A 114806-nucleotide genomic window follows, 5' to 3' on the forward strand; every position below is an offset into this window, starting at 1 on the left:
TAAATGAAATGCATTTCATATTATGTAATATAAATTTTGTGGTATACAGAATGCTTCTCATTAATTTTATCTGAAAAAGTTTTCAATTAAATAAAGGATTTTCAAAAAAACATGTCAGTCTGAACAAAACATAACCAATGTCTTTAAAAAAACCACAAACACATCACTTTTAATTTGTTTTATCATTTCAATCTCGTATTTTGAATTTTAAGGGGTTTTAATATATTTGGAGGTAATCATACATTAGTTCATGCCATAATATGAATAATATAAGCTATATCTGTCACTCATGCAAACTATGAATGTCTGCCTAACCACTGGACTTGTCTATTGCATTTTTAAACTTTGTGTTCATTAGCATGAATAATAAAGACTGCTGAGCACTGATGGAAATATTTTTATTGTTTTCTGATGTGGATATTAGTTTATATTATTAAAAGTTTGAAATCCTGACAAATCATGCACTACTCACACTGAATGGCTAAACTATGAAAGGAAATGAAGATATGTATAAACATTTATTAAGTGGTATTCATAAATTCCAAAGAGAATTGGTTAGGAATATTTTTATAATTTTGTCTTTTTAATAATTTATAATTTGAATAATTCATAGCATCAAGTTTTGTAACTTTTTTGGCTATTAAATGACAACAGAGGAGATACTTTTCCAAAAAATTAAAAACTTTATTTTTTTATAGGAGATGGAAACAGATTGTGAAATAACCTATGACATTAATGCTCTGCATTGACCACCTCCAGATAGATTTTGAAGACACTTCCTGTCATACTAACTACTAAAACTCTCTTGTTAAATTTGTTTACCCAAATTTCATGTTAAGGGACAAATAGACAAAGAACATGGCAAGCTTCTTGATATTTGCAGCTCATTATTCAGTATCTTGGAAGTATTTGATCTGTATAACAGTGTTCATACTGAAGTTGAGATATATCACTTACAAATTACTTCAGAGGAAGAAAACATTATGCCACAAATAGGTGAGGCCATTTAATATTTGTTTACATATGCACTCAGTTTATGCAAGAATTCAACAACTTGGTTTTAGTTGACTGAAAATAATAAATTGATATTTTAATAATGTGCAAGTCAAATGCCTTTAAATTACGCTATAAACATGTCCATGCATATATGCATTTTTACTTCTGTCTGTGTGTAAATACCTACGCAAATATAAAAATTACATAAGTCAGGATAATGGTCCCAATATAAAAGATGCTGAAAAAACTAGAGAAGGTATAGCTGGGTTTAAAAATACAAGAAATATATAGCATGTGTGACTTGCTGAGACTTCTACTGTGCTTTTGCCTGAACTGCTCTACAGTTTTCAGCTAGAAGTAACCAAATTTTCCAGCTCTTCAAGGTATGACCATCCATACTCCAGTCTTCCCAATTATTTGCAAAACCTGCAGTAGAATGACATTTCATGAAACTCTTACAAAAGAGCAGGAATGCCAGCCATAGTGTCTTGGCCAAATTCCAATTTAAATAATTACAGTCTGTTTCCTCTGTTCCTCTCTCTTCCTGCCCATTGCAGTCTGGATTAGCAGAGCATCCTGCCCCACTCTTCAGTTTCAGACTCTGCATGGAGACATCTGCTCTGTCGTGTGCTGGAGGTGATCACATTTCCATGCTAGAAAGAGGGAGCCTCCCAAATATGTTGACAATTTTTAGAGTATTTGGGAATGTTTCAGAACGAAAAGCGAAATGCAAATATAAAATCAGTATCTCAGAGTTTCTTTAAGCATATGTCAACTCAAGGTTAAGTGAATCTAAATCACCCCTTTTTTACTGACTTTTTAAAGTTTTATAAACACATCTTAAAAGGCTTTTAAAACTTTTTGTATCATTTATTTGTATAGTTGGAAAGATTTATTATGATCTGGAAATTGTTAAATAGTGCTCAAATATTTGAAAAGGCATTAAACATGTTTACAAGGTTGAGTGTAGACAGCCATGAGCTGCAGAGATCAGTGTTCCCCAAGCTCAGGCTGAAGTAGTTGCACTGCTTCCAGGGCTAACCAGACTAACTACAATTCAACTCAGATCTTAGGTAGACTAAGCTAGTGTCAGTCTGCTGTCATGCAGGTGGATCCAAAGTTAGGGTTAACTGCTTAAAAAGGTAAAACTAAGTGTTTGAACCATTAGGCTGTACAAGTATAACAAGTTCATCATCATTTATTGCCTATTAAAAAAAAAAAAAAAAAGTTGCTTGCTTATATCCAGAAATTTCATACACTGGTTTGGGTTGGAAGGAAACAGCACTAGGCAGAAACAGCACCTACTAGAGCAGGTTGCTCAAACCCCCATCCAATCTGGCCTGGAACTCTTTGAGGGATGGGGCATCCGCAACTTCTCTCAGCAAACTCTTCAAGTGCCTCACCACCTTCACATAAAGGAATTTCTTCCTAATATCCAGTCTAAACCTGTAGTTTCAGTTTAAAGCTGTACCCCCTGCTTCTATCACTTTGTGCCTTTGTAAATAGTCCCTCTCCAGGGCCTCTCCAATATATTTGATTGCATTTGTTTGAAACAAACAACAAAGAACTGGCAATATTTGCTTTAAGGTATCTAATTACTTAAATGCACTTTTGGAGGATTTGACAGATAAGGAGGGTTTGATAGAAATGGGACTTAATACCCTGGAGAGAAGAGGGCTCAGGAGGATATAATTGATGTGCATAAATACTTGCTGGTATTCAGTGGATATTTTGGAAATCTCCTCTTAGAACACACCAAAACTGACTTCATTGTGAGACAGCTGGACAGCTGAAATCAATGCATATTTGGCAGAAAAACATGTGTTGAACTTTCTTAGATAGTAGTTTAGTTTAGTTTAGTTTAGTTTAGTTTAGTTTAGTTTAGGCAAATGCATATCAGGTATAGTGCTAATAATAATAGGCAAGTATGTTTACTTTTTAGTTTAAGTATTCAAGGTCTGCATGTCTTCTTCCTGTGGACTATCTGGGTTTGTCTGCCCTTTTATATCCTTCAGGAATTAAGTTATGATGGTACCTCTCACTGCATTATTATTTCATTGTATAGGAAATACAAGACCTGATGTCTCAAGAATTTCTTTTTCTGAATATATTTTTTTTCTATAACTTGGTTAAGTAAGATGAACCTACTGCATCTTTTGGAGGGTGAGAAGCAAAGGCATATCTTATTTGTAAGGTGACACTAGTGATAGTGTATACACTCTCCTCCATTTTGTCCCATAAACAATTGTATGCATTTCAAGTGACGTTGAAGTAGTGATTCTGTTGTTCAGAAACCTTTGATTCTGTTGCACTTCTTGAAAAGCAGGAAGGAAGTTGTGAAACACACATCACATATATACAGATGTCAAGTACAGTTAATGAAGATAAGCAGATGCATTCCTTAATAGCAATTAAACAGGAGGAGGGAACACACTGTCCAGTTTGATTAGGAATTTTCTCTTCAAGGCTCCCTACTTGACAAGGCTTGTCAGTTCCTTCACCTCATATATATCAATACCATTTTACATTACTTCTGAAAATATACACCACATTAAAAAAAACCACCAGACTTCTACATAAAACAGAATTATAGATTTGCAGCTGCAACTGCAGCATAAGTACTTGAGATTGTGTCATTTTGCAGTAACAGGCACATGATAGAGAGTGACTACAGCACAATATTTGAAAGATATTAACATCAAAGTTATCTCACACTGGAACTTTACAAAATATTCATCATACATATGACTTTCCTTTCTATATGTCCCAGAATGAGATTTTTGTCTTTTTACAATGATAAAAACTTTAAATTATCTTTATACTTTGGTCTGATCTTTGCTTCTTGTAGCAATGTATACTACCCGTCTTCACAAAGTTTCACACTGATGGTTGCAGCCACTTTAGTGGTCTCTGATTCATCAAGACAGTTTTGAATTCTAGTGCCATCTCTCAGACTGCTTCCAGAGTCTATTTCATACTCAATTTCTTAAGTGTACACTGTGTATAAACAGCCCAAAATTGCAAAAGTTCTGAATAGAACCACGTGCACGAATGAATCTTGCAAAGTCTTACTTGAAATTATCTACCAGCTTGACAGATAGCTCCTGCTTAAGAATGGTTTTAGAACATTATAAGTTCAGAATAATCTTAGAGTGATTACTTTATAGATAAATCTTATTCAGGGTGTTTATGAGAACATTACGTGAGACAAGGTCAAGGAAAAGTTGAAGTCCAGCTTCTAAGCTAGTCCATATTTCTGTCTCACATAAATCAAACATATCATTGCTCAAGCCACTTTTGAATATACAGATCTCTTGAGCAGACCCCTCTTTCTGTTCCTGTTCATGCTGTATCCAAGTGATTCTGTGGTGCCTTCTGCTGAAACTACCTTCCCACTCTGAGTTTGGACAGCATGGATTGTGAGACACAATAAGGAAGGACTGTAAACAATCCTGTGTCCACTGTGACTATCCCAGCAAGACACCTCTTTTAAAGAGCTCTTTTCTGGGATATCCCTTTCTCTGAAGCAGAAGATAAGCAGAATTGGTGTCCCTGTCTTGGCTATTACTTTGAGCACAAGTCAGCTGGAGGTTCTGGGCCTGAAGAAATGGCTTCTTGTTTGTGTGTGGGGGATAGGATTCTCAGTGCTGAACTTAATAGCATTCAGGGAAGGGAAGGGAAGGGAAGGGAAGGGAAGGGAAGGGAAGGGAAGGGAAGGGAAGGGAAGGGAAGGGAAGGGAAGGGAAGGGAAGGGAAGGGAAGGGAAGGGAAGGAAAGGAAACTCAAAAATCTATTTTCAGGGCTGCCACATGAGCAGCTCACTCAAATCATTAACCTATAACAGAAATACATTGTTGAACTAAAAAAGAGAGAAGCAGAGGGAACACTTCCTGGTGCAGCTAGGTGCTCTGTAGATTATATTCTGTACCTCACGGTCTTCAGGTTTTAAAAAGCACAGTCACAGCACATAACACTTAATAAAACCCACTCTGGGATGACACAGGATTTCTTGACAGCCTTGTATTGTCACTTGTCTGTCAGATATGCATTGAGCATGACATGGACTCCATAAATTTACACGCTAATATCCCCATCAGATATTGGGGGACACTTCAAATCAAGATAGATTTTGTTTCTTGCAAAACTAATCCACTGAAATTGCCCTAAGGACCAAACCAAATCCCAGCAACTGAAGAACATTCAGGGGCTTATTTAGAAATTGCTGTAGACAATAGACAGAAGCATTTACTTTAGGAATAATAATTCAGGAGGCATCTTAAATTTAAACACAGATTTCTCCCTTAGTCATTCTACCATGACTTAACCTACGTATGTGTCCACTACTTTTACACCCATACTCAGCCTTCTCACCTACTTTTTTTGCGTAATTCCTAATTATTTTTCAGATTATTAAAGTGTTTCTGTGCTTGCATTTAGCAAGAAGGTTGTAATTTTAATTTTGAGTTTTCATCATATATTTGTGTATGGGCATTCTTTTGGGAAACCTTTTTAGAAACATGTTGATAAATTCCATCTGACTGTAACATGAAGGAAACTTTTGTTAAAGGCAGAATATACAATATACACACAGGTATCATGGAATCAGGGAACATCTCTGGAAAATTCCAGGGATGAGACCCAGTAATACAAATAATTACTTGCATGTTGCAAATATTTATCTGGAATAAATAAAGAGTAAGAGAGGTTGTGGTGCAATGACTCACCTACTGACTGATATGATAAACAGTTACAAACAACTGTGAAAATGTCTCCGTTGGATTTTTGTCATTTCACAGTTTTTCACAGACGAGTTATTCATTTCCTCATCATCTATTTCCTTTTCTCAGTATGAAGAATGTCACAATAAATCCTCTGTTCAATGTTTTTCATTAAATGATACAAATAGGAACATCAGAGCCAAAAAACAGCTAAGAAAATGAGGAATAATATGGCTAGCATGCAGAGGAAACCAGACACCCTGTAATGTCTCAGCTATATCTGGATACATAAAAGAGTTTAAAATACCACAATACAAGTTACAATAATGACATTACCTTCATTAAAGAGAGAAACAATTTATTGTGACCATTTCTTTTATCACAGGAAAACAAACTTGCTTAGGGTCTATATTGAACTGTTCATACATCAAACAGCTGCACAGCCCTGGACTGAGCCAGCCTGCAGAGCCAGCTCCACAAAGGGAAGCAGCAGAGTCGCATTACCACAAATGATTGACTGGCCCCTGTGCATGACACGGTTAATTAGCCAGAGCTCATCACCAGAATAACACTGCTGTACTGCTTAGCAGATCTCAGGTAGCATCATCCCCATGTCATGACATACAGATAACCAGCTCTCTCAGGGCACATATCCATACAGCTCTCTCAGGGCACATATCCATACAGTCATAGATACAGAGCAGCAGGGCTCAAATAACCAGTCTGATCCCATCAATGACAGAGTCCACAGAGTCTCACAGGGTTATTTCTGCTTCAGGATAAGTAAACTTGCCTTTTGAGGCATGCCCAATCTAGATTTAAAAACTGCCAGTGATACCACATTTCTTCAGTGAGTGAATGTAGCCATTAATTTAATGGATTGCTAAGGCAAAAAAAAAAAAAAAAAAAAAAAAAAAAAAAAAAAAAAAAAAAAAAAGCACCTTATTTTGTGTTTGTGTTTGAGTTTTAACTTCACCTTTTTGACAGAGGAGCTTGTCAGACCTCTGACTGCTGGACTGAACAGCTCTTTGCTATTTGCCCTGTTTTGTGTACCGTGACCAGTTATCCTTAAGTCATCAAGCTGATAAGCTGAGTAGATTGCACTGCTGGAGACTTTCCAGGTCTTTAATATTCCCATGGCTTTTTGTTGACCCTTCTCCAAATTATTCACATCCATCATGAATTCTGAGCACTAGAACTGGACACTCTATTCCAGTAGCAATTGCTTCTCTGCCAAGTGTGGCAACCCTGTAACCTTCCACTTTTGTCTGGTGGATATACCTAAGGATAGTATTAGCTAATTTTTTTTCCATGTGGTCTAAATAAATGTCCTCTTCAGAATCTCTATTTCATAGGAAAGTCACCTCTCTTGTTTTTACAGCTTACTTTTCTATTCCCATATGATAGATCCTCTATTTGGCTGTACAGAAATGTCTCTTCTTTTTTTTTCCTATTCTTGTTTACACAGTATCCCTGGATACTCTTTGTTGCTGATCCATCTCTTCTTAATTTTTCACTCCTGTTATCCTGTGTCATCACCAAATTTTTTCAGACAAAATGTGGTGTCCTTTTGCCCAGTTATTGGTAAAAATGCTCAATTACATAGAGCAAAAATTGTCCCCCTGGCACCTCTTGGAAAACACAGTTAACCAAACAAGACACAGATACACTCAGATTTACAATTATGTTTGTAGATAAACTGTTTTGCATCAGTATAATGCATTGAGCTGGTTTTCTGTGGTGTATTGGTGAAAATCTTATACAGTACCAAGTCAGACCTCTACCAGAAGTTTCTCTGTTCTCCAACCAAACTCAGATCTTCATTCAAAATATTCACTAATGTTGCCAAGATATATTTCTCTCAATTTTATTGACTGAAATTAATTACATTAACATATCTTAATATTTTTAATCCGTATATGTATACTTCTCCATTATTTGTCCTAATACTGTGCTCTGACTGCCAGACCTCCATTATTCAAGTCTGGGCTTTTATCCATTTTCTGTTTTAAAATAATGGCACAGTGTTATCTTCTCTGCAGTCCTCTGGAAATTCCAAGGCTTCTTGAAAAGCGACCAGAGGTTCTTTGCACTAATCTCAACATTAATCTTGACAAGGGTATGGTTGTGAGATTATTGGAACTTAAAATCATGTGATGTCTTGCACCTGCTAGCTATGCTTGCTACCACTGGAGAATATCAGATCAGCATCATCCAACAGGAACACATAATTTATTTTTCTCCCCAGTCCATAATAAAGAACTGAAGCACTTATGGAATGCTTCTGTCTTCTCTATGTCAGTCACTGCAATTCTATTAGGGTCATCCTGTCTGTATTATTGTTAGTATTGGTTTTGTTTGGATATACTCAGAAAATACTTTATCTTTAACCCAGATGGTTACTCTTCCATTCCATAATCTTTTTTCATTATTTTTCTTTATTCGCTGGCTTCTATGCTGTTCACTGACACCACTCATAAATATATCTCTTATATCACTCATAAATATGTCTTCTTTTTTATTATTTGTTCTGCTCTGATTTCTCATACATAGAAACCGCTTTTCTTAGATACAACATTGTTTTCTTTGGGATACTGTAGCTTTTTCAACCTCTAATAACATATTTTGAAGCAAGTCCTTGTTATTCATATTTCTTTTCATATTTCTTCTTCCAACTAGATATGTATATCACATTGAGTGATAAGAATCAGTACTGTTCATACAACTAAGAGATGCAGACTGAATAGCAAAGGTTCCACTCCCAGATGAATCAGGCATCCTGCTACTTCAGCTGTCTGGCAATGGACCAGCACAGGTTTAATGAGAGAAAACAACCTCAGAAGGATCTAGTTACCACTGCTTTTTACAGAAAGCAGTGAAAGCTTCCCCATCACCAGACAGCAGTACCACCCTGATGTTAGCAGAAAAAAACATATAGGGAAGCTTTGCTGACACTGAAGAATTAAACTTGTAGCATTCAACTGCTACATCTTCATAACAGCATACACAAGACCAATGTCAAGTATGAAAAAAAAAAATTGTGAAAAGTTACATGCAGTCCTTGGTAGTCTTTTTAATAATGTGTACTATTTGTGCATGCTTAAAATGTGTGTGGGGCTCTTTTGTTGCTGTTGTTGTTTTTGTTTTTGGTTTGGTTTTTGTTGTTTTTTTTTTTTTTTTTTTTTATTGCCTACTTTGAGGCCATGAGAAGAAGCAACAAAATTAAAAAAAAAAAAAAAAAAAAAAAAAAAAAAAAAAAAAAAAAAAAAAAAACCACCTCATACATTATTTGGTTTGTTTTTTCTCTGGTTGTGGTTAGTAGAGGCTTTAGTGTGTGTGTTTGGACGCAAACATGAAGGCTACATCTTACCCTGTTGTCTGATCCCAGGAAAGGGCAGAGTATCATTCCATTCTTTTTCTTGGCTCCACACATCTAGGCCGCCAGCACGAACACTTCCTGTAGCACCTCTGCAAAAATGAATTCAAAGGTTACAAATCCCAGTTGTTCTTTTGATGTGTGGCTCTGGTGTTCTTCCCTTTAGCCTTCCATGCCAACTTGCTTTCTCAGCACCAGCTTCATGGCAGAGAATCATGGTGACAGAGGCCAGGTGAAAATAATCACCCCTAACCTAAAACCACAGCTTTTGCTAAACATGAAATGTTTTATCTTGGAAAAAGGATGTGCCTATACAGAAACTCTGAGATCCTTAAAACAGAATACCTCCAGTGTTACTTTCTACTATGATGATTTGGCAATCAGCAAGCAAGAAAATTAAGAATAAACTGAAACATAAGCGCTTACTCATCATTAAATAATAAATTTAACAAACTAAAACATTTCATGCTTTCTCATAGATTTACATAGCAATTAAATTATTTCATGTATTTAAAAACTAAAAAGCAATATGTTTTAGGAAAGTTATGTAATATATTGCCTTTTGCCTTTTTGTAAGTCTCTTGTCTATATGCCAGTACCTCCAGAGATCCCTTCCAGCATTCATGGACACCCACTGCTTTCCCTTTGATGGCACAGCCAGCCATTCTATTTATAGACAATTAAGATTGGGTAAGGCATGGTTTACCCTCAGTAAATCACATTATTTTCCTCTTTCTACCTGGAAGTGGTGTCCAGGAGGATTTGCTCTATAACTTCTCCACAGAGTGAAGTGAAGCTGACTGGCCTGTAGACTCCCACTTTGAAGGTGTACATAACATTTGTGTTTCTCACATTTTCAAGAACCTCCTGCACTCTCTACTGCTTTTCAAAGACCAAGCCAAAGAGTATCCCAATGCCATAAACCATCTCCCTCAGCAATCTGCCAGGCATTCTGTCCAGCCCCATGGACAGACTGCCACAGAGATTTGGGAAGCTGCAAAACAGACCTTGCCAGTAAGAGCCAAGTCACTCTGTCAATCTGTCTTTATCCTTCATCATTAAGTCACACATCCTGTTCAGTGGGGAATTTGTATTTTTGTTGGTTTTCCTTTTGCTCCCAATGTACTTATAACTGCCTTTCCAATCTGACTCACTTTCCTATCCACTCACCAGTTTAAATTCCAGCCTGACTCGGGTTTTCATGACTTCACCCCTTGAAGCTCAAGGTACAGTTTCCATACTCCTTAGCTGATCCCCATTTCCATTTTCAGTGTATTTCCATTTTGTGTTTGAGCTCAGCCAGGAGTTCAAGTTCTCTGTTCAGCTGAGTTGGCTGCCTGCCACACCTGCTGTTTCCTGCACATCCGGTTGGTCCTCTTGTGCTTTGAGGAGCTGTCCCTGGAGATCAGTGGCCTGCCCTGCTCCTTTGAGTGAGGTCTTGCTACGGAAGTCACTGCCAAAGAGTTCAGCATTTCTACAATTCTGCTGGAAGAACAGTTTATATTAGAGTTTCCTAATCCACTTCAGACAAAGCAAACCAGGTAAACTGTTTAAACTAAAGAAATGAATCCAATAATTTTTTCCTGAAATAGGTTAATTATTCACAAATTGCTTTAGGGCTGGATATAGGGCAGTAAATAGCATAGAGGTGGTAACAAAGAGCTGGAGGGAAACTGGCCACTGAAACTTGGTGAATCTCTCTTCAGCCCAAGCTCAAATGGGCAATATTTAGAGCAATATTAGGAAAGGTTGATCTGGCACCAATCAAAGTGAATGCTTTTCAAGTTAGGTGGCAGAACTCCCGCCCCCAGCACACAACTTTATATTCATATATATATATATGCAATTGTTGAACAAATAATTTTAAATTCATTTTGATATCCTAAATACATTATATACCTCTAGATACCTGGGGTATTTTGATACTTTCTTTCATTGTCTTTTACTAACACTGTTTCATTTTCTCTTAAATACTTTAATTCTTCATGTGTGAGAATGAAAGGTTCTTAAATTCCAAACATGGGGTTTCAGGCAAATGAGTGACAGGAGCCAAGATCATCTCAGGAAATGGTAATATGTGGAAGTTGCAGCTTCATGATCTGGACTGTGGGATAAATCGTTAACTTTCAGGGAAGGCAAAAAAAAAAAAAAAAAAAAAAAAGAACCACTTTTTAATTTTTTTTTTTTAATGGATAAAGCCCTGAATATATCTGAAAGATAAAAACTACTCTTGTAGCTGCTAACTGCTCTTGAACTGGTTGTATCCCCTCCTTGCAGTCCTACCGGATATCCATTCTCCTGGACCCAAGTGCACAAGCACTCCAGCAGTGATAGTGGTGATCTCTGGTTGTCCTCACCTTGCCAGCAGGCTTGGAAAGGTTGAAGAATAGTAGAGCTGGAAGAAACTCTCTGCAGTTACATATGGGTATTGTCATCATGCAAAATCACAGCTCCTGGCCTTTAATGTGCCACTGCCCTGTTGCTGCAAATGCTTCGATGACTGGTGTGTCCTACTGATCACAATTTGGTGGTTGATGTCCACTTGGGAAATGGTTTCTCCTATACTTTCAGCAGACATGATATAGAGCCTCTACTAAACCCTTGCTGGTGCACCTCCATCATGGCTCCCATTTTGTCAGGACCATCAGGGCTGGCACAGCCATCAAAAGTTGGGAGAGGTTTAATGGCTGCTCCCCCGGTTATGGGACACACCAGAGGCCACCTCAGCACATGGGTCCCATGTGATACCTCTGCCAAAATCCCAAGAGATGGACAGAGTCTATCTATTTGTTCCCGACTAGGTAACCAAATTTTGTTAGTTGCAAATACAGGTTGAATTTACATATACATTTACATTTACATTTCAGTCACGTTGTTGGCAAATAACCAAACTAATAAGGGAAAATATTATTCATTTTCAGCCTTATATTTATTGCTGAATTTTAACACTTTTATAAAATTTAGTTACAGATTAATTATAAACATCAGTGCTTTAGAAAACAAAAAAGGCAGCAATTTTCCTCTTTCTTTCAAATACATACTCCTTTTTTCCCAGTTATTTTCTGGTTAAAAATTCTAATGTTCCCTCCACTGCTTTTTTTTTTTCATAATGACGTTACCATTGTTAAATCTCCTCCCCTTTACTGGAAGTAACATTTCATTTTTCCTTCTCTTCAAACAGCCTACTCTGCAGATGAGCAGGATACAGAAAAAGGCACACCTACTTACTGAATCTAAACATGCCTGAGTTATCATGACATCTTCAAAGTGCTCCTCTTCCTTCCACTCTTCCCCCCACCCTTGTTGCCACATGCATATTACAATTGCTTTTGATGTCAATGTGTCTGGATTCCTGGTTCTAGTGACAACCATCATTTAGGATACTTAAAAGAAAAATTGAAAGAGGAAGAACGAGTCAGACTAGGCCTATGTATTGCAGCAGGAAGCCTTCAAAACATAAATCATTTTAGACACAGGAATAATTGGATTAAAATCAGGGGGATTTAACCCATTTGTTTTAAGAAGCTATGAAAATATGTTACAAGCCCAAGATCTAAGGGCCAAAGCTAGATCCATGGTTTTGTAACTGTAGCATAAGTTGTACACTGAGGTATGCCAGGAACCAGGAACCAAAGAATGGATTATTGCTACCAGCCATGCTGAGGCCCAAGTAGAGGTTTTCAGTTGCCTAAACACCAGTGACTAGAATAGCTGGAGATGTCCTCTCTGCTCTCTCCTGTGTCTTCTTTCGTGGCATAGTTGATGTGTTCAGTGTAATGTGTGGGGAGACACGTCCCTGAGGTCTCTGGGTCATCTCCCACACATCCCCTCCCCAACCACCCTCCCCACTGCAGTTACTGACCCAACAAACAACTCTACATGGGCAGTGACATTTTGGATACAGTCCCACACCAACACCAGTGAATGTCCTGTGACAGTCTGCTTCTAAGCAGGCACAAGATTGCTACTATTTTGGCACAGCTGAGCAGCTCAGCATATATCTCATGTTTATACATAATTTGGATTTTAAATTATGCCTGTTTTCCCAGAAACCCAGTCTGGCAGGTAGACTCTGTGCACACATAACACACTTTTAAGGCATAAACTCCATGAAGAATACACCAGTCATGACTACCTTCCTTCTAAAATTCAAAACCAGGGTATTTGCTATGCAAAAAATTGATATTTATTATTAAAAAAAAAAAATATTCACTGTCTTATTTCTTCCCAACTCTTTATAGAGTAACTCAAGAGACACAGTATCTTCTAAAGAGCAGGGGATGACAACACTGTTTTCAAATGTCAGTTTGCCTTTTCTCACCTCCAAAACATGTACCAAACATCAGGCTGCAGGCTGCTTATGTCAAGAAGAAAAGCTTATCCATCCCTGATGTTCATCTGTGCGACTATACATAAATCATAAGTGCAGCCAAGATTGATTAGTCTGGAACACAGCAGAAGCTGATTATTCTTCTCCAGCAATTAGGACACTCACTCACAAATATGGGTTTCTCATTCCTACTCCAATGTCTGCATTTGACAAGAAACAGTCACTAGCTAGCATGAGCACTGAGTGCATTCATAATTTTCTTTTCTTGCTACATTTTGCAAAGCTCTGAATGTAAAGAAAAAAAAAAAAATGAAATCTGCCTTTCTTCACCAGAAAGAATACCTCATCAACACATTTCAAAAGTCATCACAAAAAGGCTGGATTTGCTGTCTGAGACTAAATAGGAGCTATTCAAGTCTCTATTTAGAACAAGAATGGTAAGGTCATGGCAAGTCAGTCAGCAAAAGTATTTAATTCAGAAATCAAATTATTTTGGATCGCTATTTGTATTTCTTGTTATATATGAAAAGAGAAGAAATCCATTAAGTTGCAACTTGTGAGACAGACTATATATAAGTTCTAAATTCAGATTTTTTGGGGTGACATAGATAGTAAAGATAAATCAGTGTTAACATTGGCACAGATATACACAAACCTAAAATTGTTGATGGAAAAAATCTTATACTTTTCTTAAAACAAACTATAAATAAGATGAAGTCTGCCTAAATGTCATGTAAAAGATTGCTTTGCAAATCTGGGATTTCTATCAATGTATTTATGTTTTTTTGGGTTTTTTTTCTTAGCACTTGGAAGATTTTCTAAAATGTGTCGGGGAGAGAGTGTGTGTATTTGGGCATCTAAAAAAAATTTTAAATTCAGTTTCATTTCCAATACCATATATTATCTGTAAAGCAAAACAAACAATAAAACGTTTAAAATTTCAAACCAGAATTGCACATGTGGGTTCTTTTTCTTTTAATACATTTATTTGACACTTTAAATTTTAACAAGATCAGCGGAGAACATTATGCCTTCTTGGTATACAGGTTCTTTGGGATCTTTTAAATAGATTAAATTAATTGGAGACTATGATATAATGGGTGTTCCCAGTTTCAAATGTAGTCAATCCATATGTGTCCACATTTCTGTAGAACATCACACAAAACCTCTGGGAAAATCCAGCCTCAGCAACCAAGGGAAACTGCACTCTTATCACCTTAAAACCAACAATGTTCTATCTGTGTTGGCATCTGGTCTTTCACTAAGGTCACAGAGAGCAGACCACAGGCAAGCAGGCAACATTCCTACTCCACGACAGAGGACCATTACCTCCCAGGCTATACATTGCACACAGCTTTTGCCTGGTCCAGGCAGTCAACACAGTAGTGTGCAGGATCTTTACTGTTCCTCAGAATTCCTGAAAATACACATATTTATCTAGGGCTGTGTTGCTTCACACAGCTTAATTTTCTGCCTGGAAACTTAATTATGGTAAATTTAAGAGAATTTTGAATGTCCTCTAAGATTCAGTGTGAGGCACTAGAATAAGTTGCTTGATGTTATGGATGCACCCTGCTCACGCCTCCTCCATTCCTGGGACACAAGGAACATTCACATTCCTGGGACATTCCCTAGATCAGGGATGCAAATGCTCCCCAGAGGAGATTATGTTACAGTGTATGAATCAAGCTCTGCTGTGATCCCTTGATCACAGAAAAAGTGGTTGAGCAGTCCCAGCAGAATTGAGCTGAATCCAGGATGTCCTTCTTCCACAAATTTCTCTTCTCCCAAGGATTCAGAAGCAGTGACCTGGTTGACACCCCCATTACCTCCCAAACACTGCAATTCTTCACAGAATCACAGAACAGTTGAGGCTGGAAGGGACCCCCGAGGTCATCTAGTCTACCACCTGCTCAAGCAGAACCACCTGCAGCTGGTTGCCCAGGATCATGTCCAGACAGCTTTTCTAGTGGGGGAGGCTCCATAACCACTGTGGGAAGCCTGTCCCAGTGCTCAGTCTTCCTCTCAGTAAGAGTAGTGTTTCCTGATGTTTGAGTTTGTGCCGTAACCTTCATCCTTGCACAGAGATTCAGCTTTAACAGCAAATGAGGACCATCCCTGCATCTTTACTTTGGCGGTGACTATATAAAATAGCAAGTAAGGATTCAAAGCTCTTTGCAAAAAGAAGGACTCAGAAAACAGTTTTCAAAGCATTTCCTATTTCATGAGTTCCATGTCCTGTCTCCGTTCACACATTGAAGTCAACCAAGTGTTTTCCATGTGCTCAGTGGAGCACAGGCACCTACCAACTGCAGAGGGCTTTATCTTCATTTCATGCAGGTAGCTAAGGACTTTCCAGATACAGAAGGGCTTATAGTCCCCAGGAATCACAGATACCTCAAATGGTAAGCTAAATGTACCCCTACATGTTCTCATTTGTCTGTAAATAGATCAAATAATGCATCAATAGAAGACAGAGATTCCTTGATTCCTTGATGGCAAAAACTATCATATAAATAAATTGTTACTAGTATCTAGCAAACATATCCTGTCTTAAACAGCATCTTACTTTATTGGAATGTAACAAAGATTGAAAGACATGAAGACAAGTAGCAATTACATTAATAATTTTGTTTATTGCTTGCTGAGTCACTTGAGTCATCATGAAAGAGACTGAATGACCAGTTTGGCAAGTCTCTCTGAAGAACAGGTACTTAACATTTAACAGAAGCATTATTAGTTTGCCCTTTAATACCCGCTGTACTTCAAACCTGACAGCAGTTCAGCATTCAGCCTCCTCTGCACTCAATCTAAATCCCATTAAAGTCACTGCAAGTCTCTCCCATTTTAATGGGATTTAAATCAAGCCTTTAATCCTCAGTGTCTGTGTCCTTTGTGTCATTCACAGACAGAAAATTATGAATGTGTGTTCTTGATGTAGATATTGCTGCAATGGGAGGTGAATTACAGCAATCAGTGCAACTTACTGTGAAAAATATACCTTTGTGTCTCCTTCCTATTGAGAGCAGAGTATCTTGTATACTTGAAGAAAAGTTAAAGAAAGTATTTAGGCTGTAAAATCTTGGAGCCCTTCGCTCTAATAAGGGCACCTCTGAAGGGATTAATCTGCATTAATAAACTTGCCTAAATATTGGAATCTGCTCCTTCAAGTTTTCCCTTTACAGTACAAAAGAGTCACCTCCAGAGGGCAATTCATCTGATCTGTCTTACATGTTTTCAGCTGAGATGAACAGCTGTCTTCCAATGTTTATGTCTTGCCATTGATCATACTGGTTGAATGGATAATTTGAATATCTCATGTTTAGGTGTCTATAATTAAGGCAGATATATCTCACCCCTTACAGGGGATTTTTTTTTTTTTTTTTTTTTTTTTTTTAACTATAAGAGGTACCTTTTAAGACTGGAAAGTAAGTAATCCACCTCTACTGTGTTGGTGTTCAGTTACATTTCTAAGGCTAGATGGAAGGAGCATAACATGCTGGTTTTGAAAACTAATTTTTTCTTTAAACTCAAATACATATTTTAGGGAAAAGCAACTGCTTTTATACACATATTTTGATTTACAGATATATAACCACATGTCTTATTAGGTTATTGCTATGATTAATTATCCTCAACTACTAAACATGCAGCTCTAGTAGAGCTTCATAATTTCTTTAGTACTTGATGCAAATTGTCTTTAAAAATTTGGAGTCCATACAAGCAAGGCTTGTATTTATCCTTTTAATCACAGGAGTATGTGAGAAGTATATAGATAATTTGTTCACTGAAACTCATCTGTGCTTTTAGGCGTGTTGCTTTTCAAGGCATATATCCTTGAATAGTAATACAGTCTGCATTTACTTTTCCCGCAGTGAAAGCTTCATAATTAGCTGTACTATAAACCTGTTTCTCTCCACTGAAAAGTCTCTGTAAATTTGCTCTAGTAGCAGAGCTATTTCACCAAAACAAAATAACTGAAGGTGTTTTTCCACCAGTGTGTCCACCACACCTACTTTAATGATGTTCACTAAACCAAGATTAGAGCTGCATATTGTGTGGACAGATAAATGAGTTTAGGGTGTGTGATTTTCCCCCCAGCTCAGCTGAGATATCATACCGACAGAAAAACTTTCCATCATAGACCATAAAATTTTTACCTAAAATTTTGCCCATGGAGCTTTACTAATAAAATTATACTAAGGGCAAAAAATACAACAAAAAAAAGAGAAAATTTAATGTATTTATAGCTCTCAGTATTTACACCAGTATAAGAAATATTGCCTCATTTCTAAATATTTCATTGTTAAAGAAGTTCCACCCCAAAAATCTGTCCCTTGGTGCTACCACAGCACTGAAAAAAGTGTGACACCTGTTTGAATTTAGCATGCAACATGAGCTGCAGGAATGATCTTTCCTCCTCACAATTCAGCTAATTCTCTGTGTTATTGACAAAATATGACTGCTATAAACACTTACTATTATGAGAGTTCAGTTGTAGACACTGTGATGAGGTTCCTTTGTTATACCCGATGTAATTATCGAACTGTGATAAATCTGGTGTAAAAATTCGGGTATAAAATAATAATCCAATGTATAATAAGAATGATGTTAATAAAATGTAAAGTCTAGTAGGTAGAAATCTGTATCTCAAGTCTCCACGGCTCCAGTTGCGAAACAGGACAAGGACCATCAGACCAAACAAAGACGCTAGCCAGCCCCGATAAGAATCACATCCTTTCCAATGCAAGGAGAATTCCTTCTTGACGACGATGCAGATTTCATCAATGCCCTGGCACGATGTGCACACTGGAATCAACATAAGACTGACTGGTACAATTGGCATAAGAAAAAGACCTTCCCGGAATGGATCAACGGGACTTGGCAAATCCGGGAAGGCCATTGAAAAGACATTTGGACTATTTGGCCCATCCTGGACACCTGTACTGCCTCAGGGCAGAAAAATCCTATAAAACGGTGGACTGAGGGCCGTTCGGTGTGGATTTGGGCGTCCTGTACCCTGGCGTGCAGACCCCTATCCACCCGGCACGGCGCTGCTAATATCCTATTTTGTGGTTTTCTCTTTTATTGGTGATCGATATAGTGTTATTAATAAATTGTTTCTTTGTTAATCCGATATTTGCCATTGCATTTATAACAGATTCATGAATTCTTTTGTTCTTTTCCTGACTTGAATTTGAGGGGAAAAGACCAAACCACAAAATACTAGTTAAAATTGCACAGAAGGAGAAAATTTTTTGCTGAATTTTCTGAAAGTATAAAAAATGTGTGGTCAGGACTAAATTGCCCCTTATAAACCAGACACTGAAATAGGTGTTAAAACACAGGAAAAGTTATTAATCTTTGAATTCCATAAAAGATGTATAGCTATGACCAAGAATGTTCTTCGAGTCTCTAATTTTTACATATAGCACATATATTAATGGGTGCATTTTCAGCTGAGGAGAGAGTTATAGTGACATAGAAATGTAAGGGTCTTGAAAAAGTGAACAACCTAATTTGAGAAAGTCTTTTATAAAATTCAGAAAGACTTGTATGTGGTTGAAAGGCTCTAAGATTTTTCTAATAAAATCAATAAAACTAGATCTAAAATTATCTAAATCAAAATAAATCCAATAATAATAATAATAATAATAAATCTAAATAAGTCTAGATCTGATCAATTTAAAAAAATCAATAAAACCAAGCTACCATTGAGGGAAAATAAAAAGAGAAAATAAACAAGTAGGAAGAGTGAAGTAAAGTAGATTGGGAATCAGGAGTCAATTTTTAATTTGTGGGATTACTTGAGTGCGTACAGCTCACAGTGACTGGCAGATGTGACCACAGCAGTAGCAGTAGGTTGCTTGTGCCTTTCTTCACAATGCTTCCTTTTGTGTGAGGGCTGCAAATGTTTGACAGTCATTAGAAAGTCATCCAAGGAAATACTTCCTTTCCATGTACAAGATCCTTTTCGTGGGTTTTTAACACTGAGCATTCTCAGTAATTCAGCTATCATTAGCAAAAGAATAGTTTCTTACAGCGTGCCTCTGCCCTTAAGGGTCTTTTATAAAGAGGACAGAAGCTCTTTGTTGTCACTCCTTCACACATTATTAACAGAGGTTTAACAGAAAGAAGAGGGGCTTGTTACATGCCCGCTGCAATTTGTTCTTTTTTGGGTTCATTCAGATTTCATGATGTCCACCAGAAGATGGATTAACCCAGATCCAGGGAGACTGTTTCCATACTGAATAGAAAATGATTTCGAACAAGGCACACAGAAAAATCTCTCCCTGCAAAGAATCAAATCAGCTAACGAGATGGCAAATATTCCTGCATGCCAGACAACTTTTTTGTAAAACAAACTGCTGTTCAACAAAAAGGAAAGTAAGCCCCAGTAAGATACATTATGTTGATAATTTGATATTATCATGGTTGTGCCATCGTTTTTACTTTTTTGTCTCTGCCACCTAATTCTTTCCATGCTATCTATGCACATCCGTTGCTGAGCCTCCCAATTGTTCTGCACAAAGCAGGAATTTACGGTGATTGCTTCCAATCCCATCGCATTTGGGTCTGCAAACTGATAGCTGTGATGGGGCAGTCAAATGGTGTAAAATGGGAATGCTGTACTGATGACAGCAAAGTCGGGCTGACTCAACACTAGCTGAGCCACAGCTTCCCCAGTTCAGCCTTTGGCAGGGTCCAGGCCCGACAGTGACTTGCCACTTTTACAATTCTAGTAATATTTTCGATGAATTTGGGACCGTGTCCAGTATGAATCATACGCAACTCTTCAGCACTGCTGTTCAGGGCAGGAAGTTGTAGATTTTTCCATCGTGGCCCAATGTGTCATTTAGGTTTCTCTGAAAATTTCTGTTGGCAGTTCAGAATTTCATAAAGGGATGACGAAAACCAAAGACACACAAATATGAAAAGGGAGTTCACAATAACTGTCAAGCAAGTGCTAGACATGTCATGCTGATATACTAAAAACTCTACTAAAACTTCTTGACAGGCGAGATGTCTCAGCCTAAGATATTTTAAGAGTATCCGAATGCTGAAGCTTATCCAGGAAAAGGTATCTAACCTATCTTTTTCTTAGAGCCTCTAAATCTTCCATATCAAGAACAGTGCAGTACAGATCTACGGGTTTATTTCACAGGGAACAAATAATTAGAGGACACTCCCTCCCTACTCTTCCCACTCTGGATGGGTTTGAGCAACCTCCTCAGTTCAAGGAGAGTAACAGTCTCAGAGCCAGCACTGATTTCGTCATGTGTGTGCAGTGCAAGACGTTTTGTAAACAGCCTGGCAAAGAGAGCCCAAAGTGCCATGGTGGAGCCTGTAGATGATATTAAAGCATTTGAGGTAGGGTAAGCAAAGAGAAGCATCCTGAGTGACTGAGGAGTAAAATGGCAGGTGGAATTCAATGCAGAAAAATGTGAAGTCATGAGGAAAACCATTTGGAAAAACACACCTGGTATCACATGTAAAAAGATACATCACATGAGCTGATGTATTCTGCAGAGATTCTGCAGAAAAGCTTAGGCTAGATAGCATTGTGGAAGCATCAACTCTGTGTTCAAAAACCAAGCGAAAAATTAGGAAACATTAGGAAAGGATAACCAAACATAACAGGAAAATCTTTATGTCATTGTTCAAACCCATCATTCATTCACACCTTGAATAAATATCATGTACAGCTTTGATGTCTTCACTGTAGAAGGGGAAATTAGGAAATGACAAGATTTTGCCCAATTCTTTTCATTTCCAGACATGGACATGGGCACTGGTAGGGCAGGATACTGTGCTAGACAGACTCGGAACCATACCTATGCTCTTATGTGAAGATTATTTTGTGACTGAGAGGTACAGCTTACAGTTCTGAAAAATGAGTGTTGACAGCCAGTTCCAGCTGAAAAATGTGATTTGGCAATGGTTTACCTATTGCATACTCAACACCACACTTCTGTGTGGGGATGGAGGGAAAGAGGACTCAATTACAAAAAGAGCATTTGAAGCACTAAACATGTGAGATCATCTCAAGTATAATCACCAATCAGGGTAAACAACATTCTATGCCACCTGTACAGATGTAAAGTTGAATGCATATGCATATGCTGTAGAACACAGTTACTGCTCAGTACTATGATCAGGGTTAAAATACAGCTCAAAATCTTCACTGTCTGCAATCAAGCCATGACAGGTACAGACACATATTACAATAATCTAAAGCAAAGCTCTAACTGGGTTATAAAATAACCTAAGGTTGCTGCACAGACAGATGTCATTCTCCCATGTCCAGTTCAAGCCCACCCCATCTTTCTCAGAGCTGCAGACAGGGCACCACCAATGCTGGAAATCTCACAAGCAAATTTATGTGAATTCTCTATTAATGGTTGCAAATCCCACAAGAAGCTGATTATTCCCTCTTTGTACCAGCAATATTTGTGATGTGGGAAAGTACAAGCAATTCAAAGGATAAATTTCTGCTGCTATGCCAAAATAAAATGTCGTTTTCAGATCTCTGAAAATATCACAGACTCTGGTAACACCAACAGTACCCTATTGTTAGTGTTAGTCGCAAGTAACACACGCCCCATTCACTTGACTGCTCAGAGACACTGAGGGAGGTATTCTCTCCCTCATTCTGCTTCCCCTCCACTCAGCTGCTAGAATGACAAAAGGAGGCCAGCTGAACACTGTGGGCATTTTTATGGAGTATAAAGCTAATGCCTTCACACGGTCTTAGGAAAACAGTAATGCAGACACACTCAGCTGCTTCAGAGACACTGAGCAATATGGAGATACAAGCTGGACTAAGGGAGATCAGCATCAACTCATATCAGCATCGTGTCTATGCAGCTTGCTGACCATGAAAAAAATGGAGCTGAAAACCTAGACATTGCTGACAGTCTCTTCTTCAAATTTTATTTGGATTAGGGCTCACAAGTAGTTTGAATAGCTGGTCATCCCTAGTACTAGTATTTCAGACATCAGCTGGGAAAAACAGGTTCAAAATTAAGCAAGACCTTGATCAAAGCAGCGGTGAGTTCTGGTGAAATAAGGTCTAACTGGTCTAACTGGTGGGAGCAGGGAGAATGTTTATTCTGAAATGGGACTTGTGTACAGTATTTATTTTAGAAACAAGAAGAATATACAACAATCACTCCATTACTCATGGCAGTAACCATAAAATATACCCTTAGGTATCTATTAAAAAAAAAAAGGCCCACTGTAAATGAGAAGCAACAGCCATAGCACAATAGGTGTCAAAAATGAAGGATCCAGAATAATAGTAGAAAAGATAAGGACTGTTACCTCTGTAATGCCATTCACTCTACAGTCATCTTAGAAAATCTGACAGCCTGAACAGTATGCATGTAGCTAACAAGAATGCTGCAGTTCATCCCTGTACTGATGTTTAACCCACGACTGAACAGTGAAGGGAGAGGAAGTCACCAAAAGCATAAGAAGCTGAAAGTAGTGCCAGTAACAGAGGACCCAAATTCCAAAGATATCTTCAGCCTCAAATAGTCTTTATGCAGCGCTGCCACGTTCTTTGTGTGTTTTCAAGTGAAATTAGTTCTCTCCAGATGTGTTCACCAGGCTGATCATGGTAAATCAGCCTCCGGGGGTTCAGGTCCCCACAGGTCTAGATTGGGAAATTTTTGAGGTTACGTGGGATCCTGAGTTTTCAGTTCTTAGGGAACCCTGCACTGCAAGTCTAACGGAAGAGATTTACAAAGGCTGTCAGCTATCTGTTGCAGATATTCTTGATCTTTCTTTTGAATATTGGCATCAAAACTCAACCTGAATCCAGGTGAATACATCTCAAATCTCAGTGTGAACATTCTAATCCAATGCTAAGTGTGCCTTTCTGCAACTAAGCATAATCCCAGATTACACCAGTTCTCAAAATGTATTAAACAAAATTGCACAAATGTGTTGCTATTGCTGATAAGGTGGTATACATAAGACTTCAGACATGCTCACCTGGTGCTTTTCTCTCTTCCACATGGTAGGGCTTAGAGAAACCCTTGTTTAAATTATATGATTCAACTAGATACCTGAATTTATGTGAAAAAAACCTAGAACATATGGCCTGGACAAAAGGGTGTTCACAGTGAACAATATCTAGCAGAAAGGCCACTTAATTATCTCAGTGAAGTCGATTGCATAATCATAAAGCACTATTCATATACAATATGTATGTGAGAAGGAGAAATACTTTCTACAGAACATTCACTGATGCATTTCTTCAAAAAATCAAAGCAGATCATCCTACCAGGCAGTGTTCAAGTTCCCAACTCAGGAGGGAAAGCAGGAAAAAGAAGAAAAAACAACAGCAATGACCTCTCTCTTATACTTTAGGAAATACTTGTTTGGAAGAGTTGCATGAGAACATACAGATTTAATGATTTTGGTTTCTTATCAGGCTGGACCAAGAACAAGCCAATGACCTCAAGGTTAAAAGCCCTACATGTATTTTCCATGTTTCTAAACAATCTAACCCTTCCTACTAATAAAATACCTTATTTGGAAGTCCATAGGGCTGAATTACATACAGCTTGTAAAAACAACTAAGTCTAGACAAGGATGTTGTGAGGTTATGCAGGCAGAAAATTTTAAGTCCCAAAGCCTAACTAGAACTCAATGCGGTTACTGCCTTAAACAACAATTAAAAAGGTTTCTATAAATAGATGAGAAAAAAAAAAAAAAAAGGAGAATCCTTATCCTTTATTGGATGGATATTCTGGCTGGCTTAATGAGCTCAGAGGGTTGTGGTGAATGGTGTTAAATCCATTTGATGGTGGGTCACAAATGGTGTTCTCCAGGGTTCAGTTCTGGGGCCTGCTTAATATGTTTATCAATGATCTGAATGAGGAGATTGAGGGCACTTTCAGTAAGTTCACAAATGACACCAAGCTGGGTGGGAATGATCATCTGCTGGAAAGTGGGAAGGCTCTGCAGAGGAATCTGAACAGGCTGGATTGAGGGGCCAAGGCCAGTTGTATGAGCCTTTAAAAAGGTCAAGTACCAGGACTTTCACCTGGGTTACAACAATCCTTTGCAGAGCTACAGACTCAGGGAAGAGTGCATGGAAAGGTGTCTGGCAGAAAAGGTCTTGGGAATGCCAGTTGACAGTAGCTGATCATCAGCTGGCAGTGTGCCCAGGAGGCCAAGAAGGCCCATGGCATCCATGGCATCCTGGTCTGTCTCAGAAATAGTGTGGCCAGCAGGACCAAGGCAGTGCATTTGGGTGACCTCAGTGTCCATGGGTATGTCAGAGATGTGTGAGCAGGAATTGCTTTGCCAAGAAAACATGGGTGTCTTAGCCCAAAATCCATTCTGAGGAGGTATAAGTGGGCATAACTGGCAAGGTGAGGGTAGCAGAGGGCTACAGGAGTGACTTGTCTGGTAGAAGGCCAGAACTATCCTGTGCAATCACAGCCACTTCCAGCCAGATCAACAATCAAACCAAGCAGTGCCAAAACCTCAGCTGGTCAGAGGAACACACAGTGCCTCTGCTCAGATATATTTAGGAAAGGATAGGAGCTGCCAGATACCCAAAGTGCATGTGAGGAGACCCAAGAGGAGGCACAGGAGGCGATATGTGAAGATACAGGCAGGGGGACAGAGAAGGGCACATTTTGAAGGGATAGGGGGAGATGCACTCAAAGGAGGCACTACTTGCCAGAGGCTGGAGCCCATGGATAAGCCTGTGCCAGTGTGGACATGCCTGTGAAAGGACAGTGGCCTGTGGAGGACCCCACATCAGGGCAGAGCAATTAGAGCAAGTAAATGTTCAGGGAAAATCTGGCCTGGGTCAGGTGTCAGTGTTTCATTGAAGCCCTAAGTGTGATCCAGACAGACAAGCAGTCTGTTCTCAGTAGGTGTAATTTAGACAGGGAGTATAAAGAGGCAAGTTACAATGTCCAGAGTACACCACCATTTACTCAGTCTGGATGAGTCCAAAAGATTCAACTTCATCAACATCAAAGAATAAGTCCACCTCATAACAACTTACGCATTTCAGAGATAAGCACCTCAAAATGATTAAAAGATACATTGTCTTTTATGACTCTTTTCCTTGTAGCCACAAAAAAAAAAAGTCAGACTATTTTGTTATATGAATTAGCTTGACAACTCAACTGGATAAATTATGAAAGAAGTCTTTGCATCATATTCTGCGTACCTGAATCCTATAATAGACTTGCTCATTAAGGCATATACTGTGTCTCAAAATTTAAATTTTTTTCAGTTTAATGAAATTTTTGTTTCACTAATTCAGTTCTTTATGTTTAGCTGTAAACACTGAATAAATTAATATTGAATATAGTTTAAATCAAAACACTGTTCAATTACCTAAAATTTTACTTTATTACAAAGAAAGGTAGTTCAATATATAGGAAAATGAATGTGTAATTACTATGATGTTACAAAGATGAATGAGTTGAGGGAATGACAATAATATTATGGGGACACATTCCAAAAGACACTAGATGAAAGAACTTTGTGTCATTAACTTTATTGGGAGTCCTTCCAAAAACTCAAGTTGAAAGAACTCATGCCATTAATATATTTGGGAGCTATTCCAAAAACCAGTAGTTGGAAAATCTTTTTTTAGGTTGATTTATTTTTTGTTGGTTGAAGCAGATAAGTTAACATTTTTTGGTATTAGATGCTGGATTTTGACAGAAATCCACTCTACTAATGGCTCTTGTAAAGGGAGCAAGGGTTTTCTTGACTAATATTCATTAAATGTTGAAGTTAACCACTTGAAATCAGGTAACTTTTGTCTTGTTTTCTCCAAGCCCCTTTAAAAATTTTTTTAATTACATGAACACAAATATTTATTTTCTTGATTCTTCACAGCTCAGCCTTTCTATATTGTCTCTGTCTTGTATTTATCACTGATGTGTTGCTACTATTACTTTTTTATTTGAAGCATGTTTTTTCTGTCATAATAGATCATGCTCCTGAAGACAAGTTCTCAAAAATTTAAATTTACTGGCCAGTGTTTCCGCACTGATAGTAGCTTGAAATGCTCACTTGTCTTCCTCCACTTCATGACTGCCTGGAAAAAGGATCGTCTCTGGAGTACATAGAGTGAACCCAATACTAGGAAATTTTCTGCTGTCTGTTACATAATCAAGGAGATAGCTTGCATATTTGTTACTCTGGATAATATTGTGTCATAGCTCCACCTTATTTTCCTATCTTTTCATACTCCTATCTCAGTTGTTTTCTCAGATAGTTTTGGGATAGGATTTGTGTTTTCTGTCCTTTTGAAAGAGCACTGAATATAGAGGAGTCCTGGCCACTGCCTAATTCCAATTAGTGCCATATCTTTGTAGCAATGGGGAACAAACTCTGACACATATCTTTACTGTTGTGTTGCTATATCTCACTTTTCACATTCCAGTCTTAATCTATTGATCTTCCTGCCACGTGCATGTTGTTTACTATTCAATATTCCTTGTGGGGTCATGTTGGAAGGGTTGAAGCCTAAGGAGTTTACTTGTGAAAAAAAGGGGTACAAGCATGAACTGGAAAACAGTGAATGCCAGAGTTTTGTTCCTATATAAAACATTAAAAAAAAATCCTGGCGGATCTGGTTTCTTCAGCCCAAGGGCTTCATGGCCTTGTGTACCCTTCCTGATTCTCATGCTATAGACCAAAACAACATGCTTTAACCTTGGCAACGTGCTACAAAACATTCCTGTGTTAGATTGTGAGGCACTTGTCTTGTTTGTGTCCATTGCTGAACAGAATGGTGCCAAACAGCATTTAAAGAAGCAGCAGCTGGAGCCAAGAGTAGATCAACACTCATGGTTTCACCACTTCAAATTCAGAAAACACCATCTGAAGCCAAAAAAGGAAGCTGGGATTTGAGGGAAGTTTCAGTATTTCCAAAATATGCACAACATTTTGGGTGGAGAATTAGCAATGGAACATGCTCACGTGCTCAGGCCACACTCTATACTGAGGTGCTAGAGTCCAAGAGATAGGTCTGTGTCTCAGCATCTCCACACTATCCAAGACCCAGCTGCGCAACATCCCACAGGATTAGCCTGAGAAGGTGGTAACCATGGTGATGAGGGCCCCAGGGATAAGTGGACAAGCACATGGTCATGACATTCATGAATCTCCTCACTGATCATCAATGTTTTGCAGGATCAGAAAGTGATGTCTCTACTGACTCACATAGTTTTAGGTCTTAGCACCAGGAAATAGTCCCTTTAGTGTCTGTCATAACAGATCACAGGAAGTGGGAAGATGCACTTACTGCTTCAGAAAGGCCAAGAGCCCAAAACAGAGAGGACAGGAGAAGGGTCTTGCCTTACCTTTCCTCTGAGTAGCTGAGTTAACTTTCTCCAAACCATTGTGGGGGTGTTCAGCTCCCCAGGGAGCTGACAGAAAGGTTCTGATGATGCCATGTTGCTGCTGCACAAATGAACTCCCCACTCCCTACTAAGAACTTCATATGTTCCCATTCCTAACTTCAAGATTCAGAGGTGTTTTGAGCATCTCCAATGCTGCCATTAGTATGTCCCCCTCATCAAAAACTGTTCCTCAATAATGAATTCTATGGCTGCCGTCCTGACAAAGTGAGATAAAGGGTTATGTCACCATCAAAACAGCCTTATCTGACAGCATTGGAAACAAAAGGGGTCCATCTTGCCAAGATCTGCTCATCCTCTGCTGGACATCTTTCCTCCAACAAAGGGGGTGTGAACAAACCTGAAATATTCTTCCCAGTCGAGAGCATAGCACTGTCAATAAGAAATCAGGAGCCACACCAATGGACAAATTAACAGGTCCAAATAAGAAGCCAAGTGCCTGTCTCTGCCATACAGAGAACTGGAGATACTTAAAACCCAAGTGGACAAGATCTTGAGCAACCTGCTCTAAGCTGACACTGCTTCAAGCAGAGAGTTATATCAAAGAACATCAAGAAGTCTCTTCCAGCTTAAATTACTCTTTGATTCAGTGATTCTAACATACATCTATGCTAGAATATCATCACACTCATGTGTAGGAGAAAAAATACTCACCTAACTTAGAAGACCAGTGTGCAGTCAAAATGAAATCATTGCTAGTGATTGTGGTACTTCAATATAAAGCTTGAAAGTTCTTCAGAGGCTGAACATACCATCTTTCACTCTGCCTTCACCACATATGTGAAAAATAGAATACATATAATAAATAGCATGGAGTAATTTTCAAATTACTTTTTATGTACAGCATTTTTTCTTTGCAGTAAATCATTCACTATACAAGATGCATTCTGATAAATAATATGTGTAGCAGGGGACCATGATTTTTTAATAACAGTCTTATCTGTAGACTTACACACAAAATCCTGTTCCGTAGTCTGCCTTTCAAGACTAAATAGTGCAACAATGTATATCTGAACACAAGAACACATATCAAAGAACCAATTTTCTCTCATTCAACAGAGCAAAATTCTGCTTTCCTTTGTCATCACAATCTCTGACTCTGAATTCTCTCCCTCAAAGTTCGATTTCAAAATGTATATATTTGGAATGCATATTTTGTGCAGACCTAATAGAAGCTCCTACTGTGCCTTAAGAACCACTAAGAAACATGTATGTAATTTACCACACTTGTATAAATACACAATCAGAGAAAATATCAGGATCACAGAACTTAGGAAAAACATACACAAGACAGACAAAGGGCAGAGGAAAGGATGAACATACAAGCACAGCAAATAACATGGTAGTAGCAAATATTATCTCTATTAGAATTGGTATTATTCGCTTTATTTGCTGCTTAAATCTCTTCAATGGAGTTCTGAGAGGAATTAAGTAGGTGGAAAAACAAAAGGATAGGAGTAAATCTATGAGAGCAAATGGCAAATTTGTATGGACAACAGGCTATATAGAGTTAAGACAGCAGAAATAAGCTTTTAAAGTCATCACAGCTTTCAGCTTCCACAGTTTCTGCATTGACCCTGTCAGCTTTACTGTTTGGCTGCCCCAGTTCATGGTGAAGGAAGGAAACCCTTAAGTTCTGTCCAATTTACCATCAGTGATGTACTCCCAGATGTCCCCATGACGGTCTGTTTAAGCGGAGTAACTTCTGCTCAGTCTTCATTCCTGGCTTTCATAGTAAGCCAGGAAAGCTGTGCCTCTCCATCACCTCAGTCCTAGATTCATTTCTAAGCCTGATCATCTAGCCTTAGTGATTCCTAGTCCATACTTCTCAGTTTGGAAAGTTATACAGCTTTACAGAAATACTTAAGCATCACTTGCCTGTGCAGAGGATACAGCAAGGTTGAGTACTAGCTGAGGATAGGGCTTTTAAAAAATAACAAATGCAATTAGCAGAGGGTGGTCCCACCAATCCTGTAAGAGGAAATTTCAGACTCACATGGAATTTTGGACAGAAAAAGGAACATTTTTGCACTCCTGCATTTATAAAACACCATACAGGTCATCTAAGGACTGAAAAAAACTAAGAAAACTAGAAATGCTTTATACTGGCTCAGCTGAACAGAGATACTGAGAAAACTTTCAAGATGTGTTGTATATGCCAGAAGAATAAGCCAAGTCAAGCAAAAGAACCCCTACTGGTGGCACAGGAAAAACTGTTCCCTTGGAGCAACATAGGCTTAGATTTGTTTAGCTTGGCCAAGAAAATAAATGTACTCTTTTTTTCTGGACTAAATTTACTAAGAAGCAGTATTTTGTAAGTTTGGGTATAGACTTGGGTATAGACTAAGTTACTGCTAGTATGCCCTTGGTCGTAATCCAAGTGACTTTTGAGAAATTTACTATAATACTATAAATAAATTGCAGGATAAAACAACTAAATACAGGTTGTCACCTGTAGGTGTTTTAGTAGACAGGGAGAATTCTAACTCTTTTACTGATGATAGAAGTCGATGTCAGTTTTCTGGAAGTATAAATACAGCTATACGTAATATGATCAATCACCTGACTCAAAGCACAGTATATGCATGTGATGGAAATTAATGATCAGAACACTAAGGAGATGGAGGAGCACAAAGTCCCAGAAAAGTGCCTCATGCCATGCACTCTAATCATATGATGATTGACCAAATTTCCTCAGTTTCCCACTTTTTCCTACTTACACTCTGGCTAGACAGAGATGGACTATGATACTGTTGCTCCACATGCTTATGAGAATGACATCAGTAAACCAATGCTGCTGCCTCCAGTTTCAGGAGAGGATATAAGAGTCATCCAGTGCTTTTTTCTTTTCTAGTCATGCTTAGGCAAAAGTTACAACAGATAAGACATCCAAACCCCACCTCCTTAGTACTATCTAAATAAACAACTTACAATTTCCAATTAGCAACCGTTACGATATTTCAAGAGAGACCTGCCATCTCAGAAACTAGTCAAAAATATCTCAGTGCATGATAACCAGTTTATGTAGTAAGTTCATTGCAAATATTTGGAAGCAAGCCCTATACATGTAGCTTAAGGATGTTGAGCAAAGAAGATCATACTCTGCATGCACGGAAGATCTTTTAGATTATGCCTCTTTGCTGGCACAGAGGGGAAAGTAAGAAAGCTGGAGGAATGAACAAAGGGACTTGATTAGGTATGTTTTATGTTCATTTCTTGTTGTATATTGATTTAAAAATTAATACTAAACAAAAATATTATGTAACTGCAACTCCAGTAAAAGGCCTCCTAACTCTTCATCCTAAACTGAGAGATATAATAGAGCCTTGGCCTCAAACCTGGATGGTTCAACAGTGACTGAGATACAATCAAAAGAAAAAAATCAAGTAATAAGAGCTCTGAAGTTCTTGAACTCAAACTAGAAGCTGAATATTTCAGGGAAGAAGACGTACACTGTTTCTGCTTCTTTGCTTCCCCTCCTCCCCTTCCTCCTTCCCTCCTTTCTGCACTGTTTAGCACTGTTTAATCTATTAATTTGTTTAGTTCATCACAAATATCTGCAGAATTATTTTTCCAGATAAAATATGTTTATTTTCCCAGTTTTCTAGATGAATATTCAAATCTCATTTAGTAAAGACACTTCTAACAGCTTTTTTTGTTGCCAATAAGGCCTGAGAAAAAGACTACTGTCGTTAAGTTTTATCTTGGAAAATAAATTGTGGTGTATGAAATCTTACCTTCGAGGAGTTCATCTTGGAAAGCGTGCCCCAGGTCAAAAAAGGATCTCTCTCCATTACCACAACCCTGAGGTTACCTGTTTTGCCTGTTGACCACAAACTGCTCAACAAAGCATGCCACTTTGGCTGGCACCATCATGCTTACCTCAAACTGGCTTAGGACTAATCTCCTAGAAGCATGTCTTGGAAATGGCTGGTTGAAGCAGTCCAAAAGACAGGGAATGAACTAGGAATTAAACAATGTAGACTGTCTTGGGTGTAGTGCCTGAGCTTCTTCCTCAGCTCTCTTCTTTTCAGCAGATAGAAGTCTTTCAACTAGGACAGAACAGAGGAGGTATCTCTGCTAACTGTTTGAAGATTGCTCCTCAGAAAGTTTTGGTTATTCCAAGCTATGACCTGTACAGGGATACTTGTACATAACTTTTAACTACAGCTGTCACACCAGCCTTGCACCACAGTTTACTCCTCTGAATGCAGTGTGTTGCACCATTCACAGGACATACAATAAAGTCACAGGCAATCTCCTGCAAGTAGTTCCCAGGAGCTGATACCAGCACAAAAGTTCCTGAGTCTAGCTGTTAGCAGGGATGGTGCTGACAGCTCTTTGGAAGGGTCTTATTATTAGGGATCTCAAAACTGTCAGCCACCCTGCCCAGAGGTGGTTTGGAACCATTCCACTGCATTTGTCTTTCCAGATCCCCTTTTAGAGGAATGGTTTGTTTATCCAGAAAATTTCTCTTTAAGAGTCACCTCTCTTTAGGAGTCATTGTCTCTTCTGCCAAGGCAAGGAAGGGACTGAGTTGTCACCTCAAAGCCTGTGCTATACTCATGCTCTTTAGGTTTAATGCAGATTTGAAAAATTCTCCAGAAACTATGGAACATTCAAAGGACATCTGGCCTGTGACAAAGCATATTCCTGGACCAAAGCTGCTAGAGGTATTATGTTACATGAACTGTCAGCTGTCAGTTTGTATCCAAGTGTATTTTCTTTTGGACACGGGAACATAACCACTTAAAAAAAAAAAAAAACCCAAACTGCTATACCCACACTTCAAATTCTAGATGTCATGAATAAATGCCTGCTTCTCTCTACTGAGTATAAATAATAGCAGGTAGTTCAGGTGTCAAAGCTGAGCAGAAGAATCCCACAGCAAATAATATGAGTGTGGTGTGATGGTGACTTAACAGCAGCTGGAGAATGAACTCCTCCCATTTGAAAAATCCTAAAGAGAAGTTCAGTACGTAAAGTTCAGCCCTGTCTTTGTGCATATCCAGAGACAGATAAACTATCTTAAAAACACACTGAGTATATCATCTCGAAAAGAAAACAAGGGAAGTAACAACATAATTTCCTATCTGTGGCTCACCTTGGAAAGAGAAAACTCTTTTTAATACCAAGCTTACAGTTCCCAGATACATTTCAGTGCATCCATGTGTCAGTAGTGATTGATTACCAGCTCACAAAAGCTCCTGTACTGCTGTTTTCCTTGGCCTTACAGCATGACCAGTGCAGGTAGTCTCCAGGTATAATCACATCCCAAAGAACCTGGTCCTGGGCCAGGGCAAGATGGAACCTACCATTTCCAAAGCTCAAGTCTATCAATAACGATTTTGTATTTCAGAAGGAAATTAATTTTCTCGGGAATTAATGTCCGAACACACTCAAAATAAAAACTCCACAACAATAAACAGCAAGATGTGTCATAAGAAATTTCATGTAAAGAATGCATTCTTACTAAGATGGGTTTTGTGGTGTGTTATATCAGAAAGGAAAGATAAACAAGGATGATGAAATCTTGTATGTTTGTATACACTGAAAGTATCTCAAAGCTTCTCCACCTTCATGGAAAAACACAGAAAACCAAAATAAATGGACTGGAAAATTGTGGGTTCCCAGTAAAGACCCCAGTTTAAAAAAAAATTTAAAGTAAAAATCACTCTTCCACTGAATAATTAACATGTTGTAGTAATCTTCAGCAAAGCTGGTACTAGAACTTTCTTTTGCATTTTGACACCTTTTCCAGGCTAAGTTTTTTGAAATTCCTTTACATAAGTGCCAAGAGTTTTCATTTTCTATAGCCAGTCTCCTAGAGAAGAGTTAAAATTCCAGCACTGTCTTTGCTCTAAAGATCACAGTCTTCATTTTTTCCTGCCATACTGAAAAATCTGTTGTCTTTCATTACTCCCATTCAAATCTCCAGGGCCATTCTCCCACCTTGGAACTAATTTTGGATAGAGAAATTTTTTTGATTTCACTTCTCTGCTTCCTAAAAATTATTCTGTGTGATCCTCAGAGTCTTTTATTCAATGGCTCTTTCCTCTGTAGCAACATTATGGATAATGCAGAGAATTTCTGCAAGCTCTCTCTTTCTCAGATCCTACCTGCTATTGGTTGCATTGAATTCTCTGAGTTTTCAAAGCATATGATAACTGCTACACTTCCCATTTCTTCATCTGGAGATCCTTTGTTCTGCCTTAAAACCAGCTCTTTGTCAGAAGGCATCATTTAACATAAAATCTGAATGTACAATAACAGAGCCAGGATTCATTTCCTGTAGTTATTAATATTTTGGTGAGGAACTGAGACAGAAGTGTAAATATCTGATGCTGTAGTCAATAGAGAGAAGTAAGCATTTCAGAAAGACTGAATTACCATCCTGTTAAGTATTTCCCTCTATTGACTAAATAGGAAATGAAATTCATATTTAAGATAGTGTAATTAGATGCCTGAATTTCCTGAGAATACCTCAAAAAATATAAATCATACTTCTAACATAAAGCAAAATGGTGAAGTTAAAGCTAAGAATATCTTGTGGATGTATCTCTATTAATTTGATTATATTACAGTAAAAAAAAAATTACTGTACTGCTATCAGGCTGAGGTACCTAGCTTGATTACTGTCGAGCCTTGAATTTCAAGGTAACATTATAAAATCCTTGAAAAAACTCCCTCTAGTAAAAACCAGAAAATTATATCATGTGTAATTTCCTAATATATTACTAACATCAATACAACATTTGTATCTCTTTATTGCTGTGGCTCTCCCCCAACAAAATTCTGAAATAGGTAATAGCCTTTTTGTTCTGGATTCTAATAAAAAGAAAACTCAGTTTCTAGAAAAAAATTTCAGGTTTGGTTTTGGTTTTTGTAATAAAGACAAAAGACAGGCAACCTGATTTTCTTCTCTGTTATCTGTTAATAGAGTACTGCTTCTTGTACGTAGCTGTTACTTTGCAAAGCCACAGCACATCAGCATGAGATGATTTATTCAACCTTTAAATCTGTTCAGGAATGCACTAAATGTGAATGACTCTAAACACCAGGGAAACAAGTGGTTCCTATAACTCCAGGAATCAGAAGTAAACAATTTGCAAGCAGAAACCACAGAGAAGCATACTTGTGTAGTGGATGAGAACAGCTGTAAGTGACGACAAATTGACATTTAAGGATAAGAAACATAATTTACAGAGAGAAAGTAAGAAAGTGATGAAATTAAAAAAAACTGACTAAGACAAATGTCTTATCCCCACATAATTACTGTGATGGGTGCCTCCTCTGTTGCCCATGGGCACCTTATTTCTGCCCAAACTCAGCAGTTACTTGAGCAGTTACTGTTCATCATATTTGCTTTAATGTCTACAGTAACTTAGCAATCAGGATGCTTCAGACAAAAAACCCCCGAAATTTGTTTACTATACAAGTGGTTTAAAAGTTATATGTGAGTACATGCACAAAGAAGACAAAGTTCATTTCCAGCACCATTTAAGTATTTCTGAAGTTTCCCACGGGCACATATCAAATGACATCCAATCACTTATTTCAAATGTGCAAACACACCTTCAGAAGCTGTCACTGAGAAGAGAAGCAATGTTTGGAAGAAACATGCCTTAGTTTTGTCAAGAGAAGAATCTTTTAATTCATTTAATATCAATCCTAATGTTCCACTGGCAGGAATCTTGAAAACATGGGTAATACCCTCTGCAACCATCTCAGAGGCTCTAGGACATGACAGGGATGTGTTAGACTGGGGACAGGATTCCTCACATCACAGAGTGCGATCTCTTCCCCTCTCTGCTTTAATGAAGAGACTGACATTTCCATGGAGAAGGTGACCTGAATAAAGGTCTTGGTGAAAGAAAAAGTGCTTCAAAGAGAATCTTATCTATCTTTGTTGAATATGGGGAAATCCTGTATGGGTTAGCTTGAAGGAGATATCTAACTTTGGGATGGTTAAACTTCATTTAAATACATCATCACTTCAGAAATTATATTTTTGTATATTTTTTATTTTATTTCAGAAACAGAGAACAGATGACAGAGCAACATGGATGCATCTTCAAATGGCACTGAAGAAGTGGGAAAGGCAGTGGGCCCAGCAGGAGCAAGTGGTGTGTACAACAGGGTTGTTCTCTATCAGTTGCCCCACTTGACAGTTTTTATCTCCACATAGATTAATAAATCAAATAACCAAACCGCCTTTCTTGTTTTATTACTTGTTTGTACTGTTTTATGCGTTTACTGGTGCTGAACTGTGAATACACGAAAGCAACGAAAAAGCAGGCAAATACAGTGGGCAAACATACAAATCAAACAAAAGAGAAAGGCCCCTTTTGTGCTCCAACTAGCAAATTTCATTTTAATGCAGCCAGATCTGCTGCTGGAAACTCCGTCTCACACTGACTGGACAGATTACGCCGTTGTGCCCTTCAGATGTTACAGCTGGCAACTGCTAAAATGAGTTTGCATTTCCACCAGCAAGCTGATCATACTGACAGATTTAGGTCAAAGCACTGAGGAAGCAATTCACACCTGGTCTGGAGATCTGGACAGGCTAACACACACTGATTAAAACCTTCACTCTATTTAGACTAAGAGTCTCGTTTTTTCCACGCTGTTGCGGTTTGCTCACTATATTAGCAGTCATGTACAGACAAGCTACTTTCTAAAAGCTAGAAGGGTTTTCCTTCCTATATACTTTGTGTTTTAAAATGGGCCAATTGCCTTTGTTGGCTTTCGAGTTTCTTTTGTATAATCTAACTACTGTTTCATGTAAAATCCTTAAAACTAATGAAAACAAACAGTACTAAAGAAACCTTAGAAGACATGGAAGTAATGATAATAAGCACCAAGTTATCTCCACCAATGAATTTCCTCTCTTCCTGTGTTTCTCATAAACTCCAGGCTATTCACATACCATAGTAATGTATAGAGAAAGCAATGCAAATGTTGAACATGTTGCTTGTGTTAAATCAAAAATCATCTGTTATGTTATAGTAGACCTGTAAGTCGTGATCATGTTTCTATTACAAACAGGATACAGATCCATCAGTGAGTTCCCTTGTCCAAAGCCTCTGTCCAGAACAGGTACAGCAGTTCCAGCATTTTGAGCAGTGCCCACTGTGAGCAGGCAGCAGCCCATCCAAAAGACATCCCAGACACCAATGGGCACTTTTGCCAAGTACTTTCTTCTTCACTTCCAACCAAACTTGAAAGAACTGAGTAGTGTGAACACTGTGTTAGGTCTTCCTTTAGAGGATCCTTGTTCAGCAAACTAAGCAGCTGTGTTTTTCTCTAGCTGAGTTTCCCAGGTGGCCTTTACAGTGTAACCCCACTGAGAAAACTTTCCAATGCCAAAGCTCAATAGAATAAAAAAGGACATTGCTGTGGCTAGAACACTGCTCCAAAATTAAGCACATAAGCAATCCATTGAAATCAGAGTAGCTCCTTTGATTTTGTGGGCTGAATACATTCGTATTAGACCTGAGGCACAAAATAAAAAACATTTCCACAACAATTTACCATTGTTTAAGAGATTTTCAAGGGCAAATGAGACCAAATAAAACCCTCAGTAAGCCAATGCAAATAATGACCTTTTAGTTTTAAGAACTTTTTCCAGCTGTGTTGTCTTCCTTGATTGACAAGCAACACATCCATCCATACCCGAATTCAGGATTGCACCTGAATATAGATTTCCTCAAACTTAAATCCAGTAGTCAGTACAGAGAAATACTTGTCAGGAAGGGACAAAAGCAGAAGCAGCATGAACACAGGGATACAATTATTTACTGTTCAGGAGAGATGCCATGGAATGAGAGACAGTGGAAGAGCCCCACTGCATGGGGTAGAAATGTTGACAGAATTCAGGAAAGAGAAACGCAGACATGACACAGGCACCTGCAGTCCTTCCTGCACTGTGCTACAACCTCTCTCCAGCCTTGGAAGAGCAGTGCTCAGATTCTCCAAATCTAAGTCACTTGCACAAGACAAGTGGAAAGAAAAGCAGGATTAAGAAGAAAAGAGAAATCTGTATGTCATTTTCTAAGCAAAACTCTTTGCAAAACTCAACGGAAGAGAGTGCACTGCATGCACTAGTGTAGTGTTTTGCAGTAAAGCAAAAAATGTACAGATGCAAGAGAATTCATAGAAAAACAGTTCTAGAGTAAATGAAAAATTCTTTGTGATAGCCAGTAAATGGGGAAGATACACTTGGAATTTTAAAAAATGAGCTCCTTTTAATATAGTAAAGAAAAACCCTCCAAAATAATGAGTAAACAGGAGGGCAGACAAGCTTTATTAAAGACTAAACAAAAAAATAAAAAAAAACAAAACAAGTCCTATTTTCTTCTTTTTATAAATGTACTTCTTAAACTGGAATTAAGGAATCACACACCACAGTCTTTCTGGTTCTTGAGGGTGCATTAGTGGCACTCAGTACTGAGAAGCATTTCTTAGGTGCCTTAAAATTCATGTTTACTTTGGCTATTACTGCTCAGGACTAACCATGTTTCATTAGAGTCACTTGGGTACCATTTGGGTATACATAATTGTGGGTCAGTATAGTTCATTCTGCTCATGTTTGACAAGACACTCCCTTTCCTAAAGGAAATGTGATTTACTTCACCAAGTATGACAGATCTGCAGACATACATTGAGGCAAGTTTCACCACCTGCAAAAATCATTGAGGTAAGGGGAATACCACAACCCTACAAATCCTATAGCTTTTATTTTCCCTACACCAGGAACTTGCCTTTTCAAAGGGGAAGGAGATATGTATTTTACATTTTAGGTGGTAAAGTATACTATTATCTCAGAATAAGAGCTTTCAAACTTGAGAATGTTTACTCTCCCTCCTGTCCTCTGGGCAAACAAGACATAGAGCAGTTTACCAGTGCTCTGGGTGGGGGTGGGGGGGTGTCATGCACAAAGCTTTAAAAGTTCCTGTTTATTCTGAGTGGACATTTGAGATCCTGGGACACAGATCATAAAACTAGGCCTTTTTTCTTTTATACTTCGCCAGCAGCAGGCTGGTTCACTCTTCTGTGGTAGCATATATACATATATAATAGCTTTTGGATCATCTGAAAGACCACATAAATGTAAGCTATAAGGTAGTGAAACTTGAAAATCGTGTGTAGCTTGTCAGACTGGGAATTATGACAGTTATCTACTTTAAGAGTGAGACTATAAAGTCTCTCTTATGAAAAAGTCCATTCTAATTAAAGCATCCACAGACAGATGCTCATATTTAAAAAAAAAAAAAAAAAACCACAATTACCCTGTGCAGCACTAGCAGTTCTAGTTCTAGTGAAAAAAAACTCAAACAAAACCAAAACAAACAACAAAGCTGTGCAGTATTACTGAGTCATATGTTAGTGTGACAACTCCTGTTTATCTTAACTTTCTGCAGCTTTAAACATGAAATCTAAGAGGGAGGAAGCAGGAAGACAATTTAGCAGTCAAGAATAGCTGGTGTGAAAGGAAGGGAGGGAGCTTTCCCCTTGGGTTGTGAAAAGATAACTTGCGAAGTCTTGCTGTTTCTTTCAAAATCCACTTAAAATTTGGGATGGTGATTTACTGAATACAAAAGTTCTGATACTTAATAGAAGTAATTTATGCCAACTTTTTTTTTTAATAATATTTTTCTCTTGGTTCAAAAGGTTTTTTTTAGAAACAGGTTCCAAAAATGAACAAGAATATTGTAGGTGACCTTGTGCATGCCTTCATATTATTTTGTGGTATATCTTAGAAACATAAACTGGCTTGGGTTGGAAGGGACCTTAAAGATCATCTATTTCCAACCCCTTTTCCATGGGCAGGGACACCTTCCATTAGACCAGATTGCTCCCTACCCCATCCAACCTTGTCTTTTTCCCTTTATTTTCTATACTGATTTTGCAATCTAATTTCTATAGCTCACAATAGAAAGAAAGAAAAAAAAAAAAAAAAAAAAAAGAACCACCAAAACACAAGAAACCAAAACACACACACACAAAAAAACCACCCAACAAACCAAACCAAACCCTGGTAAGTTTGAGCAAGTTCTTTTCATTCAAGTTAAAGTTTTGTTTCCAGTTTTGGGTTTAAAAATGGTTTTAGAATTAATCTTTTGATGCACTTTTATCTCTTTCAGGGAAGAAGGAAGATACTCCAGCACTTTAGGGAGCTGAGCAAAAGTCCCCATTTAGGGGCTTTTGCATTCAGCAATTGTAACAAGGAGCCGAACTGGCTCAGCTTTGCTGCCTTGTACACTCCATGGGGATGGATTTTCTCAAAGCACAAAGTAAAGCTTTGGACATCAACAAAAAAGAGGTTCTACAGTTCTTCACATGTCTGCATATGTCTGCATGATTTTGAGGACCTAGCCTGTATAAATCTGCAATCTTATCACCAAGTGGAATGAAGATTTAGAGCCCATTCACATACTCAGAAGCCAAAGGAGCTGCTGCCTGTGGCATCTTTTTTCCACTATGAAAATTATACTGTTGTAGCACTTCCACTCCAAAATTTATTTCCATAGCTTAAAATGGAGCCAGCATGTGATTAAGCAAACTGCTATCTGTAAAAGAAAATTTAGAATTTCTAGAAAAATGCTCTACAATTATTTTTAGTGATGAAAAAGCCACACAGTAGTATAGCACACATGCAAGAGATGACTAAATGTTTCTGGAGCATAGTTTTTTGATTTATGTAGAGGCTCCCAGGTAGACACTGTGACTGTTTGATGGTGACCTCTGATGTGAATGCTGCTTTCCCAGAAATGCCAGAGCTCTTGGCACAAACCCGAAAGTCATGAGACTTGCATGAGACACAGACATTACCATCTGTACCTTCGACCTCTTTTGTAAAATGTTAAGAACTGCCACTGTTCTCCCTTGAATGGCTGCTAAAAAGCCTAACTAATCAGTTAATAAAGTACACTGAGGCTTTCTCACAGCATGAGTATTTGGTTCTCTGGGTCAGAAGAAAATGAAAAAAAGAGCTATCAATGTAGAGTCACAATTCCATCTTAGAAAATGAAAGTTTATTTTAGGACCACTAAGACACACAGAATGAGATCCTCAGAACAGCAGCTTCACTGAAGCCTGCTGAACTTACTGGATGTAGCTCAGTAAAATATACAGGCCTCAGTTTTTAAGAAGTAGCATTTCAAAAATGCTTGAGAACTGGAAATTAATGCATGAGCACTTTGGCTCTTCAGATTCATAACAGCCCATATAGACTTTGCAATTAAGTGTTTATTAAATATACATTGCAATCAATGATAGGCCCCTATTTTCATACTTTCCTGAATAGGAGCAATACCTGTGTTAAGAGGTGTTAAGAGCTTTCTCAGTCAGAGCTTTCTTCTAGCTGCGGTTATTAAAACAATCAGATAGATAGGGCTGTTGGTTTCTGAGGCTTCAAAAGAGAACTTCATGTCCCCTGTGTGTGGTGAAACAATATCTATTTAATGTTCATTTCACAGAATACAAGCTCTCTAAACTATTTTTGCAACTGTATTTTCACAGAGTTCATTTCCCTGGTATCTGGAGAGGTTAGAGAGCCTTCTCATCTACAGCAAAAGCAATAATGTTTCTGCCAATACCTGGAATAAAACTGAAACAGCACTTAAAATTCATCTTGAATAAATGTTCAAAAACATATCCTTAGGGTAGTTTCCCTTGTTACTGGCAGATCAAGTTTGTGTGTGTCTGATAAAATGGTTTGAACTACGGAAGTTTAACGTGGCAAAGAATGTTTGATGATGTTAGGACATGCCATATGACAAGCTCAGAGCAACTCACGATTTTCCTAGTGCACCAGTTCTTGCTACTAAAAAAATCTATCAGATGTATCGAGCCGGACACTCACTTTCTTCGTCTTTCTAGCTACTGGCATTTTACAGTTAATTTCTGAAGTTTTGCCTCCTACCTTTTTTTGGTAAGCCTGAGCATTTGTATTAACTTTTCTTTGCTACAGCACATGACATAAAACTCCCTGAACTGCTTTTCCTAAATTATCAAAATGATAGTCAATGACTTTCAATTTACATTACTCAAGTGAGAAACGAGGCACGTATTTTTGCCAGCGTGGAGAACTATTAGCAAAAGAAAACCTTATGAGGGAAAAATTCTTCTCTCTCCTGAGCACTTGTAATCATTACTAGGTAACTTCCCAGAGATTCAGCTAAACACAGAGGTCAGTGGTGAGATAAGTGGGTAAACTAATAGAAAACAGGAAAGATTTCAATCAATATAGAGTCAAATCAACATAAAAGCAAAGCACACTAAGCCAAGCCAAATGAAAAAAAAGCTAGAGCAGTACTGCATTAAATAAGCTTAAACCCTTTATTGAATTCTAATGATTGAATTGGAGGACTTCACTGGGTAGAGATGCTCTTCCACAACCACCTCTGTAATTGTCACCCCAGCAATGTTTTATTTTCACCTCAGTATGTAAAGTCCCACCCAGGTGTAAGGAGACCAAGCCAGTTATGAAAGACACCCCAGACACTGGAGGCTCTAGGACGGTGGGAAATAAGGATTCAGTTTCTATTTATTTAACTCAAATAGGAGCCCCTAGAAACTGAAGAATTATATTGCACAATAATTCATTCACAACATTAATTCCATTTTCTTCTACTTGGGAAACTTCTACTTATCAGAAAGAAAAATATTCCCAATGTCCTATCAGTGCTTGTGGTGGTGTCAGAACCACGGAGAACACAAAGACAAGTTTTCAGTTCTCTTTTGGTTTTTAGCTGTTGAAACATTCAACTGGTATTTTGGCTGACACAGAGATATGGTCAAAAGAGAGAAGTGGGATCATGCTAGATGACAAAAACCAGTGCTCAGCAACAGTTTGATTGCATTAGGCTTGATTTGGTGGTGACTCTGCACCATTTCAGGTTGTAAAACGTTCCTTGATTCCTTCCAGGACACACAAACTGCAGACATTTTTTTCTGGAAACTTTTCAAAACCAGTGCACACTGAAAGCCTCTGAAAATGAGCACAACCTTTTTTAAGAGGTATTCCATTAAAGTATTTGCAAAATATTTGTGGATGGATGCATTTGCCCTTGGGTATTATGTTCTAATTTGCATCCTCAGAGCAATAAAAAGGTATGCTTGTTTGGCTTATACAAGCCAAAGTATACCAATTAAAGACTGAGGAAATTAATATTAGGATTTCAAGAATGCTAATCTTCCTCTCTGTAATCTTCCCTCTTGAAGTAAGAATTATAACTCTTGTAAGCCATGTCCAGGAATAAAACCCAAAGAGGCAGAAACCACACGTTCTGACTGCTGAAGCTAGTTACTACCACCAGCATAAAGGTTTGCCATGCTGAGTACATCTAACAGCTGCAGCCTCTTCCAGAAAAAAGCAGTGGAAAAGGCTATATTACAACAGATGCAGTTCAGATTCTCCTGCTGAACACAGTCCTTTCTGTCATAATATACACAGCCTGCATCACATTATACCTACATTTGTCATGACTACTTTACAGTAACCACTCTGGGGATTTTTCTGTGGTTTTGGTGGGGGGATTTTTTTTTTGGGGGGGGGGGTTTATGTTTGTTTGGTTTGTTTTGGGGGGTTTTGGGTTATTTTGCTGTTTGGGTTGTTTTTTTTTTTTTAGAAATAGAGCCAATAAAAAGAACTGCATGGTAAATTCCTGTACTTAAGACCAGTTTAATCTACAGAAATAGTCCCAGGAGAAAAGCCACCAATCAAACCAAACCCAACCAACATAGCATTTCCTTTCCCTTAACTATTAGCATTCAAAGTTATGCAAAGTCATTCTCTCTCTCTGGCCTGAAGTTTCCAGTAGCCGTTTCTGTCCAATTCAACAGAAGGGGTTTGAAGGAACTGGGGGCACTCCTTTGGAACCTATAAAATAGCCCAACCACTTCTTCAGGAAGCATTACAACCATTGATGGCTGCATAGAGGGTTGTTGTCTTGGAGGTTCTTTTAAGGCTGGTAGTTCTATCCAGGTCTCACAAGGCACATATTTACTGCTAAATATGAGACAGGATTTGGGTTAAGCAGGCCCACAAATAATGCACAATATTTAAATGTTAGTTCACACCCTGGTTCTTTCAGGCTGCTTCATGTAACTCTCTCCAAGATAAATTTAGTTCCAGAAGAAGCCTCAGCTGTGCAGCCATGAGCCAGCTTGTGCCATTTGGCTTTGAGGCCAGGGGTTGGCTCATGGCCCCTTTTTAATTAGCAGCATAAACATCTCTTCAAAGAACATATGTGGGTGTCAACCCTCATTAGAGGATTTGTGGTTGTGAATCTCAAGTGAGCAGAGTCATCTCTGTTGAAGACTTAATTTAGGCACCTGCAGTCTAGAAAAAAGGAAGGATTTAATTAGCATTTTTTTATTAGTTAGCCCTAATGGAAGCACTCCTCTGAGGTGTTTCTCTTTCCCTCAGCAGTCAGGATGCTTCCTTACTTTACTTAGTATTTTGGATTGTCAACTAAAACAGGAATGCCAAAGGTAGACATCGCATTTTGTACCATGTAGGAACCCACCTCAACAATCAGATCCACCCCTAGACTCCTCCATGAAGAATTTTATTTTTCAGGTTTTCACCAGACTTAGACTTAATCTCTGCTCATTCATCCTCTGCTGATGCAAATTTAAATGAAGAACAGAAGCTTCCTGGTTGGAACTGCTTAGAAGTGGTTAAGAGGCCAGTCAGGACAGATCCTCACAAACTAGGAAAAAATAAAGAGTGTCACAAGATTTTATAACATTGAAAAACAGAACTACGTTCTTTTTCCTCTGCTGTTTTTCACGTTATCATAGATTTTATCACTCCTGCTCTTCCTTTACCCTTTATGGGGTCAACATCAGCTCAGGAATAACCACAGTCGTGTGGTCACTGGCTCAGAGTCCTTGATCTCAGAACTAATACTTCAAGACCAGTTCCTGTGGCAAATCCAAAAAAGAGGATGCCAAAGAAAGTTGCCAGAGACCTTTCCCTTTCAAGTACAAACAATCTAAACCATATCTGATTTGCTCTATAAAAGTACATATTATTTGTTTTGTTTAGTATCACATTACTTTTTTTCCTTGCTTTTCAGACTTTTAAACTCTTCAAGGCAGGAACCTGTTCTTGACTTGATCCCAGTTTTACCTTCCAACCAATGCCACGTGCACATCAGCTGAACGGGTCCAATTCTGCACTAACATGGTCTGCCCTGAACATCAGAAAATAGAATGGTATTTTTGTTTAGATATTGTAACACACAAAATACCAAAGTGTTTGGATTGTGATGGAAAGGCCAGCACAAGCATAACTAATACTTTTATCAGAACACCATGTGTTCTAGCCCAGATGTTCTGATTCACTATTATGTTTGTGAGCCATCTCAATATAATGTAATATAATAACAAATACAGATTAACCACAATTATCTCAGTTTTCTCCCATACTCTCTCCTTTCTCCTGAGTCTTCACAGCTAGATTAGCATCTGGCACCTGTAAGAGTGGGCACCAGAAAACACTAGCATTTCCTCCATTTTCTGCTACCTGAATTCAAGTCATACCTGTATCATCCTGCCTCTCTGACATCCTAGGAAGATCCACTGTCCATCAGGATAAGAATCAGTATGTGTGAGATTAAGGATAAGCAGTATTTACCAGTGCTTTTGATGTCTCTGGAGATTTTTTAAACCAGCTCTCTGTTTACAGCTCAAAGGAAACAGCAGAGGGACAAATTAAGTGGCTCCTCATTGTGGCTTTTGGACTATTGTTGCACATGACAGATCAGTACCTCCTGTGGAAGGTAGGTCTCCTAGTCTTCAAACAAGTGCTGCTTCCTTTCAATTACCTTTATTTCTGATTCTCTTTCTCCCAATTCCTTTTACTTGTATTCGTCCTATTTTTTGCATGACATGAAAATGCAAAACTTCATCAGCATACAGAACAAAAACCAAAACTTAACAAGCTGTGCATATTTCCTTATGGATTCCTAAACTTGCTACCTAGATCTCTGCTCACGGACTAAATGCATTGATAACACAAAATAATCCCATTTACACAGCAGATACTTGTACAAGAATTTACTTTCAAATTTGAATGATGAAGTTCTGTTATTCTGCTGCTTTTCTTAATTTCTACCTGTGTTCAATAGAACCAAAAATTATTTGCTCCACTGTAGTTCCCATAAAACTTAAACAATAACTTGGGGAGGTAAGTTTGCTAAAACAAGAACTGTGTAAGGAGAAACTCAATTATGAAAGAACACCAAAATGATCAGCCTTAAAAAAAATGTACAGGAAAGACAGTCCAGGTTTTCTGATTTTCAGTTTACTGTCCTGACTGTTCCTGTTCTGGAATTGGTTCTGCAATTCACTTGCAGCTGGAAGAGCTTTATTCACATGACAAGGTGCACAGAGCTTAGGGAATCCCTTCAGTTAGACTGCCAGCTGCTTTGAACAAGGCTTTTTGGCTTTATTCCATGAAGTCCAAGTTGCTTGGAGCCCATAGACACTACCAGAGCAAAAACACTTAATCCCATTACTCAAGGGTGAGCATGTCAGGCAGGTTTTCTGGTACTACTGAGGTTTCAAGAAAATGCATTCATTTCTACTGCTTTGTGATCCTATCCACAGGCTAACACATGCCATGAGACAGTTTTTCCCATATCTTTTTTTCTACCCAGAGGAAAGGGGAAAAAAAACCCCAAACTATTTCACAACAAATGTAACCGCTCTGTGGAATTAAGGAAAAGTTTCGAAACAGAGGGCAAAGCCGCCATTTACTGCTTCACAAAGGATTAAAGGAATATACAGGAGATGTACTTCATAAGTTCTCTTCAAGGAGATGGACTGCTTTTATGTAAACTGCCTTTCATCTTATCATATATTGTTCACACTGAGGATATAAAGTAGACAGGATATTGAGTGAAGCTATGAAATGATGCAGAAGGAAACAAGGCTCTTTTCAGCAGTTTATGTTCCGAAACACTGCTGAAACACTCCAAGATTTCCACATCTCCCCATCTTTCTTGGAAATATGCTTGTGCTTATGTAAATCCCACATGCACCTGTGATTCGTATTTTGAAGCAGAACGTGAATTTCTTGAGCAAACTGTTGGTTTAATCTATTTGGAGACAGTAAGACTGCTCTTGGGAATGATGCTAAGGCTTTCCATGTTAATGTCCCTTAAGGGTAGTTTTTGTTCTGCTACATTATAAAGCTAACTTGGATTTTTATGAATACTTGATACTTTTCAATCAATATTGGCATTTACACTCAATTCCGTATAAAGAGATTGTGTGCCAGGGAAAATGACCATCCCAATTGTCTGGAATAGCTTGCCAAATAAATAGCACATTTCTTCCTGTTTCCTTTGGAAAACAGATCATTGACAATGCAAAACAATCTAAACCACTATTTTTAACAGAACGTTCTGTGCAGTGAGTTTGGAATTCCACAGAAGTACAAAATATCCATGCTCAGACACTGAATTTTATTCCAAGCCATTTTCCCTCAATGCCATTCTATAAACTGCTTTCTGAGTAAACTCTAAGATACTGACCTGTGAAAATGCATTAATGAAACGTCATTTTAAACAGGATCTTAGTAAGACAGTATCAGGAAGGTAATTTTTTCCCAGTGTCTCATTTCAGAAGTGCTAAAAGTCTTACCATTTGAACTAGATGCAGTTGGGGCTGCAAGTACTCGGTGCTTCAGAAAAGCATGCCCACGTTGTCAGACTCGGCATAATTACATTTGGCTCCTCATCAAAGAGAATCACTCAGCTCACACACAAACCACAGGGCTGGATAACAAAGCCACAGATTTGTTATCAGCTATTAGCCACCAGGCTGAAAGTACCGAACACGGTAAGGCAGATGCACAGTCTCCATCTCCTCCTGCATAGGGAGAGCCAAATAAGATGTCTTCAGAAGCAAGATAAGCTCCACTAACACTCACATAGCTTCTGGATCAGATGGCACTTATCAACGAGATGAGAGCATAATTAAAAGAGCTGAGCCCAGCTGCACCGACCCAAGTAGCTGCATCTGTAAATTAAGTGGGACCCATTTTATACCATCAATGCTGTTTCTCACTGATTGAAAAGATCAGGTGCTAAGTGTTCCTTTTCATAAGACAGAAGGAGATTGTTTAATGTGAATTCAGATCCAGTGAAGAGCAAGCCACTGATACAGCTACACATTTTTCTCTGATTTTTTTCCTTCTTTCATATATAGAAAAATCATTTCCATTGAATATGTATACCTACTCAGAGCTGCATAAATTACTGCAGTCAGTCAGTGCCTAGATAAACATGGATTAAATCAAAACACATTTTTATGATTTTCTTTGGCTTTAAAAAATACCAGTTCTTCTAAATAACTTTTTCCTTCTGAGTTCCTGAACTTTCATTTCAATTATTTACATTTTAAAGGAACTGAATGGGATATTAGCAACCATTATGTAAAGAAACTGTATGCTAGTATTGGAATATCTCAGTTTTAGAAACAATATAAGTTTCCTAAAGAGGTCAGTATTCATTAAACATACTGCTAAAATTGAATTCAACACATTTGTATTGGCTCAATGAGATTCACAAGAAAGAAAAAAACATGTATCAAGCGTTCCAAAAACGAAGTTAGTATAACCTCCTGCAGAAAGGGTTGAAAAGCAAAAGAAACATTATCAGTGCTTTTCTGTTTTCTATTATTGCAAAAGAAATGGTTCCAAAAATTTCATCTTAGGTGTACTGTAGTTGACATCCTCTTCATGTTATCTGCTGCTTTTATTACTGAAAAATTCCGTCTTGGATACAAATAATATACCTTGTTTAGTAACATCTGCGTGCAGACTGCAAAGTATTACGGGTTGGCTGGATTGCTAGAGATCAGTTTGGGAATTTGGCCACAGGCTCATTCTTTCTATATGTCTGGCCACAAAGACAGAATATTTTATTTTTCTAGGGGAACAACAGGAATGTTAGGGACAAGAAGTGAACAGAAACAAAGAAGAAATATTATTTCAAATTTTTTTAACACAGAAGAAACATTACTTTAATTCTTCTAACTAAAAAAAAGAATAGTCAAAATAGAAAAATACAGCAATAAATGCACGAGCAATAATGCATGATCTTTTTACAGAGCAGAAAGATCATGTCTGAAAAGGCAAAACCTTATCTTTTAGCTATGTTCACAGAACAAAAAAAACATGTTTGAGTATCACTATCTAGTTGGGCTGTGCCCCAAAAATGAGACTCTTAGGCACTCAATCTTAGCAAGAAAGGAATGTCTCCTCTCTTCACAGAAGGCAGTGGGCAGCCCAGGCTGCATCTGGGTGCCAGGTGTGCAGCAGGCACCTGTGCTCCTGGGAAACAACAAGGCTACTGCAGAGCAATGGATCTGCCCTGCTGATCCACACTGCATGCCCAAGCCTACTCCATGCTTAGGAGCCAAAAGGCTTTTTTTCTGCCCAGCCACAAGAACAACTTGCACAGCTCAGTCTCTTTCAGATGTTCGATCCCTCTTCAAAGAGGGCTGGACTGCGTAGAGAAGCAGCAAAATACTTAACAGAAGTATGCCTTCATTTTGTGTATTTGTGACATTTTTTTTCAAGTACAAGTCACTTAACAGTCTGTGAACACTATCTATTGACTATCTAACTGTAGTTTCATACAGTTTTGACATCTACATCTGGGAAATGTGCACCCGTTTCGACTGTGTTAGATACCAAACTTATCTCTACTTCTAAAAAGTCAACACAGATTCACTTTTGAAGTATTTCTCTGCAAGAAGTTAAAAGTTCAATCATCATTCAAACTTCTTACCATGGTTCAGACAGCCAAATCTACGTATCTGTCCACTGTTCACATGAACCAGTGAAAAACAAGACTATCAGCTGCTTTTATAGTATCTATGCCGGCTTTTATTCCATAAGCTGCGCGAGGTAATGCATGAAGTAAGAAATGCGTTTACTTCTTTAAAGTATTAAGCAAGAATCATGCAATCATAGAATCATTAAGGTTGGAAAAGTCCTCCAAGATGACTGAATCCAACCTTTGGCCAAATAAAGCAAGCAGAATGTATCCTGGGCTGCATCCAAAGCCCCACGGGCAACAGGGCCAGGGAGGGGATTCTGCCCCTCTGCTCTGCCCTGGTGAGACCCCCCCTGCAGGGCTGCATCCAGCTCTGGGGTCCCTGCATAGGAAGGACATGGACCTGCTGGAGTGAGTCCAGAGGAGAGACACCAGAGTGATGAGAGGGATGGAGCACCTCTCCCATAAGGAAAGGCTGAGAAAATTATGAATGTTCAAGTTACAGAAGAGAATGCTTTGGGGTGACCTAATTGTGGGCTTCCAGTACCTCCAGGGAGCCTACAAGAAAGCTAGAGACTGTTTATTAGAGCATATAGGAATAGGACAAAGAGGGATGGCTTCAAACTGAAAGAGGGTAGGTTTAGATAGATGTTACGAAGAAATTCTTTACTCTGAGGGTGGTGAGGAACAGCAACACTTGCCCAGGGAAGTTGTGGATGCCCCATCCCTGGAAATGGTTAAAGCCAGGTTGGACAGGGCTCAGAGATACCTGGCCTAGTGGAAGGTGTCCCTGCCTGTAGTAGAGGTGTTGGAACTAGATTATATTTAAGCTCCCTTAAAACCAAAACCATTTCATGATTATGCCAAAATCAACATTTGGGTACCAAAGGATTCTTGTTTGTTTATGGCTATGGGACTCATAATGCTTAAGTTACCTAAATAATTATTAATTATGGCTTATATAAAATGGCTTATTTAAGAGAAGAATGAGGTTTCAAGAATAAGCTTATCTAATCACTCCCTTCCTTCCATGAGATACTTTATATAAAGTATTGTTGAACTGATTATGTACAAACGTCATCCCTTGGGCCTCTTTAGGTCAAAGATAATCCCTTGAATTCCCTTTGCAACAACCAGGCAAGCCTGGTCACATCCAAGTGCAGAGGTATGACCCTCTACTCACAGACATTAATTCAGATCAAGCATAACTGCTTACCTTGGCAGGTAAGAGCTGGAAGTCTCACTCACTGAGACAGAAGATACACTGAGGACCTGCTCCTCAGGCTGGAGAGTGAGGAGCAGAATAACGGGGGGAATCTGCAGGTGGATGTTCAAGAACTGCACCAGCAACACAAGCCACAAGAGCATGTATAATCAGTGACAGAGATTACAAGAAACGTTTGAATCTGGGGAGAGCAAGAGGTAGAAATATTGATGAGGGGGAAAGATGGCCGAGCAGATGGGCCGGTCATATAAAAAGAAGAAAATTTAATCAGACTAAGCAGAAAATACCCTTTTCACCTCAACAGTGACAGGGAAAGTCACTAGAGCTTAGTCACTTCCTTTTTTAACCAGAATTTCTGAATTAGTAAATCATGCCTGAAGATTAAACACCACCAATCTGCTTTCAAGAGTGATTGTACTACCCCAAATATTTTAAATTATGACACCTCACCCATCATTCACAGTGGATATTTAATTAGTGTTTTCTGTATGAAAATGCTGATTTTTAGTATGTGTATTAGTATACAGGCATTGTAATTGTGGGCCTGAAATCCTGCTGGGCTTCATGCCTTAAAAAATCCAAAGGAAAAAGACAGCAGTCTATGTCTCCAACAATCTGTAGTTTAGGTATAGCAATAATCACCAAATCTAAAATTATGGGCTTAAAAGCAGAAGATGACAATACTGGTAATTTAACTGCTTTCCTGCTTTGAGTGATACCATGGCAAAGAGAAAAATCTTTTAAGAAGGATCTGATGGTGAATTAAAAAACGGAAATGCCCAGCAATCCCCTACAGTGATTGCTAGCAGGTGTTTTGCTTGCAGCATACACAATGCAGGCTGGCATCATGGACTTAGATATGGGAACTCACTTCAACACTCAATGAGCAATTAATAGTGGGGATAGGGTAGTGTCCATGGCTTTGTAGAAGAGTACACAGATCATAATGATTCTTTTCCACAGAGAGGAAAAAATCAGCAATAGACATGAAATGGTCAAAGCACTGACACTGTCAAAGCAGAAAGAGAGAAAAATTATCTTAGCAGTTTTACTTTGGACAGTTTTCACATAGTGAAGCCATTAGAAAGCCAAAGATTACTTCAGGTGAGGAGGTAATGGATGAATTTCATATGTAAGGGTGAAAAAAAGAAATGTGTATCTTCAATGCAGGACTTAAGACTTGACCAGAATATTAGCTTGTGGAAAAATCAAAGACAGTGCCCTAGATGATGGGGCTCAAAGACTGGAAACACAGAGGTTTTATCCCCAGGGACCAGAGACGGGAAAAGACCTTTGGGAAAAAGGTCATGATTCACCAGTAGATCAAGAGGTGAGCCCAAGATTACAGTCTGGACTGAAGGAGATTTTTGGGATGCAGCAACAAGGAGCAGGAGTAGGATTTGTATTCATGGACCAAAAGAGAAACACCAGAGAGAAAGAAGAGAGTTCTCAAAAGCTCCCTTACACTTAGAAATTATTTTTTCCTTGCAGAAATTAGGTTTGAGTCTATTTTTAAAGATAATCGTGTTTTCCTGGAGGAGGTTCTGCCTCTCACAAAATTGAGCCTGAGAGAAGTGGCTTTCTGCTGCATACTCCACTCGGTTTGCTTCCACTGAGACTTGTGGTGAAGTCTGTGGCACTGTGCAGTAGTCCCCTGTTTCACTGATGCAAATTTGAGGGGAGACAGCCAGCTCCACCAGCTACAGCCAAACAGCAGCAGTACCACAGCCCATGGCTGAAAGGAGCATGATTCAGCTGCTCACACCTTGGGTTTCCTCATAAACCTTAATGGTATCCAGTGTGACAGATACTTGACAAAAACACTCAGAACAGGAAAAGCTGTGAGGTTACCAATACCTGAGATGATATATTACAAGGGAACAGGGTAATTAAAAAAGGGAAAAACAACTGGATCTTCTCAAAGAGCTCATAATATTCAGAGCCTGGAAAACAGACAAGCTTTGGTTACTACTAAAAAGAGTATCTCTTCAAAGTATATGCTGCCCCCCTGTGTACAACTCAGTATTAACTCCAACAGCTGCAACTTACTTCAAAAATTGAAAATGTGGTGCTGTGGTGTCCCAGATAATGCAGGAACAGTGGTAAAATCCTGGCATTAGGGAACAAATTGAAGAGACAGTTCAGACCAGGGCTGTCATCAATGAGAAACTAATCACTGCCATGGGTCTTCATCCATCTTTTATGAAGATCATGCTGGATCCCTAGCACGAAAAACCATGAGCACTGCAGAACTCCTTCTCTCTCACAGGCAAAAGGCAAAGCACCCCCAAGCTGCCTCTGAACCCCACCACAACCACAGATTGTCCACAAATGACTGCTTTAACTAAAATAATTTCTTCCAATTTAATCTTCTAACAATGTGAGTTTGGCACACTCCTGATTAAATACTTACCTGTGCAGAGATAATTTCTTTTTTTGACTATTCTGGATACTCTCTTCAACAGTTCTGTTTCTTTGAAAAAGAAAGAAAAAAAGGATTTTAACCATATTAAAAGAACTTCAGTGTGAAAAATTAACTGCTTATTTCTGTTAAACAATGCTATGCTGTGCAGAGATACTATTGCGCCAGTAGTATACGTCACTTCTCAGTGTAATGAAAGTTTTACTCACCACTAAATACTTCCTGTCTGCTTTTTATTTTAGCTTGCCCTTTTCAGAAAAGCAGGTCCTCAAGCAACTGCAGAGAAGAACTGAGAGCAAATTCACAGTCAAGGTGAATGGTACACACTCTCTGTTTCCCACCGAAAGTCGTATTTGCACTTGCACACTCTGAACATTAAATTGCAGAAGTCTCTTAAGATCATAGTAAGATTGATTTGAAAAACATTTGTCTTCTTGGTATACCATGGCTTCCAAACACAATTTAAAAAAATTATTTTTCCATTAACTCAGTTACTATTTGCAAAAATCCAGCATGAACTGTATAGAAGCTAAGTAAAACTTCAGGAGCCAAGTAGATGTGAGTACCTAAATTCTCACAATGTTTACACTGCACACTGAAGAAGAGCATTATTGCTGAAATAGATTCTTTATTTCCTGAAACATTCCAAAACAGCAGTATACACAGTTGTAATCAAATATTAAGTCATATGCCATTATAAGAAAGCATTGATTAGTGCAACTGGATTTTGTAAAAGATCTATCAAAAAGATTTATTCGCATTAAAACTCATTTTCCATAAGCAACTGTTAATAAAACATTACAATTTTATTCTTTGTAATAAAGTACTGAAAATCAACAGTAGTTTTAGAGATCACTGTACCTTTGTAAGTGCAATGTGATTTATGCTGCCATTTTAAATACAAAACACTATGACAATAAATTAACAATTCAACAAATGGTGATAGACCAACAAAACCATGCTGACCCAGCTGGATGGTATTTTCCAGTGAATGCTACCTTTTTTTTTTGTGCTTCTGCAACATAAATATACTGCTTTGTATTGCCAATGGCAAGATTTTGTATGATACGTTCCTAGAGCTAAAAAAGTACATTACCCCAAAAATATTATTTATGGCACAGAAAAAGTTAAATTATCTCTCTGTAGTTCAAGGTTCAGGCAAGTTTAAATGAACTTAAGTATACAAAATAAAATGTACTGAAAACACTAGAAAAAAATTCAAGCACATACATATGTACCCCAAAATTCAAAATAAAATGCGTGATGCCTTTACACTGAATAAATTATCTCAGAACTTCAGTACAGCAAAGCTGCCCAAAAGCAAAATCTCCTAGTTCTTTCCAAGGAAATATTCTTGTATTTTGCACATATATAATACTTTCTTCAGTTCCAAATGCCAACATTGCCATTGTTAGTCTGACAACAAGGCAGCTGTTCAGGTAACCAATTAAGTGCAATATTTAGTGTTTGATATGATGTTCATTTTTAAAAAATGACATGGCATTGTAGATGGTTACAGATTAAGATCCTGGGGAAAATAATACTCTATGACCCTCCTTTTCCCAATCATTGTTACCCAGCCAGCTGGGTAATGAAATCCACATTATGTGTCTTCCACTGTTGAGGGGCATCCTTCATCAATAGCAGCCGTCTCTCCAGTTCCCATCCCGTATCGTGCTCAGTGACGACAGTGGCTTTGGAGGCTGAAGAAAACTGTATTAACCAAATTATGGGAAAAAAAAAAGGAAAATGAGGTCATGTTTCCTGTGAAAGATTAAGGTAAAAGATGTCATTTACTTCTGCAGTGACAATGGCTTTGGGGCTTGCTTAGAGACATTCCTCTGGTATACTTCTGGCTACGTATTGATGCATATATAAAGAGCTATGGTGAAATTAAGGCCACTTCCAATGAGAAGAGCATGAAAGATTTGTAAAAAGGAATTCAGTGAATAATTGTAATCATGAATGAGATGCCTCTAAATGGCAAGATTTGGTTTTTCAGGGCTAAAGACAGTAAAAACATATTTTTGTCACTACGGGCACCAGAGATCTAATGGGAAACACTTTCCTAAAAGCTATTGTGCTTAGCATGCTCATGAAAAACCAGCAGTTTATAAAAATACTGTGCAAACTGCAAAGAATTTTACAGGCTGAAGAACAGCACCAAGTTCTGCTCCAGACCCTCTTTTATCTGTCACAAGACATGTGGCAATGGGTTTCCAGAGCCACCAGTTCCAGCACTGCAACTCCTGAGGGGAACTCGCCAACCCCTGGGTCCCCATCCTCACACCTGGACTGCATCTCTCACTCCTCAACAAGGACTTCTGAAACACTTCCTGACCATCTTTCAAAACATCCAGGTACTAATGAGGCAACTATTTCAAGTAGAACTAAAAAGTAAAAACAACTATCTGACTTGATCTAACTGCCACTCACTGCAGGCTCTGTATCTAATTTGCCACAACCATAATTTTTTTCAGACCCCAATTTGCTGAAAAAAAAAAGTGTTTCAATTTCGTGAAACAATTTCATATAAAGCTATTTCATATAAAAGCAGACCTCAAGCCATGTTTTCACACTACTCTGCTTTTGTTATAAATTACTGATGCCTTCTCTCCCTTCCAAATGCTTGTTGCTGTAAAAAGGCACAGGTATGTTGTAAAGCAGGCAGTCGGTAATTCAGTCATCAGAGCAGCTTCAACTCTGTTACACTGCTTTTTTAGTAGCAAAAACACTGCACTTAAGTAAAAACAGCTGGTTAAAGTTAGATTCAGCCAAGCTGCTTTTGTGCAGCTCCCCTTTGGTGCAGCATCATTTATCTTTGATATAAATCCGGTTACTTGAGACTAAGAACATACTCTGCCTCTGCTGTTTTCTGCAACTGCTGCTTTTGTTTCCAGAAGAAAGTATGTTAAAAAAAAAAAAAAAAAAAAAAAAAAACAACCAAACTAGAGAGGGAAAAAAAAGAGAATTATTAGCTAACTTGAAAATCAATTGTAAGAATACTACTATATATCCAGAGGTGAATCTCTGCTACAGGGCACTGACACAAAAACATGCCAGCAATGAAAACCACTTCAAACAAGCACAAGCTGTTGGTATGACACCACCTTGTTTGAGATAACAGGGTTTTGGAGGAGCTGTAGTGCATTTCTACTTTTCCATCACCAGCTGGATTGCAGCGACTGGCTCCAGTACAAGGCAGCAGGAATAAGCAAGCCCTGGCTCCACAGGTATGCTTACATTCCTGCCACACTTGTGCCTGGTATCTGGCATGATCCAGACCCTGAGCTGCTGACTGACTTTCTGGCTTTAGCTGGAACCTGTCTCATCACTGTGCCCATGTCTGGACACTGTTCGCTGACTTTGATCACCATCAACACTACTCTAGGCTGGGCACTGCAGGCAGCTCAGCTGTCTCTTCTCACCCTGCCCTGAGGGCAGCTGTCCCCACTGTCCTTCACACTGCATAAGCTTAAAACACAGAGAACTGGAAGGTAGGGTCTGCAAGGAGCCCTGAGATTGGAGTCAGAAAGGGCTGAGGGTTGTGTGGATCCTTTTTGCTCAAAAGGAGGAGGGAAAAAAAAAAAAAAAAAAAAAAAAAAAAAAAAAAAAAAAAAAAAAAAAAAAAAAAAAGAAGGAAAGAAGGTGCTGGCTGACTTCTAAGGATATGAAGAGATGGATTACACCATTAATTTCTTTACAGTGCTTGAATCTCAAATGGTAAGGAGAAAACCAGTTAATATTTAGCCAAGTTATTTATCTCAGCTATCATAATTTTGTATTACAAGTTATTGAAAGCACTTCCTCATCCAGTGTTTTATTCTGTGCAGTAAATACTGAAGTTCTCTAATGCAACCCCAATATAATGTGTCTAAGAACCCATCTTAAGTATCTAAAATACCAGTAACTTGGCTACTTAACAGGTAGGAAGGGCCAAAGGTAGGAAGACAGATTTGCTGTGTGTGCACTTCTCCCTGAACATCTGATTTATTTCAAAAGCAAAAGACCTGTTCTATTTTTAATCAAGTCATGACTATAAACACTATTTAAGTTTGACTCTTAAACTGATAATAAGAAACACCATTCATTAGAAAAAGCACTGAAAAAACCTGACAACTGAATTCTTTCCAAGAAAAGTCTGTATGAACTGAAACCACTTGAATTTTTCCAGATGAATCAATAAAATTGAACGAGGGTGTTAAAGAACTGTAGGCTGAGCTCCAGCCCACGTGTGCTTTTTGAGTCCTATGAACTCTGCATTCCCACAGTGCAAAGACCATCCATCTTCAATGATCTCTGGGTTTGGCTCTATGGCAACACAGGATGCTGCTAAGGCACATTTGAAGGAAAGGAGACAGGAGCACAGATTTCCTGGACTATAAATAGTGTGGTTACTGATTTGAATCAGCTTCTAATAAAAACAAGTGTTGAGAGTACAGTGTCTCACTCTCCCACTGAAACCTCTTAATTCTGTTTTTCTTTAATATTGTCTGCTGTATGAGAAGTTACAAAATAGCAAGGGACTGGTCTTCATGACCCAGAAAGGCCTCCTCACATGTTGCTATGAAAGATTTAAGAGCTCTGCAAAAGAACATGAAGTAGGGAAAGGAAAAGAAAAAAGTAAGGAAAACTCTCAACTATAAAGAAGTCTAACTGAAAGAGTTTCCAGCTGAGAGCAAAGAAGGTTATAATAGAAATCTCATGGTACAGTCTTCATCAAAGAAGGAACCTGACAGCTCTTTATCAAAGTTTCACCGCAGTTGGTCAAAATCTGTTGTCAGTCACATCAGTGTAATCCCCAAGTAACTCAACCAAAAGAACGAGTGTGGACAATTGAACTTATTCTGGATGTAGCCAGTAGGAAGTGTAAAGTACAAAAATGATGTGAGCTAAAGAGTGACAGTTCATCCAACAGAAAATGAGATGGTCACACAGCAGGCCCTCACAAGAGGAGGGATGTGTGCAATGGGAAGAAATAGTTGGAGGAATAAACACAAGTTGAGAGAAGTTTTTCCTTGAAAAGACTTAATTCCTATTAATTACAGAACATGCAGCTAAGAGTTTAAGTCCCAGCTATGATAAGGTGACTAAAACACAATCTCTTTCATCAAGCCTATTTCACTGCTTGACCTAAAAATAATTAATTTGAAGACGAACTTCTTTCTCATTTTTTTGCATACAAAAATTTGCATTTGCTTACCAATACAGCTTATTGTAACTATGTGATAATCCAGGATTCCCTGTGTGCCTACTGTCTCCCAGTTGGAACAGAAAAGATGGTTCAACCCAAGCCTGTACTATCCAGGATATTTCCCTCTTCACAATGCAATTGTAATGGTACAATTTGCATTTTTACAGACTACTGCCATTTACAACAACAGGGATGCAGCTCTTTCTATGTGAGCACTGCAAAATTAGCTCATGCCGTGACACTGAAATAGCAGTAGGCACAAGTCTGGGAAGAAGGTAAGCCACATCAGTTAATGTTATGAGGTTTGTGTTTGTTCAGATTTCTTACTGACAGGTGGCAATCCATTCTTATTTACATGCGACTACACACTATGCATTATCAGAGTTTACTAGAGGCTACCAGCATGCAGTATCCATCACTATTTCTGGAAAGCAATCTTCACCCATTCAGTGACTCAGCACTGGGAGACAGAAGCTTATGTTTTATAGTCCCATATTCAGGAGGTTAAAAAATTCCACAATTTAAGCCTAAGCCATCCACATGGAGACTGAGGCCTTTTTAACTCTCACCTTCGAACTGGCTGTGCAATTTTACTTCTGGGAATGCCACTGCCATTGACGGCCAGCGATGGTCTTGGAAGAGCACTGCGCCCCACAACGCCTTGACCAGTCTTGTTGGGCATTGGGATCCCAGTGTTGGAATACAGCTGCGAGCTGCTGGACACTGGAATACTGCTACTGTTACTACTCCCTTGTACGGTTGGGCTGACATAGGCAGTAGCTTTGAGAGGCTGTCTGACAGACATTGGAAAATGTCCCACACTGTGAACTCGGTTCTGAAGCTGTCCTGGGGATGGAACTGTGAAGAGTGGTAGAAAATGAAGCAACAAGGTCAGTATACAACAAATAAGACCAGGCAGTAATGCTCATTTCTAGATAGATCTGAATAAGGACAAATACATCGTTATGCAGTTTACTTGCTGATTACAAACTCCTGAAAAACCTCTTGAATCCAACACTGTATCCAGGAACACTGCACTGAACTAAAATATCCTGTTCCACCCTCATCCTGAAAAAAAAAATCCCAGTCTATATTCATCCTTCTTTCTCCCCTCAAAGAGATTAAATTAGCCATTACAAGCCCACTAAATCCACCTACATACTTAGAGCTTTAAACATGAGAAACTGCTGAAGGTATAAATTAGTCACTGTTAGGTGATTTTAGTATTTGTGAGGTGGCTTGCAACAACCACATCTTGTTCAAGCAACATTGCATTAAAGCATTAGGAAGCATCACAGAAGTTTAAGCTTTATGCATAAAAACAATAAAAAGGCTATAAAAGGTCTTGAATGTAACAGCAGATTCCACAGCTGATGTTATGTAAACTATCATTTTAAATCAATGCCATGAGCTCCAGAAGCTTTATATATAGATTTCCTACCCAATCCTGCCCTCTGGTGTACATCTGGCAGGCATCACTTTCCTAGGCCACATACCAAAAGCAAACTGTCAAAAACCTGAAGCATATAAATGAAGACAATACATTTAGAGCAATCCTTTCTCAAGTCTTTGACAAAAGGACATCTTGAAACCATTTAAAGACACAGAAAAAAATTTCAGGGGAGTGATTAAATTAAACTATACTGCCAATATATTGTCATGGAACTCTTACCATACTATAGCTCTTAAAATACCCCAGCACAGCCACTTACTATAACTGTTTTTTTAAAGAAGTATTTCATAAATATGGAATTTCATACACAAGCATATATAAGAGCATGAACATACAAAGATATGTCTTTTTAAAATAATAAACAAAATTCAACCTTCAATGCATGATCATGAAAATCCATATATGAACTTGAACTATTTCCATCCTCATATTCAAGCAGAAAAAAATACAACAAAATAACTCATCAGTCAAGAATATTTTCCAGAAAAGAAGCAATTTAATTACTTTGAAGACATATTAACTTCTGCTCAAATTAGTTGTAAAACACCCACGAGGTGTTTTCCAACTTCTCCCTCCAAAATCTCACAGGACATGGAGAGCCTAAGTTAAACCCCTTCTTCTCAAATTATTTATTTTTTCTTCTTTGCTTCTGCCTACGTCCAATGAAAATCACTTTTCCCATTTCCACTCAAGAATTTTAACCACTGCGCTAGAAAAGATGGGTTTGGATCTTGATCTATCTTGCTCCCATTCTACATTAATAATTCTTCCACTAGACCAATACTCCTCTCATCCCCTCATGACAAAGTCACCTAAATTATACCAATGACAGAGCAATTTTAATTCCCCAACTCAACAAGTATATTATACTTGAGAACATAACCCTTTGTTTACTGCATTTCCCTCAGAAGTGGTTCAACTTCAGTAGAAGATAGGTCATATATTTTAAGGTAATGTTTATACAGTGTACTGTACAACCAGCATTGTATAAATTACCAGAAAAGCAGTTTCCAATTGTAGTATCAAAACTAAAAATGTGAGCTTACATGAATTAATTGCATTTTTGATGTTTCTACAACATTACTATTTATTATTACTATTATTATTATTATTAGTTCAGTTTTAATGCTGGCAAAAAGAAGAAACTTTCAATAACAAGACTGGCAGAATTTGCTTTCCAAAACAGAAACTTTGAAAATCCTGAGAGTATATTAAAATCTGGTGCAAAAGAACAGTTTGCTTTTAATTTTTCATAGAGCAAAGGATCAGAGACCAGGACGTGTATTCTACCACTCTGTCGATCCCTTGTGTTCAGCCAAAGAACACAGGTACTTACTAGACGACTGCATCCTTGAAATCCCATTACTGGCTCCATGTAAATTAGAGTCAAAGCTCTGACTATTCCTCACAGTGACAGGAGAACCAGCAAAGCCTGCAGTACTGCTAATGGTGGGGGTGCTTGGCATCCGAGCGAGGTTAGGCATGCTTCTGCGGAGTTTGTCTGAAGCAAAAGAAAACAACATCCACAGTCAGGTCAGAATTTCCAACAAACACAAGCAGCCTCAGTGTCATTTTTTTACAAAATCAGAATTATAACAAACTATTTCAACAGAAAGAGAGGTTTTGCTCTACCAGAAGAATATGAATATATTATTGACAGCCTTCAAATTGAACCATTATGACTATTTTAACAGCATGATTATTCACAAGCAATTTTAAAGACACCAATAGGCAGTACATTTGCAGAACTGCAAGGATTTAACAATAAATAATGATGAGTTTCACACAGATGTGTAAAGTAGGTCAGGTGAACCATGCCCTAAATGTGCCTGTTTCTTTGCAGTGAATACAAAAGCAAGTCTGCACTGGCAGTCAGACTATTTACTCTGTGGATGTCTAAAGACAGGTGAGAAATCCATCCTAAGTGACTGAAGTCTTCCTTTCAGGTGCCAGTGAGATGTTAAATAAATCCATTCAGAACCTAACCTTGTTAGCATGTTAAGTTTCCACAGGCAGCCACATGCAAAAACTGCAAAGTCTTGATGCTGTTCAGTTGCTTGGAGCCTGGGGTTGATATAAGAATTTTCCAATCTGGTGTTTCTCCCTCCTACCTCACTTGTGGTATCTGATTTGGTTAGTTTTTTCAGAGTAGGTTTTCTTGCAGGGCTTTTCACAAAAAGAAAGCTGCAAATGCCCCAAACGTTTTTGGGGCAGGTACAACACCTAAAGAAAGTATCTAAGAGGTCAGAAGACGTCTGCAATCTCACTCACACCAGTTGATTTGAAGAGAGAAACTGAAACTCTCCTGACATCCCAAGGCGACTTCCAAACCACAACACCATGAGGTAATCTAAGGGAAAACTCTTCTGGTCTCTTCTGCCATCAGGCCAAAGGGAGAAGACTCAGTTTTATACAATCGGAAGGAACTGGGAAAAAAGCACAGATTGCAGGATCTGGTCCTGTGACATGACAGACTTCAGTAAAACACCGTTGTGAGAAAAATCATGGGCATTTATTAAATTGTCATTGACAACATCCATGGTTGTCACAAACAAGGTTTGCCTCTCGGCCAGGTTCAGAAGCACAAGTTCTGTGCCCCACCAAGGTGGCCATATCCCCCCTCACAGCATGGCCAGCACAGAGGTCACCAGCTCCTGACATCGGTTCCAATGGCTGGCAGGTTCTTACACTGCAACAGAAATAAGGGGTGTGCTTGTCTCATAACAGCAGCTACAATTGCTCTCTCCCACAGAGAGAGCAGGGCATTTCCAGACTGATGTTTTGGTTTTATGCATAAGAACAACACAGCTCACTGCTTGAAACTACTCTGGCACAGGTCAACCTCCTGGCTCATACAGGGCAAGTTCAGTTCACAGAAACAGCAGATTTATTTAGAAATCTCTGTTGATCAGTCCACATAAATATACAACCTATTTAGCACCATCATTAGCTACTCTAATCCTTAAAGCTGCTAACAAGTGAAAAGTAATAAGATGTGACAGTACAGTTCTAGCTATACAAGTTATTAGGAGTCTCTGACAGTAACTTTAATATATGTGATGCCTACATAACTCCGGCAACCTGTGTCACAGAAAGGCTGTGAATCCAGCAGGAAAAGGAAATCTAAGGCTTGAATCCCTGGAAACTAGAGTACAGTCAAATCCTAATAAAGAACTACTGTACGGACAGTCTTTCACCAAATGAGTCAGATTTGTGCTTCAGTGACTAACTATTGACAGTGGCAGACTGAAACTGTCAATGATACAGCAACGAACATTAGCAAGGGAATTACCACTGTGGTACAGCCAGGTGGTAAGTATTAGTATCAGTGATGTAACAATGATAAAACAGCAGGCTTCCAAAACTGTCCTGGGGATGCAAACAACAGCACCCAAACAGATACTGTATGTATTTATTTCTAAAATATTCAAGAATTTTGCCAACCGAAGAGGGAACTGTCACCCTATGATGCAATCCTTGGGCAAGAGTGGCAAAAAAATAATGAATAAGGGATGTCTGTAGCTACAGCTAATTCTGTGTAGTAGCCTACCCTTTCAAAGTTCTAGGTCCTGAAATCCTAATTCAACATTACAGAACTTGGAAAAAAAAGGGTTTGAGCAGCAGGATGGTGGCAGGGAAGACAGAACTGCATAAAATAGCTTTTCAAGTATCATGTTATATAGCAGAATTCTTTGGATTCTACATGTTTTTCCACTCAGGGGCTGCATCATCCACCCCAGGCATTATTTGTGCCTTGAACTGTCCAGCGGATGCAGCTACAATAGCAGAAAAACAGGTACAGAAGTAGCTTGGATTTTCTCCATGTCTTGGGTGGCCACATCTTTTGCCTCCTGTTCCTTAGTCCCTTCTTGTTCCAGCAGCTTGCTCTGCTGCTGACTCATTCAGTCCTCAGGCAGCAGATTCCTGCTGCACCTGCAAATTCTCATCCATCAAGCAGCTGTGTTACTTCTTTGATGGGTCCTTTTGTCTGCTGAGATAAATGGCCCTGAAAAGCAATGAAAATAGTGGGTCAGTTTTGTGTTTGGGGAAAACCCAGAAATATTCGCCTTGATGGCATTTTGCAGCTTTCATCTCCTTGGATGATGCATCCTCTTTCATCTCCTTCTTGAAGTTTGTTCTGTCACATGCTTCCCTCCTAAGAACAGTGGAAATAGTCTTACGGATGATTTGTTTGTAAGTTAAACGATGGCTCTTGTGAGCTTAATATATGGAAGCAGAAGGTGGGAATTACGTGATTTTAGTATTATTTCAGGCCACTGAGATGTGACTAGATATGAACTTGCTGGAAATATATGAGAAGAAAACAAAAATATTTTTCCAAGCTGCTTTCCTTTCCAGATCTCTCTGCTCTCCTAAGACTGATGAAAAAATTAACAGAGAGGAAAAGGAATAGAAATGTACTCTCAGTTGAGAATTAATTTGCTCAAATAGTCCTGTTTGTGATGCACACTAGAATTTGCTACAGAGGTAGCTTTCTGCTACCTCTTCAACACTAATCTAGTTCAGTGGAAAACCTAAAAAAAACATCAGTTGCTTGATGTTTGTTTTTTTTTGAAAGATACGGACATTAACACCAGTAAGGGACTTCAAAGGACCTACACCTGTTCAAGAAATGACTGGACACAGCACTTGGTGCTATGGTCTAGTTGACAAGGTGGTTATCAGTCAACAATTGGAGTTGATGATCTCCAACAGCATCCACAGTTATTAATGTGACCCACTACTGAGTCTCAACTATAGTTTAGGCTGAAAAAAACTATGATGTTTAAGTAGAATGCAGCCATATAAAGCATCACAGGTGTATCTTCGCTTTTCCCAGCATTCTTTCAGATAAAATATAATGACCTACAGACATTGTACTGTTGAGGTACTTGTATGCGTGAAGAAAATTCAAGGATAGGTCATGGGGAGTTAATAATCAGTTCCTGGTTCTTACCACCTTCCAAGAATAATTCATGCATAATCACACATGCTTGTCATTTCGTGAGCTTTCTTTAGGCAGCATACATTGCCCTTTCACATATCTGCAGCAGAACTGCCAACTGCATGTTTACACTTTTCCCCATATGTGGCATCCATGCTGAATTAGTCCACTGCCTCTACAGCAGAAGAAAAGCTGGGAATCGTGAAATACAGGATCCTATGCCCTCAACTGAAAATGTACATGGAAAGGCCACCCCTCAGCACAGATCATATTCACTACTGCTAGAAACAGGTCAAAAGGCAGGAGAAAGTGTCCCTTCTTTGTCATGCAGTCCACAAAATTACCATAAAGACAACAGTTCGCCTCTCACCCAGCTGCTTCAGTTGTGGTTTTTTGCCAGGAAATTCTTCCCTTGATGCTATTTCTTCTCCGAAGTCAGCTCGGGGTCAGTGGCCCAGCTTCTTTCTGGCAGGACACCAGTACAGGCAGCATCTGCTTTCCGTCTTCTGATCCCCGCACTGCTGGTGGCCGTCCCTGTTCCACTGCTTCTTTTTTTTCCCTTCCCTGACCTAATACTATCACTGGCCAAAGATTAATTCCACGTAGCATGCAAACAGACCTTGTCCTCGGAGCAAACCTGCCCCAGAAGAGGTGCACTCTTGGTGGGCTGCCAGATGGGGACTTCTGTAGCAATCCTTGGTCATTATCATCTTCTATCTGCCAAAATGTCGCATTCAATGAGGTTCTTCTTACAAGGAGGGCTTAAATTGACTCTATAGTGAAGTCTCTTAAAATACGTTTATTTCTTCACAATTATTCTCTGCAAGTGTTGTCAATGTTTTATTTGAACAAGAAGACTCCCAAACCTCACCAAAAGCACAGAAGTGTGATACAATGAATCAGAGTTATTATTGTCTCAGAGAAATCTGTATCACTGTTTGAGCTACATTATCAGTTTCTCACACATATTTAAATCCTTCGCACAAATCCTGCAAATTCCATTCTGCCTTATCTGTATTGTATGCACAAATAGGTCAGGGTAAAACCGTAAGGGAAAAACCCCCTGCTTCTCGATTTTAAATATTATGTTCTATACTCTGTAGACATTCAGCGTGTGTTCTGAAATCCTTAACAAACTTGTAGATTCTATTACAACTTCACTTTATGTGATTAATTTCTCCTCCTCTTCTCTGAAGACTTGAGATGAGTATCTGCATTATATTGTCACAGTTATAATATCTGTGACATCCCAAATACACCAGGGTCTTTTTAATGGTCTGTACTATCACAAGCTTATACAACAGAGACATCAGTGTGTAAAAACACAAATACAGATTAAAGCAAGTCCTTCAGTTAAGTCAGTGATGTCATTCTCAATAATGCCAATAACCTACATTTTATTCAGAATTACTACTTCGTCTCATCCTGGCTTCACACGCATATATCTCCCACCACTGATATAGCCAATTAAAGATTCTTCCATTGCCTTCCAGGATCATTGTCCTCAATATAAACCAAAGGTAGCAAAGTAAGATTATTTTACTCCTTTTCGGTAATGAAGTCTGCAACGATTTCCTAGAGAGAATTTTTTCTTTCTTACCAAGCAAGAGAGGTTATGAGCAGAAAATACTTGGTAAGTCTATGCTGAACCTATATCTAAACACAATGTACTGATGCTCTTCTGTCTGGAATTTGCTTTAAAAACCTGAACAACAAACAAAAACCACAATTGTAGCTTTCAAAATGAGGCAACTGCCAACGATGTCCATAACATTTTTAAAGTGCAAGAAAGAAAGGTACTCAAAACTATAAATTTCTAGAAAATTAAAGCAAAGTTTTTCAAGTGAATGGTGTCTGTGGCTTGTTTATGAACGTGTATGCCAAGATAAAGCAACTTAAAAAGCAACATGAAAAGGTAACAGAAAACATACATTAAGATTTACCAGATTGAATGCATTGCTACTCCATGAACCATGTCTTTTTCATCTACCCCTTCTTACTGTATTATAATAAACTCCTTCTTTACCTGAAATAATTTGTCCAAAATATAGTTTCCAATTTTCATGTATTATAAAAATGGACACTTTAAAATGCATATAAAGTAAGTAGTGCCAGGATAAAAGGTTGCGAGCAAGCTGATCTCAAGAGACGCAAGATAGGCCTGAATACAAGAAAATCAATCCCATTTTCAGTATCTTGTCTATCCTTGATTTTAATTACTCTGGATGATTTCACAGCCCTATAGTTAACCATTACTTTCTAGTTTCAGAAAATCAGAAGTATAAAGGGCAAAAATACTGACAGCTATTAAAAATTAATAAGATTACTAAACAAAAATAAAACATATTTTAAAAAGTTGAAGTGAAAGCAGTTACTTTTGCATCAAAGTAGCAAAAATAATGCATATTTATGGACATCATAAAGCAGAAACCAGCTTGGCTTTATGACTTTTGGTGGGGTTTTTTTATATGAAAATGATTATATATAAAGTATTCTTGATACAGCAGGTTAGCAGGTTCTTAAGCTGCTAACCAGTAACTTCTTCAAATTAGACTAAGGGGAGAGAGACATAAGCATAACTAGATACTTAAAAGCTGTTCACATCCCGTCTCTCTCAGATTTTCTTTAAATTATCTATTTCTGACCCACCAACCAATTGCAAAATCCCTGAAAATCAGAACACCTTAAAAGGTTTGCAAATGGAATTTTTCTGATGTAACTCATCATTACAGGAAATTCAGCTGATATAGGAAGAGGGTGTAATTAAAAAAGGAAAACAAAACTAGATTTCCCACAAAGCTTATCTATTACTATATTCTTGCCAGAACTGGCAAAAAAAACTATTAGAAAGCAAAGACAACATAGACACTGTACAGAGAGTAGCTGTGAAAATGCTGCTTAAAAGGTAACAACAAGTACACCTACAGCTCATGCTACAAGTGGCCCCAAATACACCTTAAACACACTGCAACATATTTCACATTTAAACATATTAAGATTGGCACACACCTGCTACTTTATGCTAGTGTTTACCAGGAGCCTTCCAGAATAAATGTAACTGACACCATTCACTCAGACATGAGTGGGGGATAAAGTGAGATAAAGAACCTGGACCTGAGAGTGGGGGTTACATGGTGTGGTGTGGCCCAGAAATATGTAATTTTATCTTCAAATAGATGCACAGCAATTTAAAACAGGGCAGAGTGTCAATATTATAGCAGGAGCAGTGCTTTGCTCCAATACCTTGGCAAGAACAATGTATGAGCTCAAAAATATGGCTTTGAACACAGCCGGAAAGCATCTGACAGACTATTCTCACCCCCAGAAAAGGCAGAAGATCACCAGAAACTGCAAACCATTTATCTCCTACCTAAAATACAACCCTGTAAACAGAGAACAAGAAGACCTTTGGCTATAGTGAGAGACCAGACACCTGGTGCACAAGTCAGTGGCTGTGTGAAGGTACCTCATGGCATCCCACAGATCCTGGGTTTATGGAATCTAAACAGCATTGGCACAGGGTGATGGTGAAGCCACAGTGCACCAAAGTACCTCATGTAGCTCTATCTGGGCAGCTGAATTAGGCCCTTCATACGCAAGTGGGCACTCACATCTCAGCATTTAAATGTAGGTGCTTCTCATCAGGGAACCAATATTATACTCCTGAAAGAATTATTAAAGTTTTCCAGGTTTATCACACCTTCACCATATTTTTCACACGCAGGTAATTAAGTACCTCAGCTAGAGGACATGCCAAACAAACATCACCAAAAGCAAGTAGGGCAGCATCCCTCAAATTATTTGCCCAAAGGCAAAAACTTGTAATTAGGCTAAATGTGTTGACAGGTTTAGTAAAAATATTGTGTCCAAGCTAAATACTGGGGTTTTTTTGGTCAAAATCCAACAGTTGCTTGCTGCTTATTCTTCTTCTATGAAAAGCTCTGTGAATGCCCAGGTGAAGCAGAGGCCAGACCCTTGACTGCACAAAGAAGAACATAAATGATCTCTCTGGGGGGAGACAAAGAAATAAAGATTTCAGAAGACTGTTAGAATGGCCAAGAGTAGCACAGCACATGGTGTGTGTGACTTAATTTTTAATTATGGATCATGCTTTCCACATACACTAAAGGCAGAAACTAAAGGTTCAGTTTTCCCATCTTCCATACCCTTCCTTCTCAACTGCCCTGGTAAACTAACAATGTGGAACACATCATCCATCACACAGAGCTTCAGACAAGTTCTTGTTTTGCAGTCCACCTCCATTTCAATATGTAGGAATTCTCGAGAGACAACAGAATTGTTGCCAAGATGGAAAGTGCTGATGACAAGTACGCAGACATACGCAGTACAGTGAACACTTGACTCCTTACCTCCTTGTCTGCCAAAAGAACAGTCAAAGTAAAATGTTTCTCACCATCAGTATTTGCCACTTACATGGATCAGAGCTGCATGCGTTAGAGGCTGAAGGTGTAGAAGCTGAGGAGATAATTCCCTTCTAAAGACAGTGGTACTGACTATTATAGCACTTTTTGTCATTCCTGCACACAGGCAACTGTGTGAAGTCATGTGTCCAGCCTCTGGGTGATGCCAAACATAATATCCAACACCTCAAAGTTGTTGAGAAAAAAGTCAACCAGGTCACAAAACTGGTGGTCTTTTACATTTATACACTTCATAGTTAATAAATTACGAGTCTAATGTTTTTACTGCCTTAAGGGTTTCCATGCCTTTCCATGCAGGAAATCCAATGCTTAAGTTCCACTGACATGGAACATGAAAAAAATCATTCAAAACACATTTGGGAGCCACATAAAAATGTGGCAGCAACACATTGTTCTCTTATTCCTGAACAAAAATGCCCCAAAGCCTTCCTTTCTATCTCCCAACATTCCTGCAAGCCCAGCAATGCTGTCCCACTCTCCCACTCTTGTACCTCCCTGACAAGAAAAGTAACATTAAAATTAATATGGCACAAATGCTGTACCAACAGACACCCACACTGCTCTACCCCCTGTTAACATCATCTCTCCTTCTGTATTGCCACTTGTCAACTATACTTCCATGCCACGGCTTACTTTGAATAGAAGTGGTTTGGGCACCCACCTGTCATGTCTTGTTTGGCAGAAAAGCCAACATGCATATCTCTAGCACTGTAAATAGCAACTATATGTTGTTTTGAACAACACATTTATTTTCTTGCCCAAGGGTGAGCTGTAACCTGTAATGTTACAAACAAGACTCTGGCTGGAAATTGACTGTTTAGAATTAACTTGGGGAAAGACTGAAGATATACCGAAGTAAAATGCAGCAGAAAGAAGAAAATTGTGATTATAATAAGGAAAGAAAAGAAGTTAATAGAAACAAAGGAGGGAAACTTAAGTGGTGTGTAAGCACTGAGAGACAAATCTTTCAGATTCTGGAATACACCTCAAAAGCAGTGCAAAAAAGCAGCAATATCTCAGGATAGTTTGGGAGTGACATTATCTCCAACTACTTTAATGATCAGCCCTATCAGATCTGGAACAGAAGCAGGGTGCCATAAACACTCAACACAGCACAGCTGCATTAACAGCAAACTCAGGAATAAGAAAGAAAATTAAAATCTCAAAACCCAGATCTGTACTTTACTGCATCCACAAAGGACGTGTACATCAAGCTTGAAAACCCCAGAGGTTCTTCTAACCAACTATTACCCTGCTAAAACATGCTCTTCTTTACTTATTGTTTCTTTCTTCACTTGTCGTCTTCTTTGCAGTATTTTATGACCTGGTCACAGATTACATTTCATAGAAAACTGCTTAACAATAACATCCCTTAATCATTTACGCAGGCTTTAATTATTTGTCACAATTTATGTACAATTCATCTTTAAAATGGAACTGGCACTTGGCAGAGAAAAGACCACTTCTCAGAAAAGCATGCAACCCACCTCCATTAATCCTATTTGGTTGCTGCTCTGGAGTTTGGGCTTGAGGAGAGTAGAAGGGCTGCTGATAAGTATTTGTAGGGAATTGTGGGGAAGTAGGGCTCCTCCTGCAGTCCCGGATACTGGAGAAAGTCTGTGAGTGAGGAATCCCTCTTTGGAAGGGGGAGCAGCGTGTCAGACGTGGCTGCGGAGGTGGAAGGTGGTCAAACTCCTCCTCATCCTCAAGACTATAGCGATCATAGTCCTGGTCACTGCATGTCCCTTTTTTTCCCGTATGCAGAGAAACACTGGAAGTGTGCCTTGACACAGATGCTGAAGTTGAAGCATAATCTTGCCTAAGGCCTGTAAATTCCAAGAGGAGGATGATTCAGCTTCTGCTAAGTGATTAATTCTTCTAATATGCACTTCAATCTTGAAAATTAAGCAGGTAAGTAGACTGAATTTTACAGCAAGAATTGAATTTAAAATGTAATCAGGTGGAAGATCTCATGTAGGATTCATCTGATCTACCTTTCAGGCATCGAAGCCTAAATTCTTTCTCTCAAAATCTTTTTTTTAATAAAATATGAAAAAAGAATACAGGAGTCTCCAAAAGATATCTTAGGTGCCTTTCTTAAGAGGAACCACTCTCAGGAGGCACCCATTTCTCTGCCAATAAAGACTACACGAGTATTAAGTTTTTAACTTCTCAATACTCTTAATTAGACGAATTACACTCACATTAGTTTTCCTAGCTATTGCTATTGAACTTTTGTATTCATGCAACAAAAATATTTGCAATGACATTTCCTAAACTTACAACCCATCTAAATCTTCTGGCTCTCCAACCTCCCTGAACAAGAATTAGCTCCTGATAGCAACCAGTCTCAAGGACAAGGTTTCATGGTAACACAGCTGTATTTTATACAGGTACAAAATCCTACCATCCTCTTCTCAAAATGCCAGGTTTTGAAAACTGTCTCACTTTTAAGCACCACCATGTAAGAGCCTGTTTGCTGCAGGTCAAGTGAGAGGGAATCATTCATATCCCTTGTACATCCCTCCTTTCTCCAGATGCACATCAATCAATGAAAAAACACTGCAGGAGCCAAGTAACTCTGACAGTAGCTACGGAAAACAACCTTCCTAGACTTACAAGAAGCCCTAATTTTTAACGGATGTCTTTGCTTCATAAGAGAAACTTCTTAATATGCTTCCTCTCCTCCTCCTCGAGTGGGAGCTTCTATTTGTGAAGAGAGCGTGCCTGTGTGCACGTATGGAACTGCCACTCTCCATGGGATTAAATGGTCAACAACTGTCACGTGCTCAAACATTCTCCACCAGCTGCTACTACAAGGATGAGACACAATCAATTGCACCTGACACAGATTTGAAGAAAAACCAGCATTTTTTCTTTTCAGTCTGCCAATGCTCAGATTCCTTAAAGAGCTAAGTACCTGAAGTATTTTCTAAACCTCACTCTGGAGGAGATGAGCACAGCTGTCATTTAAGTAATGCAATCCTTTGTATCTTTGACAGTCATCACTTTTTTTCATTTTAAAATTAGAACTCTTGTAAACTTCTCTGCTGAACATGATGCTGAGTGCCACTAGATACTCAGCAAGTTCTGCTGATAGGTGATCACTCTGCCTTGTTCAGTCTGGTGGTTTCACCCAGTTCAAGGCTCTAATTTTTTCTTCCTATTTTATTATTTTTGTTTTATATAATCACTTATTACTTGGCATTTTCATTCAGGCCCCATCTGTGAATTTCTCTTGCTTTTAATCTCATCGCTTCCTCCTTGATATCTCGCTTGGCACTAACAGGATGTGGGAGAAACACTCCACTTACTGTCTCAGTGACCTGTAAGTCAAATGCCCTTAATTTATTAATAAAGACATTTTACAAAAAATACTATTAAGCAAAACTATAATCTATGTCAAAGAAGACTCTAGGCTCAGATTCCTGCATTTGTGCAATTACTAGTTTTAAACCAAGATATTAAATTTAAAGGGCTCAATTCAGTATATAAGGGAGATTTCATTTCAAAACTCATCTGAAAATTTAAGAAAATTGAAGTGGAGGCGAAGAAATCCAAGAGAGCTTCTTATTATTACCTTTACTCATGAAATGAATGCATGAGAAAAATGCTTTAGCATATTCCCTCTCCAGAAATAAAACTATTTCAATTATTATTCAGAAAAATATAAACATTAAATTCTGAAAGATCCAGTACCAGTTCAGATTAACCTGAACCCAACAAATGTGCACACCTTCTCCCATGCAGGTGAAGAGTACTTCCAGCTGCCACTCAAAAGGCAACACCATTTAAAAAATATTTACTTGACTGAGACCAAACTGAAGCAATTTTAACTGTTATGGGAAATCTTCTCCAAACTGTTATGAAAACCAAGAAAGTGCCACGTACTCTCCTCCTGTAGACGAGCCATGATCTGAACATCAGTGAGGTCCTGCAGCTTGTATCCCATGGAGATGGAATCATCTTCCAGCTCTGAAGTACTCAGCTCACTGTCTATTGATGACTGTGGACTCAAAGGGGAACTCCTAGAAATGTACCCTATGTAAGAAAACACACACTTTAGGCTACAAATATGTCTGGCCACCTTCATTCAGAATCATCTGCTCTTGACATTACAGTAGCTTAAAACATTTTCTGAATAGCACATAAAAACTTTCGGAAGTGTAGTTCAATTCACTAACAATTACCAAAGAGCTTTGATATTAATGAGAAGTAGTAAGTGTAGGAATGGATCATGAATTCCTCAGCTCATTCCCAAAATAGCATTGCATAGCCCAGACAATGAATAATTTACCCAATACTGTTCTGATACAGCTCAGTTTACTGTAGTCTAACCAACATCTGTATTTGCATCTCTCTTATGGGACTGTGGTTCTCCCTACTCTGTTTTGAAAAACCAGTAGATATGTGCCACTGACTTCTGCTCAGTACCCAAATGCTGCATCAGAGCCATTTAGCTAAATTTTACTCTTCTTTTTTTAAACTATCTATAGTTATCATATAAATCAATCACAGTACCAGTTTAGATTGAACATTATGCAACAGAGAAAGCACTGCTTTCCTTCATAAAGCTACCTTTTCTAAAGGATTCTACTTCTTCCCTGCGTGTGATAGTAAAACATAAACTAACTAATGTGCAATTAGTTGCATGAGCTAGTTGCTGTCCAACTCTTAAGAAAAATCCCATCAACTAAAATAGTAAATAATTTTCTAATATCCTCTGGACCACCAGAGACCCACAGCCTGCAGGGCAAGAACTGCTGTGACTACAGCTCACCAGCTGTGCTTGTACCACAGGTGTGCTTGCATCCTTTAGCACTGCTGGAAGCATCCACCTAAAATTCATCCTAAATTCAGCTGTTTTCCAATAGTATCTCCAGAACAAAAGGACAGTCAGGGGATTACTTTGCTTTGGAAGGATTGTATGGAGTAAATGTGTTTGCTTTCTTAAATGTGCAAGTTACAGCAGTCCCTGAGGTTCTGCAGAGGTAGTAACAGCTGTGCTCTTTTGGAGCAGCAGAGGGAAGCTAGACAAGGTACCTGAGGGTATCTCAAATAGCATGAGTTCATTTAGGAACTAGGCTTCATCCCACTGAATAGGCAAGACACTTCACTCACATGCAGACAGCTACAGCAGGTGCTCTGTCTAGAGCTGTTCCTCACCCACAGTGCCCATATCCGTTAAAAAAGGGCTTTCTGCAGTGATTTCATGCATTGTAAGGAACACTGCACACAAACCGGTGTGACAGCAATCATCAGCCCATCCTCAGCCCATGCCTGCTCCTGTCAGCAATAAAATGTTAATGCCTCTCCCCCAGAAGATTATTTTCTCCACTGCTACTGCAGTTTAAGAGAAGTCACAGATACAAATTGACTCCTGGCATCTGTAGTGAAGAAGGAAAACGTAAATCTTTGCAATTTACAGACCACAGAAAGTTTTCAATTTTCCCAGAACTTGTGTGTTCCCTGAAAATCAGTGGAAAACATAAAATAAATCTTGAACATCAGCGACAATACCAGCTTGAAAATAGGCATAATTCTGCCAGCTCTTACTATTATTGTAAATTATCAATGCAATTTCAATACACAGTTGTACATATGTTTCTGTGGACACAAGGAAGAGGCACTGTGGGGCAGAAATGGGCAACAAAGCTGGGGACTGTTTACGCTGACACAGTCACAACTGTACTACTGGGTAAATCATTAGTGATACTTACTAGCATCACTTTCCTGTAACATGCTGCATAGCACTTGTAGTTAACAGCCAAATTTTAGGCCATTAAAAAAAATAAACCCAAAACAACAATTTCCCTCTGAGATGTGAGTACATATACAACCAGCCAAAAAGAGTGCTGCTATTAAATGCTAGCAGGATTAGATTCAATCAAGCACTTTTGCAAGCACCGTAAATCAATAAAAATATAAGCATTACCTGTCCGTTCAGGTGTTAGTATTGCTTTACTGGAAGTTTTAGAGAAGCTGGGACTATTACAGCCATTGGTATATGGGGTGAGTCTTGCAACAGGACTATAGGGAAAAGCCAAGGAGACAGGTGTAGAGAAGAGGTTCCGCCATCGGCTAGCTGTTACGGATGTGAGGGAGGAGGGAGAAAAAATAAGATTTACAGTTATTAATAGAACAGCACTGTCAGAGGAAAAATAATCTCATCTTAATCTGTTCATCATACATTTTTTACTTATTACAAGAGGAAAATAATGGTGAAAATTCAGCAGAAGATCAGAGGATCAGCAGAGTCTTCTGCATGTAAAAGTGAGCTCTAAAAGGTTTTCTAGCAAATAGATCTGTTGACTGTATTTTACATATACACCTTTTTTGGTATATATTCACCACATACATCACTGGGTGACCAACACACAAGTAGCAGAGGAATGAAAACTGCTACAGTTAGCAGAGAAACAAAAATGAAATTTGTAGTGCTCTTCAAGGAATTATTCATGGCAATTAATCACCACACAATTGAATTAGGAGCTAAATTATCAGTTATGGCAGTTCAGAGACAGAGCAGTAAAAGACACTTAACCATCAAGTGCTAAAAACAACTGTAATCCCGTATCAAGCTTTTAAGCTACCATATTTTCCCTTCTCTTTTTATACCATCAAATTTCTGATTGCATAAGCATGATTTTTTTTTCCCTCTCACTGTTTCTGGAATAACAGAACAAGGCATCCTTTTTTCTACACATTGTTTACAAAAAGCTTCCAAGGCATCTGGTCTTCTAAGCAGTATCACAAAGCACTCAGAGTAGGCAAAAATAAAGCTAACAGCTTATTTAATTTACATTTACATTTATTTAATTTACATTTTCTTAAAAGTATTAATACAACTGTACTTTGTTTGGCCTATTTTTACATACCTTGAAAAAGCAAAATAAATTATATTCAAATGCTCTTCCAAAAATAAGTATTAGTAAAAAAATTCTTTTAAGAAGAAGGAAAATTTCAAAAGATATAAATTTCAGCGAACTCATACAGATACCCAGATACAAGGAAAGATTAAAAACATAGGATGGGATTTTTTTTTAAATAGAATCTATTTTCTACTCATAGATGTTATTACAGTGACACAAGAGGGGGAGCCAGGAACATATACCTAGCTTTGAAATCAACGGCATAACCTCAATGCTTGCAGGTGTTCTTTGCAGTGTCAGATGCTACAAACTGGTTTTCAAAACCAAAAGGGCCCAAAAGCCCTTGAAAGCCATTCTCCATCACATGGCTACTTCATACCACAATCAGCTGTGTTATTTGGACCTGTTCATCTGGTCATTTTACACACTAAGTCATTCAAATAATAGTCATATTTTCTATTTTCAAACCTCCCTACCATCAAAATTATTTAGCAGGGCATATGAACTCTATTCCTCCTTCTTGCTAACATCAACTCCAAGCAGCCATGGGAAGGATGTCTTGGTGGGCTGTCAGTCACATCCTCACAATCTTTCGGAGTAATCAGTTTGTCAGCAATCCAAACAATGCCATTTTCCCTCCTATTCCTTTTGCTTTGACCTACTTAAATATATCCTGGGTTTGTAAGGAGTAAAAGCCTTTTCAATTCTTCCCACAAGTGCTGCTAAGCTAAGAGTGAAGACAACTGCCTGGTTCCAGAACAGGCACAAAGCAGTCTGCTGGAGACAGGGATTACCTGCAGGGCTCAGCCTCTGAGGAGGGTAGCCAAGTACACATTAGTAACATATAAAAATTCAAACTGTGCTCTTTGCTGTCCCCTCATTGAAGAAATATTGCAATTCTCTCGTTTTTGGTGATTCTAGTTCCTTCAAGCCCAAAGAAAGCCAGAGTTCTGAGATCTTTAAAGGCAGCATCAGCACCACTTTCAGGAAATTGCTCAATGCCAAGCCACACAACACAGACTTCCCAGCTGGACTGCTTGTCCTCAGCATTCACTAATGCGATCAGTTCTAAAGTGAAGCATTCAAGTGTCTCAGGACAAAAAGGAAAGCCAACATGAACATAAGTCTACAAATTAGCAATTAACATGAGTCCCTGGGGATGAGGTTAATTCACAATGTGTTAATAACAGCAAATTGATCCAAGGCATTCACTGAAAGAAATCCATACAATAAGAGTAGATCTCAGTATCACATCCACAGCTAATGTCTGTCATTTCCACCAAGAACCATCAATAAGAGCAAGGGATGACAGTTCCTTGAGATTTCATTTTCCTGCCTAGCACAAGCTACTGCTTTGTAGCAGCCTGATCATTTGCCAGGCCAATTAGCTGCCAGCGTGTTCTCAGCCCCAGATGTGGTTGGGTACACAGCACAAATAAACATCATTCATTACCCACTACAATAACCACTGTGAGCTGGCCCACTGAGCACAAAGCAATAGTTATTGTGACTCTGAAAGCGAGAACCCACGCCAAGAATATAATTAGTATTTATGGCCAACCACATTTCAAACTCCTTTCAAACAGCACGTGTTCACAGGTAAAGATGGATGGATGGATGGATGGATGGATGGATGGATGGATGGACGGACGAGGCCCAGAAGCTCTATCTACACTAACTTCTATATATACTAAACCTCTAAGGATACCAATATAAAATATTCCCAATTCTACAAACTTCTGCCGCTGTGTCTAAAATAAAATGTTCTAGTTTATGCATCAGGAAATGATGGATACTTTTTAGACATATGAGTAAATTCATTGTTTAGGATCAAATATAGAAAATAAGCTTTCATTAGGTTTCAAAAGGAAGTATTAATGTACATATTGAGCACTTTACCGTACTAACAAAGACAGCAAAATTAGACTTACTGAAGTCCTCTGCTAATGCCAAAACCAGAAAAAGGTACATAGGAAGCAAGTGCTACAGACATGTAGGCAAATATGCAAATTCATGTAAATTTTGTAAAATCCCAAAACTGTGCAAAGGACAGTCATTTTAGAACAGTTATGTTGCTCCAAACTGAACGTGAGACTGTCCTGCTTAGCATGATAAGCACCACTCTGCTATGCATGGATGAGACAACGCTGTTAAGACCTTTATTTTAAGTTTAAAATTCCAGCTGCTCAGCTCTGAATTTTACATTATTTGCAGCTTCTTCTTAAAGCCCCAATACCAGTTACCTGCAGATGAAGTAAGATGATCAGGTACCCTTTAAAAACAAAGTTTCTAATCTTTGCAGTTGAATAGAAACATAGATAATCCTGCTCTGAGTAACCTATACTGAAGATGCACTGAAGGGAGGAAAAGGAAAGCAGGGGGATCTAAAACAACAATCAAGAGAAAAGAAGCCAAAAATTCCATTCCATTTACTGACATCAAAGAAGTAAACGCTTTCAATTTGACTTCTTGAAACATAAAAGTGGTGGAATGACTATTGTAATGTAATATGCATAAATTGTGCCAGTCATTTTAAGTCTACAGTTATTAGAAGTGTCCAACTTTTTGGGTATGATTTCCTTGGTTTTGATAAATTCTTAGCAACTAGACTGCTGACAATGCACTGTGTTACACAGTACCCACTCTAATGTTAGAAAAAGGACTTTCAAATTGACCACATAAGTAAGCAATCAAAACTTTTTCTTTAAAAAATAAAAGCAGCAACAAGTGAGACTGCTCATACCTTTAAAATATTTACTAACAGAACTGAAGGTTTAAAAATTAATTAACCTTATTTTTATAAGATCCCTGGAGATATCAAAATGATAAACTGGATGAAAATAGTAACTCATATAGGAAAATATGAGCAACTAATTAAAAAACAAAAATATTCACCATACTGACTCCTATGAATAACCAGTATTTAATTAAGAACTGTTGCAATATTTCACATGAAAGCCTGAACAAGTAAACATCCACAGAACTGCAGCACTCAAAAGGAACTGCACACCCTGCAAAACCACAGGATTTTGTACCATCTTTAAAGGAATTCCCTTCCTAAAACTAATTCCTCATAAGGTAAAAAAAATTCTAAACACATACAGAACCATGTTTTTGAAAGGGAAGATGAAATTTGCTACTTAAATTAATGAGAATGTTCATTAGCTGGAACACAAGGTAATAGTGAGTAGAGATCCTCATGATGTTGTTTTAGTTATGAGGGGTTACACTGCTTCAAGTTCAAGTTCAGATCTTCTACTTGAGGAATCAGACACACCTAAACATCATATGTGATATATCTAGGACATGTGGGTGACCAAGCACTGGAACAGAGAGGTTGTGAAATCTCCCTCACTGGAGATACTTTAAAGCCATACAGACACAACCTTGTGCAATGTGTCACATGATGACCCTGCATGAGCACAGAGGTTGGACCAGATGACCCACTGTGGGTCCCTTCCAGCTTGACCCATTCTGTGATTCTGTGGCCATATTAGCTAAGGCTATAAGGGTTTCCAAAAAACCAAACCGAATACACACACATTTTAAACACTTTCCCATTTTCATAACTCCATTGTGAAACTCGGTGAGCTCAGTTTGCCAGAACAACAACTTACTTTCACTCTACGCAACACAAATAAACAACTTTTGTTGTTGTTGTTGTTGTTTTTGTTTGTTTGTTTTTGGGTTGGTTTTTTTTGTTTGTTTGGTTTGGTTGGGTATTTTTGGTTGGGTTTTTTGGGGTTTTTTTTTTTTGGTGGTGGTGGTAGTGGTTTTGTTGTTGTTGTTGTTGTTGTTTTGTTCTGGGGTTTTTTTGGTATAAAGAAAGAAAACAATAAAATCATATATATCAGAGTTGTACTACGGACTTAACACACCAAATTATATGAAGCATTGTTTGGCTTGTTTATCCACTCAATTACCTTAACTTTTGTATAGGCCTCCAGGCAAAGTCAAAAATACTTTTTAAACTCAAGCTTAAAACAAATTCTATTGCATACATGCGGACATTTGGATATGGGTTCTAATTACACAGCCTGAACAAAATGGTCTTTTAGCCAGCATTAGAGGAACATTTACAATACTGTCAATCCACAGTACCGCAAATAATTTCCTGCCAACACAATTTCTTTAGTGCAGAAAACTCAAACCACTTCCCTGGTGTATTCTGCATATGTATGGTTCCACAGTAGCCACACTTAAAAGAACAGTATCTCCTATGGGAGTAAAATAACAGATATCTACACTGAAAACAAAAGCATTTCGCTGATTACAGGAGAAAATTGGGAGTACTAGAAGGGAATTCAAAACCCTTTCTTTATCACAGAGAAGAATGCCTATGCCAGCTAAAAAGCATCACCTCAGTGAGGCATAACTAATATCTCCCTCACAAAGATGTGTATTTAACCTTCACTTTTTCTCCCTGTAAAAAAAGCAATTCAGAATTTGAAAACTACTCTTGCAGTCAGATATACATCTGGGAATCACTATGAGTCTAACATGTGTGAAAAGACTGGCAGAGGAAAACGTGAAGTGATTCCCCACTACTCATTGATTAGTGCTGTTATTGGGACACTGGCTCAAGCAGCAGGAAGCAGGGGCTCCCACTACTCAGCAGCCTGTAGAGATTACAGGAGTTGCTTGGAAACCCAGAGTTCCTGTAAGCACTTGAAGCAATGCAAGGTGCTAGATACCAGGAACCAACACTGGTGCTCCTATTCAATGAGAGAACTCCATGGAACTAAGCTTTCAAAGAAGCAGAATCTGTATTTCAAGTACTTCAGTCGCTCCTGAACACATAAACCTTCAAAGTTTTACAGTTTATCAGAACACAGTGCTTCAAAGCTTTCCTCTGCAATTTTCAGTCCTAAAAATTCACTTTTTTGAAAAGATTATGGCTTTATCATTTAGAAGATTGTCAAATCTGGGCTTAAGACAGCAATGTTTTCAGTTCTGATAACTGCGAGTAAAGAGCATTGAGTTGAACCTGTAAGATCTGGAGGTTAGTTTGTGGCATGTCCATTTTCCCAACTTGCTGGATGTCATACAGCAAACCTCTTGACTTTTCAAGCAGCGCACTAGTTCCAGTCTCCCACAGCCATCAGGTTTGGTCATCCCATCAGCTAATTCCAGTTTCATTTCCTAACCACAGCTGTAGCTCAGTCAGCCATCCTACTGTAGTGGCAGCAAGTTTGCCATCAGGCACAGTCACACCTCATATGCTTAATGCACATTTGCAGTCACACTGCAACTGTCATTGCCCAAAACTATTTCCTTGCCCTGTCACACAGAGCTCACAAAATGCTTGAGGCTTGTCATTTCTGTTTGTTGATTTCTCCATCACTAGAGGGATAGCACCCACTCATCCCCAACTGCAATGAGAACAGAAACTTTCCAAGTATGGACTGCACAAAGGGACTCCTTTCCAGAGTCAGAAGAACTGGGCGGGGGGGGGGGGGAGGAAGGTGTTTGGAGATTTGGTCTTATTTCTCATTATTGTACTCTGATTTGATTGGTAGTAAATTTTTCCCCAAGTCGAGTCTGGTTTGCCCATGACACTCACTAACTGGTAACTGATCTCTCCCTGCCCTTATCTTGACCCACAATCCTTTCAATAAATTCTCTCTCCCCTGTGTGGTTGAGGATGGGAACGATAATGTAGTTTTGGTGGGCACCTGGTGTCTAGCCAGAGGCAATGCACCTCATGGACAAACAGCAATAAATTAGGAGGAGCTGAGAAAATTTTCAGTGTCCACTTGCCTCTAAGCCTAGGAAAACTAAAAAGCAACCTTAAGAGTATGTGAGAACTTCTGTTTTAAAAATGTGAGAAAACTGGGAGTACTTGAAAAGTTTGTTTCCCAGTTCATTAACATGAAGCACCCCCTTTTTTGAAAAATTATATTAAAAAGATCTAGTATTAGCATAGAATGAGAAAGCAGTTCAGTTGGTATGTATCAGTATAAAACTGCTTGATGTATAGAGCTACAGCATATACCTCAAGAGCTGCCCCAGAAAAAACAGCACAGACCTCTTTTAAAGGTGGAATCAGACAGCCTGTCTAAATGGCAGCAGTTCCAGTAACTTTCAGCTAGCACAGCAATTAATGCAATCAGCAGTGGTGTCTGGCATACTGCTATTGGTGACAAAACTGTAAATTTAGGATTCAAGACTAATACTTTGCATGGCATAGTCCAGTTGTGCCAATAATGACCTATCGGTGTGAGCAGGAAAGTTTCAAAGGTAAATGTGCAACTACTCTAGTTTGATGTATTCCAGTGAAAAGCTGACTTAAAAATTGGTTTTGTACACACTGAATGCTGAAAACACAACCACAGCACCATCCAGCTGCAGCACACTGAAGAGCATGGAAACTTCAAATACCATTCTCTGACCCAATTTTGTCAATAAAATATATTTATGATTTTATGACATCAAATAATTCAAAAGACTAGAAAGAAAATGGAATTGCAAGGTATAAGCTACTTCTTACAAATCCCCAAAAAAGGATACTACATTTTAGCTATGTGGTTTGCAGGGTAGGGTTGTGGGTTTTTTCTTGTTTTGTTGGGTTTTTTCAACTTGGCTTTGTTTTCTAAGGCAAATCTTTTCCTGTACAGCTATGTAAACAGACTAGCAGAGGGGCTTTGTGAAAAATGCAAGTGTCTCAGCATTCATTTTCTCAGCACTCTCCTGAGTGCACAATTCTACCTGCATTCACACACCCAAAAGCAAATTTTCTGATGAGAGATAGCAGCCAAACTTGGCTTTCCAGCTTCTCTCTTTTGAGAATTTAGCCAACTATTATGCTGAAATATTAAGCCTTAGGCATGACCTAGGACCCAGATCTCTGTTCCCTCCTCAGCTCCCAGTTTTTATATTAAAAAATGCACTGATGCATTCTCATTCTATTTGGTGGAATTACCAGAACCCATAAGCATACCTGAGCAGCTCACATTTCAGCTAGTTTGAAGCAAGACAGACCTTCTGAGCAGAAGACTCATTCTCATGTACCACTACGCAGTGTAACCTGGAACAAAACATATAGCCCTAGATTCTTCTACCAAACTATTCATTAAGAAGTGCTTACCCCACTTAATTTTAGAAACCTTCAAATAAGGCATTAAGAGCCTTCAAAAACAGGATTTTGGTAAGGATTCTTACCAAAAGGCATTGTAAATGCAAAAATTAACATGGGAGGACTGCACAAACTGACAAAAGAAGAATCCACCAAAGGTTAATAAATCCATCTAATTCAGAGTTCACATGTGGTTCTGTCAGTCACTGAACTGGTTATACAGCTGCGATGGTGTCAGGGCAGGCATATACGTTGCTTCCCCATAATCTCTCTCTTCCCGTAGCTATTTATGGTGCACTCTTATAGGCGCTATCCTACGTCCCAGACACAACGAAGATGCTCTTAGGTACAGACACTGAAGGCTGACCTAGTCACCTCAGGACACTATTTATTTCTAAGAGGAAGGACATGGCATGATTCTCTTCATCTCTGCTTGCAAAGGGCATGAGCTTTGCTCATGTCCTTTGCCCCTTTGCTCTGCCTACAATGGCAGCCCAGTGTGACTGGCTCCAATACAGATCTCTGCACACATTCAAACAAAACTCAGTCTGACTGCATTCATTACAGAGAACAATAAACAGAGCTTCAAAACAGAGTTCAAAGCCTGCATTCAGTTTTCACTTTTTCTAAGCAACTGAAAAAGACAAGTCTTGCAACACTAGAGCACTGCAATGCTTGCATACATCCTACTGAAACCAGCTTCTATTCAACTGAAGTCACCTAACAACCTTCACAGCAGTGGTTCCAGTTGGAAAGGGACCTCTACCTCAATTCATTTTTTTAAACAAGGAAGCGTTTCTCAACACCTTTTACTAGGAAGATGAAGCTCACTTGTATCACAACATTTCAGGGAGAGATGGAGAAGTGGTTACAGCAGCAGGAAGGTGGGACTGCTGAAGTAACACTGCCTCCAAAAAACACTCGTCAGAGAACAGCCTCCAAAATATGTGTAAGGGCAGGCGAGACGAACTCCATGTCTGACACCAGTCGTTTACTCACCCACACAGCACAGAGCAAAACAACAGCATTTTCATCATATTTTAACAATTAGCAACAAAAAAGGGAACAAAATGGTAACCACCTCATGGTGTCACTCAGTGGGTAAAAATCTACAAGCATGATGTGCGGACAAGGTACCTAAGGCCACTGAAACACCTTCCTCCTACTCTTGCTGGGCCAGTTGGATAGACCTCCTGCCTCCACTGGTTCCAGCTATAAATTCCCAGGTCTCTGGTAAGGTTCAGCCAGCAGGCATTGACTGAAATGGCCAGGAAAGTTATCATCCAATAATCTCAGCTAGCAGATCTGAAGGAGCAGCAATTCCCGTAGGCACAAATTAAGAGCTCTGAAGAAGCTCTGAGGAGGCCAGTGCATCACCCATGGAAAAGCAGGACTGTGGCAAGAAACTAAAGTCACTTCTACAATCAGCATACCTCCACAAGCCGCACTGTCTGGTGAGCAGATAACTAATCTGTTGAACTAAAAACCTCCAGACCACAATAATTTAGGAGTTGTGGGTCTACTCCTCTAATATGGAATGAGTGTCTTCATAAAGACAATGCTATTGCAGCCTATAGCACTAAGATTTAGGCAGAGCTGTGTCAGAAGTCATACCACTTCAACATTGTTGGAGCACTGTGATCGTTGTAAATCACGTTTTACTCACTGCCTGTTAATCCAAAGGGGAATCATTTTTGCTAGCACAATTTGTGAAAGAATTTGTATTTTCCTTAAAAAAACACAGGTCTGTCATTGATTACACACACAGACACTACCATAATATCATCTTAAGCAAAATCCAAGCTCTTACTCATTGTATAAACACTGTGAAACTCATCCCAACCTGGTTTTCCCTCTTGAATTTGTTACCTTTGGTACCTGTTTTGTTTGTATTTCAGTGGCAGTGAGATACAGCAAAATCCCACTAGAGTACTCTGGGAAGAGTATTTTGCAATCACTCAGAACAAATTGTTCTGTTTGTGACAATACTCTACAAATAATAAAAACAGGCACGTTTTCAACAGAATAAGGTCTTCTTGTCTTTTTCTTTAAATGTTAGCCAGGTCTGTAGCATCTCCCAGGTCTGAGAGACAGTGTGTCTTGGTCTCAGGACATCTCTTCACTGCCTAGTTGCTTGCAGAGCACTAGCAACCTTTGTCTGCCATATAGTTCAGACCTTTTAAATCCAGTGGAGATTTGCAGACCAGTATGACTGGTCTATACACTTTCTAGGTCTGAAACAGTCAAGAGAATGTCTGCAGATATGCAGCAGCAAAGGAGTATGCGTCTGTGGGTATCACCTCCACAGCTACTGTAATTCAAAACTTGCAGCATCTTCAGCAGAGATGCCTGCCCAGGATGCAGCTCACACAATAAAATACTGGTGATCAGTAGCGTGATAACCATTGTGCCAGATTTATCACCACCACAGCTCTGTGGGTCACGGCCATCAGCCAAAATTATGATGATGGAGGTAGATTTGTTTTCTCTGGCTTGAAACTACCATACTGTCATCATCTCAGAGAGAGGTGCCTTCAACTGTAACTAGATCAATGACATATCCTCATGGAAGAGGAAAGAGGCATAATTTTGGCAACCTCACATGATTTCTGAATCATGTTGTTTGTAGTGATTGTCACTGATTTTCAGGTCTGGTGTAAAGAAACAAGTTTGAAGTCTAAAGTCAGGCCCTGATCAAGATATTAAAAAAAAAACCAAACAAACAAAAAACCACCAAAAACAAACCACCACAGAGATTCCTTCCACTTTGAGATGGAAAACAGCTACCAGAGCTGTTATTTTGCAAGACTGCAAACCACTTAACAGAAAGGAACAGGAGAGCTCTACAGCTCTCCCTGGGCACATCCCCTGGGGCAGGCTTAGCCCTCTAACTCACAACTCTCGATAGCCAAGATTCTCGATCAATGAAGAGAGAAACTTAGTATCATATATAAAATTAATAATGTATGTTGGAGTGGGAGTTGCTTCTAATACAGGCCCATGATCATAAATCTGTGCACTTAAATAAGCCCTTCATCATCCTAAAACTTATCTAGTGGTGAAGTTTACTGAGAGAAATCTGGCCTGCTGTTTGTTTAGACACGTTCATGTATTATTCAGAAGCAGACTTTCAAGCTACCAATCCATCTGCTACATACACTGGTGAGGTAACTTTATCATTAGAGATCCTCCTCATCTCCAGCCAGACAGCTCTGTCCCTTGATGTTATCCTTATGTGAGGAGTTTGCCTCACCATCCAAGACGAAGGAGAATCAGTTTCATATTCTCTATTCAGAGGTCTTCACACACCCTCGTACATGTTATGGTGGCGGTAGCAACAATTTTTTTCAGTTCCAGTAAAAGCTGGTAAATTCATTTTTGGATAGTTCTCTCTCATATTATTCATGGAACTACTACTTACGACAACACTGCTTTTCTTGGGCATCTGCGTTGCAGCTAAAAGATACTTGCTTCCCCTAACCAGTCTACACACACCCACTCTTTGGATTCCTTAATATGAAAACCAAGTACGCCTGTTGCTGAAGGAGTATTTTGCCAGTACAGTAGAATAACATCTGTAAATGACTCTTAAACCACTGAGCAAAGTTGTTTTTTATACAACACTCTACAAGCATTGCCATGAACTAGACAGGCTATATCAATACAAGGAAAACTTCCCAGAACTAACATATGTATGTACCAGGGACTTTGGCCAAAGCAGGTCATGGATTTACATCGTTTCGCATTCTTGATGAACAAAACTATGTTGCATTCACATGTTCAGCACAGACCAGACCTTCCTAACACTTGTACAAATGGCAAGAATACCACATATAGCTCTGTTTTATGAGTCAGAAGAACCCCATGGTGTCTAAGCAAGTTTTGGAAAGTCTCCCTGAAGCAAAACCTCTAAATACAGGGCATCAAACTCCAGAGTTTGAAATAATTTGTACTGATATTTTCTAGCCAAATCTAGAGCATAAAATCACTTTTTTTTTCCAGTCATATGGGAAACATGGAATCTCAGCTCATTACATTTTTAACCTCAAATAAAAAGCAGAAGACTCCTCTCAAAGTTATATGATATTCATCCCCAAAAGCATATATTTGTAGGCAAAATACCTGAAGGAACATAAAGATAATGCACAAACTCCAGGAAAATGAAAGACTTCCAGTGACTTCAGCAGACGTAGGATCAACATGGTCTTCTTCGTATTACATTTCTACTACTTCTATCTCGAGTATGTTAGACATTATCACAGAAGATTTTTTAAAAGGTATTCATTTAGGTACCCTCCTTTGTATCACGAAACTGGAGACATTTCATTCTTGTCTCACGTTAGTCGTAAAGTTGTAGAAAGCCTGTTTTTAATGGATTTAATTTCAGTATACAACAGGTAAGTAAAAGCTGAAAATTAATTTTGCTTGATGAATAAAAATTCTTGTGAGAGTTACAGTATGGAAACCAACCTGAATTTCAGTCACAGAGAAGTAGACCATTTGGCAAAATGCAGCAGATCCTCCATCTTTAAGAAACTGTGATCTGTATTCAGTTGAACTAGTGTACAGTATTCAAATGTGACCTTCAGTCCTACTAACCAATGATGCTACTCTGTCACTGGAAGAAAACAGATTCCATGCTCCAAAGATGTTGCTGTTTTTCAACCAGTCACTGATTTCAAGCCTGATGTTTAAGATGGCTTAAATAAAGTAGTGTGAATCTTATCTTGAAAGCACTTATAGCATGTTTAACAATGTTTAACACACAGAGACAGAGAGAAACCTGAAAGCCGAAATACGAGAGGTATCATAACATTCATTCACCTGGATCCCAGTGACAGCCATAACAATCTATATTATCCATGCAGCACTGAGCTGTGTGGATATATTGGAGCCAGGCTGTTTGGCATGCTCTGCAGGACACAGGCTGTATGCATTGACAGGATCAACTCTTAGGGTCTTACGTTAGGTACTTATGTTTTGGTAACACAAGGTGTGAGGTCTTCTGTGTGCCTGGATATACTCTGTATCCTTCAAGGCTTCAAAGAACATGAGAAGGTTTTATCTCATCAGCAAGCTACTTTCTACATAGCAAAAAAATTATTGAGTCTTAGGGTATTTTCTTAACTTTAGCCTGAGAAGGAGGCTGTTTTCAAAACCAGTTAACCTAATCAGACTTTTTTTGGTGTAAAAATAAATTCCCACTCACTTAAAACTGTATGTTAGACAACCCCGCTACAGTCAGCCAAACAGCAGATTTAAAACCCCACTGACAGCAATGCATCCCCTCTTTTAGAAATGTTCTCAGTCCTTAGAAAGTAACAGCTGCTTTGTAATTTTGATTCTTTGTATTGGTAGGTGCTGAGTCATTGCAATCACAGCAATCCTGGAGAACTCTACTGGACAGACTCTCCTTCAGCAGCTTTTGGTTTTGGAACTTGAACAAATGATAGAAGATAATAGTAACAGTACCATTGCAGAAAAACAAATTAAGATCAAATCACAACTATGTAACAATCAAGACAAACATTCAGTCACAATATAGAAAAATTTATTTTTAAAAAACATTGAATATATTTCAAGAAGAGCTCAGCTGCTATCGACAAAAGGAACGAAGATGAAGGGTGCCTTTGCCCTTTCACTCTGTAAGTCCATGCTTTGGGGGTTCCACTGGGATGAGGAGCAAGGCTTCTCTGTGTGATGAAAGAACAGGTATTAGTTAACTCCTCTTGCAGATCAGAGCTTGACTACTACACAAGGTACTCTCATACTGAAAGTGTGCCATTCATTTAGTCTATACATTGCACTAGTATAAAAAATGCTATTATGAACTGCTAAGTGGACTCTTCAGAGACGGGAACTCCAGTTAATAGAAGACAACTTCATCTCCACGTGCCACACAGGATGCACAATACTTCTCCTAAGTGGACATGTGCTATACTGCTAATCAGACATGTTAGCAAGAATTTGAATCAAAGCTGTATTTTTGCTCTGAAGAAGTCATTGGAGGAAAAATACAGTTAAAACTATGTAATTACATTTCCTAAATTTAATTTTTCTGGTAGTTAACGTAATTCTTTTTTTCTTTGTTGCATTACTATCGGCAAAACAGAAAAGCAGAAAGGGTGAGGGATCCATTCTGTTAAAAATAGACTCACAGTAGGACAATTTCCCATCCTCCTCCTAACAGTATAGAACCTGTATTATATGCCAGGTAGAATTTAAATATATGTGTCTATTGGGATATAACTCTCTTGATCATTTATGATAGATGAAGAGACAGAAAAGACAAAATTAGCCCAATTAGTCCAAGATGAACCCTAACTTGCACTTTCCCTATCATTACTGTTTAGTCCTGAAATTCCTCTCATCCCAGCAACACCCATACAAACACTACAGCTCCCCCTAAAACTGTATCTACTTGCCATCTGTATTCACAGGTTAAATTTCCAGCAGGAGGCTTTTACCAGAGAGCTCAATTTACAGTTTCTAACTCCAATACTGTTCCAAGATGCCACACTCCCTCTTCTTTGTTCAAGTACATCTGCTGCCTATATTGAGGCAGACTGAAAAAGCTAAATCTTAAGCTCAAATTGAGGTCAAAAGCAGCACTTGCCCTCCAGGAACCCTGTGGCTTTTGGATAAATATAGCAGGTGTCATAGTTATGTGATTATCATGAGAAACTGTTAACACTATTACCAAAAGCAGAGAAAATATACAAAACACTTGAAAAACAAAAGCTCCTGTGAAATAGATTTTTAATACTTTTAAAACACCATACAGGAAAAAATCATGAGAGTTTATGATTAAGGTAAGTTCTAATAGTGGTTTAACCGACTGCCAAATGTAATAACATATTCAGAATATGTATCCTCACACAGAATTCAGGTTCAACACCAACCTTCAGTCAAATTAATAAACACTAACCAAAAAATTGCAACTAGGAAAGTGGGTAAAGTGACATAGAGATGCTTGATACAGATACCATTATCATTACTGTCATGGGGGTTAGAGCTTCTGCAACCATTTTTAAGCTAAGTTGACCAGCCTCTTCAGATTCCCTCAAGAAAGACCAATGTTTCCTGACACTAACTCAGAGCACATTCCTACATTTAAGTTTCCCTAGAGGGATTTCATGTATCTCAAGGCAGACTCCTGAAGTAAACTGTGCCTTGCAAGTACCTTCCAGATGTACACTGCACCAAGAACTGTACAGGCATTTAACAAAGACGCATTCCTTGCTCCTCACTAACAAGCAACACGGGTATAAGATGGCAGAGGAGGAGAGAGGAGTATAATATCACCCAAGAGCTCAGTACAACAGGGAAAGCATGAGAACGGCACACAGAGAGGAGTCAAAAGCACACAAATTGCAGAAGCACCATCAGTACAACTACTACACTGCTGGAGCATCTTTTCTGCCCCTGTCTTATTGTTCAGGATAAAAGATACTCTGCGGCATCTTTTAAATGCTTCCAGAACCTGTCATGTCCACAATAAGACGAAATGGGCTTGGACAATATAGTTTGAGCTGTTTCTTGTAGCTGCTCTATAAAGAAACATTTTATTACGTTAGTAATAATTATTTCAGATTTATCAACATCCACATAAACCAATAACAGGTAAAATATTTTTTGGACTATGTCCAACACAACAAGAACATATGTGCTTACTTACAAATTGAGATTCTTTTTTTTTTTTTTTTAATAAATAAAGATTCATTTGTGACTATAGTGAAGTATTTCACACCCAGTGTTTCAAAAGACATTAAGAAACAACCATGAAGCAGTCTGAACACCGGCTATACAACTGCAATACATGAAGCAGAAACGTCAAAAAAGAAAACTGATGGCACTGTGGAGAAACAGGCTGAAGCCAAGCTCCTGCCACTCCACCCTGCCCTACTTCATTCTGGCTGGTAAATCACTCTGTATCCTGCCTTTCCTATGGGTTAGGAAGGAGGAACAAAGAACATGGAGAAGGTTTGCTAGCATTTCACAGAGCTGCTTGAAGGACATGATGGACTTCATGAATAAAGGGCATTAGGATGTTAGGATGCTGAGCCAAATCCTCTGTACCTGGAGGCAACAACACAACAGATGACTCAGTTGCTCTCACCCACGCAACAGCAGGCCACAAAACCCTGCCCTGCACTCACAACGGACTTTAAACAAGTTATGAAGAAAAAAATGCCTGAAGATGAAAGTCAAATATATCAAGTGCCAACTAACTCTAAAATAAATCAAAATAATAATTAAAAAAAAAAAATATGGTACCATTCAGATGCAAATTCTACAGACTTATTACTCAAGCCCAATCTTTTACTAAGTCTGCTCTGGGGTAGGACCTTGAGTCCAATGAAATTGGAAATACATTATACGAGCCACTCCTAAAGCATAAAACAAATTAGAGCCCGTAGCCCTAAGAGTTTACTTTAACTTCTGACACAAATCTTTACAAGATGTTCAAATGATTTTAAACAAAGCAGTGAACAGCTAATACTACTTAGTTAACTTGCCGTGGCATACTTTTTACCACGAGTGATCTTGCACTAACTTTCTTGCGTACTGATAATTCTTCTGTGAAATAACAGCATCAATATAAAGTGCATATTGTATTTTTTTACATGTAAAAAGCAATTCTGAACAGAAAAGACAAAACAGTGCATACATACACACAGAAGGGCCTACTTGTAGACACCCTCATTTAGTATCTACAGTCTGGCGCAGAACCAATCCTTCAGCATGAGACAGCAAGGGCACGATTCAGTCATCTAAAACCAGAATGTAATGACATTTCAGATGCTTCAGCTGGTCCAGTTCAGTGAGCCTGTTGTGCAGATCCTGTATCATACCCATCTGCCCACCTAGATACCTCAAGGATGCAAAAGTGTCAGATTATGTTTGGCACACTCACTAATATCAATGGATCACAGTAAAAGTGACTGAACCTTCAACTGTGTATTTACTAGACACAAACCTAAAATCAGGTGGAACAAACCTGGACCATTACATGTTCTGTGAATTCACATAAATACCTGAGACCCAACAACAAAGTCCTTACAGTGAGAGCAACAGTTCCATGTCTGGAGCAAGAAATTGAGACACAAAATGTATTTCCAAGGAAGATTCAATCACACAGATGTTCCTCTGTGATATAGATGCAACACAAATCAATATCCCATGTATCTAACAAGATTAGCAGACACAACAGTAGAATTTACACCATTTCACCAGTAACTGGAATGTGGAACAAAACTTTTGTGCCTTTCATGGAAAGATACAGATAGCAACTAGGTATGTGAAAACACAAAAAAATCCCCAAGCATCCTGTGCTCATCATTTTGGAGGATGAGCTTAACTTCTAAACAAATGATTACAAACAAGGTCAGAAGTGCCACGACTGAAGAAATAGGAGACAATGAGAAACCATCTCTGAATGAAAGGCATCAGGGTTATTCTTGCAAAACACAAAGGGTATTCAAAACTTGTTAAAAACATAAAGTAATATTGCATCCAAATCCTTCTTATGGTAAGTAGTCCAAGTTTTTTTTCTAATCTGTGGAAAGAAATTACTATTTCCAGACTCATTTCACACAACTGCTTAAGAACAGCTGGGTGGACTGTCCTTTGGCTTCTCCAGAATGAGTGGACAGACAGCTTCTCCCAGGTATGTAGCTTAAATTACTAAGATTCAGTGAAATTATGTATAACATTTAGTTACAAATCCTGATCATACTTAACTCAGAAACAATCTGTCCTCCATCAACCACAGACAAAACTAAGAAAACGCAACTGATCCCTCCTATGCAGGAGAGGACACAACTCATCAACCTTTACTGAGGAATTTATCTGACTGCATGAGGATATCTTCAAAGTTATCCACCTCTAACTCTCTGAGTAACCATTTTAGAATTGTGCAATTCAACTACAAGTCTCCTCACCCTGAATTAATACAGGGCAAACAGCAAAATCTGCACTGGTACTTGGTACTACCTAATGGGAAGAGACAATGCAAAAAATCTGACTTTCTTTCCCAAAGTAGGAGAACTTGTTTGCTCCAAGTCTGACTGCAAGTGCAATGGCCCCCTCTGCATTAGAGGGGCACACAGGGTTGGCTAAGTTGTGCAAACAGCCATCCACTTTCAAGCAAAAAGCTCTCCCAAAATCTTGTTTTCATACAGATTTCTCTGGTATTATGAAGTGGGGTCAGTCTGAGCTCAGCCAGCTGTGCAGTCTTGGTTACACAGGTAAAGTGGTAATGGTGGTCCGAATTCACCAGTGAACATCATCCAATACCTCTTTAGTCTGGGTAACACAACAGAAGAGATTTCAAAATACATAAAATAGATAAAAGAAAGAAATGCTACGCACAATGTTATTTTAAAAATTGTTACCCCATATTAGCTTTCCATGACCTCACACAGCCAAATACTCCCATCATAGTATAAAACATTCAAGAACTTGTTGCAGTACACTTTGTGACTTAATTCCTTTAACATTACCAAAAAATGTAATCTTTAAATGCTGCAAATTCGTTTTTAAAACATCAACTACCTAGGTTGCAACTATTTTTTGCTGACAAAAAAATTTTTTTGTCCCACAAGCATACTTCTACTACTTTTTTCCCATCACACTTTTTAAGCGTGAAGTTTCTGGGGAAGCATTCTATTATTGTGATAAATTCACATGCAAAAGACTTTTAGAATAGCTTAGAAACCTCACTGAGGGTAAATATTCCCCAAGAAAACATTTTCTGTAATTAAAAATTTTACAAGAATATCCCATTCTAGAAGTAAAATTAAGATAATAGATTATTTTAAAAAGTTCACAAAGGGAACAAAACCTGTAACACTCATTTTATTTTTATAAATTTTGTTTTTATAAACTCCAAGGTCTCTAGCATTTGTACTAACTCACCTTCTGTCTTGCAACATAAAAAAAATCAACTAAATCTGTGAATGCCTCTGCTCCACAAGTATTCAGATCAGAGCTTACTGACTACATTTCATTATCAAGTAGAGTAAAAAGGATTTTATTTTATTAAAAGCACTTTTGCATAAACTCTTAAGTAAAAGCAAATGATTGGTGGAAACGTCTTATTTCCATGAAACATGAACAGAGATGCTGAATGTGGAACATTTAGGAAAGCAAGAGCAAATAATCAACTTCTTTCTAATATATTAAAATGCAAGGACATTTGCCAAGAAGAAAGACTGCATGACACATTTACAGAACTGCAGACTATATCCCAGAAATAACCAATCAAAAAATACTTAAGGATCATGGCATAAAAAAACCAGAAAAACACACACATTCCAGTGTGAACAAAAGCTTCCTGAAAGATGCAATATTGTGAAGACAAGAACCAAAGCGCTCTCTGAAAGTGAAAATACAGAAATAAACCTTTTAGTAAAGAAGCAATGCTACCTCTACCACACTTGCCTCCATTCTGAAATGTTATTCCCAGCTCTCTTCTGCAGACTTCAAAAACAGACAGTGAAAGAAAGACAACATGAAAGACAAATGTAACAATAATTTGGGGACTAACATACAGTGACAAGACACATAAGATTATCTGAAACAAAAATGCAATGACAGCATCCACAACAGTCCAGTTTTGAAAAGGTCCTCATGGATAAGCCTCCAAATGCCCTCAAGTCAATTATTAAAACTTAAGTTTCTTCTTAATTTCTATATAGGAAAGTAGTTGCACATTTCAGAAGCCAATCCAGAGATTACTACTTGGCTAGGTAGCACTAAACGTGCCTGTACTTTTAGCATAAAGCAGTGTTGATGCTACTTTTATTGCTTTCAGACACACTGCATTACAGGCTTTGAATTTACATTGTGAGTATAAGGTATTTTAAATAAGAATAAACCTACTGAAATCCTCACATGAAATTTAACAGTGTTTCTAGCTGTTTAACCACTCATCATGAGATGATAGTCTCACCTCAGTAGTCAGCATGGATTAAAAAAAAAAACAAACTCTAAAATGAGATGGGTGTCTCCTCAACTGAGGCATGATCTAACACCACCTCTCTACTTTTACAGATACTTCAGAATTCAGCTTCCTCTTGTAAGTATATTGATAACCAGAACTCTATTCTAAGCAAATACCTGAGCTGCATAACAATCAATCCCCAAAATTACTAAATTCTTAAATAGTATGTACAGTGTAATTTAATAAAAAGTAGAAATCATATTGAAGAGCTGCAGTAAAAAGGCAAGAGATATCTCTGAAGTTAACCAAAAGTGTCTGATCTTCTGTGCATTTGCTGCCACAAGGGCTTTAAACCAAACACTTCTATTTTCAAGAGCACTTGCAGAGTAGCAATGTTACAGTGACAGAGAGAAATACTCTGTTTGAAATGCAAGTCGAGTATCAAACCTGAGTTCTTCCAAATTGAAATACACAAATCCTCAGCAGCTGTGCTAGAAAATCCAGAGATATCAGCATTCGCAAAACCTCTAAGAAGTGCTTGTACTTATGCAGCTGTTACAACAAATCACTTCAAATAAATGAAATCTATTAGGACGTAACTGCTGTGCATGTATAGGTGCACTCCAAGCACTAAGCTTGCACTGTATCTGAAGATGCCTAAACAGCCTGGCCTCCAAGATGTCACTCCTCAAAAGGTGCTAAGATGCAGATAAGAGCTATGGTTGATTATTTATTATTATCAGAAACAGACACAAAAAGGAAGCAAACCTCCAATGCCACTTTTTTCATTCCTTCTATAGCTTTAGATATTTTATTTATGATGGAAACAACAATCATCTGTAAGCCTCTGCACATTATTACTTCCTGCCTCAAAAGCATTTTACACAGAACTAGCCCGTATTATATATGAGCAAGAAAGCTGTATGAAATTTTATTAATCCAGTTGTGAGCATCGCAACATACAGATCTGATCCATCTATGAATAGCAAATAAAATTAAACCTAATAAATCTACTTTAGGAAAAAAAAACAAAAATCCACCTTGCCTTTGTTTCAGCACTGGATACAGCTCAAGCATACAAGATAATCTTTGTTCACTTACAGTTTTTCTGTTTGTTTCTGGTGTTAACAGACTAGAGCACAGAAGCTCCCTATGACAGTGGTTTTTAACAGTTGAAGTGTATTCCATATCTTAAAGACTCAAAATAAATTATTTCGCTATGAACTAGTGGAAAGTGGAATAGAGTTAGCATGAGGGAAGGGAACACTGCCTCTTCCTGCACAGACCACAAGTTACACATCCAGGTAAAGCCTTCTGCCTGAGCCCTACCAGCTGTAACCCACCAGATTTTTTTTTTTTTTCTTAACAGGTAAAAAGAACACAGTACTATCAAAATAAACAATTTTGTTTGGTCTCATCCCAGTTTTTTCTTGGTACATTGTATATGTGGATATCAACCTTAACTAATATTTAACATTGGGATCCAGCCCAGTAACAAATAAAATTCCTCTAATAAGAATCTTTTGTTTTGTGGAATCATAAGCAATGGAAACAAACTGCAATGGATCTGTTTCACAACATACCTTGTCATCCACAAGTGACATAACTGCATCCATCCTGAAGCACAATAATCATTTAGGAAAGAAAACAGAGTTTACCTCTTTTAAACTATAAACTACTGCAGCCAATTGCAAAACCTATAGACTTCAGCTGCCTACTGTTCTTAAACATCTGAAAAGGTATTTATGAATAAGAACTCATCCAAGCCAAATTCTGATTCTAGCCAGTATTTCATATTTCCCAATAAAGAGGAGCTTTCTATCTGGAAGGCTGAATTGGATGAGTTACACTTTGAAGCCCTGCATAAAAGCTGAGCTCCTACAGACTGACTCCTTGCTAAGCCTCTTAAGTACTCAGTTTATCCACCTGCCTGCTTCAAGAGCTTTCTGCAGAAGTGAAGTTAGGCAGGATATCTTCAGCCAGGGTGTGTGCCACCACCATCTCATGAGTTTCAGAGGGGTCATAGCCATCTGCATCAGCTAGGAAGTTCACTACCTGATCTCTCTGCTGAACTTAATTCACATCCCAACACACTCAATTACTGCCAAGAAAACACAGAAGAGGCTCTACCACACCATTAAGACTGTTAGGTGGCCTTGTTCACTTCAATTAACATAAAAAAATGAAATCCGCAACAAGATTAAAATCCAAACAGCCAGACAATTGACCCTACAATATATAGAGGACTGCTGTAAGCATAACAAACCAGAAAGGTTTCAAACAAAAGATAACTGATGAAAAGTAAGAAGAAAGATGTGATCCAGTCCAGCCTACACAGATAAAACAAATGAAACAACAAACATTACCTCAACACCGTAATTACTCATGGAAAACAGGAACGATTCCAAGCAAAGTTTGTATCATCGGAGGTTAAATGTAACTTTCATTCTCCTTAAAGCCAGCAGGTTTAATCCACAGAAACAGGGTTTTTAATAAGCCTAGTTCATGCTAAACATTATAAAATCTTTACCTACTTAGTGGTAGACCAGAGGAGTGGTGAGCAGCTTGCCCAAGTTCTCACAGCGGTTCACAGAAGAACCACCTACTGGAGACCACTTCTGTGCTTATAATAAACCTCAAGGATTTATACCAAGATGAATCCCTAACTTCTTCCATGAAATACTCAAAACCATCATTTTCACTAGAAAAGAAACAGGCTAGTGAGTGCAGCAAAGTGAAGAGAAAATATCACCCTTCAAGTGATTTTCTGGCCTGAAAGACCAAGTAGCTGTTGGACTATTTCACTGCCTCGGACTGTGCTGGCAGAAGCCTCTCCCAAGACTTTCAGCCTTGTTATGGGATATCCTAACACTGGATTATTTCAGAAAACAAATTTAAACTTTTATGAAAATCAAGATGCAAAGTAATAAAAATTCACACAAACAGCAATAAATGAGGACAGGATAAAAAATCTTAATAAGAGAACAGGAATTAGTTACAGCTCAAAATAAGACTAGCAAAAAAAAAAAATTTGGCTCACAGCTCTTCTCTCTGCATGAACTTATTCAGCTATGCTGACTTTGCAGTCAAAAATCAATTTTTACTGCTTTTTATTTCCATGTGCACTCTGATGTCTAAAGAGCTGTAACAACTAAACTGGTTTAATTTTTGGCTAATGCACCATGCACTAAGCGAATTCTACCGATAAGTCATTTCAGAAAGCACTCTTTGGTACACTATAAATGTTTTCTGACTACTCATTTAATAGTTCTTAAGTACTTCAGTGCTAACCATTGATTCAGAGCCAACCAGAAGAGGCACAACTAGATTTCAAAATACCTTGAAAATGCCCTTGCAAGCCATATGGCTAAAAGGGGAAAACATCATTCAATTTACAAGTACGAAGTCTGAAACGAGTACCAGAAAAGAAGAATGTCATACTTAGTGAGTCACTTATAAAATCTGGATGGATTATGTGTACATATTTATACACGTATATTACTGACTGAGTGCACTGCAAAACAAAACACAGGTAAGTCAGGTTACAGAAAGTTTGCTGTATTTCAAAAACCAAATTATTAGATTCTTATACAAGTCTCACATCTGGTTGAAAAACTAAGGAATAAATAAATATGGTAAGCCAACTTCTAAAAATTTAAGACTAAGAAGGATGATATTTGCTTATTATGTATCATTTAAAAGGTACAGGTCCTAAAAGAAAATACGTAGAAATACAAGTGTTAATCAGTTATTAATTAAAGCAATTTTACTGAAAAATTGCTGCAGTATAAACACAAGTCTATTCCCTCCCTGAACATACTGCTCCCATAATAGGTTTTATTTATGGCATGTATTTTCTCAGAAACTTTTTACAGAGCTCAGGAAACTCATGAGCCAATTGCCATCAGCAGAACATAAGGATCAGAGTAACTCACTGTCAATGTAACTCAGTGACATATGTCATTTGCTGTGACTTCTGCAGAGAGAGACTGAACTGATAACCATACAGAGATTTTAATTTGAAACCTTTATTGCCTCTTCAATTTAAATTAATCATTTTAAGGGCAAAAATAGGTCATGCAGTCCTCTTGCTTGTTTCTACACTGATATTACAGGCTTGACTCCACTGTCCATACTCAGATGTGCCTGCCCACTGAGAGGCCCTTGGTGAGGCCAAGGTATCATTAAAGAACAGTAAAAGCACAGGACCTTTGGAAGGTCTGCATCTGTCCTGAACAGAAAACAGGGTCACAGGCCATCTCAAAGAGCACTAGTTACCTGTGTGGTAACTAGCTTCTACACCAGACCGCACTCCACTGCTGAATGCCCAACTCCACAGAGATGTTCCTTCAGGTGAGTACACGGGGTTGAGTGCCAAACACTCATTACTGTCTGTGGACTCCAAAGAGCTACTAAATTCATCCTACAGTCAACACCTAAACCTTGCCACCTGAGCAACTTCCCTGATTCCTCTGACTACACACACAAAACCTCCACTGATAGTCAAACATGATACTCAGCTCACCCTACAGACACCTGAACTCAGATACCCAATTAACAAGCCAAAGTCCATCCTAAAACTAGATGGGATGATCACCAATATAGGAACCACAGCTTGCCCATGTAACTTGAGGCAAATAAGCTCAACTAAATATTTCTAGATCAATAATCATTGTGGCATCTTTTACAGTCAAAGAGGCTAATGCCTTCAGAGCCTGATTCAGTTAAATGCCTGATTTTGGGTAAGATTTATACACAGCTATTCATATCCTCCAAAGCATACAGGAACATGCTCCATCTCTCTTAATGACAGCTGTAGCTAACTTATACAGCCATATGTTGATGCTGTCATTAATTTTATTCCTTCTTCTGTCATGTTCCCGTATTGTTCATTTTCTTCTTCTTTCCTAGTGAGTAATAAACCCTAATATCCTCCCCTAATCGCTTTCTTCAACAACACTTAATACAATCTTAATGAGACCCCAGCCAGTAATAAAGTAAGAAAAGCCTGGTATTTATTTAAAACCAAAGTTAGAGCACACAGAGAACTCTACAAATTCACCAGCACTGATCAGCCATCACATGAATTCTAGTACTTGAGACTACCAAGAAGCCAACAAAACGGCACTGAAGTCAAGTCAAGTCAAGTCAAAGTTTGACACTGTATTAGATGTTGACTAATATGCCTTTAAAGATTTATAGCCTCATGATAATTTTAACTTTACAAAAAGTGAAAAGCACCCTTTTTCAAGCCTCAACAGATATACCAACAGTAAAGTTAGCATCAATATTTCCTCGCCAGGAGGTCCTCTATTTTAAACCGTGGATGAAAACTTACAAGTTAGAACAACAAGTTGTGCAGGAGAAAAAATGGGTAACAAAGGAGGCAAACACTTTAAAAACTGCATGATCAGAAACAAAAAAATTCAAATATTTGTTACCATTTATGTAATGAAGGAAGACTTGCACACATATGAAGAAACTGCATATCTGCCATGTGTAAAGCCTGCTAAACTGTGAAAACTCCCAAGACGAGTGAAACACCAGACCAAAAATGCCAACCTCCTAACAACAAAATTAACAAAGTAAGATTACCTTGCTCCAATCTAAAGCATAGGGAACGTTTTGCAGCTTCTATCTCAGGAGTTGGATGATCCAGAACACGCCTGCACCACTGCAGAGGACTCAGCGATTTCTCTCGAGGAGTGTGAGTCTTGGAAGGCAAGACGTACAACCTTAACCAAAACACACAGAAGTATCAGCAAGATACACAATACTGAAAAGTTTGCTTTTGTAGCTCACTTTCCTATCAGATCATTGGTGATTTATAACATCCAAAGTCCTGCAAGAGGGTATCTAATAAAAAGAAATACATCCTGAAGCAGTAGAGTTTTACATTAGTTTTCTTTCTTCCCTTCTCAAAAAAAATACGTGGCAAAGTATCAACTCTACAGGTCTGGCATGTCCAAACAAAGTTCAAGTAGATTCCACATTAAAATCTTCCATCTAATCACTACCATTGTCTGAATTTCAGCACTGTCCACAGTTCAAATATATTAGCTGCTGTAACACACCAAAGGCGCTCTTGCTTTTCCCTATACTTATATTTACTGGAGATTTAGATAATTTCAGTATCTGATTTTATCTTCTCCCAGATGAACCAGATGTTGTTCAAGTCATATTTGTAACCATTGAAAGATATTTGATGAGAAACGCTGAAAATCTATTTTCAGCATTCAACACCAGCAGAAAAGAAAAAAAAAAGCACATATGCAAAAAGATCTAGTGTATGTGCATTGTTCTCAGACAAGAGTTGGCAACTGATCAGTTACACCTCAGGAAACCACACTTTTAGACAGATTTCATGGGAGAATCCTTGAGGCTGAGATGTGGGTTGCTGTTGTTGCCCTGGCAGATTAGCAGGCACAACAGATGCTGATTCACCTGGAAGAGCACAAATCTTCCAGGAAGCAAACCATTCCTGTCTGCTGGACAAGACTGACACAGCTCCCTGGCCTGACCACCTCCAAGACATGGGGCTACGGACACCCAGAGGCAGATTCTCAAGGCACCAGAAAAACACTCCACAGACTGTAACGGGATCTGGCCTGTACAAAGGGGGAGTGAAAGGCAAGAACAAAAACTAAACAGGATTTTGCTCCTCAGGGTGGGGTCACTAACAGGTAGCAGCAGCCTTTTACTTTCATAGTTTTGGCTCAAGAGCTACCCAAGTCCCACCAGAGCAACCCTTCTCCAGTGTCTGCTCTGTGGAGTTTTTTGCCTTTGAAGCCAACCAGCACTGTCTACCCAGTTCACAAGGAACAAATATCCTCACTGTGATTGCTACTTCTCTTTCTTGGCAATCCCAGCAGAGATCAAACTATTGAATTCTCTGAGGAGAGGACTCTTTTCCCCAGACTTCCTGCAGTGCCTGACCACACATTTAAAAAATGACACTGAGAAAAACAAAAAGCAATGGAAAGAAAAGCTTTCAGATTTCCTGATAACCTGCAGAAGGGCTTCAAAAGCTAAACATCTGACTGGTGATCAGACCTTCTTGTAAAAAGCTGAACACTACAAAGTAGTTTGACTTGTCTGCAGTTCCACAGGGTTGGCTGGTTTGGGATTTTTTGTAACTCCAGTTAAAAAACCCAAAAACAACAACAAAACCAAAAAAAAGACAATCAAAACACAAAAAACTAAAGGTATTTAAGGCGTAAAATTACTAATCAACAACTAGGATATGCACTGAAGACCTTGGCTTTCCACATATCAGTTTGCTTTAAAGACAGATTACAAAGAAGCCCCAAGCAACTGGCATCACACGCCTGACCTTTCATGGACAATGATGATTTATCCTTGAACTAAAAACATTCAACAGTTAAAACAACTCACTCCTAGTGGAATAAATTTGTTAACAAATCCCTGTCATGAAATTCTGTCTGCAGACACATACATGTGTGACATAAAGGCAAATTTTGGTGCCCAAATCTAGGATTGCTCCCAGGAAGAAATCAAATTGAAAATTTCACCACAGCACATAATGCAACTATGACAGACTACCACCCTAAAATGTAAACAAGGAAAGCATTATGTTTAACAAGACATTATCAAACAAATTAGATATTCCTTAATGACAGGAAAGCTAGAAGTCGGAACCAATGTAAAATTTGATTTAAGTCTGGACTGACAAGCCCAAACCAGCCCTGCACAGACCAACCACATGCACAATGAAGCAACACTGACAAAAATTTCCAAGCAATTTGTACATGATTTTCAAAAGCCATTTCCAGAAGCAGCGCTGTGTACCATGAAGCACATACAACAATCAGAAACATTTCCGACATTTAGAGTCGTTTTTGAACACTTTATCTTCTATCAAAATTAAGGTTGTTTGAACACATCTCAGCTTCTTTATATTGCATTTTATTCTTATCTGACATTAACTTTGGCGTGATTCAAAAACTAACCACATAAAAAAGAAAGCTACATGGAAGCTTACACAGATACTCTCAAACTGCTATTTAAATAAAAGTAATCTATATATTGCTATTGACAGATCAAAACAATTGAGGATCAACGACATTCCACATGATTACACAGCCAAGATAGTATGCCAGCACTGTCCGTACGATGCTCGCCCACGCTGCTGGAAGAGGTTTTGAGGCACTAGCTTTACCAATCTACTTGTATCTCTACCTTGCAATCTCCCCCTCTGTTTGTAAGGGAGCACAACCATTCGTCCAGATCGATTTTATTTTTTGCTTTATTCATCCGCTATTCATTTCTGATTTATTCCATTTACTGGCACCCTGCCGTGCCTTTTGCAGATCCGTGGGCGCGTAAGATACACAATTTAGATCAACGTCTAAAAGACAAAAGCCCTCACAAATCCCTGAAGATGGGAGACAATTCGGCAGAGATTTTAGGATGAGGAGGCAGCGCTGCTCAGATCAAGGCTTTCCCGGAACGAAATTCCGCTATTTTTAATTCCTTATGTAAACAGGAGGCTGAAACTAGGCTGAGATGTGAAGGCTGTTGCTCGGGGCAGAGAACGAGCCCTGCTCCCCGCGGAGCGAGCCGGGCGGTGAAACCCCGACCCGAGCTCCGAACACGGGCCCTTCCCTGGGCACGCTTTGGGGGGGATGGAGGGGGGAGGAAAAAAATTTAAAAGAAAATATATATATATTTTTTTTTTTAAGAAGGGGGGGAAAGCAGATTTCCGTCTAAGCAAGGAGATCAAGTGGATCTGGGGGCTAACGCTAATCAGAGCCGGGAGAGCGCTGCGGGAGGCCTGGCCGGGGGACAGGGCCGGGCCGGGGCGGGGAGCAGGGCAGGGCCGAGCCGCATGTACCATGTATCCTCGTCCTCTCCGCAGCCGTCCTCCAGCTCCAGCACCGCCACCTCGTCCAGCACCGTGGCCGCCGCCCCCGGGCCGCCGCCGCCTTCCTGCGCGCCGCCAGCGGCCGGCGGCCCGGGCGAGGGCTTGAAGTAGGCGAGGGGCTCCGGCGGGCACAGCAGGGCGGGCCCCGGGCCGGGCGGGCACGGGGAGCCCGCGGCGGGGGGGCTGGAGGGGCGCAGCCCGCCCGGGGCCGGCGGCGGGGCCAGCAGCAGGTGCGGGCTGGGCGGGCCCGCGGCCACCGCGGCGGCGGCGGCGCGGCTCCGGAGCTGCTCGTTCTGCTTTTCCAGCTTCCGCACCAGCTCCTGCAGCTTCTTCACCTCCAGCTCGGCGCTGACGGAGGAGCCGGCGCCGCTCCCCTTCACCTCCGCCATCATCGCCGGCTTCAGCAAGGCAGCCTCCATCCTGCCGGCCCGCGCCGCCGCCGGCACCTGCTCCGCCGCGCCGCCGGAGGGCAGCGCCCGGCCACCGGGGGAGGCGGGAGCGCCGGGGTCCGGCCCTGGGCGGCTGTGCCCGGCCCCGCTCCGCTCCTGCGCCTCCCGTTAACGGCGGCGAGGGCGGGATCCCCTCCCACTCCCACAGCCCCGGCGACGCGCACACGCACTGGGCAGGAACAAAGAGCCGCCCCGCGCCCCCGCCATCCAGCCCCGGGCGAGGGCGGCGGGGGCCACTCGCAGCGGAGCCCCGGGTGTTTAAGGAAAAGTGCCTTCCCCCAGTGCCCCCACCGCGTGTGCCCCGCCCCGGCCGCGGGCGGGATCCGCCGCGCCTCTCCTGGGCCCGGTAATTAGAGCCTGCTGGTGTCAGGGCTGTAATTATGCAGATTGGGAGTGTGAGGGGAATGGGAATCACAAATAGAGGCTTTGTTGGGCTTGAAAGGAGCTAATTCAGCCAAAAGCCGCCGTTTGTAGGTTTAAAACATGCTGATTCTGGGAGTTTTGGCGCAAAGCGAGGAAAACGAGGAAAACGACGCGTTTTTGAAGTTGCGTTGGTGGTGAAGGAAAGACTAAACCGAGCATTGCAGAAAACTGTATAACTATGTACTGGTTACGTGGAGGAGAACTCCTGAGGTAAAAGATGCCCTCGCATTGAAATGTCTTTCTTAACACAGCCCAGATATGTAGGTGGGCCTGTAGATTGCAAACCTTTGAGGGAAGAGAGGGATGAATCCTGTTCACTTTCAGTGGTGGGTTTGCGTTGTCTTTCATTGCCCGGCACTGTAAGAACCATCGCTTGTGTCCTTTGTGTCACCCGGGAGGTGAGCAGGGATTCCGTGCTGCCCAAGACAGCTCAGGATCGCACAACCCTCCTTCACTCCATTTCCTCTGGCTACAGCTTTAGGGGATAACCTTCTAAGTCACTGTTCTAAGTCTCCTACGGCTCTGATACAAAATCAAGAACAAATCTCATTAAGTCAGGGAAGGTTTAGATATTAGAAAATATTTCTTCACAAAAAACGTAATTAAGTGCGGTGGTCTCGGTGTCTCGGGAGCCTCCTCCCAACTAGGCCTGGCCAGCCCTTACACCGGCTGCAGGACAGGTACAGTTCAGTATCCTGGGATACCTCCCCCATCCTGTGGGCTCTTTGTTCCGCACAGGCGTGAGCAGAGACTAGGAAATGAAGAGACGCCTCTGTGAGGAGTCAACCAGTGTAGTTTATTAGCACTCCACAACAAATAACCTCACCCCCAGAAAGACTGCCTCACAGAGCACAGATCACCCCCGTGCAGCCGCTTAAGTATGGGGGTGGAACAATGGCACAGCAAAGGACCAATCGGGTACAGGTAGGGCGGGGCTCTGCACACAACTGACATACAAAAGGACCAATCCAGGAGGGGAAGGTGGGAACAGTTGGGATCCCGCCCAATCACTCCATGACCTCACTGGAACTTTCTAGATCCAGGGCGAGGCCTGGAAGTGACAGACAGGAGCTGGGGTTGTATAACAGGTGATTGATGGGTAACGGTAACTGGGGTAAACCATAGGGGGATAAACATGGGGGGTACATGGAACAAACCATTGAATACATACAACAATATAAGAATGAATCACAAATACATACATCAACTGATAAAACTAAAAACGTATCACTACAATTAAGCATTGGAACAGAGTGCCCAGCGAAGAGGTTGAATCACCATCCTGCATGTATTTAAAAGATGTGTAGGTGAGGGACTTGGGGATGGTTTAGCGAGGAGCTGGCAGTGCTGTGTTAACAGTGATCTTTGATGTCTTTGCTGGCCTAAATGATTCTGTGAGTCTAAGGTTGCTCAGCTACCCACTAAAAATGGCTACTGGTCAGTCACTACCCAGTTCGTGAACATGAGCTTTAGGCAGAGCAGTAGTGCTGTCGCCACTGCTGCCTTCACCCTGCTTGGTTGCTGTGTCAGGTTTCTGGTGTCAGGAGGAAGAGACGTTGATTCTCTGTTCAGGGCATAAGGCAACTTTGAAATCATCCAGCCTGTCACAGTTTTGTCTCTTTGGTTTATGATCTGGAAACTTTCTTCTGCATGTGCACAGGAAGACAGCACTGTTGTTGTCAGTCGTTCAAGCACTCCTGCAGTATAGATAGTAACAACCAGTCATATAAGAATGACTAGAAAGCAAGCTAGAGTGGAGCACAACACATTGACTTCCAGATGATATAACTTCTGTCAGTGAAGAGAGTAAATACAGCCCTCAGTGTACCATTTTGCAACCAGATGGCACTTAATCCAAAACTTTGGTTGTGTCTTCTCTGTCCCTTTGGAAGAAAGAAGGAGGGAAATGTTGAGAGTGTAAAAATGATCTGGCCCCAGTTCTGCCATGTTTTATTAGAATGAGTAACAGAATCCAGTTTTCACTACTCCAGATAGTTTTAATATTTATTCCTATTCCCACAGGTAAAAGGAGAATTGAGCTTCTGCATGTTTAGTCTCAGGCAAAATATGTACCTCTCAGCTTATTATCACTAATAATGGTACTAGCCTTAGTTCTTAGAAGTGCATTGTTAATCCAGTAAGATTGCAAAATTATATAGAAAGAGGAATTGGCAGCAAATATAATATTGAGTTTATTATACACCACTAGTGTACAATTAAAAAAAAGACAAGAAGAAGTTTATTATAGTATCAGTGCTGGAGGATGCAATGAGGCAGTAGAGGTTCAGTTATATATCATAACATTTTTTTTCACTGAAAGAGTAGTTAGGCATTGCAATAAGTTGCCCACATAGGTGGTGAAACCACTGTCTCTGGAAGCATTCAAGAGATGTCTGGATGTGGCAGTTGGGAGTATGGTTTAGGAGTGATTATAGTGGTGCCAGGTTGATGGTTGGATTAGATGATCTTGAAGGCCTCTTCCAACCCTGATGATTCTGTGAAATACTCAAAAGAGATTCAAAATGGAGGATTTTTTTTCTATTTTATTTTGTTTTTAAACCAAGAATGCAAAATCTTTTAGTGGCCCAGCCAGAAAACCGAGTAAATGGGTATCTGAAGTTTTCAGTTGTCAGAACAGGAACATGACAGTGTGGTCTGGATATTGCATCACTGAAAATATCTTGGTGCAGACACCAGTGTGAGGATACATCAGGAGACACATTTGAAGACAGGGTAGATCATGTAGCATCATAGCACAAGATCTTAAGAGTCACCATGGGAATGCTTGTCCTCAGTTATGAGTACTAGTAGTTAAAAAATTTCAAATGCTCTCTACTGTTTGCACCACCTACACAAATGTTGCATGCAGGCTTTAATTTCAGAACTCAGTTGCCAAAGAGAACAAGCTTAGGACTCGGCATTGTACCCTAGCATGGGTACAAAAGAATCTCTTCCAGACAGATGCATTGGTCATAGACATCATATCGCCAAGTGGTCCAGAGATTGGCTCTTCCTTGACTGGGACTTCTGAAGTGAGATACCCAGTAGTATGGGTAGAAGGCAGCTCAAAGTTGTGCATACTTCAGCTACCATGCTCTCAATCAGTGTGAGACACTCTGTCTTTTCCAGGCATTCCCTGTACAAGTGGATTTAGTAAAGGGGAAAATGCATTTCACTGTGTTGCATTTGTTGCTTTATTTTAAGTCTACTTGTAATTTCACTAACACATAATTCCACTAATAACATAGCTTCACACATAGGTGCTGGCAGGTAAAATGTATGTTGATGAATACACTGTGCCATGGTTTTCAGGTTGGTCTGTTTGAAAATAGCAAAGATGATTTGAACATCTTAGTAATTTAAATAGTTAACGTAATTGTTTGGGTTTTTAAACATAAATTACTCTCCTCCCAATATTGACGTTACTAATAAATTTTGAATGACTTCCATTCAGTATCCCAGCAATAGCTCATGAGTTTGATCAATCCACAACTTCATCAGCATTTTACAAACCACACTGAAGACTTGATGGTTCTATTCTTTTTTTCAGGCATTGATAAAATGTGTCTAACACCAACCCCAAACATCCTAATGTGCCCAGGAAACCCATTACTCCTGGACTTGAGAAATTATATGCCCTAAATCAGTAGAAAGCTACTATAGGATGCTACTTACACAGTATCCTATAGTAGGAATTTCTGAATCAGTGTAGTTACTAATAGGCTGTCAATGCAGAGAACAAAGAAGCTGGAAGTCCACAAATCCCATCTGCTCTTTCCTGGTAATAAGCTTGTTGCTTTATGCTGCAATAGCTGCAGGCTGGATCTGCCTTTCAGGCAAGCCAGCAAAGAATTAATTGCTGTAATCCAGTCTGGGCTATACAAAAGACGTGTAACAATAAGGTCAAAGCACGGACAGTAAACTCCAAGTCTCATGAGATTATTTTAAAGTGCAGTTCCAGTCTGAAAAATGACTAAAAGTAGTTTAATAAAAATAGAGCCACTATCATGCCAGCAGAAGTCCATCCTATCCAGTATTCTGCCTTTAGCAAGGGCTGATAGCTTTGTAAGGAAAATATCTCAGAAACAAGAAAAATATTGAGGGATATTTTCTCCTCTTTCAAAAGTCATTGAATCAGGACATCTGGATCATTTAATTTTGATAGCAACCGATGTGTAATAATATTCCATTTACTGAGACCCATTTTTAAGCCATTTAAACATTAGGGCTCTACAGCCCCCTGTGGCAATTAGAGCTGCAATTTAATAATGTATTGTTAGAAAAACTACTTCTTATTATCTGCTTTAAATCTGCTGCTTAGTAATTTGATTGGGTGCCCCTTAGTTCTGGTTTTCTGAGAAAGACAGAATGATTAATCATTCTCTATTCAGCTTTTCTTTGTCATTCATGACTATATAAAATTTAGATACTTCTCTTCCCAGCTGACAAGCCCTAATTTATATAGCCTTATCCCCACAGAAGTCGGGCCAAACCTCCTATTGTTTCCTGTCTCACTCCATAACGAAAACGGAATTTTCTAACCCATTGTTTTCTTTCTAGTCTCACTCCATGTTTTCTTATAAAGCCAAATGTTCTCAGTTAAAGAAATCAGCTTAACCAAAAGCATATTGGCTTCTTCAGAAACACTCATATATTCATGAGCATGCCCTGCTTTAAAAAATCTGTGGAGACTCTCCTCCAATATATCATACATATCCAGATGCTTCTGTATTCTGTTATTTATTCCAATTTGTACAAATTGGCTTGATAAAAAAATAGGACTAAATGAAATGTAGTTCCCCAGAGCAGTTTTTGTGGTTTTTTCAAGGCTGATAGCCCAGATGATGCTTCTTATTTGTTTGGCACCAAGCCTGCATTGAATGGTAGGGTCGATGTTTTGTGAAAATTTCAACAATCTAACACTTGAGTTTCTGTAGAGGTTTTGCATAGATACTACCTAGACCTAGGAATTTGTTACCGTTAAATTTATACCTTTACTCCGCATTATTTGAGCAATTAAACACTTCCCTGAAGTTACAGCATGGATTCTTCATTCTTAGTGTCTCTTGCAAACATTTTGACTTCCTAGCTGTTGCTAATTTCTTGCCAATTGACTTCCTCCTTTTTTATACTATGTTCTTCTCTGAACTATCATGGTTCCTTTGGGGTGTTTCCTTATTTAATTGATATTAAATTGAAGTACATTGTAATCACCATTAGAATGGATTTACTATAAGAACAAATCCAAAATTGCATCATTTCATTGAGCTCAAATTGCTCCAGTGCTTATGATATCCAAAGATACTGTCTGTGAATTCAGCTTAGGGTCTGCTAGTTTGTAGATGTATCCATAACAGAATTATCCATAACAGCTCTTGTTCAAGGGGTTATTTGATTGTTACAAATCATTCTGACTTTCAAATGCTTTCAACCCCCCTCCTTCACCCCTCTTCCCATCCCTTCTGTTTATTATAAACTGAAAGCATCAGCCTGAATCTTGCAAATCAGGATGGGTTTCTTTCTGATGATCTTCATGGATAACAAAGACTAATTAGACTTTCAAAGAAGTTTGAATATTTACATTGTTTCCAGTATACAAGTATATTGGAGAGTGTAATTTGGTTTACCAATCATGAATAAGAAAGAGAAGGTTGAGGAGATGTGATGTTCAAGGTTGTAAATAAATTGAGCTGATAATCTAAAAGTAAAGTTTTCGAAACACTCTTTGAGTGTGAAGAGCTGAAGATCACAATCACAGAAATCCACCTTCTCTCCAGGAGGCTAAAAATCCATGACACACCTTCCACCAAGACTCCAGATTTCAGCTTGTCTTCAGGGAACATGGCAGCTGATTCAGGGAAAGTGCCTTATTTTCTGATAACATGATGATACCGAATCATCAAATCCTGGTTTTGATTTTTTTTTTCTTTTTCTTTTTTGTCCTTCTATTAATTTTCTGACATCTTTACTTTTGTCTATTTGCGTATAGTTGGGGAAAGAGATTCAAGAAATTCATCAACTTTGCAAAAAAGTGGAAAAAATTACTGTCCATGTTAGCAAGTCCATCATGTGGATACATAAGTGGTTTTTACAGTTTGCAAACTGTTAATAACTGTAGGCTAACAGACTCAAGGCTTTATGATGCTGCAAAGTGCTTTAGAAGTTACCATTTTAAAAAATTAAACAGCAATAGGCATTGGTTATGTGATGTATGTAGGACAAAATAATTAGTACAAAGATCCCTCAGTCCAACAGTAATGGTGTGTTTGAGAAGGCAAATCTGAGTGGCACCATATCAAAAGAGCATAGAAAATTTGCAGTTGCTTGAAAGGCTTTTCTTGTGTCAAAGTGGGTGTGTTAGCTTTTCAGATAAGGAATGGTTTAAAAAAATAAGTACCTGAACTTTCAGGTTCAGTTTGGTCAAGCAAGAATCTTTGGTGACTATCCAGAAAAGTCCATGTAATTTTTTCTTTTTTTTTTTTTTTTTTTACTGTCAGATGGGATAGAAAAAAAAACCTGCCTGTAAAAATAGTGTGAAAAATCTTGCATATAAAAACTTGTCCTTGCACTATCTATAGCCCACTGAATCACAAAAGATATAATAAAATGGCAAAAGATACCTAGAGGGTAATTTAGGTACAGTTAGAAAACTTATGTCCAAACTTTTTTTTCTGTAAAACTTGCAGAGTACTTGAGATCTTTCCTGCAACATCACTAGACTGGCATAAAACCCCTTATCCTTCCTCCTGCCATGCCAGAACTCCTGGGTCTGGGTAGTGATGGATCTGTCCATCTTGCTCCTTCTGGGTCCCTTTGTCCACCCTGGAGATGTGCAGTCAGTGCTGGAAACACCTCCAGGGCTGGGTGAGAGCTGGTCTAAAATCAGCCCTTTCTGGGACAATCTGGAAATAGAAGAAATGCAGTACAGCAAAGGTATTTCTTGAGTACTTCACTGGATTGATGAAGCGTGTGTGAATTTTGATACTACAAAAAAAAGTGTATTCTTCCTAGCTAGATCTTTTCCTTGTGTTTGTTCCATTCTTGTTCTCTTTTGTTTCCAATTGTTCTCTTCATTATGAGAAGCAAAGTCCCTGCTGTCTTCACTCCCTGTTTAATTTATGCTCCTACTTAGGAGATTCTGATTCTGCGTAAGAAGGCAGGGCAGTTTTTAATTAGTTCTGGTGATCTCCAAATTAAAAGCCAGAAACCACAGTTCTCAAAGCATGTGCCCTCCTCTGACTGGGTATGTGGGTTGTCTCTCACTAGAGTGGAAGAGGCAGAAAAAATATTGTTCCTTCCCAGATTTCCTCCTTAAGCTTTCCATGGATGTCAGTCGTGTCAGAATTGGTATGCTTGCTCCCAAACACAATTTTGTTGTGAGAAAACTGGTGTTTCGCTCAAAAGGCTTTACTGTTACTTTCACATATGTCGCTGGGCAGATGGATAGCTCAAATGTATTATCAGTTGTGAAAACAGCTAAAAACAGTGTTCAAATGCATTATCTGTCACATACTTCTGTAGATTTCCCAAATATTGTTTAACTATTTGGCTATTTGAAATTACAATGCTACAAATACAGTTAGCTGGATTCTTACTCTTAATTCCAAGATTTGAACTACATACAGGGATAATATAATTCAAAGTTCCATGTGTGGAAACTCCCTGGAGAAACCAGAAGATATGAACACAGACAAATGTTTTCTGGAAAATTCATCTTACAGTTGAGTTTGACTATTAATTTCAATGGCACAATTATTTACAACAACACTAGTACTATTAAAATTCCTTAATTGACTTATCTGCATAATGCTTTCATTTTTTTCATAATATTTTCTCCCTTTTCTGCTTCTTTTAGTATTTAAACATGTGGAAAAATGTCTTGAATGCCAGAAGATGTTTGTCACTTCTTTCCAGAATTGATTGTGTCTTCTTTTTTTCCTGAGTAGGTAGGTTTAAAATGTTGGCTGCCAAATGTTTTGACCACAATAGCTGTCTAAGTTCCCTAAACTGATGACTGCATAACAATGCCAAGACTCAGACAGTGCTTTTGGCATGATTACATTCAGATATTGATTTTAACAGAACCAAACCAGTCACTTTTAAGTCCTGGCACAGCCTACAAGGCTGTTGCTGTCAATTTATAACTGACACAGTTATTTAAAAAAAAAAAAAAAACAAACAAAAAAAAAAAAAAAAACTAGAAAATATTCCATTTCCAAGCAGCTTGTTTGGAAAGGGAGGTAAACTCTGAATTTTTTTGGGGTCATTCATACAGGTGCAGCAGTACCACCCAGAGGCTGCTGCTGTGCTGGACACTGCACAAACTAGAGAGAGTTCCTGTCCAAAAGGGCTCAGAGGCTGGAAAGACAAAGATACTAAGGCTTAGAAGAGATTATCATATGAAGATGTTTGCATAATCTTCAGATTGTTTCTTCAGATGAAACCCACCAAAATTTCACTCTTTCACTGTCCTACTCAAGTCAAATCTGAATGTAGACAACCCCTCTAATAATTCACATTGCTTTTAATTCTTAGTTAGACCACTTGGATGAGATGATGAAAATCCAGGATTTGATCTTTGTTCCCAAAACAATGTATGTTTTGTTCAGGAGTCATTCCCGAGTTGTCAATAAGCATGTAATGAATGTGCAAGCAGTGTGGTTATCCAGTGGAGCATGGGCCATAAGGATCCAGCCTGCACTGGGCAGGGAATGTGGCTAAAAGGGAACATCTTGTTTATTCCACACACTCAGCTGTTCCACTGTGTTACACAACCTGCTTAGGTATATTGGGGGAGACATTGAACTTGGTACTCCCATTTTCTTGGCCCAGTTCCTCTGTTCAGAGAACACCATCTCCATGGTTTTAAAAGGTGGTAGTTATTGAGATGTTCGAGAAGGTCTGATTTTAACGGTTTGTTCCAAACATATTTGAGAGTACCTGCAAATTCTTCTCTCTGAGATGCAAGGAATGTTTGTAAGTCCTAGTTTTACTGATGCAGGATATTAGCAGACCAGGCAAAGCACAAAACAGAAGAGGAGGCCTTTGAAGTCAAAGGAAGACCTTATCAGTTTAAGAATTCAGTTGCTCTGCATCAATTAAGCAGCTAAACAGAGCTATTTTGGTCTACAATTTCAGACTTCGGCACATCAAACCTACTTATTTAGTATTTATTCTCTTTATCCTTTGTCTTTATGGAATGATGGATGTCTCTGCTGCTGTGAAGAAAAATGAGGTGTTGTGGTGCAGCAGAAGGAAGAAAAGGAGGCATTTCTCCCATGCAGTCTGGCATCAACTAGTCTGACAGCTGAAACCACTTCCCTGTGTAACAGAGTGGCTACAATGAGCGATGTGCAAGTATGATCAGAGAGCAAAACCAACCAAGAAAGTGGGTACTTTTCATTCTAAACAATGAGATTATGTTAAAATATCAAGTATCAATGAAGGCAATCAGAGTAGCAGAGTTATGACCTTATTGTTGTGTATAAATAAACTGAACACCTGAAGCTATCCCAACACTACATACATTTTTTAGGAAAAAATAAGGAATAGAAGTGACCTATGGAATAAATGCAAGAGCCATTTGATGTTCTTTACAAGCCTAGCTGAAGAGACTCTGTGAAGTAACAGAAAGTATGTCTTGTCAAACTGACATGGATCTCTATTTCATGAGGAAGAGGACGAGGGCACAGTGTCACAGATGTTTGTCACTGTGTCAAGCACTGATAGGGAAGAATGCTCAGGCTGAGTGTTCTGTGGGAACCTACACAGGATACAACAGAATATATTAACACAGCAAAGATGTTCTTATGACATTCCTTGTTCTTGTAAATATCAG

General features: G+C 39.0%; 1 protein-coding gene across 1 annotated transcript; it reads right to left on the bottom strand.

The window, feature by feature from the left end:
* Positions 1 to 54049: 54049 nt before the first annotated feature.
* On the bottom strand, positions 54050 to 104515 carry SLAIN1 (SLAIN motif family member 1; the record flags this gene model as incomplete). The annotated part of the gene is made up of 8 exons (XM_083881561.1): positions 54050 to 54997; positions 59048 to 59336; positions 61268 to 61432; positions 70806 to 71144; positions 73210 to 73359; positions 75254 to 75403; positions 100808 to 100947; positions 104067 to 104515. The coding sequence occupies 8 exons, from the start codon at positions 104513 to 104515 to the stop codon at positions 54922 to 54924; spliced, it is 1758 nt and encodes a 585-aa protein (XP_083737687.1). The 3' UTR covers positions 54050 to 54921.
* Positions 104516 to 114806: the final 10291 nt, after the last annotated feature.

The sequence above is a fragment of the Zosterops lateralis genome, assembly GCF_965231275.1.
Source record: "Zosterops lateralis genome assembly, chromosome: 2".
Taxonomy (NCBI): Eukaryota; Metazoa; Chordata; class Aves; order Passeriformes; family Zosteropidae; genus Zosterops; species Zosterops lateralis.